Source organism: Chelonia mydas, chromosome 4 (genome assembly GCF_015237465.2).
Source record: "Chelonia mydas isolate rCheMyd1 chromosome 4, rCheMyd1.pri.v2, whole genome shotgun sequence".
NCBI lineage: Eukaryota > Metazoa > Chordata > Testudines > Cheloniidae > Chelonia > Chelonia mydas.
In genome coordinates, this window is record NC_057852.1 from 38,891,431 (window position 1) to 39,035,609 (window position 144,179).

General features: G+C 39.7%; 2 long non-coding RNA genes across 3 annotated transcripts; one reads left to right on the plus strand and one right to left on the minus strand.

Moving 5' to 3' along the window:
- Positions 1-48,253: 48,253 nt before the first annotated feature.
- On the plus strand, positions 48,254-120,105 carry LOC122465589. 2 transcript variants are annotated; one of them, XR_006290532.1, is made up of 4 exons: positions 48,254-48,351; positions 70,015-70,120; positions 70,462-70,538; positions 118,512-120,105. It is a non-coding gene; the product is annotated as an uncharacterized LOC122465589 (long non-coding RNA). The 2 variants fall into 2 exon arrangements; XR_006290533.1 differs by lacking the exon at positions 48,254-48,351 and adding an exon at positions 50,393-50,458.
- Positions 85,088-100,805, minus strand: LOC122465590. The gene is made up of 3 exons (XR_006290534.1): positions 100,708-100,805; positions 88,777-88,845; positions 85,088-85,383 (listed from the first exon to the last, which is right to left on the minus strand). It is a non-coding gene; the product is annotated as an uncharacterized LOC122465590 (long non-coding RNA).
- Positions 120,106-144,179: the final 24,074 nt, after the last annotated feature.

The following is a 144,179-nucleotide window of genomic DNA, read 5'->3' on the forward strand; positions in this document are numbered from 1 at the left end:
AGATTGGGGTACAGGTAAGGAGTGAGGGCTCTGGCTGAAGGTGCGGGTTCTGGGGATGAGGGGTTGGAGATGCAGGAGGGTGCTCTGGGCTGGGACTCAGGGCTTCGGAGGGTGGGAGGGGGATCAGGGCTGGGACAATGGGTTGGGCCATGGGAGGGGGTCTGGGGTGCAGGCTCCAGGCGGCACTTACCTTAAGCAGCTCCCAGAAACAGCAGCATGTCCCCCCTCCGGCTCCTACACGGAGGTGCGGCCAGGTGGCCCTGTGCACTGCCCTGTCTGCAGGCGCCGTCCCACAGCTCCCATTGGCTGCAGTTCTTGGCCAATGGGAGCTGTGGGGGCAGTGCTTAGGCAGTGTGCAGAGCCCCCAGCTGCCCCTACACGTAGGAGCCAGAGCGGGGACATGCCATTGCTTCTGGGAGCCGCGCGGAGTGGGGCAAGCCCCTGACCCCGCTTCCTGGCTGGAGCTCGAGCCCCAGATTAAAATGTCTGGCAGGCCGGATGCGGCCCCCAGTCCATAGTTTGTCCACCCCTGCACTACAGTAATACTACTAGTGGTTGTTTTTTAACAAATTTTATTTTAAGTAATGCAAACTTTGTGTGTAGAAAAGGCCTAATCAATATTTTAGGTCTCTGGACACCTAGAGCAGAATAAATGAAGGAAATTATTCAAGAGATTATTGAAAAAGGATTAGTGGTAAAATTAAGCAGAACTATGTGCTTCAGTACCTGCTTGATTACTTTTCACTCTGAGCTGTCTGTCTGACCAAGATAACCAAATTTGTGCAGTATGCTTCTTAACAATTGCATATAGGTAAATTATTTTCCTATCAACACTAATGAAGCACCCAGGAGAGTGATGTACCTGTTAGAATAATCTTCATGGACATCAGAAATTAAATAAGGACAGCTCATTAGTTTGACAGAAAAAGCAACCACTCTGTACATGAATTTTCTTTTATGCTTTTGGAATTCTTCATAAAGATATCCAGTTCAACACAGTTAATTAAATTGCATTCCCTTATTCTATCAAATACTGTTAAGTAGTATGTATATAAACAGATTACATTAATCATCTTAGTCTTGTAGGATACCATTCTAAGCAAAACCTTTTAAACTGGAAACAAATGAAAGCTTGGAGCAGGTTCTGTACAATTTTGAATCCATCTGGGCATAAAAGATTAAAGTTTTTCTTTTTAAAAACAAAACAAAAACCTGCTACTTCAATTTATTGACAAGGGTTTAAATGGTTTAAATCAGTGAGCAAAACTGACCAAAAATTGTTTCCACATGAAGGCTGTTGTGACTTGTGTTAAGTAGATGGCCTCAGTCCAGTTCCTACTCTACATAGATTCATATCACAGATGTCACTAAAACTAGCATTTATTATTTACCTTGTTGGTATTTACCTTGTTGGTAAAGCAAGCAAAAAGTCCACAGATTGACTGGGTATATAATTATCTTTTCATCTCTATACATAGTCCATCAAAATCAGTGGTGAGGTACTTTGGTGGCTGAGCTATACTGTGGAGAGAGGACTTCAGTTTCTATCTGTTAATTTTTGGACACATCTGAAAAGCACTGATGTAAATTTTTAAAATTATTTTTCTTTTACAAAAGTCCCATGGGAGCAGTGTAAATACAGCTCCAAATGAGTTTCTTTATTTTATCACCAAAACTAATTTTTGTGCTGTTTTGGAAGGTAAATCCCTGGCTGTAGGACTCCTCCATTTCTGAGTTCAGACAGCATGCCAAAGAAAGGTACAGTGCATTGAAGTAATCATTCAAAGGTTGTTAGCATTTTCAGTTGTTCCCACACTACTGGCTTGGACACCAGACTGAGAAACCTTGTTTGCTGTATTTAAATCCTGGATCTAATGCATAAAAGGCTACACAGAGTACAAGAGTCACTTAGAGCTATTGATTAAAAAAAAATCCCTTTAACAGCAGGATGCAGAAAGTGGAGATTAGAGTCTCTGATCAGGAAAATACATCTTCAGGGCAGAAGGTCATGACTACTCCCAAGATTGAGGATAACAAGCAGTTATAGCACAAAGTCAATAGCCTTAATAAAGTCAGTGTCATAAACACTAGTTTTCTCTTGTTGTTAGCATTTTGGTGGCTAGTGGACCTAGCAGGAACAACAGAGCTTCCAGTTACCTATCAATCCTGTCTTGTGAAGGATTGAAGAATCAGGGTTAATATGACATCTAATTCTGCCTAAATGAATGTTCAGTGCACTAAGGCCAAGGAGAAATATTGATTGTGCGGGGGTTGGTAGAAATCCTTACTATGTACAGACTTTTAAGAAGAGAGAATTTTGTGCATGGCCAATGATCCCCATGCATATAGGCCTGAGAATAAATCTACATCTTTTATATCCAGTCACATTATAAACTGAATGCCAAAACTAGAAATATAGTTTTTAAGATTACAGTGAGATGTAGTGGTTGTATTTAAAGTAAACTGTGGTTCAGGTACCACTAAGATTCTGCAGGATCCTTCTTGATGGTGGTTGGATAGCCGGACTGCTATCTGACCCCCTTGTTTCAGCTCCAGTAAGGCCACTTGTGAAAGGAAGAAGGAGCAGCCAGAGGTTACTGATTTTTATAAAGGAGCCATTTCCTCCCCTCTCTCCCACAAACCCAAGAGCCCTCACTCCAAGGACTTGGCTAACTGGATAAAGATTATGGCACCCACCCACCCACCACCACCACCATGTACCAGAGGGAAAGGATACAGGTGTTGTCCACTGTCTACACATAGGTACTTCAAGTGAGCAGAAAGGGAGAAGAAAACCAGGGTTCTAAGGGACATCAAGACTTGTCAAGAGATGGACTGGGTTTGGGTGGGGAGGCAAGACCAGCAACTGGTGCAAAGCAGCTGGCAGCCCATAGGAGGCTGTGGAGGGAACATAAAGACAGAGAAGTTGAGTGAAAAGGCATGAGGGTAGGAGGAAGATATGTAGAGCTTGTGGAAGGCAAGAACCATTGAGCCAAAGGAAGAAGCAGATAGGATCATGGGTTCTGCAGTGGACTAAGGATAAGAGTAAGAAGAAACTAGGTCCTCGGTGAAAAAAGGAATAGGCAGGAGGGAATCAGGAAAGTTAAAGGAAAAAAATTTGCACATGGGAATTAAAGTCATGGTGGTGGGCAGGAGAGGGGGCTGAAATCAATTTCTCTGAGGGGGGGAAAGGCAATGGATAAAGGGAGAATGAAATTTTATTGTGTGTGCAGGGAAAATAGATTGTGTGATATCTGGATATTTCTTATGCTGTCTCTTTCAGGCTACTAGAATCAATTTATGAAAAATATCTCTACGGTGTGAGCTGCTGCTATTAGAAGTTATTTGGTAGTTTTTCTACTTTTAGAAGACTACTAAAATTAATGATGCTATTGAGTGTTTTTGTCTTTTCTTCCACTGCAAAGATTTCTTCCTAAACACTAGTGGCTTCTGAACATAGCCTCATTATTTTCATTGTCTTACTTTGTCTCTATGATGTTTGTTTCCTCTTTCATCAGTTTATCCATCTGTGTCATCCTTTAAGTTGGCAGTGGTTTTAATATGTATTAAGCGTGTATTATTAAGCAAGTACAAAGTGATTGCTTTAACTACTTTAAAATTTTGTTTAGATTGCAAAAGTCAAGCAATGAAAGTTAGGAAACACCATACTTAAGCTTGTCTTTCCAACTTTAATTCAGCCCCCTTGTACATGTGCTTTAGTCTTTTTAAAATTACATGATAAAATATTATTTTCCACAGGACCCTTGTGCACATCCCTCATTAGTGGATGTGGATGATGCTCAGGGAATAAACTAGAGCTATAAGGCTGTATTCACAAGGGTATTTTGATGAGGAGATGTGGTAGACTCGGGGATGGGGTAGAGTACAGGGAATTGGCAGCAAAGGAAAAGTGATTCAGGATCAGGTATGTCTGCTATGTCTGTAAAATGCTTCAGTGGAGTACCAGTGTGGGATATATGTGGAGTGCTAATGAAATCTCAAAGGGTTTTGCCATGCTGTACAAAACAAGTGTGCTTCCGCAATTTTCACCAGCTTTTAGCTCTGACTGATCAATACAGATTCATGTGGAATCAGCAAAAGTTATCTCTCTGGTCCCAAAACTATCCTCTAGCCAAATTTTAAAAGCCTGATGACAACAATGGAGGTATTAGGAGTCTTTTAAAAAAGTCTCAATCTTTTATAACAAAGTGTTGAGCTATCTAGATAGATTTCCTTGATTTGGCAGTTTTGTCTTTGACAATGAAACATGGAGACCAATCTTTGCTGACTCCTCCTCCATATGCTGGAGTGTCACATGAAACCTGCCAGGGCTCTGTACTAAAAGAACAACATCATCAGCATAGTCAAGGTCTGTGAGTGAGAGATGACCGATCTCAATGCCTACAGACCTGGCAGAATGCTGCATTATGAAATCCATTGCCCGACAAGAGTTCAGAGGCCAAAACACAACCCTGCCTAACACCAGATACTGATTTAAAAGCCACTGACATCTTTTTCCCCAAATGAACTGGGGCAATGATTCCTTTAGGCAGCTCTCTAATCAAGTCCAGCAGAGTGGTAGGGACACCTATGCCCTTTAAGCCTTCCATAACACGACACGGTCTACTGAATCAAATGCAGCCTTAAGATCAACATATGCAACATGCAGGGACTTTCTGAATTCATGATGTATCTCCGACAACAAGTGAAATCTAGGACCTGGTCAACCTGCATCTCCAATCTCTTTGAACAACAAAACCGACAAATCAGTTTCCAGATTTTGCTATCTGGATTCTATACTTACCAGCTCCTCCAATTCTCACACGGAGGTTCTCCATCAGATTGGCATCACAGCATCTGCCATGGGCTGTTTATAACTGATATGGAATCAACATCATCTTGGTATGACAACCAAATTCAGGATTTATTCGAGCTGTATTCTTCCCGTAGTGTTATACCGGTGCAAAACATGAACACTACACCGCTCAGACTAGACAAAGCTGGGGGCTTTCCACAAAGAATGTTAACTTCGTATATTAGGCATAAAGTGGAATGTCTTCATCTGTAACGCAGATGTTTATGGTTGCTCGCATCTACGGACTACTGGGGCCATTGTCCGCAGGCGGTGCCTTATGCTTTTTGGACATGTCGCAAGGATTCCAGCGAATGTCATTCTCCAGGTGGCTTGTAACATCTGGGATAAAATTCCATCAACTGAGGGGTGGAGGCATCCCAGAGGCAGATCCCCTATTACATGGGTTCATCAAGTCTGTTCAAATGTTGGACTCTTAGGCCATCAAGCCTTTGTGGTTGTGCAGGAATGGACCAAATGGAGAACGATCGCTATGGCTGACTGTCTGGCTAAGCATTGAAAAAGAGAAGAATCTAGACAGAGGGCTGCTGCACCCCTATATATTTCTATAATAGTCTTTCAAAGGAAAAGGACCTATGAAATATTATAGCTCACACAACTATCTGCCCAGCCTACAGCAACATTTAAAAATGCTTGAATTTATCTTTGACTCAGAGAATAATATGGAAAACATTAACATTGTTATATTTACCAACTTTGTTAGTCATCTGCATCCAGTTTTCATCCTCTCCACTCTAAACTGAGCTGGTCAAGAGAAAAGTGGCAAAATGGTTAACAGAATGTCACTATTTACATGGGAAAGGTTGTAAAAAAAATTGCTACTAGTAAGCCTGAAAAAAGAAGAGTTGAAAGGATTTATTATTTAAGTGCCATCAAAGAATTTATAGTCTATTTCAGACTTGATTGCAATATTTAAAATGATGAGAAGCAACATGAAAATTGACAAACCACTTTTTCTTTCTTTTGAACCCTGACCAATTCAAGAAAAAGGAAATATTTAGAACCAGTAAAAATAATTACGCCTCTTACAAAGAATTGAGTGGCACATTTTCTGAGCAACGTTGTTCACTATAATAATATAAGCTCTTTGGGTTGGGATTATATTCATTATCTGTCCAGTGATTGGAAAGTTGGGCTCTAATCTTGATTAGGGCTTCTCTGCAGCATGGTAGTACAAATAATGCTTATCTACCTTTTTACTTTTTGGTGAAATTCAAGGTGTTACAGTATTATTACGCTAGTAAAAATCAGACCCATAATCCTCCATCAGTGGTAGCAATGGTGGATGCTCTAGTGTAGCAGAGCTCAGACTATTTACCACCATGTCTTTTAACCCTATGGCATCTAGTAATAAATTCTCAAATTTCAAAATGTCACCATCAAGGGCAGAATGGAAACAGATGACCACTGTAAAGTTCTTCAACCAGTTAATAGCTAAATGGAAATAATTCCAGTAAAATTAATTCAAAATAATCTCACGTACAAATTTGTAGCAGTATCAAGTTTCCTCCCAATAATTCAGTATGAGACATAGTATCTCAGCCAGACTTCACATTTACGAGGTGTCTGCTCCTAGAAACTTATCAGGCATGTCCTTATGTGACACACACTGTAATTAGTGCTAGACACTGAAATTTGGTGGGCTCTGAAAGTTATCGGCATTCATTCTTCTAAATAATGTGAACATATACTATTTTTACATGGAAGCTGTTAAATCATTTTTATGTGGCGGAACCAGGTGTTCGTACTAATGCATTCACCTTATTTCCTGCCATTATTATGCCAGAGCATGAAGGATCAAGATGGGTACAGCCTGTGCTGATATTTCATAAAATTGGAAACAAACAAGAAAAACTACAAGTGAAACAGATGGACTTCCATCTGAGTAAATGGATGAAAATAATCAAATAAGAAAATGAAAATTGATTCAAAAGTTATTCCTTAGCCATCCCATGGCAGAGAAATTATGTTACATCCTTCCTGTACAACTGTAGGTGCAGAGTACAGAAATTAGTCTCTGCCATTTGCTTCCGTCTGCTCTATCATGTTAAGATCGATGGTTCTGCCTTATCTGCTAAGTGTTCTTCTTTAAGTTCCTCTGGGGTGCCCTCATTTCCTCACACCCAGTTGGTTTCCACTTGACAGCTTCATGTGGAGATTGCTGTCATCCAGAGTACTTGCCCCAATATATCCAGTGCTTCCTTCTGATTCCAGTGGAAACAAGCAACTGGTTGGTGATTTCTCAAATCTCTTTGTTGATAACAGAATGTTTCCAACCAATGCCCAAAGTCTTTCATAGGCACTTATTTTAGAAGGCATCTAGTTTTCTGTCCAACATTTTGGTAGCTTCTCTGTTCTTGCAGCCGAATGTTAGCACTGATATTACATTTGAACTGAAAATTCTGTGTTCCCCCCCCCCTGATTTCTGTGCATTATTACACTTCAGTAAATTTTGTGGATGCCTTTCCTATTCTTTATGTCACTTCCTTCTTGAGATCTCCATTGGCCAATATGGTGCTGCCCAGGTAGATAAACTGTTCTTCTTTCTTGACATTTTTTCTTTTAATGTGATGTTACTGCTTGACATCTGGGTTTCTGGGATGCTCATTTTAGGATAACTAACTTTGAGCCCTGCTTGAGTTGTTGTTTTTGCCAGGTTGTCTGTCTTTGTAACTTTTCAGGGCTGTCACTCAGTAGCACAATATCATCAGCAAAGTCCAGGTCTTCTAGGCATTTCCCATCTACACAGGCTATTCTAGTGTGTATCTTGCTAATACACTTCCTTAATATTCAATCTATGGCAATGCCAAACAGTAGCAGAGAGAAAATGCAACCCTGTTTCAGGCCAGTATCAATGGTGAATGACTCTGTCTGGTTGTTCACCCTTACAGAGCACCTCACATCTCTGTACATGGTCTGGATGATTTTGACAACTTTATCTGGGATTCCAAAGGACTGAAGAATATTCCACAGTGTCTGTCTGTCTGCAGACTGTCAATTGCCTTTTGAAAATCAATTAAATTGGTTAGGGGAGCTTGCCATGCCATACATTCCTCAAAATCTGGTGCTGAGGTAGGACTAGATCTGTTGAGGACTACTTTGAAATGCTCTGCCCATCTATTTTTCTGTTCTACATCAATTGTAAGCATTTTCCATCTTTGCTTTTTATTAGCCCACTTCCTATTTTGAAATGATCTCACAGGGATTTAGTCACTTGATAAATGGATCTGTGGTTTCCTGTCATAGAAGCAGCTTCACCTGCTAGGTCTTCAGCATATCTCTGTTTATCTTTCCTTGCATTGCTTTTCACTGCTTTGTCTGCTTTTTTATACTCCTTTTTCTTTTTCAAATATTTTGTTGGCTTATTCAATTCTTGCTCTATTGATATCCAACTTGTGGGTGCTGCAGCTTGAATCACATTGTCTCTGAGCTCTGCTCTTTTCTTTTCTTTTTTTTTAAATTCGGTCTGGCAATGTCTCAAACCTTTCTTTGCCTCTGGCAATGTCTCAAATCTATTTCATAGTTCAGGTTGAAATTTCTCACCATACTCTTTCATTTTCAGTTTTATACTGTGGACTTTTTTTACCACTTTCTGTTTAAAGTTGATCTTTCTCAAATATAATACCAGTTTAGCAGTGCAAAGACTGTGGTTGCTGCTGCTATTTGCTACTTGCTATGCGCTTGTGTTTTGGACAGGTGACCTGAATCACAAGCTAAGCTAGATGTGGTTGATCTGGTTTTTCATTTTGTCATTTGGCGAATTTCATGTTTCTCTGTGTAAGTCTCTGTAACAAAACAAGGTGCTTACAAGAATTAGGTCAGACACCAAGCACAATTCCATGAATCTTTGACCATTTTTGTTGGTGATCTACAGCCCGTGCTTCCCCATTGCTCTTTCCATTCCTTGGTTGTTGCATCCTATTTTAGCATTAAAGTCACCTAGCACCCAGAGTAAGTCATGTTTTGGTATTCACTCACACTTGGAGGCAATTATAGAACCTGTCTTTGTTGCTATGCTCATCTGTGAGAGCAGAGCACTGGGACTGTCTGTCTTTCTTAGGAATCTGGTTTGGGATCTTGTGTATATGATGTGTTTGTTGATAGGTTCCCAGTTGAAGAGTGTTTTTTTCCACAGAATCTGTCATGAGTGCTACTCCCTCTGAGTGGTTGTTATCACTACTACCGAAATAAATGAAATATTTTTTTCTCCTGCTTGAAGAGCTTCTTACCCGTACCTGTCCATCTGCTCTTACTAATGTCCAGAATTTCGAGTCTATGATCTGTGAGATTTTTGATGTTTTAAACATTGTTTTCATGTTACAGTAACCAACTTTAAAGTGTTTTTGGTTGTTGTTTTTTGCTGCCATCATCAAACTTCATGCAGCATGAGTGTTCTCTGCTAGCTCTGGCTAGATTTTTCACAAAGTGAAAGTAAGTTTGCAGTGAAGAAAAGCAGGGTAAGGCTGGCTCCCAAAGTCAAGGATTGGAGTGACCTAGCAGATCACTGGTCCAGAATGGAAGTGAAGAAGTGTCTAAATGCTTTCTTGGATTGGGGCCTTTTTCTTTATTTAAAAGCTACCTTTTTTTCTGGGGGTAGGAGGTGAAGGATCACATTTAAAAACTGAACAAAGAAACCATCCAGCATTGTCTGAACCCCACTCAGTGATCTCTGTTCTCTTGCATCCTTCCCCAGCCTAGCTGTGCCTGTGAAAATCACTCCTGATGAAAAGCAGAAAAGCAAAAAGTGAAGCAGAACTTTACTATTAGCAAGATATATGATGATGTTGCAAAATTAGTGGAACTGCTGGCCTCGCCTGACATAATCATCTCAAAATCTGTCATTTGTATTATCTGAGCATCAAGCTCTCTATGTAACTGTCATAAAAATAAAGGGAAGGGTAACCACCTTTCTGTATACAGTGCTATAAAATCCCTCCTGGCCAGAGGCAAACCCCTTTCATCTGTTAAGGGTTAAAAAGCTAAGATAACCTCACTGGCACCTGACCAAAATGACCAATACGGAGACAAGATACTTTCAAAGCTGGAGCAGGAGGGAACAAAGGGTCTGTCTGTCTGTGTGATGCTTTTGCCAGGAACAGATCAGGAATGCAGACTCAGAACTACTGTAAAGTTAGTAAGTAATCTAGCGAGAAATGCATTTGATTTCTTTTGTTTAACGGCTGGTAAAATACACTGTGCTGAATGAGATGTATATTCCTGTTTTGGGTCTTTTTGTAATTAAAGTTTTGCCTAAAGGGATTTCTCTGTGTTTTAATCTGATTACCCTGTAAGGTATTTACCATCCTGATTTTACAGAGGTGATTCTTTTACCTTTTCTTTAATTAAAATTCTTCTTTTAAGAACCTGATTTTTTTTTCATTGTTCTTAAGATCCAAGGGTTTGGGTCTGTGTTCACCTGTACAGATTGGTTAGGATTCTTATCAAGCCTTCCCCAGGAAAGGGGGTGTAGGGCTTGGGGGGATATTTTGGGGGGGAAACGTCTCCAAGTGGGCTCTTTCCCTGTTCTTTGTTTAACACGCTTGGTGGTGGCAGCATAGGGTTCAAGGACAAGGCAAAGTTTGTACCTTGGGGAAGTTTTTAACCTAAGCTGGTAAGAAAAAGCTTAGGGGGTCTTTCATGCAGGTCCCTACATCTGTACCCTAGAGTTCAGAGCGGAGAAGGAACCTTGACAGTAACCCACTTATACATTAACCTTTATACTGCTGGAATTATATACATACAGTAAATGCTTATGCCTCCTGAATATTTTTACATAACTAATGCCTGATTGCATAAAAGCTGCACAGTTTCTCATTGCTTAAGTTATTGTGCTATATTATAGCATAATAAAGGTCTAGTCATCACCTCTGTAATCACATGCGTGTTTTCTGAGAAAGATGTTGCAACAATAGCAAAAGCCAAATGCAAATTACAGGAAGAATTCATAAATGTATCATTTACAATACAGTGTGACGGTAGCAATATTTATATTCTTTGAGTATTTTTACAAAATTTGCCAAGATGGTTACACAGGTAAGGGAAACTGAGAAGAATAGTCACACTTTCCTCAGTTTTCACAAATTACTTCATTGCTACTTGCAAAAATGTCTCTTTTCAGCAGCAAGTTGTTTTAAATGCTGTAGGCCACATTCCAAGGTACCCTGCACTAGGTGTTCTGGCCTAAATGTAAGGTGTGTCTACATTGCAGCTAGGAACAAGCCTCCCAGCCTGGGTAGATATACTCACACTAGCAGGGTTCAAGCTAGTATACTAAAACAAATCAGTGTGATGTTATGGTTTGGGTTGGGTCTTGAGTTCTGACCCCTAGACACGAGAGCCTGAGCCTGAGCTCTAGTCCAGCTGCAGCAGCTACATAGCTATTTTTACCATGCTAGCACGAGTTCCTGGGCTTGGAGGCTGGCTCCTAGCTACAGTGTAGACAAACTCTTAATGACAAAGTGGTGGTAGTCAAGCAGTGGACTTATGTGTGACAAAGGAAGAGTTACAGATGTATTATTACGCTGGGATTTTTTGTTCCAGGTATGCAAGGAGATAATGTTTCACTTTAGTCATATATCCATGCAGGGTGATCCCCACCCCATGCCCAGAACTTCCAAATGCTCCACCACAACAGGTCATGTTTCTGGGAAGTAGTTGTGAGAAACCACCAAGGTATCTCTGTGATGCTCCATGCCTCGGGGGAACACCGTACATGTCCATCCTTATAATATGATTCTGTGGTATCCAATTCAAAGGTTGTCATGTCGGGTTTCTTGGGAAGGCTCGTGATGCACCAAGCATTTGTTGTCATACTAATGTTATAGGTTGTAATTTCATGTATATAGTTATGAGGCTGAACATGTGTCCTTGAGGCTTAAAGCAAACCCAGGCAAAAACTCTCTGGAAGCAGAGGGCCAGTTCACACCTCATCAGGGCATGTATGGGACAAACCCAGCCCAGCCTCACAGGAACAAAGGACACTGGCCTAGGCAACAACAAAGAATCTGTTGGACTCCCAAGTGAGTCACCCCCCCCCTTCCGTTGGTCAGTTTGGGACTGCGATGAGGTAATGCTCACCTGATTTTGAAGGGGGGGGGGGGGCACAAAGCCAAGGGGGAAGAAAGGACATGATAAAAGGGAGAGAAGTCTGCCATGCTCTTCTTCTCTCTTCCACCTACATCTACAGACACCACCTCCACCAAGCGACTGAAGCACTGATCAGAGGGAAGAGCCTGGCTGAAGGGCAACCAGCCAGTCTGTGGTGAGAAGCATCTAAGTTTGTAAGGGCATTGAAAGTGTTAAGATCAGCTTAGAATGTGTTTCACATTTATTTCATTTGATTAAATCTGACTTGTTATGCTTTGACTTATAATCACTTAAAATCTATCTTTATGGTTAATAAATCTGTTTGTTTATTCTACCTGAAGTAGTGCATTTGGTTTGAAGTGTGTCAGAGACTCTCCTTGGAATAACAAGTCTGGTACATATCAATTTCTTTGTCAAATTGGCAAACTCATATAAGCTTGCAGCGTCCAGCGGGCATAACTGGACACTGCAAGACAGAGGTTCCTAGGGTTGTGTCTGGGACCAGAGATATTGGCTAGTGTCATTCGGTTGCACAATCCAAGGAGCAGCTTACATGCCAGAGGCTGTGCGTGAACAGCCCAGGAGTGGGGGTTCTCACAGCAGAGCAGGGTAAGGCTGGCTCCCAGAGTCAAGGATTGGAGTCACCTAGCAGATCACCAGTCTGGATAACACCAGAGGGGAACGTCACAACCTCACGGTGCATGGGGGCCATACCTACAGCTAGGGGACAGGCAGACATTGTAACCTTGTCCCTGCCCATCCCCAGCTACAGGCACCTATGGCTGAAGATTCTGGCAGAGTCTTCCACCTCCCTTTTTATACAGAGGTTTTCACCAGTGTCTTACCAGTGTCTCACCTATATATTTATATAAGGCCTGAATCCAAATCCACTGAAGTCAGTAGAAGGATGCCCACTCATTTCAATGAGCTTTGGATAATGGCCATGGTAAATGTTATAAGAAGAGTACTCTGTGTTTATATATCAATTGCCATCTGTAGGTCTCAAAACACTTTACAAAGATAGATAGATGGGGAAAGTGAGGTATATATTTTGACTTGTTCAAAGTCTTGTTCAGTTGGTTGCAGAGCCAGGAATAGAATTCAGATCTCTGTCCTGTGCCCCAGTAACAAATTGCCATATTCTTCACTTCACAGAAGGCTGAATTTGGTCCACTTCATTTAACAAGTGATCTCTCTCTCTCTCTCTCTCTATTTATATATAGGTTTAGTAGCACCTCAAAATTCTCAGCTGCTTCACTGAGAGTTACTCAGATTTTACTGACAGGTTTCAGAGTAGCAGCTGTGTTAGTCTGTATTCGCAAAAAGAAAAGAAGTACTTGTGGCACCTTAGAGACTAACAAATGCATCCGATGAAGTGAGCTGTAGCTCACGAAAGCTTATGCTCAAATAAATTTGTTAGTCTCCAAGGTGCCACAAGTACTCCTTTTCTTTTTTCAGATTTTACTGTAGCTTTTTAAATGAAGTCAATGAGCTTTTGGGTGCTAGCATTTTTTAAATTCATATTACTTTATGAATCTAAAAGTGGACTTAGATGCCTAAACATAGGCTCCTATTTTTAAACATCTTAATTCCCAGTAAGGAGAAATGAGCCAACTTGAATATGGAGAGAGCATCAGAGTTCAGAATTAATTTAAGTTTTAATAATTCTTTTAAAAGCCAAGTTCCTAAACACAGTGTTAATTGGGCCTCTCCCCTTTGGATAGGTGTAAATAGTTCCTTTTCCACCCACTTGCCACTTATTCAATGAATTTAATTATCACCTAGCCAGAAGGCAGGGACACTATTACACCTAGCCAGAGGGAAGCAGACTGGAAAGCAGCTCAGTTTAATGAGCTGGAACAGAAGTAGGTCAATGAAAAATATATGTATAATTTACTAGAGTGCCTACCCCATAAATATATGTGATTAGCAGACTAAAGGTGACATTGATTGTTGTAGCCTAAAATATCAAAACCTATTTAGTCTGGTTGTTCTTTATTTTCTCCTCCTTTGCAGTTTGGATTGTGGCATTACCGGGTTTAAATCTTATTTTTTGATAGCGCTAGTTGGTTTAATTTTTTTTGTTCCATTACTCATTTTGCCATGATGACTTTTTTCTGCAGGAAAGCACAACACATATTTGGTGTCTGATTTTCAGTGAGTTCAGTCTTCTGTCCTGGTGGCTTCACCACATTTGTTTTTTCTCTTGTAAAAACATGTTGTGGGGTAATCTATTAACTTTGGGGGTGGGGGTTCAGCCTTTGCGAACCGCTCATTTTGCCTTCTTGCCCTGTTCAGTACCTCTGCATTTTATCCTGAATATGTTATCTCATAGTCCAGTGCTGGGGGTGAAGTTTTTGTTCCTTGTCTCTCACTCCTTTTCCAGATGCTTCAATAGTGCTTGACCATGTTCCACAGCTTGAATCTAAGGCTATGTCTGCACTACAGATCTTACAGCACCACAGCTACATCACTGCAGCTGTAAGGTTTCCCAGGTAGCCACTCTATGCCAACGGGAGAGAGCTCTCCCGTCGGCATAATTAAACCACCCCCAACAAGTGGCGATAGCTAACACCATGGTGAAAACATACCCTCTTCAGCCATATGCCTGAAGAGAAGGTCTGAGCTGATAAGCTCAAAAATAATGCAGCGAAAGAGTAGTACAATTGAAGTACTTATTGCCATTAGTGAGAGTGGCAAAATCCTATAGCACTGGTAACATGAAATAGCTGACCAACAAAAGTGCTATTGTAGACACCGGTGGGGAAGACTCCCTGATTGGTTTTAGAATGAGGTAATTGTTTCCTTGTTGTATGGGGATTGTAATTCAAATGCTGTCCAATATGCATAGCTCATGGCAACAGAACAGATCCATCTATAAATAGACCATAGTTTTCTGAGTACGTCTTCACTAAAGAGTTAGAGCTCTGGTGACTGGCATCCACATCTGAGCTAGGCTATCACAGCAAATCACCTGTGTGTGTTGCAGGAAGCATATCCAATAGTTCTGTGGGCAGAAGTAAACTGAGTTGCCCTGATTCTTTCCAGGGCAGATGCAGGAGAACTTGTGTTTCCTTTTATGGGAAACATGGGAGGAGTTGTGGGAAGTCACTGGAATACTGTTGTCATTTGAGTTATTTAGTCTGCATCCTTGCTGCGAAGTGGGTGGATTACCAGCTCAAAGTGAAACCCGGACTATAACCCACCCCTACCAGCCATGCCAGCCAGCCTGAACTGAAAGCACCACTTCATTTGGGTGAGAGATTTTTGTGTATGGATGAGGGGTGGAAGAGTTAAGAGGCAACACCCGAGTAAGAGCCCAGGCTAACCCTCTGGTGAAGACAAACCATCTTCAACCACATGTTTGCAGAGATGATGTAAACTGATAAGCTCAAAAATAATGCAGCGAAAGAGTAGTACAATTGTAGTACTTATTGACACTAATGAGAGTGGCAAAGTCCTATAGCATTGGTAAAATGAAATAGAACTGTAATATATAGACTGCACTACTAAAGCATCTGATTAAGATATTGCTCATGTACTTGGAAAACTGCGCTAAAAAGAGACATCAAGATCAATTTAGTAACTTTTACAACACTTACAAATGCTGTCTGTCTGTTGGACTCCTGCCTTCTACCTCAAGAGCTGTCAGTCTGAAAGGTATCTTATGTTCTTGCAGTGTGGGAGGTCTAGGTTGGATTTTAGGAAACACTATTTCACTAGGAGGGTGGTGAAGCACTGGAATGGGGTACCTAGGTAGGTGGCAGAATCTCCATCCTTAGAGATTTTTAAGGCCCAGCTTGACAAAGCCCTGGCTGGGATGATTGAGTTGGGGTTGGTCCTGCTTTGAGCAGGGGATTGGACTAGATGGCTTCCTGAGGTATCTTCCAACCCTAATATTCTATGATTCTTCTATACAAATTTCTTTAAGAACTTCTGGGAAGATTAAATTCTCAGTGATTTATTATTTCTGTTACAGCAGTGACTCGGACATCTAGCACTGTTCTAAGCATGGCACAAAGAAGACACTCCCTGCCCCTGGCATTTTACAGTCTGCTGTTTCTTAATGTCTAAACTTGCAACTAGCTGTTGACTCTGGTCTTTAGGGGAATTCTCACCCATTTTGGTGAAGACTGAAAGTTCAATTGTTCTACTAGAAACTGCATTAGAAGCATTATTCTTCCATCTCTCAGGTATGTCTATTCTGTGGAGGAGTTAATAAAAAATCCACCCTTGTTCAAAGATGCAACTGATACTTCTGTAGCATTCTTTAGCTGCTGTTATATTGTTTTTTGCTCTCTCTTAATATAAATGGAAGAAAAATGGAGGGAGGTCATACTCATACGCTGTCACTCCTGTAAACAAACCGATTACTGTTTTCTGGTATATATGATTCTAGTTATGTGTGTTCACATCTTGTGCTAATGACAAATCTGCCAAGAAACCTCATAGTAGGAGAAGATATGGTATGAGCATAGGACTGGCAACCAGGAATTCCTTTGCAATATGCATTTTGGACATCTTGAGAGGTCATGTCTCAGACAGTAGCAATTATTTCTGCCATTTTGTCTCCTCCAGGAACTGTAAAATCTACATTTTTCAATGGTTGTCTTTGTTTACAATTTCAGCTTTCTTGGGCCTCTTTGAAATACACATTGTATTGGACTACTAAACTACAGAGTGACAAGCTCCAAGAGCAAGAGAAAACAGAACAGTCAGGCTTGCAGATAGCTGATTCCCCCCATCAAGACAACAAAACTCTAATGGTGCAGTCTTACTGAAAATGACATTCCACATTTCATAGCCATATGTGTAAAGATGGAACCTACTTGTATTGAACTTAAAAATACTCCTGCAGTTAATCATACTCTATCTCCCCATCTGTCACGTCCTAACTCCCTACCCTCTGACCTGTACGGCCCCCACTGAGCAGTGACCTTGTGGAGGAGTTTCTGTGGGCTTCCAGAAAAGGAAGCTCATGCTGTGGAAGCACCACTCCTTACGCCTTTCCATGTTTTCAAGAGTCCTTGCTCTTTCTTTCACTCTTATTATTTAAATAATCTCAGACTCGGTTTTCTCCATCTGAAAAATGACTATAGGCCCTTCACAACAGGTGTTCTGAAGATTAATTAGTTAATATTTGCAAAAGGTTCTGAAGGTGGAACTCCTAAATATTATTTCATTATGCATTCTGCCTTATCACTTTCTGTTTTACCAAGGGCTTTGTTAGCCAAGTTTCTTTTGGACACCATCCTTTAAATAGGGCTCAAGGTTCCTTTGCACAAACAGAAGTCATGTGAGATTTTATAGTGGATCTCCCACATCTTCTGGGTTTGATGATTATGGAGCTCAACCTGGTAATGTAAAGTTTTGTAACCTCTGGGCCCAATCCTGTGAAGTGCCTCCTGCTTGGTTCAGAATGCCCATTTCCATTAAGGCTGATCTGATCTGATCTCAAAAGTCAGAGGGAATATATAGAGGCCTAAATACATAGTTTATAGATATACAAGCTACAGAAATAAATGGTGTTAGAATGGTAAACAAGATCAAAATTGGGCCCAATGGAAGTCAAAGACACTTGTAACCTTGAAGAGATAGGGCAAACTGTATCTGATAATATCTCCCATGTATACCAAGTTTGGTGTGCCTTCCAGTGATATTGCATTTTACAAATGTACTTTCTTAGAAACAAATCTTTCTGATTTCTTTCTAGCTAGTTCCACTTCCTTTTATGGCTTTATCTGTCTCCTTTATATCTCAGTTGTCACAATTGGCTAAAGCCCTTCTCATGACTAGCATTATCAATGAATGTTTTCCTTTTGGACTCATTGGTGCCTTCCTTGCTTACACGATAAAGGAGTTTGTTTCAACCTATTTTTGAAAAATAATGTATACCACCTCACATACTGAATCTAATGCTGGCAGCTAACACTGAGTTTGAAAAAATGAATTTAGCTTGCTCCTGGGTGCTAATGTTCTTTACACCAGTCTGTATTCTTGGCAATAACATTAAAAAATCATCTTCACTCTGTGCAGTGGACTTAACCAGGTTAGACTGGCCAATGGGATGTGAATGAAAGTGCTATTCAACATTCGTTTTTCAAAATCCTAAATCCTCAGGTGCAAAATGATAGTAATCCCTTCCTTGGAAATAATGCATTAATTGCTCATTTTTCAGTGCATTGAGTAGATTATTGTAGTTGTCTGACTGCAATTATAAAATCCTTAAGTTCTACTCTTGCATATCATTTGCTTAGAAATGACATTTGTATAATTGTTTAATAACATTCTTAAAATATACATATATTCCAGACCAAGTCAGATTCCTCTGTTCCTATGCAATGTTACGGAAACTAGGATTACAAACTCGTACATTGGTCTGTTCCAGTGTGACGGTTTTTGTTAAGTCTTATTCCCATCACACTCTCTTCGCTAAGCTTCTTAATTCCCCAAAATTTGCTTTCTTGAAATCTAATACCTTTATATTGCAGAATTATATTGATTCATTCCCTATGGTATTGAATTAAAGTAGTTAATGGTTGCTGGTCCCAAGATTTCATATTATCCTCAAGTTATCAATAAATTATTCCCAACTGCTAAAAAGAGTAATTTATCTTCTGGATTCTTCAATTGTTTTTTTTTAAAAAAATCAGTTACCCTTTATATAAACTAAGAGCCTCACTTGAATGATAGTGGTTTATCTGAACTCGAATAGCTTTTTCTAATAACTAGAGCTAGTGCAAGAGAGAGAACACAAAGGAAACTAACTGAACAAAAAACAAATCTGAACCTTTAATTGTACTAGTGGAAGAGGAAGAGAGAAGATAGTAGATTTCATGTTACCCAGTAGCTTTCTGAGCAAAGACATCTATAGGTGTTATATCCTATTGTTTTAAGCATCTGAAAGGTTGGTACAGGAGTGTTTCATTCTCAATCTCTTTCTAATCCTGTTGATATGTAGTAGTTATCTATTATAGGTTCTCCTTTGTTTGGCTGTAAAACAGTAACAGGGCAGAGTATGATTCATAAAGCTAACACTCCACCTGTTCAGCATCACTCTCCAACTTGTCTACGTTATGAAAATTGTTCCCATTTATTCCAGTTTTTTTTAAATGGAACCTGACCAGTTTTTAGTTATGCCCAATAGAAATATAGTGTAATCTCAATCATCGCATGACATTTCTTGATTGTTCTTACTGATGAATATATTTCTACTTTTTTTTTTCATCTTATTGGAAGACTGATAAGGGAAGGGTTAGCTTTCACCTCTTGCCTGCTTTAATTTAAAGCACTCTAAAAAGCCCTGTTAGTCTTAAACCAATGTGGTTGATACTGCTATCATTACCAAATAGGTAACTGTTCAGGTTGCATATCATCTCAAAAGTATGTTCTTTGAAACCCTGATTTGCATCACACTAGTTCAATGATTATTTGTCTCTAGTGTCAAGTCCTCTTCTCTCATGCTTGCTTGGCACAAGAAGGATCATAGAGAAAACTGTGTGCATTGGCATTACTTTAATCGCCTATTAGGCCCGGGAGGTCATGCCTTAATCTGCAGATCCTTCCTCATCCAAAATAAATGATTTACTTACCAGTACAGCATGCAATCCATATGCCAAGCTCATAAGAACATAAGAATGGCCATATTGGATCAGACCAATGGTCCATCTAGCTCTGTATCCTGTCTTCCACCAGAGGCCAGAGCCAGATGCTTCAGAAGAAATGAACAGACCAGAGCAACTTATCAAGTGATCCATTCCCTATGGTCCAGTCACACCTTCTGGCAGGCAGAACATGGGGTTGTATCCCTGACCATCTTGGCTAATAGCCATTGATGAAGCTAAATGATTAATATTATGTTTTGTGGTTTCAGAGAGACAAGGTGGGTGAGGTAATATATTTTATTGGACCAACTTCTGTTGGTGAGAGAAACAAGCTATCAAGCCACACAGAGCTCTTCTTCTGACCTGGGAAAGGATCTCCTAGCATCACAACACACTTAGTGAAATTGATGGCTTGGGATTTGTCATTTCCATTCTGACACATCTGAATAGGTCCTAACTCATGTAGTTTGTATGTAAAATGCCTATTTAGCAATGAGTACTGGGAGTCAAGGCATAATTTGCATCAACCACACAGGGAGGGGCCTACAGGAAAAATGTATCTCTGTATGTTTAATTGTGTGATTATACCATACATCCCATTGTGTCAATGTAGTTAAAATTCTGCTGGACTTTGTGGCTCTATACATGGCTGTATCCCCTGTGTTTAGAGTTCACTTAAGTAGGAAAGAGTCTGTGGGGTTTCATCTCATGTCTCAATTACTGCAACATCCTTTTCTTTAGCCTTAACAAATGCAAACTACTCAGTCTCTTCTTCATTCAGAATACTAGTTCAAATGAATCATTCTGCTAACCCAAAAATTTGACCATCATCCCCTCTGCATCTCTCCATTGGCTCCTTCTTCTTAGTGCATTGCACATAAGTTACTTGCCTTTACTTCACTTCAAGGTCCTTCATGGCCTATCCCTTCCCTAACTGTTATCTCTCACTCAGTATTGAAAAAAGAATGACGAGTACTTGTGGCACCTTAGAGACTAACACATTTATTTGGACATAAGATTTCGTGGGCTAAAACCCACTTCATCAGATGCATGCAGTGGAAAATACAGTAGGTAGGTAGATAGATAGATAGATAGATACACAGAGAACATGGAAAAAATGGGGGTTGCCATACCAACTCTAATGAGACTCATCAATTAAGGTGGGCTATTATCAGCAAGAGAAATAAAAACTTTTGTAGTGATAATCAGGATGGCCCATTTCAAACAGTTGTCAAGAAGATGTGAGTAACAGTAGGGGAAAAATTAGCATGGGGAAATAGTTTTTAGTTTAGGTAATGACCCATCCACTCCCAGTCTTTATTCAAGCCTAATTTAATGGTGTCCAGTTTGCAAATTAATTCCAGTTCTGTAGTTTCTTGTTGGAGTCTGTTTTTGAAGTTTTTTTGTTGAAGAATTGTGACTTTTAGGTCTGTAATTGAGAGTCCAGGGAGGTTGAAGTATTCTCTGACTGTTTTTTGAATGTTATAATTCTTGATGTCTGATTTGTGTCCATTTATTCTTTTGTGTAGAGACTGTCCAGTTTGGCCAATGTACATGACAGAGGGGCATTGCTGGCACATGATGGCATATATCACATTGGTAGATGTGCAGGTGAACGAGCCCCTGATGGTGTGGCTGATGTGATTAGGTCCTATGATGGTACTCCTCGTTCTTTTTGCTGATACAGACTAACATGACTACCACTCTGAAACCTGTCAGTATTGAAAGGTTGACATCTGCTTCTGATAGTCCCATGGTGCCAGCCTGCTTTGCCCACTTGTTATATTTTCATACAAGCACCTTCATGCTTTCTCCCATGCTGCCCTTCACACTTGGGAGCAGCTCCCTGTAAACCTCTGCAAAGCCACTTCCTTGTTCTCCTTCAAATACCTTCTTAAAAGGTTGTTGTAATGTGTACAAAAAAAACAAAATGTATTTTGTTGTAATGTTTACAAAAAAACCCCTTGAATACAGTTAGGCAGCTGGAATGCTGTAGTCAGGCTAACCAATACTGCTTGTCTCTCTGTCTAGTAATCTGTTCTCTATTGTCTTATACTTGGATTGCAAACTTCTGGGGCAGTGATGGTCTTCTTGTTCAGTTTGTACAGCACCTAACACAATGGGGATCCTGGTTTATGATTAGGGCTCCTATGTACTACAGTAATACAATAGCAATGATGAAAAATAGTTAATGTCAAGTTAATGCAAAATTTTCACATTGACTAGGTGTTGGATCAGGAAGAGATGATGCCAATCCTAACTACTAGGAATCTGGGCAAATACTCATCCAAACAATTGAAAGACATTCCCAGATATGGGAACATTTTATCCATCTTCTGTCCACTCTTACAAGAGTGGCTGAGAGTAGAGCAGTTAACAAGCAGGTATCTCAGTTCATTTAAATGTAGTAAAGAATATATAAAGAATGAAGATTCTTACTAGAAGTTTGCTTCTTAGCCATACCGTGTATTTATTTCAATCTAGTGGAGTTTGTAAAAATGCTGTCCCAATAATGATTTACGAGGGCAGTGAATGATTAAGGATATTGTTCCTATTTCAGTTTAGAGCGTCTATCACAAAGCCCCCAAATTTATGGGAGTCAGTAAGTTGCAACAATGTTCTTAATCCTTTAAAATCTTTTTATAGCAGCTAATTGTCCTGTGATGCATATGAAAATATGAGGTCATAGCATTAGAATTCAGCCTGCTTTTTCACAAATCCTTTTAGGATTTATTAGTTAGTAACCTAATTATGCCTTACTTTAATGCATTGGAGTAGTAGTGCCAATTAGTGTGAGATTTTTTGACAGATATCTTGTGATTGCCATAACTAGGATTTCTGTTTCAAAATTCCATGCTGTGATATTTATCTTACTGTGTATTCTGTGAAAAACAGAGCCAAAGACAAGCTGTTGATTTGGTTCAATCCTCCAGATATAATACCAGGCACAAACCATTGTGAATTTTCACATTCTTCATCATCTCCTCAACCAAAAAATCCCCCATGGACACATGTTTTAAAATGCTGATTCTTTAAAGGGGAGGGATTTAAACACTTCAGAGAACAAAAAGGCTACAATTGGCTATACTGATAGTAGCCTTTCAATATAATTCTGGCTAAGCTTCCCCAAGCCTAGAATAGAGAAAGGAGGGTAGTTTCCCTCTGCTTTTATCAGAGGAGCGGGACCTGCCTCCCACAGCTCCTCTTTTTAACAGCTGCTCAGCAACTTTGAATTGTTGGGCTGCTGTCAAGCCCCTCATCTCTCTGATATCACTAACTCAACACTTGTCTTGCTCATCGGCTCTTGAGGGGCAGGCCATTCTGAGGTCACTCATTTGAAAGCATGAACGTGTAGGATTCTTATCAACATTCAAGCTTCCATGAGGATCATTTGTTCAGCACTTCTAATTGGCTAGCTTGATGTCAAGGCAGAGGTCTCCCTGAGATTACTGACTCAGGGCTTGTCTACACTTGTCTACTGCTTAAGTCGATGTAACTTACATCGCTCAGGGGTGTGAAAAAAAATCACTCCCCTGAGCGACGTAAGTTACATTGACTTTTAAATGGTTTCTACACCACACTCTGTTGGCGGGAGAGCACTCTCCCGTCAACATAGCACGTCTTCACTAGATGCCAGTGGCACCAATATAGCACGGTAGTGAAGACAAGTCGTGAGTCTTTCTAGTCTGCCTAGCTGCTGTCAAGTCAAAAAGAGATTGTTCAGAGTATTCGGGTGCCTATAGGTGCATAATGGGATTTTCAAAAGCACCAGGTGCCTAGCTGCCAATGGGAGTTTGGCACTTCTGAATATCTCACTAGGTGCTTGTTTTACCTTTGAGTGTCTAAATACCTTTTTTAAAAATTGGCCCTCAGTGACTTTCCCATGGTCACATAGAGAGTCTGTGCCTTACACACAAGCCAGTTCTTCCACTCTATCGCATGGTTGCTATGCCCATTGATCATAAGACAATTTCCAAACATGAGAGAGCAAAATTTTTCTCATTGTCATGGGTATATGCTCACTGTAGTTCTGTCCTAAGGTTTCAGTGGGTTCACCTGTACTTTTGTATTCTTCCTGACTTAGCAATGAATGTGCCCCTATTCTCTTCTCTTGTACATTAGTTGTTTGTTTCAAAGACTAATAAATGTCCTTCAGAGCTATATATAATTTGCTACTTTGGGGGTTAAACTTATTCTGATCAAACTCAGTTGAAAAAGTTAATTATCATATCTCTATGCATAAACATCTCAAACATCTCAAAAGTTGCTTATAATGTTACAGTATTAGTTTAATACTGTAGCTATCTTGTATTTATTGTAACTAAATTTGTTGTAATATCTGAAACTCCACATTTGATAAAGTGATGCAGTACAAGGTTATTAAGTTTCATTTAGACTCTATTTCTTGATTCCACCCCATTTTGTTTGAATTTAGAAAGTGTCCAAATGTCCAATTCTTTTTTTAAAAAGGGGCCATAAAAGAAATGAATGATCTTAATTCAAGCAAATTTTATTGCCCACCTCCCAAAAAAATAAGCATTAAAATCATTATGTGTGAGACAATTCTAAGAAAATAATATCAGTTGACAGAAAATACCTTCTCAATGAAAATTTAAGACTGAGATAAGTTTTTCTAGTGCTTCTCAGGTGGAGGGGTAGTCAAGTACTCTGAAAGATAGATACCTCCTATTTTGAAAACCTCAAGACTGGTTGCAAATTCTAATTCACATAAATTTAAGTTTTATATTGCTTCACCTTTTTGTAAAGTATATACAACATGTAACTAAAGCTGAGATGACATTTTTGGTTGCTAATGCATCTTGTAAAACCCAGAGCTGTGCAGAAAGAAATTAAGTAAACAGTCAATCCAGACATATAGCAAAGTGATGGGAAATGTTCTTGCTGCTAATTTACACATGCAAATTAGATCTTGTATCAATAAATCAATACAGCATAATGAATTCCTTGGGTAGAATTCAAATATGGCCAAACACAAATGAAGTTTGTTTGGAAGAAAATAGTCCACACCAAGCTTTCCATGAGAGTTTCAAATGATGACCCGATGCATGGTGTATTCATTAAGTGATGATGCATTGTCACCACAATTCCCTATGCAATATATTAAATGATTTCTTTTTAGATATACCTAAATATTTTCAGACACTGATTCAAGCATGCAGTATCCCAGTGATCATTTTAGGACTATCTAAAGGTCCTTCATACTTCTTGTTCCCTCCAGCCATTTTTTTCTCCTTGTTACTTTCTGATCTTGGAGATCACCTTAGTTTTCCCACAACATAACCAGCTCAGTCACCATTAATGTAATTCCCTATCTCCAAACCTCTGTACATTGATAACCCATTTCATCATTTTACCTCTCCTTTCTTTCTTTCAATGCTTGTGTACCGTTGACTTGCTAGAGGGGTTATTGAGCTGTCATTCATAGTTCATCACTGTTTCAGCTTTAAGGGGACAGACTTAAGCAGAATATATACCTCCACTAGTTCCATTCCATTCAGAAATGGTTTGAACTTAAACAAAATCTGAATGCACTGGAAGTTTGTGCTCTTTATTCACAAATAAACAATCCCAATTCCTTTTGTTCGTTGCCCAGGCTCATAGCATTGCTATGTAGTCAATTTTAATAATATCTTCTTTTTCATGTCCTTTGGTTCCTTGATTAATTTTGTTCTCAACATCTTGGTTCCGTGCTAAATGGAATGCTCATATTTCTGCTTTTGTTGTTAGTTAAATGCCAGCCTGTCCCATGAGATGTCAATTCCCCTTCTACTGAGATGAAGGTCATCCAAAATATATAGGCCCCTCTCCTCAAAGAAGGTGAACCAATGTTCCACAAAACTAAAACCCTATACTCCAATTACCTAGCCAGCAATTCACTTCAAGAATCTTCTGCCTTCTGTCTTCCTTCATTCATGGGACAGAAAAGATCTCTGAGAAGATTGACTGGGCATTCTTCTTCTTCAGTACACTTCCAAGTTCCCTGAAGTCCTCTTATCAGTGTGAGAGCCCATGATACAATGTAATTAGTGCTGATATGAACCATTACCTTTGATCCTTGCCAATTGACTTCAGAAGTCTATCCAATCTTAGTGTGACATCTCATGCCTTGATTCTGGGAAGACACTACACTGTCATGTTGTCTGCTTGTCCACTGCAGAATGTCTTTTCAATTCTTCTGAGTATTGAATCCTCAACAAGGATCATCTGCCTTCCTTGGACTGCTGGAGAACTCTTTGTGGGCAAACTTGCTTTTCCTACAGGTGTAGCCAAGCTGCCATCCACAGGTGTGTCCCATATATCTCTCCATTCCCTTGGATCAGCTGGATCTTGAGAGGTATCTTAAACAGTTTCCATGTTGTGAGGATCTGATATTGATTAACGACTTCTAGCTATGTGCAATTCCTCTGAGACCTCACCTGTCTGGTTGCCACAGTCTGCCCATCCTCCTCTGTCTCCAGGCATGAAAAATGTTGATGTGATCTCTTGTTTCCCTGGAATCTGGGGGCAATGTTACCCCAGAATATGATCAAGCTAATTGCAACCATATTGTACACATTCAGCCACCATGAATTAATAAAATGGAACACCATCTAGGTAAGGGTTAGTTTGAATAAGTAGGGCCTCTGGAGGCAAGGTCAAATGCTAGCTGCAGGCTTGCAGTTTCTGTTAATCTGAATGGGAGGAGGGGAGAAAAGAGTCAACAAATTGAGACTGAAAGAAAATAAATGAATGGAGACCTTGAGTTTGGGCACCTTTGATATAGAAGGTTGTTGACTGAGATTGTTAGGAGTCAGAGTAACAGCCGTGTTAGTCTGTATTCGCAAAAAGAAAAGGAGTACTTGTGGCACCTTAGAGACTAACCAATTTATTTGAGCATGAGCTTTTGCGAGCTACTGGAAGTGAGCTGTAGCTCATGAAAGCTCATGCTCAAATAAATTGGTTAGTCTCTAAGGTGCCACAAGTACTCCTTTTTATTGTTAGGAGTGTTTTGTTGATAAGTAGTTTATTGATGTTAGGAGAAGTATGTGTTTTGTAAAAGTTAGTTATAAAAAGACTAGATAATAGAATATACTTTGGAGCGATTCTCTGAAGCTATCCTAAGTGTCTTTTTCCTGACAGTATTCCCCGGTGGGGAAACGACCGCCCATTGCTGATGTGCTGCTAATTACTCAATACCATCTCAGATTCTAGGCAATTCTTTGGGATGTTCTAAACCTATTGCTTATGTCTGTGCATGCTCAAATCTAATAAAATATAGTTTTAGATAAGAGCACACTTACTTGTATCAATTTTTCATCAGCTGGAAGCACTGTGTTCCGATTGATTTATTCCTGACACTGCCTGGAGTGAAACATTTCAGTTACCGCTGCTTTGGGTTCTGAAAACCCTGGGTAACACTGGTGGTTATGAACTGCCAGGCATCCTCTCTGACTCCTTGGTGACTAGCTCCTTTTTTCCTTGAATTGTTTTTCCTTGTACTCATGTTTCCCAAACTCAAATGTCTAAGAACTCCTTAGCTTCTCTGATTCTCAGTCGCATTTCTACTTGCCCATCCAATCCAAGAATCTTTTCTTCCAGCAAAGCCACCAACTTTATGCATAGGAAGTCCCTTCTGGCTACACACGGGAAAGAAAACATGAAGAAAAGGATTACTTAAAAGAAAATTGAATACTTAAGAATCAATGTCTTAATAGAAAAGCAAAAGATGTAATACTAGATGACAGACCACCAAATCACACTAGGAACAGGATGAACAGCTCTTTAGGCATCTATCTGTAATGTGTAGGGGAAAATATCTGCATATTCACACTGAACTTCAATTTGAGTGACATATGCTGGAGGTCTCATGCGGCCAGTACTAAAACATCCTGGGACATTTACACATGATGATTTCCTAACTCAAAAAAAGTATATCATCCAACATGGGTGGGGGGTGGGGTTTCTATGTTAGACCTAATCTTGACATTAAAAGAGGATCACAGAGCTAAAAAATAATGGTAGCTGTCATAAAAATAAAGGGAAGGGTAACCATCTTTCTGTATACAGTGCTATAAAATCCCTCCTGGCCAGAGGCAAACCCCTTTCATCTGTAAAGGGTTAAAAAGCTAAGATAACCTCGCTGGCACCTGACCAAAATGACCAATATGGAGACAAGATACTTTCAAAGCTGGAGTGGGAGGGAACAAAGGGTTTGTCTGTCTGTGTGATGCTTTTGCCAGGAACAGATCAGGAATGCAGACTCAGAACTTCTGTAAAGTTAGTAAGTAATCTGGTGAGAAATGCATTTGATTTCTTTTGTTTAATGGCTGGTAAAATACACTGTGCTGAATGGGATGTATATTCCTGTTTTGGGTCTTTTTGTAATTTAAGGTTTTGCCTAGAGGGATTCTCTATGTTTTTAATCTGATTACCCTGTAAGGTATTTACCATCCTGATTTTACAGAGGTGATTCTTTAACCTTTTCTTTAATTAAAATTCTTCTTTTAAGAACCTGATTGCTTTTTCATTGTTCTTAAGATCCAAGGGTTTGGGTCTGTGTTCACCTGTACAAATTGGTTAGGATTCTTATCAAGCCTTCCCCAGGAAAGGGGGTGTACGAATTGGGGAGATATTTTGGGGGAAGATATCTCCAAGTGGGCTCTTTCCTTGTTCTTTGTTTAACACGCTTGGTGGTGGCAGCATAGGGTTCAAGGACAAGGCAAAGTTTGTACCTTGGGGAAGTTTTTAACCTAAGCTGGTAAGAAAAAGCTTAGGGGGTCTTTCATGCAGGTCCCCACATCCGTACCCTAGAGTTCAGAGTGGGGAAGGAACCCTGACAGTAGCTTACATACAGGTGATCATTAATTGATCACATTTATAATGTTCAAACAGAATTAAGTCCAAGCCAGTTTTATATATATATATATATATATATATATATATATATATATATATATATATATATATATACACACACTTGTGCTTTAATAGCACCAATTTCACAAAGCTGAAAACAATTACAAGCTAAATGAGCTATAAGGAAGAATTTAATCAGAAAAATGGAAATAATAATTGGGACTTGTTTAAGAACACTTTACTAAATGCTCAAAAAGTCACAATCCCACAATCGAGGAAGAAGGCTGTATTAGTGAATAAACCAAGCTGGTTTAGAGGGGAAGTGAAGGTAACTATAAAAGATATATGCATGTTGACACAGAAGAAAGGGGATGTTCATAGTAATGAATATAAATCAGAAGCTAGGACTTATAGAAAAGTGATAAGGGATGCAAAGGGACACGAGGAAAAAATCTATGGCCAGCAGATTTAAGGACAATAAGGAGTTTTTAAAGTTTATTAGGAACAAAAAGAGTCCTCTGAAAAAGATTTGGGGGTTGTGGTGGATAATCAGCTGTATGTTAGCTCCCAGTATGATGCTGTGGCCAAAAGACCTAATGTAATCCTGGGATGCATAAATGGGAATCTCAGATAGGAGCAGAAGGTTATTTAACCTCTGTATTTGGCACTTGTGCAACCATTGCTGGAATATTGTGTCCAGTTCTACTGTCCATAAAACAAGAAAGATATTAATAAACTGGCGAGAGTTCAGAGAAGAGCCATAAGAATGATTAAAGGATTAGAAAAGCTGCCTTATAGTGTTAGCTTAATCTATTTAATTTAACAAAGAGAAGGTTAAGGGGTAATTTGATCACAGCCTATAAATACCTACACAGAGAACATATATTTGAAAATGGGCTCTCTTCAATCTAGCAGAGAAAGGTATAACACAATCCAATGGCTGGAAGTTGAAGTTAGATGAATTCAGACTGGACATAAGGGGCACATTTTTAACAGTGAGAGTAAGTGACCATTGGGACAATTTATCAAGAGTTGTGGTGGATTCTTCATCACTGACAATTTTTAAATCAAGATGGGGTGTTTTTCTTAAAGATGCATTTTAGGAATTATTTCACTGAAGTTCTATGGCCTGTTTTACAAGAGGTCAGAGTAGATGATCACAATGGTCACTTCTGGTTTTGGAATCTACCAATCTAGGTTTAATTTATAATCGCAAAATATGTTGTGACAAAGTTTCTCCTCTATCTTGGTGGGTCTTGCACTTATTGGCGGGTTTTGCATGCCTTGGAGCTTCACGGCAGCCCTCAGTTTGGCCGTTTTTGTGAACCCACAGTCCAGGTCAACTCCTCCTGTGTCTGACCAGGAGTTGGGAGGTTTGGGGGGAACCCAGGCCCACTCTCTACTCCGGATTCCAGCCCAGGGCCCTGTGGAATGCAACTGTCTAGAGTGCCTCCTGGAACAGCTGTGCGATACTACAACTCCCTGGGCTACTTCCCCATGACCTTCTTTATCATCACCATAGGACCTTCCTCCTGGTGTCTGATAATGCTTGTACTCCACAGTCCTCCAACAGTCTGCGTTCTCACTCTCAGCTCCTAGCGCCTCTTGCTCCCAGCTCCTTACACGCGCACCACAAACTGAAGTGAGCTCCTTTTTAAACCCAGGTCCCCTGATTAGCCTACCTTAATTGATACTAGCAGCTTCTTGATTAGAACACCTGGAGCCAATCAGCCTCTCTGTCTTAATTGTCTCCAGAAGGTTCCTGATTGTTCTGGAACCTTCCCCGTTACCTTACCTAGGGAAAAGGGACCTACTTAACCTGGAGCTAATATATCTGCCTTCTATTACTCTCCTGTAGCCATCTGGCCTGACCCTGTCACAATGTATAACAGAAGATGTGATTGTCCCATCTAATGCATGGCTCATAACTTCAACTTTTTTTGTAAGATATATCCAACCTTCTCATAATAAGACCAAGTAACAAAAATATATAATATATTTAATCATTAGCATTCACATGTCTCAGGTTGGGCACTCAAAAATTGCCACCCAACATCACTTCTGAAAATTTATTCCATGTAAAAGAAGTGTATGAACATCTGCATCAGCTGCACCTTATCTTCTCATACATCTATGATTTACCTCAAAAATGTATAGGTATTATTTCTCTTTGATTTCTTGCCTGCTTTCTCATAATCGCCCCTTACACATTTGTATTTTTTTACCTGCTTCTTCTGAGGCCACTAGCTGCTACTGATATTATCTTTGCATTATGCATAATTGAAATATTTCATATCTGAGATGATTGCAATGGTTACAGTATATTGTGTGCTGATTGTCTAGGAGTCATACCGTAAATAAGTTTTTTCCATTTAACATTTAGGTAAACGTTGTCTCTTCCTTATATGGAACCTCCAGTCTTACTGAAACCACACCTAGCATATTCATCACATTGTAATTTTTTGTGGATTTGACAGGATAATATTTTCAAGTTTATACTTTCCTTTTGGGGTAAATTTCCCTCCACCTCCCCCTTTCTCCGGTATCTTTTTTTTAAAAAAAACTCCAAAAGTGATAATTGGTCCCACTCTCTACCTATACAGTAGGAGACAAATTCAGACATGAGACCACAGATTTAAGGTGAGCTTTGAGTTCTAGCATGTGTGACAGACTAAAAGAGGTGTGTAATTGCATGGGAGTTGTGATGAGCATTATCTACATAGAATGTTGAATGCCAAGTGTCACTTATTTAGCTGTTTTGCATTTGTGTATCTCTTATGTGTTTAACTGTAGACCTCTGGTATAACTCCAAGCATGTAGCCTTCAATGGATGGATAAATTTGCAATGCATAACCCTCTCTCTGTAATTGATTAGACTATCCATGAAATTTTGAGGATCTTAGAAAATAGGTGATTTACTCTGTTTCAAAGTATGTATTTAATCAAGAAAAAAGCTCAAATGGTGTTGTATTCAGCATCACCATAGGTAGCAATATTAGTTTTTCATTTTGTGCTGTACATCAGTATTCTGTATTCTAAAATATTAAATAATCACTTACCTTGAATCCACCTTCACAACTGTTAAACAGTGCTAACTTCATCAGCTTCATAGAAAAATTGATTTTACCGGATGCTATTCATTCAGGTTTTTTAATTACTCATAAAGATATCATTTTTTCAGAGGCTGAGTTATGAGGAAAGATTAACAAGACTTGGCCATATAGATTTTAAAAAAAAATACAAAGGAAAGATCACGATGATATATATAAAATCCTGAAGAAAACTTAACCAGGGTTAGCAACTGTCCTAGTGAAAAATATAGGGATTGTATTATGTAATCTGAGTTCAAATACATGTATCCACTTTATTGTTGTTTGATGATCAGTTTAGTCAAGGACAACAGTCACATTGTTTTATTGCATATAGCTGCTCAGGCTCAACGATCCTAAATCAAGCTAAACAGAAAGGCATAAAAGGGAAAAAAATAAAATTACAAGTAGTATAATAAAAACATTGTAAGGAGAGTTGGATGGGCCTGAAGAAAAGCTCCAGATTTGAACAAGACCAACCTTTGGGAAAATTCAGTTCTGAATCAGGATCCAAATCTTGTAGCCTGGAGTTTACAACTCTCCTGTGAAGAATTCTAGGGAGAATCCCCAGAATTCTCCCTCGGAAACTCCCAGGCGATCAGTCCAAAGTCACAATTAAGGAGCTGCTTCCTCTACCTAACACACAATTCTGACGTCTGCCCCTCTTTTTTTTAGTGATAGTCAAGGGAGGACAGCTTTCCTATTAAGACATTTTAAAAATCATGACTCAGAGAAGCAGCAATATGCTGGCTATTTGTAGTTGGAAGACCAGCCTGACAAAACAGAAGACAGAAGCAAATGAGCCCAAACCAGAACACAGGATCTAAATCATCTCCAATTCTGGGGATATTTGGACCCTGATCTCAATTTGTGGCTTGGGTTTTTCCCTGTTGGACTTTCCAGATAATCCTTTTGAAAGTTGAGACAATGTATGGATGTTATGATGGGCAAGTTATACTTTGATATTTAAATATCTGTTTTATGAAATTCAGGAATAAAAGCAGTCTTAAAAGGAACAAATCAATGCCTGTCTGATTTTTTTAATTAGTTAATCTCTCGGGTGACTAAGTCATCAGACAGTAGGGTTAAGGCAGTGACAACTCTGAAGTAAAATTAGGCTGAATTTATTTACTCTGAAAGTTTTTGTAAAAAGCAAACTTCCAAAGACAGCAGTAACTCAGGTAATTTGAAATCTGTCATTCTGTGTACACTGCTGTACTTAAGAACCGGACAAACTTAGTACAGTTGGATCTTGTTCGGAACTTGTTCATGCTGGTGTAAATCAGGAGTAACTGCATTATAATTATTGGAATTACTCCAGTGTAAAACTTTTATTAGAGGCAAATGTGACCCTTAGAGTCTAGAGTATGAGACACATGCTGATTTATATCTTACTGCTATGATTGTACATGCATCTTTGGTCCAGGCAGTTCTCTGTTGTCCTGTAAAGTGTTGTGTGTTCCTTAAAAATATGAGGACTCAGTACTGGTTTTTCCTTAATAATAAATGTAATATTGAATTCCTATACTGTATACCTACATGCAATAGCACATCGCTTTATATCTGGCACAAAATTCCTGCTGCATAAATTTGCTCGAATTATAACCTCTTTGCTGCTGAGTGTAGCTCTGCTGGAAGCAATTTTGTGTGAGCTGATCTCATTTTTCCACTCTACACTTAACCAGAGGAGTGGAGGTTCAAATAATAGTGGCCAGATATTGGAATGAGGCCATTTGTAGCACTGTAGGAAACCAGCCTAGGAGCACTCTGGTAAGGTGGTGCTCCTAGTATTTTTGATTAATGGAGTAGAAGACATGCATAGAACTACAGTATATTTAATTAAGAGTAGGAGGGGCACTGGGGAAAAGAGAGAAGGGGTGTGGGGGGAAAGCAGGGAGATACTGGGAGACAGACCCTCAACAGGTGTAAATTGTAATTGCTCGGTAGATTTCAACTGAGCTATATTTTACAACAGCTGAGGCACTGCCCCCTACAGTCTAGAGGAGCCTATTTGTAAGGGGAGCAGGTATAAAAAGTAGGGCTGTCAATCGATTAAAAAATTAATTGTGATTAATCGCACTGTTAAATAATAATAGAATACCCTTTATTTAAATATTTGTGGATGTTTTCTACATTTTTTCAAATATATTGATTTCAATTAAACACAGAATACAAAGTGTACAGTGCTCACTTTATATTTATTTTTATTACAAATATTTGCACCGTAAAAAACAAAAGAAATAGTATTTTTCAATTCACCTCATACAAGTACTGTAGTGCCATCTCTTTATCATGAAAGTTGAATTTACAAATGTAAAATTATGTATAAAAAATAACTGCATTAAAAAATAAAACAATGAAAACTTTAGCGCCTACAAGTCCACCCACTCCTACTTCAGCCAAGCGCTCAGACAAACAAGTTTGGTTAAAATTTGCAGGAGATAAAACTGCCTGCTTCTTGTTTACAATGTCACCTGAAAGTGAGAACAGGCATTCACATGGCACTGTTGTAGCCAGCGTTGCAAGATATTTACATGCCAGATGCACTAAAGATGAGTATGTCCCTTCATGCTTCAACCATCATTCCAGAGGACATGTGTCCATGCTGATGATGGGTTCTGCTCGATAACGACCCAAAGCAGAGTGGACCGACACATGTTCATTTTCATCATCTGAGTCAGATGCCCCCAGCAGAAGGTTGATTTTCTTTTTTGGTGGTTTGAGTTCTGTAGTTTCCGCATCTGAGTGTTGCTCTTTTAAGACTTCTGAAAGCATGCGCCATGCCTCATCCCTCTCAGATTTTGGATGGCACTTCTGATTCTTAAACCTTGGGCCCAGTGCTGCAGCTATTTTTAGAAATCTCACATTGATAGCTTCTTTACGTTTTGTCAAATCTGCAGTGAAAGTGTTCTTAAAACAAACATGTGCTGGTTCATCATCTGAGACTGCTATAACATGAGATAACATGGCAGAATGCGGGTAAAACAGAACAGGAGACATACAATTCTCCCCCAAGGAGTTCAGTCACAAATTAAATTAATACACTATTTTTTTTAACGAGCATCATCGCACGCAAGCATGTCCTCTGGAATGGTGGCCAAAGCATGAAAGGGCATGTGAATGTTTAGCATATCTGGCATGTAAATACCTTGCAACGCCAGCTACAAAAGTGCCATGCAAATGCCTGGTCTCGCTTTCAGGTGACGTAAATAAGAAGCAAGCAGCAGTATCCCGTAAATGTAAATAAACTTGTTTGTCTTAGCGGTTGGCTGAACAAGAAGTAGGACTGAGTAGACTTGTAGGCTCTAAAATTTTATGTTGTTTTGTTTTTGAGTGCAGGTATGTAACAAAAAAAATCTACATTTGTAAGTTACACTTTCATGATGAAGAGATTGCACTATAGTACTTGTATGAGGAGAATTGAAAAATACTATTTCTTAAGTTTATCATTTTTGCAGTGCAAATATTTGTTATAAAAATAATATAAAGTGAGCACTGTACACTTTGTATTCTGTGTTGTAATAGTAATCAATATATTTGAAAATGTAGAAAAACAGCCAAAATATTTAATAAATTTCAGTTGGTATTCTATTGTTTAACAGTGTGATTAATCTCAATAAATTTTTTTAGTTAATCGTGTGATCAATTGACAGCCCTAATAAAAAGACCTCATTCTGGAACATAAGGGAAGGAGATGCAGGACAGTATCTTTGTGCATAGAAGAGACATAGCATGTAGTTTTAAGGTTGTTGTGTGAACTTCAATCATTTAAAATGCTGAATTTATTTTAAATCCCTAGATTAACATTGCATTAACATAGAATTGGGCGGGGGCGGGGTTGCATAGATTAGATCTGCACTGGGTGAGTTAGACATAGATTGTGCTCAGGTATCTGATAACTTTTGTGTGCATTCTTGTCAGCTCACTTTCCTGCTTAATGGTAAAAACTTTACATTATTAAATGTCCAGGTTTACTGAATAAGTTATTTTGCACCTTCATGTATGTTTCCAGATAGTAGCCTGTCTGTGATTGCCCTCTGCTGTGTTGTTAAAGTATTATTTTTAACACAAAGGGACAGTTCTTGGAGTGCAGCTAAATTTCACAGAGTACAGAAAAGGAGTATGCATGAGAAGGGTGCTAGAAGCTAATCCTTCCCCTCTGATCCTGTGGCTGTTTTGTTGTTCAGAGCCAGCCCCCATGCACCATGTTACAGCAGCCCGAGGATGGCTCTAATTTACTCTTAGCTGCCACCAGGGACCAAAAATAAAGCCAAATATCAGCATAGTGTAGGACCTTTTCCTTCTATGCTAACAGTGGGAGTGAGTGGCATAAGCACCCCTATCTGTGCTCCACACTACCTTTACCCTAGGATGATTCTCCCTAGGCTGGTTGAGCCAAATCAAGCTGCCAATGTAAAGCAGTTTTACAGCACAGGAAAATATAATCTGTGTACTGTCATTTGCTATTATGCTGAGAATTCCATAGCCTATTTGAATTACTATAGTGTGGTGATAATAGAAGTAAGTGCTTTTATAATATCAAGGCATTAAAACCACAGAAATTGATTCAACTTTTAAATTCCCTATTAAAAATATAGACCAAGTGTATGAGGGCTAATATGCCTTTATTCCCGGATTCAAGTCATTAAGGTAGCCTTGCTTTATAGACAGATGTATGAGGAAAACTAATAAAATAATTGTAGAACACTCTAAAATATTTCTGAGCTTTTTCCCCCTGTAAAATAAGTGGCATGAACAAACACTTGCATGTGTGGTTTCAGAGTAGTAGCCATGTTAGTCTGTATCCGCAAAAAGAACAGGAGTACTACTGGCACCTTAGAGACTAACAAATTTATTAGAGCATAAGCTTTCATGGGCTACAGCCCACTTCATTGGATGCATAGAATGGAACATATAGTAAGAAGATAATCTTATGCTCTAATAAATTTGTTAGTCTCTAACTGCCACAAGGACTCCTGTTCTTTTTGCATGTGTGGTGGGGCTTAAAGGTTCACTTCCTCAGAGTGGCACATTACTTGAGAGTGATGAGTGTCCGAAGCAAGTCCCGGGAAAACCTTTTATCTATTTAGTTTGTCCTTCCCATATGGAAAAGCCCTATAGAATTTAATAGGAAATATCTTTTTGTATAGGTTTTTGTGATCAGTCAAATAGGATTTAATAGCTGTTTCAACCTGGGGGTCATGAACAGGTGTCAGGGATTCATGATTACTCTGCCTTCCTGTGCTGCTAAATGAGTGCGGTGTTGTGGCTAAATCCCAGTTTAATGAGGTGGGGGCTCTGGAGCAAAGGAGGAGGCCCTAAGTTTGAAAATGTTTGAGTAAAAGAGCATTATATCCCAGCAGCAAAATTCTGTAGAATCGTCTAAAACCTGTGGAAGGATCTCATTATTAAATGTTGTAGTGGTTTTTAGAGTAGTTTCTGCAGAACCTTACTACATTTCTGTAGAACCCTATAGATTTTGTCTTCATTAAATTCTATAGGACTTTTATTCAGAACATTGTAGGTGTTAGTTTTTTGGGAGGTTTTTAAGCATTGAATCTAGTTCATGTATCTTTCCCCTCTACAGCCAGTCCCCAAAGCAGATTAGGATGTGGAAGGTACAAAGATGGCTAAAAGCTGCCTTTTACCCTCCCCACTGCCCATAATACAACCAAACCTCAGCATCCACAATGTTTAGCCAAATTTGGGCAGACTTTTTTTGGTTTGGAGAGCTGACAGGATGTTTCCTGAGACAGGTTTTTCTTATGAGACTTCCCGTTCCAGGTGGTTCAAAAATATCACAAAAATTCCCTGCTCTGTGAAATTCTGTTACTTTCACTTCAAATTGCAGCCAAAAACAAGAAGTGCAAAGACTTGTGAAAAGGAAATAAAAGGTTATCTAAACTTTTCCAGGCCTCAAGAAGTGTTCAGTCAGGTTTGATTTTTTTGAGTGAAGATCCATGTTGATTCTTATTTTGTATGCTCTGACTGACCCATCCGTAATCTTGATATGCCTAACACTGAACAGCACCTTTTCTTTTGTTATATCCTATCAGCATCTCATCACATTCATCAAAGGAATAGCGGCAGATATATTTTTGTTATACAGGTGCAATATAAAGTGGTGACATATTTTGCTGATAACCATACACTTTTCTATCTATATAATTTACTGGACACTGGAAAACTTTCCTTTATCTAGCTATATAAGTTCCTTCTTTACATTCTTTTGTGTTGCCAACTGTCATGATTTCATTATGAGTCTTGCGATATTGGCTATTTTCCTCATAGCCCCAGCTGTTGGAATCAAGATGTTGCTTGAGAATCTTAGCTTTCACTTAATTTTTTTTAAACTTGTGATAGAGGAGGAAAGCTTGAAACCTGAGTGCATCCTAAAGATTCAGGAACCAGAAGCCAAGTAAAAAGCCCTACATTTAAAAACAACAACAACAACAAAAAAGAAACATGATTTTTGGTGGGACAGTGGTCTGGATCAGGTTTTATTAACCAAAACCTTTAGATTGATAATACTGAGTCTTCCAGCCCAAACCCCAGCTTCTCTGAAGAATAAATGGGTATTTGCTCAGTTTCAAGACATAGGGCCAAATCCCCATAGCCTTAAACAGTGAGGTAAGGGTGTGGACTTAAAGAGCATGAAAAGAAATTGTTTTCATAGACTCATAGGCTTTAAGGTCAGAAGGGACCATCATGATCATCTAGTCTGACCACCTGCACATTGCAGGCCACAGAGCCTCACCCACCCACTCCTGTACTAGACCCTTAATATCTGGCTGAGTTACTAACATCCTCAAATCATGGTTTAAAGATTTTAAGTCCCAGACACTCCACCATTTACACTAGTTTAAACCAGCAAGTGACCAGTGCCCCACGCAGCAGAGGAAGATGAACCCACCCACCCCAGCCCAGGGTCTCGGCCAATCTGACCTGGGGAAATTCTTTTCCAACCCCAAGTACCAGTTTCAGAGAGTTACTGCTGCTTTGATAGCCCTTGGGTACAATGGATATTTTGGCTACATCATTCTTTAGTTCTCTAAAGCAGCAGAGCAAATACTACTACTCCACTACTTAGTCTGTGCACTGGGCAGATCTTTCATTGTAGATAGCGATGACAACAGTCATTCCAAAAAGTCTGTTTAAAAAATTGAAACAAAAATATATTAGTTAGTACTCAGAGGTCAAGGTTGTACATATAATCTTGACTCTGCCCCCCCGGCATGTGTGTGTTTGGATAGAGTTTTTAATTGAATTATTACATTCTGCTCGGCAAAGTATACAATATTATAGAGCCCTAGTTCCACAGTTAAGGTTCCAGACTTTTGCTTCTATGAGTTTATAATGCAGTATTTACTACTACATTAGATACGCATGTGTAGTGTCTTTTGATACCATATACTATTCTGGTTGTGCAATTCCATACTTTAAAGGGTTCTTCATATATATCTTTTCTTTGTGTAGAAAATTCTGTGTGTTAAAACTGAACCATGTGGAAGTGAGCAGGAGGAAACCTATATAAATTAAAGGAGGAAAATAGTTTGATAAATTTGGGCTAATTTTGATATCCTAAGAAGTGGTTCACAAGCCTGTATCAATGCAAATAAAGTTCCATTAGAATTTGAATCAATAACTGTTATGTTACCCTCATCTGAGAGATCTGAGCAACAATACTCAAGTCTTGCTGTGACAGAAATAGAGGAAAGATAACCTAAGGTTACTTGGCTTTGCCTTGTGCCTTATAACATATGGAGAGATATTTAATTGTATTTCCATTCTTTGTGCTATGCAATTATTTAAGCGTATACTGGTTACCATGCACTGTTTTTTTTTTAAGTGCTGCTTTTGCGCACATGTACAGTCCCTTAGTGTTTCTCCATGATTTACTAGCGGATAACTTCACTCAGGTTTCTGTGCCAGCCACCTGGGATTCTCTAAACAGTAACTGAAAATAACTGAAGCTTGAGAAAGTTTACTGAGGACACTTGCCTATGAGTTTTCTTAATTGCTATTCACTTTACTGTGTGGCGCTTGAGGGGAGACAAGCACATGATCAGCCTATTGATTCCACTCATTTTCTATGATTTTTTTTAAGCGTTCAGTTTAACCCTTTCCCTTTCATTAAAACATTTCCAATTCACATTTAAACTGGTGCTGTTTTTGTAGTATGCAGTATACTAACTTTGTCTCTGTGAGTGCGACTAATGTACCAGTTTTAATGCTCATCAGTAACAGAAATCTACTTATCCGTTATAGGTCAAACCCTGCATGCGGCTTAGCTGGCTCAAGGTGCAGGTGGTTACAGCCCATATTCTTCAGGAGGTTGCAGTTAAATTAGAGTGGTGATTTAATTTCATGTTCTCAATCAGAAGTACCATATTACCATATGAAACACTATTCATTTTGCATATTAGAGGGAAGTTGTTCAATCCACCCCACGACCCTTCCCTCATGCACAACTCCCAACTGTAGTTGGTCCTTCTGCAGCATTTGTGAAATTTTGAGTGATCTAAGCTGAGCATAAATTGGCTGGGGCGTGATCTTCATAGGTAAAATCAACAGGCGAGGAATGTGCCCAATTTGGCCGGAGGCGGGCGGGGAGCAGGAGAGGAAGAGATGAGAAGGTTGGGGTAGTACTAAAGAGGAGAAGGGAGAGGGACAACTTACAGTGGCATCTCCTTCTAGCGGCACCCTCAGGATGAGGTGGGGGAGATGACTAGGTAGGAAAGAGAAGAAATACCTCAGTTCCTTCCCTATGAAGGATGAGATAAAAATGAAAATGGCTTAATATCATCCTAGCACTAAGGGTAAATATGTAGCCACTGAGTTAATAGTGAGCAAAACATGAAGACTGAATTAAAATGCAACTGATCTAGTGCCCAAGTCTATTTTAATTGAACTGAAAGGCAGTTTTCTCTTTGGCTTCACTCAGGATCAAGCTCATAAGCTCTTCACATATTACTTTCAGATTTGTTGTTTTTGTTAATGGTAATAATTCTGTGTATGCAAATGAAACTTACTAAGAATTGCAAATAAAAAATACTCCAATATTTATTATAAAAGCTACAGGGAAAACAACCAGGAGATAATATCTGAGGAATGAAGGTTACAGTTTTAGTAATCATGAATAGAATTTTAACTCAAGGGATTTCAATAGTGAGGAACGTTTTTCTTTTTTGTTAGGCTTCCCAAACATTGGTTGGTTCAATAACTACACAATTTTACTAGTATTAAAATTAGGAGGTTCCCCTATGGTTCACTTTATTCAATAGAAACATATTGAGAAATATATGAACATTAAATTGGTGAGCTATACAGTTCAAGCAAAAGGTTTTCATACATCAACTACGAACAATATATACATGAAAAAAGTAATGCAAATCAGACTTAATACACTGTTTTACTTCTTCAGTACAAATGGAATAATAGGAATATTTATACTTTATAAATTTCTCTATAAATAGCATACCTATTACAATTGTTTTCATCTTGTCTTAGAGTACCTAGCTTTAGTCAAAACCATTCAAAGATAAAATTCCAGTATTTCTTATTTTCATGGCAATTCCAAAGATTATCCATTAAGTAACAGCAGTGCTCTTTCCCCCTCCTTTGCTGGAATTACCCCTATGACTGCAATTTAGCATGTACATGTTTTGCATTAGAATTTTATCCTCTCTCTTTCACATCTCTTACCAGAAGGTTGAACTCGGTTGTGCTCTCTAATTTTGGTTTACTCAGCTTTTCAAGGCTTTACTCTCATATGAGTTCCATTCCTGTAAAGGATTCACTCAGTGCGGCAATAATATTAAAACCTCTCTCTCTCTCTCTCTCTCTCCTGCTCCTGCCTTTGTATTCGTTTTTTTTTTTCCTCACTGAAACCATTAAATAGCTTATGGTTGGAAGGATCCCAGATAATGCATAAACTCTCCTTGTACATCTCAGACTATCCTACTTATGCAAAAATTATGATTGTTGCAGGTGTAACTTCCAGCTGAAGAAATTAGGAAAAGGGAAACATACATTGGTGTTCTGCTACTGGTGCTGACCATGTAGAAAATTCTGAGATTACCCACAATCTCCATTGAATCTCCAAATGTATTGACCTGAGCTGTACCAGCCAGGAAAATAATAGTCACCCTGAGGGAAGAATAGCATTGGATTAACAGCTAGATAAAGACAAAAGAAAATGCCAAGATTAGTCATTTTATTTCTGGCTATAAAATATAACAATGGGGGGGGGTGTTTAAAACAACACATAAGTTATTTATCTTCACTCAACCCACAGTAAAATACACAGGCCAAAAATACAAGTCCTAGAATACATGGTTTGTCCTTGAAAATTCCTGCAGAGAGGTATAGATAATTTGCTTGTTAACATCAAATAGGAACATCTTGGAGTCTGCTTACTCACAGCATCAGACATCATGACATTGACCTTTTTTTAAATATAAAATATAACAGTTTCTCACACACACACACAAACTGGGATACCGATCCTGCCCCCGAACCTCATTTGCTAAATCCTATATCCACTGTTGCTTGTGCTTAGGACAAGAAAGTGAAAAATGAATTCAAAGAGGCTGCAAAAGAAGTAGATGTGGAAATACAACTTCTAATGGGATGGGGAGAGAGGGGATACACGAATCTTAAAAAAATAACTATGTTAAGAGGACACTGAAGCCTAATTAAGCATGCAAAAGTCAGGAGATGCCAAATACAAGGCTGCGCTCACAAATTCAAGGCTGTACAGGCAACTCTGCCTCTTTGGGTATGTGTTGTGATACAGGCTTTAGTTATGCAGTAAAATATTTTGTCTGAAACCTTAAATATACATGCTCAGGTTGCTAGCAAGTTATTTCTATGCAAGAGGGGAATAAAACGAAAGGATTAGTTGTGCTTGGGTTTACAATGGGTTCTTTTCTGTGCATTGTGATATGGTAGTTCCCTCACCACTGATCCGTATCATGAGCTGTACAAAATACGTAATCATACTAAAATTAAGAATATGTTTTGAAATATTGTATTTTATATTTTAAATGCATTTCCCTAGTATGAACTAGTGAATGTTTGCTTTATTGACTCTTTCACTATTTAGCTATAATAAAAAGCTATTGACACTTTTAGCTACAATAAAAAGAAAAATTGAAACGCTGACATACCTAGTCAAAACTTCACCTTTCTGCGACTTCATTCACTTACTCAACTGCCTTCTTTTCTGTTCTTGTTTCTGTGACTTCCTACACTTTGGTTTTGCTCTGCTGTTTGTGCTGCTATAACAATCTAAAACTCTCTTCTTCCAATCTACTCCCCCTTTAAAAATTGCCTTCAAACCTGTTGCGTAGTATTGGCCTGTATTGACATGACCTTGTGACTGCTGGTCCCACAAAATTGAGTTGTATAAGTTATATAGGCCACAGAGTTAAGGAACTAGTGGAGGTAATATATAGAAAGTGTTTAGCATGTGGTGGATATGTAATTAAAGTACCAATACATTAAAATATTTTTCATGTAGCAAGGATTAATATTAATTTGTCCTATTTTTGTGACCCTTATCTCCACAGTATTTAAGCACCTCAAAACTTTAATGAATTTACACTCTCAACACCTATAGGGGTAGGAAAGAGACAATATGCCCATTTTGCAGATTAGGAAATGAGGCACACAAACTAAATGATTTAACCCAAGCTCAGGGGATTATGTGGCATGGCTGGGAAGTGAACCCAGGGCTCTGTGTCCCAATCCAATGCCTTAAGCACATGGCCTTCCTTTCTACACCATGGAACTTTGAAAATATGAGATTTCCTTTGTGTTTACCACATGCATATGTTAGTCCCAATGATCTAATTATTCCCTAGTCTATCACCCAGTTAAGTATAGTTCCAGTTTCAGTTGCAACATGTACTGCTTGAGAGCCTTCCCCCAATACAGCCTACTTTTCAGTCAGAGGCATCCCTTATGCTATTGAACTACTCTAAAATGAAGCACCAATCAGAATTAGCTGACACACAATATAACTCATGAATGTTTCTTTCAGTGATATCCATCAACATGATGCCACCCACTGATTTGAACGAATGCTATAAATTAGACTAAGTTGCAGAATCTCCCAGCTGGGCACCAGAATCCCAGTGCAGGCGAAGTCAATGTTGACAAGTTCACCTACATAGGCTGCATCCAGAGTTCAAACTGTCACAGCAAACAAGGTGTTCTTCAACAAACAGGTCTTGCTGCCTCCTGCATGAAATCCATGTCTTGCTAATGGATGCAGAAAAGTCTTTGAGTTGAGGCAAAGTTCAGGATCTGTCAAACCTGTGTATTGGCTGTATGGCTTTACATGTCAGAAACCTGGACCATCTTACAGGCAGAAGTGGAGAGCTAGAGGCATTCCATATGCACTATCCATGCCAATGCTGAGTATACAGTGGTTTGATTTTGGGCAAAATGTCATAATCTAGCAGAGAACTGACCTTCCTTCAGTCAATCGTATACAAAAGTGGCATTGTACGTCACCAGGGTGGACAAAAACACCCCAGCATACCATGCTCTCAAAGTCTCCTTTGACACACCCTGACCCTACCTGGCATTGCCTATAGGGCCCTCCAGGAGATTTGTGGATTCGCAGGAGTGAACTGGATCTGGGAACTTCACTGCATGACGCCTGGTGCAACACCATCAACTGTGGTTACTTTGACTGCTGCAACAGTCCTTAATAGACTAGGCATGGATGATGATAATGATATAGATTAGATAAATTCCATATTTAACCTTCTGTACTTTCCCTATCTGTGACAGAACCTGAGGTTCAGATTTTCTTTGATCCAATAATATAGATTGCTACTTAGCGTAAAGGTCTACTCCATCTCTAATTAACATAGTTGTAGCTAAATTGATATTGATTGTTAGTGACTGATGCTAACTAATACTGACCTTCATACTTAAATGAATTTACAGTAGATGTATATGTAAAGGTAAGCATTTTCAAACTTCATCTCTAAGAAGCTGTGAAAAGAGTAAGGAAGAACAGATGTTATTGTAGTGATCCCCTTAAGAATCATTGACAAAATTATTTCTTAAGTTCTCTTCTGCTTTTGGATATGTAATTTGTATTTTGACAATATTGGTGTTATGCCCAGACATACATATTTACCTACAGATTTAACAAGTTCTTTCTTGTAGCAATTTTTATTCTTTCTCGTGGCTGTTAAAACTCATAACAGAAAAAAAGGCAGCTGTAACAAAGCCAAATTGTATTTATGACCTAAGAAGATGACAATATAACTTCCTGGCAGGTAGCATTTATAACGTATGCTGACAAATAAATCTTTGTTTATGACTGGGATGGCCAAACAACCCAAAATGTTTGTTAATAAAGGGTTTTATAATTGTGTGAAACAAAAATCCCTTATAACATTCTGAAAGCTGAATTTAACTGGATGATGCTTTATTATTTTGTAATAGATGGTACCGTTGGCATGAATAAGATTTATTATGTTAGTCAAATGAAAGTGCATGGAATGAATACAGAAGTGTAACTGTCAGTACCTGCACAACAAACCTAATTAAATGGTGTCTCATTGAAGATGATTTAAATGAAAAGATAATGAAGCAAATCACATGAAATGTGTTTGACAGAATTTTTTCTGAAAGAATAGGAAAGGTCATTATAATTAGAGAAGTAGTCTTCTATGTTAAACTATTTTTAAACTAATTTATAACCCTGAGTTTAAACAAAAGAGTAAAAACAAAATGAAATGGAACATCATCTTAAATGTATTTTTGTTTGCTGGGCCCAGAAAAGGAAATCTTAGAGACACTTTATCTATAGATGGGATTGAACCTTACATCAAATCTGAATCTTCCCTGAATGCTGAACAATTGCAAGTTCAAATCTAAAATTCACCACTCACACCTCTCTATTGGATTGAAGTTAGCCAAGACCCCCAGATTTTAGAAATATTTTCATATGGATCTGATTCTGGTTGTGAACTTCATGACTAGGGACCTTATCTAATTTTAATAAATGTTCCATCCATGTAACACATGCTGTGAAGTCAATGAGACTTTAACTCACAGTTTCATATTTGCACACTGATGGAAAATCTACCTCCCATACAGGTGAACAAAGGGGTTAACAGGAGTCTGAGTGCTCAGTTAGCCCACCTTGCTGCACCTAGAGGGTGCGTCAACCTTGATTTGTTGTTAGGCCCAGCTGGGGGAGCTTGGTTGTCTTCATGAAAGAAGTGGAAGCTGCAAGGTGGATACAGAAACCCAGGAGAGAGGGAGTTCCTGCTCTCTGGAAAAGTAGATGGATGAAGGTCACAGGGAAGGAATTAATCCCTGTGTTGGGCCCTGGAAAGGGGGTAAGGCACAGAGAGGAAGTTCTGAAGGGTCAGCATCCCAGAAGAGAAAGAAGGAAGTGGGAGAACCTAAGGGAGAAACCAGAGGCCTGGAAACCAGAGGAGAGACTGTGTTAAGCACAGGCTGCAGGGAATCAGCATAAGGGACTCAGATGGAAATGGCCTGGGGAAACAGCAGTACATTAGAAGAAACAGGCCTACCTACTTAATACAGGGTCCCAGGGCCAGAACCCAGTGTAGAAGGTGGGCCTGGGTTCCGCAACCAGACCCAAGGAAGATGTGTGCAAATCCAGTGTAAGGACTGCTGAAGTTGGAGCCTTAAGGCCGGGCTGAAGAATAGACAAGAGGTTGTTGTGATGTTTTTTGGACTTTAGTTGTACTTTTTGTTACTCCAGAAGAGGTGGAGATTAATCATGATCTGGCCAGAGGGCTAAGTTGAGAGAAGAAGCAGACCTCAACAGGCCTGGAGCAATGGTCACAAGGTCTATTACAGAGGACATAGCCTGCTATGCCACACCCTGCCAGAAGGGGGTATTCCAGTGGTGAGCCTGCTATGCCACACCCTGCCAGAAGGGGGTATTCCAGTGGTGAGTCTACCCTTCTATATGCATGTACAAACATTTTATCCACCAGTTTCCATGTGGTCTGGTTCACCTGCACATCTACCAATGTGATATATGCCATCATGTGCCAGCAATGCCCCTCTGCCATGTACATTGGCCAAACTGGACAGTCTCTATGTAAAAGAATCAGTGGACACAAATCAGACGTCAAGAATTATAACATTCAAAAACCAGTCGGAGAACACTTCAGTCTCTTTGGTCACTCAGTTACATACCTAAAAGTGGCAATTCTTCAACAAAAAAACTTCAAAAACAGACTCCAACGAGAGACTGCTGAATTGAAATTAATTTGCAAACTGGATACAATTAACTTAGGCTTGAATAAAGACTGGGAGAGGATGGATCATTAGACAAAGTAAAACTGTTCCCCTCTCCCCCCACTGTTCCTCAGACGTTCTTGTCAACTGCTGGAAATGCTTGTCAACTGCTGGAAATATCACTACAAAAGGTTCCCCCCCTCACCCCCACTCTCCTGCTGATAATAGCTCATCTTACCTGATCACTCTCGTTACAGTGTGTACGGTAACACCCATTGTTTCATGTTCTCTGTGTATATAAATCTCCCCACTGTATTTTCCACTGAATGCATCCGATGAAGTGAGCTGTAGCTCACGAAAGCTTATGCTCAAATAAATTCATTAGTCTCTAAGGTGCCACAAGTCCTCCTTTTCTTTTTGTGGATACAGACTAACACGGCTGCTACTCTGAAACCTGTCAGAGACTGAGTTGAGGCTTTGAGTCAAACTTAGTTCTCTGGTTTGTTCTTGGGGCAGCACAATTTAACTGAGATCCACTGCAAAGTGCCAAGATTGGCCACTTACCAACCCTCTCCCATATGCTCTCCTGTATTCTTCCAGAGTTCCAGACAGGGCCATTGCTTCTCCCTAATTCTTAAAAGATGTAGCCTCCTCCTGTCCTATCATAACATAGTCTAGAAATAGTTAATCGGCTGGTCGTTAATGTTTAAGGACAGAAGGGCTCATTATGATCATATGGCTAGCAGCTCTGTGACTGAGGCGGTGCCTATAACATTAGATAGTCTTTACACTGATAGCCTCTGGAACTCCTGAGCAATTATTCTATGAGATTCACACATTTTGTGTAGGAAACGCCTGTGGGTAACATTTCTACCCATGAAAAAGTATTCTGGGATGCTATTTGCCTGATTTCATGTCTGGTGTTACCTTTATATCTCCCAACCCTTCTCTTTCCCTTCATGGTGCATTTTTAACCGAACTGCGGTCAACTCTACTGTAGATTAAAAAATCAAAAGTAATTTGGACCAGTATATAGAAGAGAGAACTGGCATTGTGAGACAGCTGTCAATACTTCATTCACAGTAGTAAGAAGTGAAAATCTGTTGTGAAATCAAAGGTCATTAAGAACAAAATGCAGGATTGGAAACAGTTTCCAAGCAGAAAAAGTCTTCTGTTTTTCATTTCTCACCATGTTGTTTGCTCAGTAAAAGATGCATTTGGCAAAGAAGTGACTCTCAACAGGATATGTAGTGCAGGTGCTTAATTGCCTAGGACAATCACTTGTCTGTGAAATAAGGCACTTAATGGTACTGTAGCTTCAGCTGGTTTCTCCAAATGGCAATAAGAATTACCATTAGGCCCAAAGGTAGCTAAAATGCTTTTAGTTTTTGCAGGAAGCATAAAATGGTTTTCTGATTAATATTGCATAATTGAAGGTTACTACATAAATGTTCCATTATGCTGTGGGAGCAGAAAAGATTAACTGCCAATTATCTATTGGTTGGTATGTTTAAACTCTAAATGGTAGAGATGGGCTTGAGCTGCAAAATACGGATCAGGGTCCAGAAGCTACCCTTTACCTCTCCACTTCCAGGTTCGTTTGTTTTTTTTAATTATTCCAGGTGCTGGTTCAGTCCTTTATTGAAATAGACCATACTTGTATCATTTAGATTGATTTCCATTTCCAGATTTCAGAACCCCCTACAACACCACCACACTTCAAGGGTGTTTGCTTCGGGTTTTCTGTAGACTACTTTGAATGCTGCAATAAGGGCAATTTAGTGTATTGCTATTTTTCAAGTGCCTTGTACTGGGTTTGTATAGTTATGCATCACTACTAAAGTACAGAGCAGGAGTAGTGGGATGATGTGAATGCAAAATCTCCTTTTTAGAGCATTTAAAAAGAGCTAATTAGTTACCATTCAGTTATATCATGAATGTTAGTAATTACTACAGTTAAGGTGTCTTTATACCTTCTATTCTCACTCCTGCTCATCATTTGCTGCAACATTCATCTTTAGGCTGACATGTACTGTCCTTAAGCTCTCCCTCTCACTTGAAGTTAGTTCTGATCTGAAATCAGGCCTAGAGTATCTGTGTCAGCTGCGGAGAAGCAATCTACAATTTGATTTGCCGAAGGCAGAGACCTTGAAGCTAATTCATTTTTCAAGTAAGGGTTCAGTTCTATGGCCCTGATCCTCAGCTGGTGTAAAGCTATAGATAGATATGAAAAATAAGTTATGTAGGTCTAATTTCTTATTAGAATGTTTAATTGGAGCTAATCTGTCAAAGAGTTAAATTTGCTGTCACAATTACTAAAGTTTAGGTTAACAATAAAGCTAAAGTTTTTGATGTTTGCCCAGAATAAACTGAAAACAGGAAAAACTACACTCTAAATGTCTCTAGATTTAACTTTTGTTCATCATGTAGTTATGTGCATGAATATTTATCCAGTGATTAGTCAATCCATGGAGATTATAAAACATGAATACTTCCTAGTTGAGCTCTAATTTGACTACTTTATATCTTTTCAGCCAATTTGATAATCATAAACAATAAAGCAAAGAGAGCTTCTTTGCTGGTAGAGCATTTGAATAATTCTATCTGTCTAAGGGCCTGGGTACCAAGGTGAGACAATTTTTCATCTAATCTATTTGAAAAAATAAACAAATTAAACATGGGCATTTTGAAGCACAAAAGCAAAGTGCACATTTGCTCTTGTGCCACTCCTCTTAAAGCTGGCATCATATGCAATACAAATGCTTCAGACACCAGACTAGGAGCATAGGTTTAAATAATAACTCGAAGGAAGAGTGCCATCTGCTGAACAACCTAACACCACTTCTTAAAGCACCTAGTTTCTTTCCTTTGTGATCTCTCATCCAAAGGCTGACAAAGCCTAACTGCTTACATTGTAAGAACTGATGAGATGAAAGTACAAGGTGGTTGCACTTGGTTGCAAGAAAGTAGGTAGCTGAGAGTCTGAAGAAAAATCTGCCTAATAAAGCAAAAATTACATGTTTCTTCTTAATATTTTGGCACATTCTCTCTCTTCTGCCCCCCACCTCCTTTAAAGTTCTTTCTGTTTGAAAAGGATTCTTTATTTTATGTATGTAAGCAGAGTCAGGATGAGCTCCACCCTGACATCTGGTGGTAAGGTGTGGCAAGTTGTGGAAAAGAACTTCAGGGGCTGATCTCATTTGCATAGGCACACACACCCCACCTAGAATGAGACCATAGCTGCCCAAATGGTCACTTTGGCTGCTGTGGGATCCCCAGTGTCTCTGTTATTGGGGCAGGAAGAATAAATTGTTATTACCCTGATTATGGGAATCAAGGACAATGGAACTGTAGCTGGCCTTTTGTTATGATGGAGGGACTCACCATCAACTAAGTAGCACTCGCTAGGCAAGGGACATGGGTTCCAAAACTCTGTGAATTGAGAGGGGCTGGGGGACAGGTTGTCATAAATATAAAGGGAAGGGTAAACCCCTTTAAAATCCCTCCTGGCCAGAGGAAAAATCCTCTCACCTGTAAAGGGTTAGAAGCTAAAGGTAACCTCGCTGGCACCTGACCAAAATGACCAATGAGGAGACAAGATACTTTCAAAAGCTGGGAGGAGGGAGAGAAACAAAGGGTCTGTGGCTGTCTCTATGCTGCTTTTGCCGGGATAGACCAGGAATGGAGTCTTAGAATTTTTAGTAAGTAATCTAGCTCAGTATGTGTTAGATTATGATTCTTTAAATGGCTGAGAAAAGAATTGTGCTGAATAGAATGACGATTTCTGTCTGTGTGTCTTTTTTGTAACTTAAGGTTTTGCCTAGAGGGATTCTCTATGTTTTGAATCTAATTACCCTGTAAGGTATCTACTATCCTGATTTTACAGAGGTGATTCCTTTCCTTCTATTTACTTCTATTTCTATTAAATGTCTTCTTGTAAGAAAACTGAATGCTTTTTCATTGTTCTCAGATCCAAGGGTTTGGGTCTGTGGTCACCTATGCAAATTGGTGAGGATTTTTACCAAACCTTTCCCAGGAAGTGGGGTGCAAGGGTTGGGAGGATTTTGGGGGGAAAGACGTGTCCAAACTACGTTTCCCAGTAAACCCAGTTAGAGTTTGGTGGTGGCAGTGGATATTCCAAGGACAAAGGATAAAATTAATTTGTACCTTGGGGAAGTTTTAACCTAAGCTGGTAAAAGTAAGCTTAGGAGGTTTTCATGAAGGTCCCCACATCTGTACCCTAGAGTTCAGAGTGGGGGAGGAACCTTGACACAGGTATTAATACTTGGTGGCATGGGCCCCTTGGTGAGGGCCTTACATGCTAATTGCACTTCCTCCTCTCTCCACTGTGGAATATCAGAGCTAACTTTGATTCCATTAGGAGTCTAGTTACAGGCTGCTGAGCTGAATTTACTTTGGGCTAATGGTGCACTAGCACTGAGGCTCCCCAACTACAAGCTGAAATCACAAAAGAGCTAAACTTACTAAGAGCTGAAATCACTGAGTGTTTGTTAAGTAGTCGGGGAGCCTGAAGATATATGGTGGAGCAGTTTGCTGGACGGTGAGCAGAGCAGCTGTGGAGCAGAGCAGTTTGCGGGATGGCTGGTGGAGCAGAGCAGTTCGTTTGGATGCTTAGAGCAGCCCATGGGGCAGCTGGCAGAGTGGAGCCCCATGGAGAGGTGGGGCCATCAGCTTTGGACCACGTAAGGTGCCCCTTAACCCCCCCCCCCCAACTCTACCCAGGTTGGGAGGTAAAACTCTGCAGATAAACTTTTGAACTCTGGGGCTGCCCTGACCAGGGACAGAGACTTTTGGGTTGTTGGACTTTTGGGACTTCGGGTGATTTTTGGGTTGCTGGACTCAAGAACTAAAGGGAAAGAACATGCCCCAATTTGCTTGTGGTGGGTTTTTTGCTCATGGGTTGTGTTATGAATCCTGTTGGTGGTGTTTCCCCCAACATAATGCCACATTGTTTCTCTCTGTTATTAAAAGGCTTTTTGTTATGCTCAGACTATGTGCTTGCGAGAGGGGAAGTATTGCCTCTTGGAGGCGCCCAGCGGGGGTGGTATATATTTGTCCCAGGTCACTGGGTGGGGGCTCGAGCTGGTTTTGCATTGTGTGATTGGAATGGAACCTCTAGATACTGAACTCGGCCCTTGTTGCTGCCAACTCTGACAGGCAGAAGGGTTACACGTAGAAGAAAAGATGGGAAACACAGATAAAGTACTCATGCATTCTGAGAGTACAGCAGGTAAAGATAACAATGCATCCAGGTGTAGTAACCACTTAAACTGTGAAGAGACCATATTTCATATTCCAGAGTTGAGTGATTAAATACTTAAAACATGATGGATCTATTTTTTTTTTTCAGTCTCTCCTGCTGTCATCTTTTCTTCTCTCTATGACTCAGTTATGCTGCCCAGGAAGACTTTTTGTGTTGATGGTTTAGAGGGAAAGTATGTACTCTGTCCTTGTCTCTTGGCTCCAACATTAATGCTGCACTGTCAACACATTGCCAGAATGGTCCAGCTAGTGCAGCAGCAATTGAAATCTGCCATCTGGGTATTTTTCCATGTCTTCTGAAGACAACTGATGTGACCTACTACACTGAGAAAAAAGCTGTTACCACCATAGTTATAATTCCCAACACACATAGTAGAGCTGCAGTTACAACCACAGACTCACAAAAACAGCAATCTCTTCCCACCAAGACAATTAGTGTATCCTCTAGCCATAACACTTATAAAAGGGAGGTTGGTTTGTTTTGTGTCTTCCATAGCAATGCCTTTCGCTTCTTGTTTACTATATGAATGAATAAATTTGGTTTTTAAGGGAAGATATGCAGATTTTTGTCCACTTCTATAAATGTACAACTTAGTTAATGACTGACTTAGCTAATGTTGAGACTCATTGTGCTAATAGTCATTGTAATTAATCTATCCAGTAGTAGAATTATTGCCTCACCATAAGTTAACTTTACTGAGAGGGCAGTAAATTAATTGTGTGTGAGGCATTTCACTTTTCCTGTAAATGAGATGCTGTTCACACACTTTGTACACATATGCTGACATGACTTAGAATAGAAAAGGGCAACATGAAAAAGGTGGTTGCTTAATAAGGACTCAACTATTCACATCCATTAGCAAATTAAAGACTACATGAATGGTCTCCTAACTTCTACCCTGCTTCCCCGCACTTTTCTATATTAGTCATGTCTTTTATGTGTTATATTGAAACTTGACACTCAATTCTTTGTAAACAACTAATAAGTTATGGTGAATTGATGTCAAAGATGAATCATTGGCTATCTGCTTAGATAGTAAAGATGACTCATTTGCTTCTCACCATGAATTGGACTTCTGTTTGAGTTGCAGCTCTTTTTAGAAATTAACTGCAGTACATAGTCTGCCATTATTAATAGCCTATCGATCCAGCTCTCACTGTTAATAATTAAAGGCATTAGTTATATTTAATAGTTATCTGATTGTTCACTGACACTTCCAAAAACAAAAAAACCTTTGGAACTTTATTGGACATCAAAGCTATTATTTATTTAGGTTGCATATTTTTATATCCCTTGATACAAAAGATGAGGGAAAATATCTCTCCTGTTCATTGAGGTAGACTGGTCAACTGCCTTCCATAAATCAAAACTGTTGTTCCCTAAGTCCTGTCCCCAAAAGGATTTTAAAAAATAACAAAAACCCTAACAAGGCGGCCCCTTAACACAAGCATGGTAATACACACAAAACACTGAAGAGATATTACTCCAAGAGAGTGTGTCACCAGTCTAGTTTGGGTGTAATGAAATAAGTGGCAGGCATTGACCAGTCACGACTGAGATGCATTTAAAATATGTATAGTATAAAAGTGACAATTCTCTTTTAATAAAAAGAAACATTCTTTGTGTGAATTTGCCAGTATGGGTGTTTTTCATTGTCACAATTAGCAGAAACAAACGGGAGATCAATTTTTGATCTGAATGTCACTGGTGCAAAGAGGTGGGTTGTCCATTTTCCCTACTAGAGATAATTATATTCAGCTGAAAATATATTTAGGTTTCCTTTACATACATATAAGCCCACATGTGTTTGCTGTTTTGACCAACAAATTTCCATTACCTACTGTAGCATTGTACAATAATGACCCAAAATACTATGGGTGAAATTCTGGCCGCACTGAAGTCAATGGCAAAAAAATTCTTTGACTTCAATACAGCCAAAATCCCACCGTATGGCTCAAATCCTGTACCTTACCGCAAGGAAATCTCTATGGAAGTCAATAGGAGTTTTGAAAATTTCCTACCTCTTTGCTCCTAAAAACAGAAAGCAGAATGATTGTAATTTTATCTGTCCTCCTATCCAAGTAAAATAAACAACCAAATATTGACAGAGTAATAGAACTATGAGCAACAAGCAATATGAGCTTTATATATAGTCTAAACAATGGCCCATTGAAGTCAATGGAAAGCCTCCCATTGACTTTATGGATGTGATCCAATACCCACTAAAGAACAGATTTGCCAAACTTTATTACTTTGATAGAAATATACAGTTAGTAGAGGAAAGGAAAGTTGCATATAAAATATTTAAAGTTTAATGTATACCATTTGGCAATAGTTCTCTCAATTATTTTAAATAGGAATGGAAATCAACATAAAGGTAGGTATTCTCTAAACTTTCAGTGGTACAGAGCAGTGTTTCTCAGTGGCCAGCCCTTGAGATCTCCCTGACACAGTTTAGGAAGGCAGCAAGCCAGTCCCTGATATCAAAAAAAGTTGAGAAACACTGGTATAGAGCACCCACCGTTCTCATTACTTCAGTGGGAGCTGCAGTTGCTTGTATCTCCGAAAATATGGCCATAAATTATTTTGGTATGCAGGAGGGGTATCTGTGGGCTAAGTAACCAGATTAAGTATAATTACATTACATACTATGTGTTTTTGCTAGTAGAACCCTTACCGTATCTGGCACTCATACTGCAGAAATCCTTAACACAGGGATCCATAACACAATCAAGGTATGTCTACCAGCAAAAAAAAAAAAAAAGACTCTCAGCTGTGAGTATCAAAGCCTGGGTGGGTCAGTTGACTTAGTCAGCACTACAGGGCTAAAAATTACAGTGTAGATGTTTGGGCTCACACTGAAACCTGGGTTCTGAGACCCACCCTGCTCACCATGTTTCAGAACCTAGCTAAAACCTGAGCCCGGATGTCTATGCTGCTATTTTTAGCCCTGTAACGCGAGTCCAGATGAGTGGACCCAGTCACTGAGACTCACTGCTGTGGATCTTTTTCTGATAGGTAGACATATCCTGAATCTCCCGTCTTAAAGCCTTAGAAAATGGTGGAGAAAATATGCTCTTACTTTTCCCGGTGTATTAACCACTTAAGACATGCATTGGTTAATGTACCAATTTCAAACACTTTTAGGCATAATTCTGTATTCCTTGCATGCACAGTACTCCCATTGGCTCCTATAACTACAGTAGGACTACTCACGTGGTACACTTAAGCACAGGAAAAGTATTTTGGTATCCTTCAGGATAAAAGGCACTATATAAATGTAAGGTATTGTTTTATATGGGGGTGAGGGAGGAGGAAAGAGCTACAAATTTAACAGTAAAGGGTGGAAAAATTTAATCAATCAAAAGGAAGCTCTTCCTTACACAGCACCTACTCAAATTTAAGGATTAATTGCCTCAGAAGTACTATAGCTGAATTATAAAAAAAACCTAGTTAACTTTATGGCCATTAATAATGTTAGCTATTCAAGATAAGACCAAAAGTATAAAATGAATGGTCTCATTCTGTAGATTGTAAAATGATAGAACCTAAGTGTTAGGAAAGAATTATTCCCTCAGCTACTGTATTGTGAAATCCTGCTACATTCATTATGAGTGTCAGTTTTCTTGTTGCTGTTGTTGTTTTTTTAATCTTCCCTTGAATCAGCAGATAATGGTATTGCTGTGTATATTAGTGGTCTCTGTGGGATTACAAGGCATCTTAACAATCTAACTTAAAAAATATGGAATGTCAGAAACAATATTGTCTTTCACTTTCAAAAAAAAAGTTTTATTTTTTACTTGCAAGTTGTGTTTTGAGACTCTAGTTCAGTTCCAAATTAAGCATGGAATGCCATATAGAACAAAAAGTTATTGGACTATTTAGACAAAATGTCTGATCCAGCATAGCAACTGTAATATTTTTATGGGCCAAATTCTGCTGTCCTTATTCAGGCAAAACTTCAAAAGAGAACATAAAGAAATAAAGTTTAGAGAGAACTTTACAAAAAGCCTTCTTCATCATTTTATCATGTTCTTTCCTTTCCCTGTTTGTGGCAGCATGTGCCAGGACACAGACTGCCTGTTGTAAACACACCTTTCAGAAAACCATGTGCCATTTATTATAATAAAAAAAAAATCTGTATATTAGTAGGGTATAAATACTTCATTGTGAAATATATTCTAAATATAGCAAATATTGCAGTATGATTCTTGGTGTTCAGGTATTAAGGTGCTAAAGAAAACATTAATATAACTGTTTAGTTTCCAAAGTATTGTTCAGCAGAGAGATCTCAGAGTTTGTTGTGGTTGGGGATAGAGAAGCACCTGAGGAGTGACGATAATGTCTTGACTTGAGTTTGGAATCTCCAAATGAACATCGTCTTTGTCTGTTAATTCTTGGTGCTTATCCAAACAGATTGTCATAAGGTTTACTAACACTAAATGTTAACCTTGTGACACTGATTTTGGAGAAAATTGGAAAGCAAGGGAGAAAGAGCGTACAGTTCTTGTCTTGAATGGTAGGCTTTTATGTTGTAAGTGCTTTTATTTTGCTTTTATTTTGAGAATACTCATTTTTTAGCCTATGTAATTTCCCAAGGAGCATTCCACAGTCATTTTTGTTTTTATTAGATCTTCTTGGCTGGCGCTGGATCAAATATTTCCTAGATCTGTTGTGCTTTTATGTTTACATGCTGCCCCAGCTATCCCTTCCCTTACACCCACACCCAAATACACTTAACTTTTCTAGTCACTTTAAATTCTCCTGAAAAAGATGCTTAAGTGAGGAGTTCAATATGCTTGAGGATTCAAACCTTTACTTTTTCACGGAAGAACCCCTAGAAAGCTTAATCTGAAAATGAGGTACAGTGCTGCTTTCGCTCTTCTCTCCAGCCTGGTTAGGGCTCTCCTTGTTGCTCTCTGAGGTTCTGACCCAAAACTCATTGAAATAAAAGCAAAGATTTTCAGTGACTTCAATGGGACTTGGATCAGGCCCTAAGTGCTTAGTTACTACAATATATAATACTTACCACAAACTCTTCAACAGCATTACTGACAGTCCCATCCTTTTTCCTGCTGTACATTCTCCCCTCACCTACCTTGATTTTTCTCCATGGACACCCCTCAGGAAAGGCAAGCCCTCCTCTCCAGCTGACCAGATGACTAGTTGTTACACATCACTTAGAGCACTAACCCTCCCACCCCCAATGGAACCAGAATATTGGGAGGGAGAGAAGGAAGGAGAACAAGGTAGGCCAATAGTATGCCTACCATATCATACAGCCAGGTTTCAGTGATGCCAGCCAAAGCAGGGTTTCAGGCTAAAAGGACCATTATTGATGAAAAGTGACTTGACTACTGATATTGTGTTGAACTTGTATACCGTCTTTCACCTAAGGATCTCAATGTACTTTACAAACATTACCTTTTTAAGTGTCACAACATGTTTATAAATTAGATAATTAATAATTCCCATTTTACAGAAAGGTTGTGACTTATCCAAGCAAGCTGGTACACAGCGTGTCAGTGGCAGAGCCAGGTCTCTTGGGTCTGGCATGTGTTCTAAACACTGGACCACACCATATTGTTTGAGTTTAGTGAATAAGAAATTACTTATGTAGGGATGCTCACACAACATCTTCTGCTGCATTATTCTATATAGCATTCTGCTGCATAGATTATAAAGTCGGAACGGATTACTGTGACATACTATATAACACATGCCATAGGACTTCCCTGAATTAATTCCTGTTTGAATGAGAGCATATCTTTTAGAAAAACATCCAATCTTGATTTTAAAATTTCCTGTGATGGCAAATCTACCACAACTCTTGGTGGTCAAGAGACCACCCTGGCTTAACCAGGAGATCTTCAATGATCTAAAACTCAAAAAAGAGTCCTACAAAAAGTGGAAACTCTGTCCAATTAAAAAGGATGAATATAAACAAATAACACAAGTATGTAGAGACAAAATTAGAAAGGCGAAGGCACAAAACGAGATCAAACTAGCTAGGAACAACAAGTAAACATTCTACAAATACATTAAAAACAAGAGGAAGACCAAGGACAGAGTAGGCCCATTACTCAATGAGGGGGGAAAGACAATAAGAGAAAATGTGGAAATGGCAGAGGTGCTTAATGACTTCTTTTTTTCAGTTTTCACCAAGAAGATTGGTGGCGATTAGACGTCTAATATAGTGAATGCCAGTGAAAATGAGGTAGGATCAGAGCCTAAAATAGGGAAAAAACAAGTAAAAAATTACTTAGACAATTAAGATATCTTCAAATCATCAGGGCCTGATGAAATGCATCCTAGAATACTCAAGGACTGAGGAGATATCTGAGCCATTAGCAACTATCTTTGAAAAGTCATGGAAGACGGGAAAATGCAAATATAGTGCCCATCTATAAAAAGGGAAATAAGAACAACCTGGGGAATTATAGACCAGGCAGCTTAACTTCTGTACCCAGAAAGATAATGGAGCTAATAATTAAGAAATCGATTCTCAAGAGATAATGAGGTGATAAGTAACAGCATGGATTTGTCAAGAACAAATTGTGTAAAAGCAACCTGATAGCTTTCTTTGACAGGGTAACAAGCCTTGTGGATGGGGGGAAGCAGTAGATATGGTATATCTTAACTTTAGTAAGGCTTTTGATACTGTCTCACATGACCTTCTCATAAACAAACTAGGGAAATGCAACCTAGATGGAGCTACTATAAGGTAAGTGCATAACTGGTTGGAAAATCATTCCTACAGATTAGTTATCATTGATTCACAGTCATGCTGGAAGGGCATAACGAGTGGGATCCCACAGGGATCAATTCTTGGTCCGGTTCTGTTCAATATCTTCATCAATGATTTAGATAATGGCATAGACAGTACACTTATAAAGTTTGCGGATGATACCGGGCTGGGAGGGGTTGCAAGTGCTTTGGAGGATAGGATTATAATTCAAAATGATCTGGACAAACTGGAGAAATGGTCTGAAGTAAATAGGATGAAAATCAATAAGGACAAATGCAAAGTACTCCACTTTAGGAAGGAACAATCAGTTATATACCTACAAAATGGGAAATGACTGCCTAGGAAGAAGTACTGCAGAAAGGGATCTGGGGGTCATAGTGGATCACAAGCTAAATTTGAGTCAACTGTGTAACACTGTTACAAAAAAAGCAAACATCATTCTGGGATGTATTAGCAGGAGTGTTGTAAGCAAGACATGAGAAGTAATTCTTCTGCTCTCCTCCGGGCTGATTAGGCCTCAGCTGGAGTATTGTGTCCAGTTCTGGGCAGCACATTTCAGGAAAGATGTGGACAAATTGGAGAAAGTCCAGAGAAGAGCAACAAAAATGATTAAAGGTCTAGAAAACATGACCTATGAGGGAAGACTGAAAAACTTGGGTTTGTTTAGTCTGAAAAAGAGAACACTGAGAGGGGACATGATAACCATTTTCAAGTACATAAAAGGTTGTTACAAGGAAGAGGGAGAAGAATTGTTCTTCTTAACCTCTGAGGATAGGACAAGAAGCAATGGGCTTAAACTGCAACCAGGGAGGTTTCAGTTGTACATTAGGAAAAACTTCCTAGCTATCAGAGTGGTGAAGCACTGGAATAAATTGCCTAGGGAGGTTGTGGAATTTCCATCACTGGGGATGTTTAAGAACAGGTTGGAGAAACACCTGTCAGGGATGGTCTAGATCAGTAGTTCTCAAAATAGGGCTGCCACTTGTTCAGGGAAAGCCCCTGGCGGGCCGGGCCGGTTTGTTTACCTGCCCCATCTGCAGGTTCGGCTGATCGCAGCTCCCACTGACCACGGTTCGCCGCTCCAGGCCAATGGGGGCTGCAGGAAGGGCGGCCAGCACGTCCCTCGGCCCGCACCACTTCCCGCAGCCCCCCATTGGCCTGGAGCAGTGAACCACGGCCAGTGGGAGCTGCAATCGGCCAAACCTGCGGATGCAGCAGGTAAACAAACAGGCCCGGCCCACCAGGGGCTTTCCTTGAACAAGCGATAGCCCTAGTTTGAGAACAACTGGTCTAGATAATACTTAGTCCTGCCTTGAGGGAGGGGACTGGACTAGCTGACCTCTCAGGGTCCCTTCCAGTTCTGATTCTATGATAAATTGCTCCAATGGTTAATTACCTCATTGTTTAAATACAAAGTTCTGATGCACAACCTGTTTGTTCTGGTCTCTTTTGTTACACTGAGATAAAGATTTACCAATGTGGCTACCAGCTGCGCTGAAGTATATTTGTAAACATACTGTGCACAACAGACCACTTCCTGTAATGAGCAAAATATTTGGCTTGAAGAATAGTGTGGAAAAAATTGTTACTCATGCAGAGAAAGCAAGCTGCATATTGTGTAAGCAAAGAGAGATAGAGATTACTGAGGTTCAAGTCCCTTTTCTAGGAGATTTGTAGGCAACTTTGGCAGACAGAGCATAAAAGCTTGCATTCAAGCTCTCTCAAACAAGGTAATGTAAATGTGGATTGTTTGCGGATACTGTGGGGAAATGGCCTTTGTTAGAGCTACAGTATTCCCGTGTTTACTCTCTGATGTCTCCGTGCATACATTACTGACATTTGTGACAGGCTAGCATTTGTTAAAATGGGAAATGTGAATCTTAATGCTTCTCTTCCATATTTACACAATTAATGATCAAATAGCATGACTTGGAGGACAGTTTAACAATCCACTTTGTCATACAATCATTAATTTGAAAGCATTTTTGTTTTTAAGCTAAACTGACATGTCATTTTTCTCAAAAGAGCTGATGGTCATGAAAGGAGGGCAGCTTTACCTTAATCAGGTCCAAAATCTGGATATTATTTTGTGATGTGTGAAGTTTGCTTAGTTGTGTGTTGTGACTGACTTAAGTGAGGCCTTCCCAAACTTCACTTTGATAGTAGGCTTGGCATCTGTCTTTGTTTTAGTTAACAGTCATACATTTGAATTCATTGTCCTTCATCCCACAACCCCTGAGCAATACTAACACAGCAGAGGTTGTCTCACTGTGCACGTAGTAAAAAGCTTGGGGTGGCAGAGGGAACATTTTGTAGTGGAGATGAGAAGGGATTTAAGATTAGCAGTTGATGCATTCTCCTTTCCTGATTTCCCACCCCCACCCCACACTCCAAGAGTCAGAAAAAATGACCATTGCAAGCTGTTTACAACACATTTGAGATTTCTGGAGAGTTTTAACCTAGTGCACAGTATTTGTGCTACTTATTTGTTAGGCACACAAGTTGTCTGCCTGGCAATCTTTATTTTCTCATTTCTCAGAGATGTGGGGCTTTGGCTAAACAGAAATATGAATAGTGGTTTTCATAATTTCTGCAATATTGCAGACAGAATGATTGCAGACAGACTTTGTGTGTGCTGAAGACTAAGCTTTACTGGTGACATGCTGAGCTTCCACAAAGAACTACATCACAATTAGCAATAAGTATTTCTCTAAAATCTTTAAAACTTTATTAAAAAGAGCTTGTAAAACTACCTGTCATATACCATCTGGTGACTCCCAATGACACAGGGTCCCTTCCATTAAGCATGTTGCTCACTTTCAATAATACTTAATGAATTTGTTGTATAAAACAGCCTCTTTTTCTTTTTAATTAAGTAAGCTATCTAGTTTCTTTATATCATGCTATCACTCTGGTCTCAGGGTGTCTTACTATTATTGTGTAAATACCCCAGCCAATCTATATTTGACAAAGGACTACAATAGTGATTATTTTGAACTAGGTACACATACTGTTGTGTGGATAGTGATTTGAGACATCTGCGTAAGAAGAGTGGCCTCATTTAAAATGTTTTGTACTCTCCTGAAAGTTTCTCTTGGTTTTATGGATATTTCCTATACAATCATAATGGTGAACTGTTTTTAAAAAAGCCTCCCAGTTGCCAGTTTAAGGTAGGACTAATAAATCTAAGGAGCCACACCAACAGCACACTTGCTGAATCCAGATTTTGTATGTCTTGCGTTTACTTTGGATATTATCCCTGAAGGAAATAACTCCAGCATGTATTTTGGAGTAAATGTCTGTGCACTGATGCTAGCGAATAAGGAATAGAGTTTGAAGGGAATATCATCAGGCATTTTTGATCTCTAAAATAATCCTCTTTTCTGCTTCAGTGTGTTGGTATATAATGAATTCAGTAAGCTAAATGCTGGGGTGCATCACTAATCATCAATATAGTATTTACTATGTTCTAAACGCTGTAAACTTCTAAGCACTACATTCAAAAAGTCCAACATATTTCAATTTTGGCAGAAGCTTTTTGGAAGGTGTGGGAGGGAGAGGGAGACATAACAAGAGCTAAATCAGTTTGTGAGGGTTTTTTGTCTCATGAAGAAAGAATCAAGCTGACTTTCATGATTTTGAAGCAATGTGCACTTTTTGTAATAAATGTCAAAGAAAATTTGTGGTTCACCGTAATTTATGCAAGATCACATCAAAGCTTTTATTGAAGCAACATAATAAGGAATGATATTAGTCACACTGATTGTGCCAACTGACATCAAGAATAATTATGGACAGTGAATCAAATGTTTAGGGGAAATTATTATAGGAATTGATGCACACTCTAAAAACTACTTCATTAAATTGGTACTGTTACTTTATCCCACAATCTCAGTGCTTTGGTGAGATTTAAGCAGTGGGGGAGGGAAAGACTGAGTTTCTTCCACTTAAATGCCTAGACAGTATTCAAGGTGATTCTTAACCCTCCGAAAACAAGCTTTAATAATGCTAGCTTTTCTTCTGAGCAGTTGTGACCTATAAGACCAATTAAGCAATGCATTTTCCTTGTGGATACTTGGAAGTGTAAAACCAGATAAGACTTGAATTCACAAGTTCCAAAACCAGATATTCCTGGATTAAAAGGACTGTGCCTGAGGAAAGAGTAATACAAAATGCAGCATAGACCTATCTAGAGGAAACAATTATTTCTTCCAGCTCTGCTGAAACCAAAATACTTTTGGATAAATTTAGCAGAAAATATAACGAATCTTGAAAGCAAAATGTGCACATTTTTATGTGAGATGTGGTGTTTGTTCATAAAGCTGCCTGTGATAGGGGGAAAAATTTGAAATCAATGTATGTATGTTTTCTTAATCTAATTACTATGAACTTTAATCTAATTAGGTATCTTCCTCCCCACCTGAACAGGAAAATGTTCAGAAATGTCTGAGTTGTGTGAACCCTAGTATATTATCAACAAACCCATCACTCATTGAGGTTTATTCTGAAGGAATGATACACAGTGGTATTGAATTTATAAGTGACCAATCTCTTCTTTGGGATTGTATTTTGTATATAATCATGTGGTCATCATATAAAATACAATCCCACTCTTCAAAAAACAATTTTGCAATGTTCTCAGTGATTCCAAACATCCAAAGCTTGATGAACTTAAACCTTTGGAGTGGGAGTGCTGATGGGGATGCCCAGGGACTCTTAGCATATGCTTTTTGTAAAGAGAATTACCTTGGGCTTTTCTCAGAATTCATATTAATGAACAAAGTTATTTTATTCTTTATTCTTTAACATGTATATCCTCCAACGTGGACATCTAGTGGATTTGCTGTATTTTTCTATAATAAGACTTAACAATATAGTGGACATGTGAAGAACAGGCTAGGATAGGCAGGTATGACGGAGCCTTGTTCATGTCCTTAGCAATTTCTGATGGTGGAAGGAAGGACTGAGATTCCAATTATATAGTAACTTACCTATTTGCACTTTGAAATGAGACCAATAACTTTTTTTTTCCCTTCCATATATGCATGTGACCCTCAGATAACAATTAGATTTTTTTGTATACAAACTCTAAACAGAGATGCATAGACTGGGCCATAGTCTCATTTGCACGAAAGGTCCTGTATACAGTTCCGGTGCAGAAAGGGGGCCTTTAATTATATTTACAATCACTTTAATGCCCTTTTACACTTCCCAAACCAGCTTACTATGGTTCAAGTTGTGGGAGAAGCTTTCAAAAGTTCTTGTAAGATTAAAGATGGAGAGAAGATTTCATAGAATCATAGGACTGAAAGGGACTTTGAGAGGTCTTCTAATCTAGTCCCTTGCACTCAAGGCAGGACTACATATTAACTAGACCATCCCTGACAACCTGCTCTTAAAAATCTCCAATGACAGAGATTCCACAACCTCCCTAGGCAATTTAATCCAGTACATAACCATACTGACAGGAAGTTTTTCCTAATGTCCTACCTAAACTGCCTTGCTGCAATTTAAGCCCATTGCTTCTTATCCTATCCTATAGGTCCTATACTGTGGCTTTTGATTTTAATTTAAAAATAATTGGCTTCAGTTTCTGTGAATGTTCTAGTGAATAGTTTTACTGGAGGGAGTTTTCATAGAAACAGCAAATATTAAGCAAATATTGGAGAATATTCACAGTGAACTTGAAAGTCATAGTGCTTGTTTGCACTGGAGAACCCCATACCAAGGAGTTCTCATGCAGTCAGGGAGTAGACATATACCATGTAATCTACCAAATACGTCCAGTCAAAATATTAGTGTGAAAGTATTTATGGAAATACAGACCTTTATTAAAAACTTGTAAAATTTTGTATCTCAAATGGATTTCATCTTGACGGCCTTAAAATATTGTTTTCTTTATCAAGATGAAGTTTCTGGAAGATAAGTTGTTTGTCTTATAGCCCAGTTCCAAAATAGAAGAATTACTGCAAATTGTCTTTTTTTTTTTTTTTTTTTTTTTTTTTTTTTGCAAGAAGAATAATGCCATGAGTCATAAATTCCTATTCATTTTTAATGTTGCAGATGGATTAATGTTGCATAACTGATTATGGAAAAAGAACCCTAGCAATTAGCTAATTTCATATTTTTGAATTGAACTTTCTGTAAAGTGGTGACAAAATGTCATCTCAAGACTCTTTCACCTAGATCAGACCATGCTAGCTTCTGCAAAAGTGGTCTCACGTGTCCAGAATTTTGATACTTTGGGGGAGTCACAGACTTAATCTCTGAGGTATACAAAACTTTTCCAGATTAAGACTAACTCAGAATGACCTAATTTAAACCTGATTGGACCAGGTTGCATGGTTCTAAGGTAGGCATCATATTTGATTTGTTCCAAGCCCTTGAAGGAAGACTCCACAAGTCAGAGTAAGTGACATTTGCAAGCTATAAGAATCTAGGGTAAGGGTAAGAGGTCTAGCCTTTTGAGTCAACAACCCACAAAAGGGAAGAATAACTATTTTTATCTCATGTTTATATAGGGTGGGTGTCATAAATATAAAGGGAAGGGTAACCACCTTTAAATCCCTCCTGGCCAGAAGCAAAACCCTTTCACCTGTAAAGGGTTAAGAAGCTAGGATAACCTCGCTGGCACCTGACCAAAATGACCAATGAGGAGACAAGATACTTTCAAAGCTGGGGGAGGGGGGACGACAAAGGGTCTGTCTGTGTGATGCTTTTGCCAGGAACAGATCAGGAATGCAGACTCAGAACTCCTGTAAAAAGTTCGTAAGTAATCTAGCTAGAAATGCGTTAGATTTCCTTTTGTTTAATGGCTGGTAAAATAGGCTGTGCTGAATGGAATGTATATTCCTGTTTTTGTGTCTTTTTGTAACTTAAGGTTTTGCCTAGAGGGATTCTCTATGTTTTGAATCTGATTACCTAACTGTAAGGTATTTACCATCCTGATTTTACAGAGGTGATTCTTTTACCTTTTCTTTAATTAAAATTCTTCTTTGAAGAACCTGATTGCTTTTTCATTGTTCTTAAGATCCAAGGGTTTGGGTCTGTGTTCACCTGTACAAATTGGTGAGGATTTTTATCAAGCCTTCCCCAGGAAAGGGGGTGTAGGGCTTGGGAGGATATTTTGGGGGGAAGACATCTCCAAGTGAGCTCTTTCCCTGTTCTTTGTTTAACATGCTTGGTGGTGGCCGCATAGGGTTCAAGGAAAAGGCACAGTTTGTACCTTGGGGAAGTTTTAACCTAAACTGGTAAGAATAAGCTTAGGGGGTCTTTCATGCAGGTCCCCACATCTGTACCCTAGAGTTCAGCGTGGGGAAGGAACCTTGACAGTGGGTGATCTCCCAGTCTATTTATCTTTTTTTTTTATCATGTGCAAGTGAGAGTCTAGCTGTGTGCCAATTTGTGTGTGTGTGTAAGCATTTCCATAAAGACCAGGTGAGTAAGGGGCCTGACGGAAAAGTTCCCCAGGTAACCAGCCCTAAATATTTTTTCCTAAAATTACGCAGAGTGTGATAAGTGTTCTGTGTTTAAAAGACTTGAGGTTGTCACCTGTAACTTCTGGTAAATAAGAGTTGTCAGACTACTTTTTATCAAGAGAGTTCTGCAAAAGTCTGAACGATAATTGCTATGGACTGGGGGGAGGAGGGGAAGAAGTGGGAAGGGATGGAGGATGAAGAAGAAAGAGTTACCCACCACATAAGAATGGAAATCTAGGGTTCTGAGGTTGTGGTTTAGACACTTAAAAGATTTAACCGTTCAAAATATAGATTTGATTAACTGGGAGAAATATTTAGTTGGGATTTATGGCAAATGGACAATCACTTCACTTCCTTAAAATCCTCTTTTTAGAATTTTTGAAGATTGGCTATTTTTAGTATATTTAACTCTAATCCAATATTGAGAGTACTTTGTTGATTTGATAGCTGTATTGGTTTACCTGAGGTTAAATATTTTTAATAGCAGCTTAGCTTTGGTGATATGTTGTCTTGATTTTATTGTTAAGTAGTTTTAATCAAATTTTATAAAAAGACAGTAATACTTCTTAAAATAGCAATGTGGCTTGCAAGCCAGTCCACCTAAAGCCTGATGAGCTCCTCCTAACTAGTCTTTGGTTCTCACATTAACCACTACAGAATTGTTCATGTGACCAATACAGACACCAAATTAGAATTAGACACCAAAACTATTCCATGGAAATCTTCTTAAAAAGAACAAATTAAAGACTCATAAAATGATCATAGACCAATCATGAGCTGAATTTATTTGTTTGGCTTGGTGAAACAGAGAAAAAGAATATGTATCAGATGTACAATAATGGAGGACTGAAGAAGATTCCCTCTTATCACATACTAAGGAAATACTGCACTCTGTGAAGCGCACAGAGGGTTTAGGACAGACAAACTAACTTTGGTAAGAGAGAACCTGAATCTAAGCCAAAGCCTGAAATTCAAACTGAACTTTGAGGTATCCATGTGAAGTTCATGAAGGTGTGATAATTTGTTTTTCTTAAAATGTCTGAGACTTTCACCAGCTATGATGGTACTTGGTGTTTTGGACAAAATACGAGGAGAGGGAAACCATTGTATTTCTCAAAATAGGAAGGATGATGGAGCACTCAGGCTTAGACTGCTGTACAAATTCTCTATGAAGTTATGAAGGCATAGCTATGCTGACTAGAAGGGCGGGGAGAGAAATCATTCCCCCAGCCAATATAACTATGCCGGCAACATCCCCAGCATGGATGCAGCTATGCTGACAGAAGAATGCTTCCATCAGTTTAGAAAATGTTGCTTAGGGAGGTGGTTTAGCTGTGCTGACAGAAAGAGTTAGGGGGCTTTACTGGCATAGGTATTCTACTAAAGGTTCTGTAGCGTAGACAAGCCCTTATTTCAGTTTTCTACTGCATTTGTTCTACAGCCTTGCCTTTCTTGGAAAGAGACGGGAAGTGGTTCTCTAGGTGATGCAGACATCAGCATGGAATCACATTTAATTGCCACAAGGATGTTTAAGCAGTGTAAGATAATTGGGGATATTTAAAGGCTTTTCTGTAACTTTTCAGGTTTTTCATATTTTAAATATTTTAAATGCTGAAGTACTTACAGCAGCATACCTATTGGCAAGGTTTTGCATACTAGAAACATTCCATCCTAATTATCTTCTGGATGAAAAATTTTAACTCTTCTGAAAGTTAAAAGGGAAGTGATGAGAACATTAAGGTGCTTGTTAAGCCTGAAGAGGAAGGGAAAACAAAAAACAGTGGCAGCACTATAAGGAGAACTCAAGGATGCTATTGAGCTGCCAGTCTGACTTACCACCTGAGATACTTTCTATTGCACTCACATTATAAAACATGAATGGTTTGGGGGTAATGTGAAATGTTGGGTTGAAGGAATCTTGACACAGATCAAGAGAACAAGAAAACATTTAAGAATCTAGTAAAAGAAATGAACTTTGTGTTTACAAGCAAATAAAAATTGAGCTTTTTCCTAACTCTCGTGCTGGAGTGAAACTATATGTGCAACTGTTTGGACTATCTTCACTATCTTAGCTGGGTTTATCCTTCCAACATTTGTTTTTTCCGCACTGTTTTTGCAACTTAGGAAACAGGACCTGACCTGTCAGTCATGAGAAACTAGCTTTGTTCTGCTCACTAAGATAAGAAGCTGTAAAAATATTAATATTTAGAGTAAGAGTTCCAGAAATAATTTTTCAACTGTTTTACAAACATTATCGGTTTTGTTACTGCATTTCAGATGTGGCTGGCAGAAGTTCTATCCTCAACCTAGCAGACATGTTGCATTGTGTATTCTAGTCTATTTTGAAAACAATAGGCAGTGCATCCTCTCCTTCCTTGTCTAATTAGAGGAATCCCTAATACATTCTGTGAGTACTGCAGTGTCTGACCAAGTTCACTTGCAGTTGTTGATCATCCATCCTTCATTTGGTAGTACATTCGATCATCTTTCCATCATGTGAATTGTGACCTAGTGTAATAGCATGGGATACTGCCTAGTGTCTTCAGTTTTATAGTCCTAGTTCTTTTTCCTCCACTGAACTGTAATGCTACTGACAACATTTCCTTAATTGCTCAGTGTGTGTGTGTGTGTGTGTGTGTGTAAAATAAAAGTCAGCATTGGCACAGTTATACACAGTTCAAAATAAAAACATGCCCTGCTATGCTTCCTTTCCAAAACTCACATTGAAATAAATGGGAATCTTGAAGAAAATCAATGGCAAGCTATAGCTCTGAAGTGTGTAGTGCAGATCAACCAGGAACTGTGTATAGTACTAATCTGAGTAATCTTCCCATGCCAATTAAAGCTCACTCTTCCCTGCTATTAGCCAGTGAGAATTAAACAGCACTTCTATATCATTAGAATTGTCACGGGGCCAAACACTGGTCTCACTTTACCCATTATAGTCATTTATAATAAATCACTCTGTTTTTGTATATTTCTGGTATTTTTTCATGTGAATTTTAAAGAATAACTATAACGGAACTGTTGTAGTGGAATATGACATAAGAAACAGCTCTATGTAATTGTTGTAAAGGAGAGGCTTGAGCCTTCTGAGACTCCACAGGTAGTTATTGTGGTGGTAGCGGTCATCAGTGCTCTGTGGGTCTGATTTTCTGCCCACTGTCTTCAGTATTGCAAGGTCTGGGCATGAAAGGACATTGCAAAAGAAAAGATTGGAACCATTTCAGCACTTTTTCCATTAACCCCCTAATCCATTAACTTTTCTAAAATGGGACAGTATGTAACCATGGTCTGTGATGTTCTATACTTCCGTCAGATCCAGAAGCATATGTGGATGTCCTTCTTCATGTATGGACAAGAGAAGTTCATACATCAATGCCACTTTCACTGTTTCTGTTCCATTAACTGGCTGAAACCAGAATGGAGATGTTCAGAATATTCATGGTGAATAAGTGTATTCGGAGATGGTCTTTCACCAAGCTAGTTTCTTTCCCTCTTTAAGAACAATGGGGAAAAGAGAATTAACCAATTGGTGAAAGGTAGCTTGTGAGGTCTGTTGGGTCAAGAAATAGTTTCTTGAAAATTGGTCAGACTGTTATGTGCTGTTGCATACTTAAGGGTGAAGGGTAAGTTTCCTTGGTCAAAGATGAAGCTGACCATCAGTCAGCAGGCATATGTTTCACTAGCCATAAAGAGTATGAATCTGAATCATGGATGGTGATTTGGATTTCTTTGTTTCTCAAGATTCTTGCTATGTGAAAGGGTTTTGTTCAGTGAAGAGGCGTTGTAATACTCATCCATGCTGCATACTGGCAAAGACATCACAGATGTGGGTGATTTTCTCCAGGAAGTAAGTTGATAGTTTCCTTACTTTGAGAAGACCTGAGTCTGGGGTAGTGTGGAGGCAGCTGTACAGTTTGATTTAAATGATTGTCATTCAAGAGAAAAAGCATCTCTTGACCTCTACCACAGTTGAGGTGAAGGGTTGTTGGGAAAGCTTGTGTTGGAGTTCATATGCCCCGACCACATTTTCTTTCAGTGTCGTTCAAGTCTCCTTCACCTGGTGCAGACGAGAGGACCATTAAACCTGTGGGTAAGGGGAGGGACGGATACACTTAAGTGCCAATATGCTGTTTTAGTGTTGCATCATCTCTTCACTTGCTTATGTTTTTTCATCGCATGTGCCCTGAGGATAAAACCCTTGTGGTAGAGCTTTCTTCCTGCTTTGAGTACCAGAGTGAGGATCTGATTGTTTCCCAAGTTCAAAAGTAAGTACCAAAGTTTACTGTTTCATTTTTAATGTGTGAGCGTGTAAGATTCAAGTATTTTCAAATACCAGATAGAAGACCATTGTTGAGCCTCACCATTTTCTAGATTCACTTACAGCAGGGAAATGTTTTATTTTTAAACATGAATATATTTCACATGACTTTTTATAAGTGGCAGAGAAAAAAATAAAATGAGAGAAACATGGAAATTGCCAAACAGGATCAGATCGTGGTCTGCCTAGTCCAGTATACTATGTCCAACAATGGCCAGCACCAGATGCTTTTAAAGGAAGCCTATGATGTTGGCCTAGAGGGAAGTCTCTTCTTGATTCCAGAAACATGAGATTTTATATCCCTTTTAAAACTTTTTGAGTAGCTGTTATAGAACTCTGGATATTCTTTTCATCCATATAAAAGTCCAGTCCCTCTTTGAATCTTTCTGATTTCTTGGGAGAGGTGCACTGGGTAATCCAAAACTAAAAGCTCAAGGTGGTTAAGAGCTATGACAAGCATTAGAGTGCCATAAAAATGGCTGTGAGAGTTAGAGGCCATTGAATGCTCTGATATTTTTTCCAATGTATCACAATTACAAGAACATCTGTTCTGAGTAATGTTGTGCTGATCCACTGTGAAAGTTGAGTTTTCAGTGGTTCTTGATGTTTCTCATTTCTCCCTCATGGAGGGGTGATGGAATGGCTGGAACTTGGGCTATGCTGTAAAGCACAGACAGACAACTATTTTCAAGACTTTGGAAAATGCTTTTTTTTAAAAGCTGCCTGGAGTTAGGCACATCCGTGTGACTTCAAATATCAGTGTGAATTTCTCTGCAGCTCTGTATTTCTATATCACCAATTGAAAAGGTGGCAAATGTGTGTTACAGTTGTTAACAAAACAATTGTGAAGGAGCAAGCAGACTGAATTCATTGTAAAGGAAGGGAGACATACTGAAAAATACAAAAGGGAATAGGGTTCAAGAACAATTCTAACTCTGATCATCTCTCATTGTTCGGCCAACAGCACCGCCAGCAAATCACAGGTGTGTAGTACAAGCCTGATTAACCCAAGTCTATTTTAACTGAAGCTTGGTTACTTTCTCCAAGATTGCACTGTACAAATGTTGAGCTCTATTTCTCTGCGTGTGGAGGTCAATGAAGAGCAAGGAGGCCAGTCACCTTCAAAGGTTGAGCTCAGGATTACTGAAGTCTGGAGCACTGTGAAGAGTGTGCCATCTGGCTTGGCAGACTGGTTGGCTATAAAGATGCCACACTCCAATTAACATATGAAGAATTGAAAATGTTGGTGTAAAGGGATTTGATGATGGTTCATTGCCCATCATAAATCCATCCTCCATTTATGCTGGTGCACCTGTTACATATTAGAGAATTATTTTTTAAAAACAGCTTCAGAAATATGGAAGCAGGGGAAGGTCTGTGCTAAAGCTTTGTTAAACTGAGGTTTTGCAGTGATTGTGAAATATTTTGTTAGTTTATAACACACACAGGTTTTCCCTCTAATTCAAGAGCTGAGTTGAAGGTTCAGACAAACTCAATGTTACAGCTCATTCAGGTGAAACTATCAAATTTGACCCAATTTTGTGTTGAAACTTTGGAAGCTGAATGTCATTATTTTAATTCAAAATCATAAATCAGGCCCAGTTTTCTCCAACTTGAAGATGCCGGCATGCTTCACAGTAGTAACGTACATACTATACATACAACCACACCAATGCAGTTGTAAGATCAGAACCGAAAGGTACTAATAGGCACAGTCCAATAAATACAAGTAGCAGCCAGTGAGGTGAATGTTAATACAGTTAGAGTTTGACATTCTCTGCAAAGCAAGGGATCTTGGTGACCAGAGAGGGATTACACACATGCTTGAAGTTAAACATGATGTCTTTAAGTGCTTTACAGAATCAGGACCAGAATGCTCAGTACTGTGTCACGCAGACTCCCTTTTTCTAATATCCAAACACCACTCCACTGGTCCATTAGCCATAAGAATGGCAACACTGGGTCAGACCAGCGGTCCATCTAGCCCAGTACTCTGTTTTCCAACAGTGGTTGGTGCCAGATGCTTCAGAGCGAGTGAACAGAACAAGGCAATTTTTAGTGTGATCCATCCCTGGTCGTCTAGTCCCAGCTTCTGGCAGTCAGAAGTTTAAGGGACACTCAGAGCATGCTGTTGCATCCCTGACCAACTTGGCTAATAGCCATTGATGAACTTGTCCTCCATTAACTTTTCTTATTCTTTTTTCAACCCAGTTATACTTTTGGCCTTTACAGCATCCCCTGGCAATGAGTTCCACAGTCATCGTGCAAAGAAATACTTCCTTATGTTTGTTTAAAACCTGATGTCTATTAATTTTCATTGGGTGATCCAGATCATTTATGAATATGTTGAACATCACTGGTCCCAGATCCTTGAGGATCCTGCTGTTTACCTCTCCCCACTATGAAAACTGACCATTTATTCCTACCCTTTGCTTCCTATCTTTTAACCAGTTACTGATCCATGAGAGTGTCTTCCCTCTAATCCTGTGAGTGCTTGGTTTAGCGAGGGGCTTTGTCAAAGGCTTTCTGAAAGTCCAGGTACACTATATCCACTGGATCACCCTACTCCACGTTTGTTGATCCCCTCAGAAAATTCTAATTGATGAGTCATGATTTCCCTTTACAAAAGCTGTGTTGACTCTTCCCCAACAAATCATAACCATCTATGCATCTGATAGTTCTTTACTATAGTTAGACTTATCAGCCTGTAATTGCCAGGATCACCTCTGGAGCCTTTTTACATGATGTTACATTAGCTACCCTCCAGTCATCTGGTACAGAGGCTTATTTAAGCAATAGGTTACATTCCACAGTTAGTAGTTCTGCAATTTCATATTTGAGTTTCTTCAGAAACACCATCTAGTCCTGATGACTTATTACTGTTTAATTCATCAATTTGTTCCAAAACCTCCTGTACTGACACTTGTCTGAAACAGTTGCTCGGATTTCTCACCTAAAGATAATGAATGGTTCAGTTGTGGGAATCTCCCTCTCATGCTTTGCAGTAACGACCAATGCAAAGAATTCATTTAGCTTCTCCACAATGGCCTTGTCTTCCTTGAGTGTTCTTTTAGCACCTCCATTATCCAATGGCCCCATAGATTTTTTTTGGGAGGCTTCCTGCTCCTGATCTTTTAAAAAAAAAAAAAAAAAAAAAAAAAAATTGCAGTTAGTTTTTGGCTTTTGCTAATTGCTCTTCAGATTCTTTTTTGGCCTGCCTAATTATACTTTACACTTTAGCCAGAGTATGTTCCTTTCTGTTAGTCTATGCCTAAAAGACCTTTAAACAGAAAAATGAAAAAGGAGCATGAAAAAGATGGTGAGGTTTGCTAGCCAAATTTAAGGTGTATAGCATGCTGCAGAAGACAGATATTCCGTGAATAGTTTTAGAAGCCTCTGTCTTTAGTAATTCTAGTCAGAATCCATAATATGACCTAATTTGCTAGTATAACCTGAAAAATCTAGTCACTTATTTTCATGACCTACTGTTTGTTTTACTTTAAATTGATGCCAAACACCCTAAAATGATTAATACTAATTTTCTTTGATTCATTTGGGGACAAATTGTTAAATCACAGAGACTATTAGCACATGCTAAAGTTGTGAATGTTTTGTCTTTATTTCCAATATTAACAATTTTTCTCTAAATTGCATGTTATAACACTGCCACAGCAAATACATATGTCGCAACTGGAAATAAGGCACAATATATGTATCTTTTTTTTAAAAAAGATGAGAAGTCTAAACCAATATGAAGCATAAATTTCAGGTCAGGAATATTACAGCATCAGCTTCACCCCTTTAAACCTCCTGATTTGTTCTAATACTTTGCTGAGCTATATAACTTAAAGCATGAATTAGCCAAAGTGTTAATTTAAATATCTTTCAGTGATGTCTCGCCCATGGAGGGACTGCTATCTCAGTTGGAGAGCACTGTATTTTACTATAGGGGGCTGAGTCTTGTATGCCAGATTGGGTCTCAGAATATTCAGATTCCATTAGAAATAGATGTGAGTAAATAATGGATTTTTCGGCTCACTGGCAATTCCAAAAAAAAAATGGGGCGGGGGGGGGGGAGAGTGTAGTCTGGGGTCCAAGCAAAACCTGGTGGGGTGTTTTTTTTGGGGGTGGGAAGTGAAGTTTGGCAAGTAAAAAGAGTCAGATTTTTTTTGAGTTAAAAAAACATTTACTCTAGTTTAAACCAGCAACTGACCCATGCTCCATGCTGCAGAGGAACGTGAAACCTCTGCAAGGTCTCTGCCAATCTGACCTGGGAAAAATTATTTCCTTACACAAAATACGGTGATCACTTAGACCCCGAGTATGTCAGCAAGACCCACCAACCAGACAACTGGGAAAGAATTTTCTGTAGTAACTCAGAGCCCTCCCCATCTAGTGCCCCATCTCCTGCTGTTGGGGATATTCTCTAATAGCAGGTGCAGATTGCCTACAATGGTATGTAGCCATCTCATCATACCATCCCCTCCATAAACTTATCATTTTCAGACTTTAAACAAATTAGGTTTTTTGCCCCCACTGCTCCCGTTGAAAGGGAGTTCCAGAACTTCACTCCTCTGATGGTCAGCAATCTTCATCTAATTTCAAGCATAAATTACTGGTGGCCAGTTTTATATCCATTTGTTCTTGTGTCAACACTGGCGGTTAATTTAAATAACTCCTCTCCCTCCCTCTGGTGTATTTATAGAGAGCAATCATATCTCCCCTCAGCCTTCGTTTTGTTAGGCTAAACAAGGCAAGATCTTTGAGTCTCCTCTCGTAAGATAGGTTTTCCATTCCTCTGATCACCCTAAGCCCTTCTCTGCACCTGTTCCAGTTTGAATTAATCTTTCTTAAACATGGAGACCAGAATTGGACACAGTATTCCAAATGTGTTCTCACAAGTGTCTTGTATAATGGCAATAGCACTTCCCTCTCTTTACTGGAAATATTTTGCCTTATGCATCGCAAGATTGCATTCCTTTTTAATGGCTGCATGACAGTGGCAGCTCATTGTAGTCCTGTGATTAACCCATACACCCAGTTCTTTCTCCTCCTCTATCACTTCAACTGATATGTCCCAAGCTTATAGCAAAAATTCTTATTGTTAGTCCCTAAGTGCATGACTTTGCACTATTAAATTTCATCCTATTTCTATTACTCAAATTTTCAAGGTCCTCCAAATCCTCTTCTATGACATTCCATTCCTCCTCCATATTGGCAATACCTCCCAACTTTTTGTCAAATTTTATTGGCACATTCCCACTTTTTGTGCCAAGGTCCCCTACTAACCCCCTCCAGCCTGACAGTTCACTTTTCAGTATGTCCCATTGTAGATCCACTCTTCAATCCTCCTATTAATCCTCATAGTCTCCAATTTAATAATTTCCCATGTGGAACCATCCCAAATATCTTATTGAGATCCACATAGATTAGATCTTCTGCATTTCCTTTTTCCATAAAAAACAAAGAAAGAGATCAGGTTAGTCTGGAACAATCTACTTTTTGTAAAATCATGTATTTTATCCCAGTTATATACAACAAGTAATTGGAGAGAACAGAACTTTGTTCTCCTGACTAACAGCTGTCTGCTTTAACTTCTAGACATCGCTCTGCTTCTTTTATAAAATGATAAACGTGGCACAAAAGAGTAAAGTGAATGGTGTTTTTACTTCATTCAATTTAACAATATTTCTGGGATCACGTTTTCTGACACTGAATTTGAATTGGAGTGAAATGTTGTTTGTTAATAAGTGAATTCATTTATTTTAGTGTGGCTAGTATACTTGGTATATGTATCAGAGAGGCAGTTTTAAATTCTGGACTGTTAAAGTTCATAACCACCTTCCCCAAGGGGGAAAAAAAAGAGAGAGAGAGAGAGAAAATAGTTGTTTGTTAAAAACGGTAGCAAAGACTAATGTACCACTGTGTCAGGAAAAAACTGCCAGGGGTCTTGTTAAGAGAATGATCTTTCTGAAAAGAATTTAAATGATAGTATTGGATCCTGGGAAAAAACTTTTATTTGTCCTGTTGTACATTGAGGGAAATCTAAGGGATCCTTTTTTTAAAAAAAATGAAAAAGGACCCAGGTTACAGACTTAAATTCTAAATCTAAAAATCCTCATGATGAAATTTCATCTTAGTAACAACAAAGGTTCTAGGGGCTGGTAACTTTGCCTTAACATCTCTTTATCTTCCTGTGTTGGACTGTTTCTGAGGTGGGTATTGCAAATGTAAATCAGATCACTAGAATTAAACTATGCTTGCATTGAAGCATACTTCATTAAAGAAAAAGACCATATGATAAGTGAACTGCAGTACTTCATCCACATTTTCAAATGGATAAGAAATATCTTACTTGAGAGCAGGTACTGTGTCAACATGCAAACAGTATTTAATCTGAGGCAAAAAAATGTTGATGAGAAATCTCATACATTACCTAAAGGGGAATCTTCTCAGAATAGCATTCAGCCACAGGAAAGAGACACCTACATTTGTGTTCCATATTCTTATCTTCATATAAAAGAAATATAAGCAGTGCTTCATATTATGAAAACCAGATCAGTGAATAAGATGATCAGAAGCTAAATCAACAATAATTGCCTGACATAAAGACACGAAACACACTTTTAGAACAAAACAGATCATATGTATAATACAGATTTATAACTAGTTATATCTAGTTTTGAGAATAATACTTAAGGGTGAGGATAGATACCCCAGTTAGAATGAAGTGATTTAAAAGAAATCAGGGAACCTAGATAACTTTTATCTTTACTTAGAGTGTACTTCCCATGAAGAAAGGCTTCGTACATTAGTAGAGGGTCTGTGTAGACACTGTAGTTTCAGTAAGCTACAAGAATATTTACACAGTTAATGGAAAGAGTTCCACTGATTTTTAGTGGGAGCTGAATCAGGGCCAAATTGAGACCATATTTTTATTCTTTTTCTTAATATAAAATACATTATTGTGGCTAAAGATGTATAGTTGGTCTTTGCATAAGTTTTAGATTTTTTTTCCATACACAATTACACTCTGTTACTGTAAAATAGAGGTACTTATAAGGGTAAACTTTATCAAAAGGATATTAATTATTTATTTATTTAATATTTATTTATTATTTTAGAATTATTTTAATTCTAACCTGTGTATAGTACAATAAGATCTTCTTTGCGCATCCTGGTAGAAAAGAAAGATGCCAGTTAAACAATATATAAAATGACCGTGCTCGTTGTTCTGGGAGGAAAAAAAATGATTACAAGTATTGTACAAAAATTTGGTGAGGCAGCTTTGAAATTTTTAGTAGAAACAAGAGAGCAATGAAGATGGCTAAACTGAGCAAAATATTGCATTGAAACTTTATGCCAGGAAACAATCATTCATACTTATAAATTATTGCGAAATGGTTTGTCGACAACACTACACCATTTGCCATTTTAAAGTACTAGCTGTGCAACCTATCAATTTTTGTAGAGTAATTGGAACAAACTGTAGTGAGTCTGTTCTCTGGTAATCATCCCAGTCAAGAAGGTATCAATTTAACTGGGTGCTGACTGAGCCACTGCTATTCTGTTAGCAAAGCAAGAACTAAACATACAGCAGCCAGTACAATGGTGTCCAATTCTGATTCGGTCCTCTAGTGTAGTACAAATTATAAGAGGGTATCTATACAGTTGACTCTTGAAATAATTCAAAATGGTATAATTTAAAAAAAAATTTCTATAGAACATTAACGTTCCCTTTGTTTTTATTTGCAATGTCCATGTATCTCATGTTTTCAGGTTAGGGGTATTTCTGGAGGCATTAGTTGCAGCTCCATAGTTAATTTTGAGTTGAGTTTTGAAGTTAATGGATTTTGTTTTTTATGTATGAAAAATAGTGTGTATCCTCCCCAAAATTTCTGTACTTACTCTCTGAGTATAGAATTGATTTACTGAGAATTTACAAGTAATTAATAAATTAACTGGTTAAGGAGTTAAAATTACTTTTAAAATGGATTCTTTAAGAAAGTTGGCACCTGGTATCAGTTTTGTGTATGGGGGGGGGTGTTTGGGAGGTTTTTTGCCCTTAGTGATCTTAATCATGGAATAATTCAAGATTTTTCAAACTTCCCATGCAATTAAAAGTTACTGAAATCTTGTGCATAGGCTGGAACTCAAAAATTGTGGGTGGGGGGAGGGAGGAGGAGGAAATAGCAATTAATGGTCCTTTTTCCCTATTATTCTTTATAACAAACGTTCTCCTTCACTAGAAGCTGAATAATAATGTTCTATTATCGAGAATTCTACAAAGAACATTTGAGAAAACTATGGGGAAAAATATCAAATATACCTTTAAAAATCAGTTCAATCTAATCTGTGACCATCAAGCAGTAAAATGCCTTGATCATAATCCATATGGCCCTACAGTGCAATGTTTGGGTGCCCAACCAGTGCATTTCCATGCCTTAACATATTTTGATTTATTTTATGTTTTAACCTGGATTTATAATGCTTGGTTTGGGGGATAATTACAGCATCTCTGCAGTGTCTTTTACCTTAACTTTGTCTTAACATAGATTACATCTGGTAATGTATATTATGACAAGGGAGCTTTTCTTGCAAGGATAACACAATTGAGTGCAAATAGCCCATTTCTCTTGAGGTAATGTCATTTACTCTACATTTCATTCCTCCAAACCATTAACCTGGTGTGATGGCTTACCTCCATCAAAAGAACTCCTTATTTTGGTATCTCTAGTGAAGGTTAATGATGTTTTGGGTTTTGCATCAGTAAACAGGCAGTTGCTTAGAGTTGTACATCACTAAACACCCGTCCTCAGGAAAAAAATCAGGACTAAACAAAAAACATGCAAAACAGGTCATTCAGGCTAAAGTATTACACACTCTTTATTATTGGGAAGTTGGCAATATTAATAACCAGTTGCTGCAGGTAGATTTAAGTAAACTCTATTTCTACCAATGCCTTTTGTATGATGATTCTTACATTCTATTTACTGATAATAAATAATGGCCAGTAATGTTATCCTCTGCTACCTTCTGTCAGAATGAGGGTACCTTTTATGTGCACAAGAAAAGGGGGGAAAGAAGTTGGTGAGAAGACTATACTATACACAGTGAAAAATAATTGCACTGTGCCTTTTACCTGGAAAATGGGTGCTGAGCATCCTGCTGTATGTCATAACTTATTTACATTTGAGAGAGCCTTCTCAAGTAGGAGTCAAGGTCTGAAGCGGAACAGAAGGAAGGCAGTCCATTCTTTAGTTTTCCTTGCTGGCCAAGCCTGGGGTAAATTACATATCAAAGGACTATAATCACAGCTCTGTGTCGGTCAAATCTCATAATTGCCACATTACTTGCTGTATCTGTTGCTGCTGTAATAGCAATCTACAGAGGTCCTGGAGACCCCTAAGCATAGCTGGATCACAAGAAGAGGACATATCTTCCCCCATGCTCTACGAATGCCACAAGCTGTGATGGCAGTTCTCTATCACTACTCCAGAATTCATAACTGTGGCAGAAAGAAATAATAGTGCCATGTGGATGATAGATAAGAGGTTAGTGACCTCGTTTTCCAAGCCCAGGTCAACTCACCCTAATGTATTTTAATCTGCTGCTATGCTTAGTTGTCTCCACAAGGATATATTTCAAATAAATGTTAATACATGTAATTGTTTACAGACTACTCAACTTTTGTCTGCTGAAGGGAAAGATTTTTTTTTTAAAAGCATTAGCAACTGGGAAATATATTCCCAGTAGCAGAGGCTACTCAAGACAGTCTCCTGCTCTAGCTAAAACCTTGGGGTGCTGCCCATCTCCTACCCCCTTAGACGTTTGCTGCAGGATCCCTGCACCACCCCTGTTGCTGCCATTACCCATCCTTGAACCTCATCCACCTGGGTCAGAAGCTGACTGAGTAGATCCCAGCTTGGAGCCACAAAAGCCACTCCAGTCCAGGTGACAGACTCCATAGGATGGGAACACTCCAAAACCTGGGCACTGGCAGGGACACAGTCCATCTCATAGGGCCCTAGTTAATGGGCAGGGCAGACCCCCTTGCCTCACACAAAGCAAGCCAAGCCACTGATCCTTTTCCGCCCCCCCTTCACAATGGGTGGTGAGCTCCTTCCCATTGAACAGTCTCGAGGTCTCTGTACCTCAGCCCTCCTCCTGACAGGGCCCCCACACTCTGCATCCCAGCCTGCACTCCCTATCTGGCCCTCTGCACCACTGCCCTATCCCACCTCACAACCTCCACACATTTCCAGATGAGCTCTTCAGTGTTGGGCTCATAGTCCATATGGTGGCAGTGCCTCCAGAGCCCAGACACGGAGGATTTGAAAAGCGGGCAGGGGCTTCATAGGCAGCAGGGCCCAGGGGGCCTAGGCATGGAATAGAAGTTCACTGCAATTTTAGCCAAAGCCCCAGCCCACGTAGGTGCCACCAGGAGCAGTCCTGAGCCATAGCAGCTATCTTAGCCATGGCAGGAAGCAGCTGGGGAGGGACGGGGAGTGCTTCCCCAATTGGGGTCTGCTTTCTGCTTCTTGGAGCCCCCAGGAAGACCCACCAACATCTTCTGCCACACTCAGAAATCTGATGCCTAGGCAGCTGCCTAGTCCCCTTGTAGGTATAGTGCCTCTGTCCAGCTGTATTGATTTAACCTGAAAACAAGGAACCACGTTTCCCTTAAGCAAGCAAAATTTTAAACAATCCAAGATGTGTACAGTTGTTATTTTATACTATTCTTTGATGGCGATGTTTCAGTGGTGGGTGAAATGTTCACTGTATATACCTTCATATCTTTCACAGGTATAAAATATATTTAAAAATAAATATTTCTAAAACATTTTTTGAGATCTTTGAATGAAAGGTGTTAGAAATCCTAAGTCACACTGATGTCTGGAAACCCATTGTACCTTATCCACTGCATCTTTACTTAGTCCGTGAATAGCCATGTGGAACAAAGGTATTTCATTGTGAATATATCTCTTGAAAAGATGTTCAGTTCAAATAAATTCTTCTATCAGTTACTGTAGTACAGGGCTTTCTCCAGAGGTAAAATCATTTTCAACTTCTTTTCCACAATCTGTAGGAGTTTGAACATCCAACTAGCACATTGCAATATTATCTTCTGGCTCTAACAATTTGACTTTACTTCTATCCCAGGGGTTTCATTTTCACCTCCATCCCATTTCATAAAATGACCAGCAATTCAGCAGTCAATGCTGACATTTATAGTATCATCCTTGGTTTTTAGAATCAACACCGTTCCAACATTTTCAAACTGAATACCTTTTGAAGAGTTCATTCCAGGAAAAAATTCTTTAGTTCACCTTTTTGTCCCAAGTTGGGATGAAACCTAATGTTGAAATATTGGAATTTCCTACAGAACAGCAATTCTGAATTACACTCAACTCTAGGTTTCTGTTGTTGTTTCAGGCTGCCTTCAGATTCAAGAAGCTGTGCTGCACTGGTTACACTCAGTTCACGTTTAGAAGATTATCATCAAGTATGAGGGTTAGGCATTTAGGATGAGATTTTCCAATAATTTTGCTTTCATTGACATCCACAAGAATTTTACCAACAGAAACAGTGTTATGCCAAAAGCGTACAACCCACTATTTTTTCTTTTTAAGATGAAAAGTTAGACTTTGTGAAATTTGCATATGGCGCATTAATACACTGACTGGGTAGATGTTTGACCCCTCTGCCTGTGCCCTACCTTTGTCAGCTCAAGAAGGAAAATGCACAGCAAAGTTCCTTTTTTGGCCAAGACCATCCAAATTTTTACTAATCCTTTATTGGCAGGGGATGGAAAAAGGTAACCTAATAGATCTTTTCCCGCTATGTATTTTCTTAAATTTGTGTTATGATACAGGATCTCACACATGGTATGTTAGTCTCAGTAGGGGGCAAACTGCACAGTAGTGTAATTCCATCTGTGAGGAGCCTGCCCTCTGAGACAGTAATGTCTTCTGCACCAAGTAGGAACCCTAAAACATCTATACAAACCAAGCACCTGCTTTACCTTGATAGCTAAATTGGGAATGAGCTATAATATATAATGTAGTTGTGTTAGTGCTTCCTATTATTTACCAACAGTTCGTACAATTATTTCCTCCTATAAGTGAAGGGAGTAAGCATGTGTATCAGATACCTCTGCGATTTCCTATTGCCAAATGCTGTTCTTTTTGATGATGGTCACTATATTAGAACAATATGTCCTTTACACCTGGTCTCACACCAGCTGACTGAGTGTGCCAGAGTAGGATAAAGGAAAGCATAAGTTTCCTGAGCATCTGTGGCTGCCAAAGGAATATGTGATATGCCTTGCTTGATAAACTGGGCTCATTCAGATAAAGGGTGTTTCAATACAGCCAAAGGCAATGTCACAGGCACAAAGAATGCAGGCCATATTTACAGAATGGGGGACGGATCCTGGAAAGCAGTGGATTTATGGAAAATAGATCCTGTCAAACTAACTTGATATATTTTTGATGAGATTACAAGTTTGGTTGATAATGATAATAGTGTTGATGTAATAGACTTAGACTTCTGTAAGGCATTTGAATTGACCCTGCACAACATTTCAATTAAAAAACTAAATGATACTAAACTAACATGGCACAAAGTAAATGGGTGGAAAATTGGCTAAATGGTGGGTCTCATCTGTCTTGGATGGCTTAGACCAGTGATGGTCTTGCCCACCACTGGTTTAGACACAAATCCTGTATCTTGGCAAGGGGTTAGAGAAGATGACTCTTGCGGTTCCTTCTAACCCTATTGTTCAACATGTAACTGTAAACGGGGAAACATCATTGAGTGGGTGTGTTTGTAATGGGGTCCCAGAAGGAGCTGGTTCTTGGCTCTACTATTTAACATTTTGATAAATGACATGGAAGAAAACAAAATTATCACACACAAAGTTTCATAAAGATTGGGAGAGTGATAAATTAATGAAGAGGACAGGTCACTGATACAGAGTGTTCTGGATCGCTTGGTAAGCCGGGCCCAAGCAAACGATATGTATTTTAATTTGACCAAGTGTACATGTATACATCCAGGAGCAAAGAATGCAAGCCACACTTACAGGAAGGGGGACTCTGTCATTGATTCTGAAAAAGACTTGGGGACCATGATGGATAATTAGCTGAATGTGAGCTCCCAGTGTGAAGCTGTGACCAAAAGAGCAAGTGTGATCCTTGGAGATATGATCAGGGTATCATTGAGTAAGAATAGAAGTGTTATATTAGCTCTCTGTTTGGCATTGTGTGACTGCTACTGCAGTACTGTGTTCAGTTCTGCCATCCTGAACTCATGAAGGATGCTGATAAAAGAGAGGGTTTAGAGAAGAGCCATAAGAATTATTAAAAAATTAGAAAACATGCCTTATAGTGATAGACTTAAGGTGCTCGTTCAATTTAGTTTAACAAAGAGAAGGTTAAAGGGTGACTGGATCACAATTAGAGAAAAGTATAACAAGATTCAATGGCTGAAAGCTGAAGTTAGACAAAATCAGACTGCAAATAGAGCATACTTTTTAACAATGAGGGTAATTAACCATTGAAACAACTTACTATGGGTTGTGGTGGATTCTCCATCACTGGCAACTTTTAAAGCAGGATTGGATTCTTTCCTAAAATATATGCTCCAGTTCAGAGGAATTAATTCAGGGAAGGCTTATGGCCTGTGTAATACAGGAGGTCAGACTAGATGATGTACTTTCAAGTACATAAAAGGTTGCTCCAAGGAGGAGGGAGAGAAATTATTCTTCTTCATCACTGAGGATAACACAAGAAGCAATGGGCTTCAATTGCAGCAAGGGAGGTTAAGGTTGGACATTAGGAAAAACTTCCTAACTGTCAGGATGGTTAAGTACTAGAACAAATTGCCTAGGGAGGCTGTGGAATCTCCATCATTGGAGATTTTAAAGAGCAGGTTAGACAAAGACCTGTCAGGGATGGTCTAAATAATACTTAGTCCTGCAATGAGTGCAGGGGATTGGACTATATGACCTCGCAAGGTCCCTTCCAGGCCTATGATTCAATGATCACAGTAGTCCCTTTTGACTTTAAAAATCTATGAATTCTGTGATGCGTTCACAAGAGCAGGAGCACACCTGATGTAGATCAACTTGTCAAGTAATGTACAGAATTAGATTGACCAAATGTGTTACAATCTAAAGGAAGCAGAGCCTGCAAGTGTCAAACAGCGGTATCAGAGACTTAATAGGTGGTTACAGAAAACCTGTGTGTTTCTGTTTATGAAAACACAGCTGCATATTTATCGTATTTAGTGAAATGAATAATTAGCAGCTCTCTGGGAAAAAAGAAAATGTTGCTCATTAGTTTAAATCTTTTTAATAGTTCAAATTGTAAGGTTTTGGCATTTCTTTACAGTTTTATGATATCAATGGTGTCTAAGTTATCAGTTTTCCAGTGATTAAATAACTATGGGTGTTTGTCCATGGCTTTGTCCATAAATATCTAATTACTCACATGTCAGAACTTCTATTTTTTCTACAAATTGCTTTTACAGGTTATAGATCTTGGCTGGCTTTTAATATCAAAAATCTAGTGTAGACTAACAGTCTGTTTAGTACTACAGATAATCTGTAAAAGGAATAACCATTTAGCGCCTTCTCTTGCACCCATTGAGGTTGGTGGTAGATGTCATACGGGATTCCATAATAATTTATTGCTTATGAGGATTTCACTGTCTCTTCTTGCCTCCATTTCACTGAGATGTGGCTTTTTATTCTCCATAGGTGGCTCATCTGTTAAATACCAGCAAAGCTAAAATATCAAATATGAGAGTTTGTTTTAGTACCGTAAGGTTTTAGGGGCAAGATTTGAATTTAAATTTAGGAGTTAGGTTCCTAAATACCTTTTAAAAATCTGGTTATATTGATTTCTGGCATTTTAACAAAAGCAAAGGAGGAAAAGATTCACAAAATGCCAGAGAAGAAGGATGACCACAAGTGGTTAGGATACTGTCCTGGGACGTTGGAGACATCAGATCAGTTTCCCCTTCTTCTTGATGTATGTGGAGAAGACATTTAAACTTGGATCTCCCATATTGCAGGAGAATGCTCCAGTCAGTGGGCTATGGGATATTCTGGTGTGAGTCTTTCTCAATCTCTCCTGTTGAAGCTGTTGCACTTTGTATTAATAATTAGTCACTGGTGCAGGGACTTGAACTTGGGTTTCTCCATCCTAGGTGAATACCCTAACAACCAGTCTATAGACACATTCTCTCTTCCCCGCCCCACCTGGTGACTATTGATTATCATTGTGAGTGACTATGAATTGCCACTCCGATATCCCAGGAGAGTGTCCTAACCCCTCCCCACTCCGCATGCAGACACGCATATATGTACACAGGAATTTTGTAACTCTAGTCCTCCTTTGCTTTTGTTAAAATGCCTGAAATGAAAATGAAAAAACTCAACTCAGGTCAAAAAAAAAATTTCATTTTGACCCAACTTGTAACTTGTTTGATTCTCCAAAAAGTTTGGAAAAAATTTTGATTGGACCCAAAACAAAACCTTTTTCAGTTTTTCAGAATTCATTATTTACTCAGCTCTACTTATTACACACGGATTCTGGCTGCCTAGACACTTTATTTTAGAGCCAGCTTCTGCCACCTTTGTGTCCACTGTGCAGTGCCTTATGTCCCACTAATTGTAGTAGGACTGCTTGTAGAAAAAGTCACTACTCTACATAACAGAGAGGGCAGAATCTGGACCTTTGTTTGCTTCTAGCTATGAGACCGGTATAGGTATCTGTAGCAGGAGAAGCTGTAAAATGTTCGTGCTTTTAGCAGCGTGGCCTGGGAGTTTAATGGATTATATCTTCTCAGTTTATCCAATTATAAGAGTACAATAATGATATCCATAAATTTCTCTTCACACAACAAATCTAACAGCTCAAGAGGAAAAAAGCTACTCAAGGACTTGAGCAGAAAAGTTTTACAGCAGTAATAGAGCCTTGTTATTTCCCACATTGATCTCCAATTTCTGCCTGTCTGGAAGCTCACATTATTTGGGTGGGGGAGGGGAGAGCTGATGAAACTGCCAACAAGATAGAGAAGCAAGGTGCTCTATTCTTTCTGTGCCATAATGAAGACATATGTAGCTCCATGTGAATTAAGATGATACAGGGACAGAAAATAATAAACTGCAGAGTAATAGAAACTCCCCCATCATCTGGAAAGTGTGAGGTCATACTGTGGATCACAACTAATTTGTGGGCTTATAATAGGTATAGTATGCTTAACATTTTGGAGCTTGTTGTATTGCCTATTTGGATTAAATTAAATACATACATCATTCTAACAAAGCTCTCCCAGCAGATTGTGAACTTTGGAAATGGGAAAAAGGAATTAATAGCAATGTATTTTATATTTGTGTTCCTCTGCTTGGTGGTTCAATTATTTTCCCATAGAGAATTTATGGTTTCTGTCCAACAGATATTGGTCAGCTTTTTAGTAGATGTTGCTGTGGGGGTGGGATGACCTTCAACTACAATCATTATTATTTATCTCATTGTCTAAGTGACAGACCTACTAACCCATTCCAAAACAACAGAAAGGGACAGAGAAGCAGGCAGGGATGCTGGAACAGTTTTTATAGCGGGGGTGCTGCTCATGGAAACAATGTATTTGGTGTTGGTTATTACTACTTCAAGCCTGGGGGTGCGTCAGCACCTCCAACACTCCTAGTTCCAGCACCACTGGAAGCAGGACAGAATTTAATTGCAACATCTAAATCTATGATCAACAGCTGATTTCAAATGAAAGTAGATAATAGTGCTATAGTAATATCTCTGATTATGGGAAGGAAACTGCTTAAATATTTACTGAGCATGTGTAGTGTTCGAGAAAGAGACCTTGAAACTGAAGGAAACTTCATTGTGCAACAAGTGTTCCCAAAGCAAGTTTCCAAATTTAGATAGAATTTTTGGTGAGCATCTTCTGGCTTTCCAGTACTGGTTCAGCACCACAGAGGGATCCAGTAGGCTTAGAAAAGGGTTTTTTCGTAACTCACTTTAAAATTATACTTACTTAAAATGTATCAGATGGAACTCTTGGGCCACTACATTTTAGAAGAAAAGAAGAAGCCACATAAATAAGAGTACACTCTGGGCTGCTCCGTCTTCTATTCCCAACACTCACTATGTAAAAATAGCCCTTTTTTCACAGTTGCAGATAGATGACTTTTGCTATGCACAGGGGTGAAAGTAATTTAGAGCACTTACCGGTACGCTGGAGTCCTGAGCGGGGGGCGTGACCCTAACGAGAAGAGGTGTGACCCTAACCGGAAGAGGCAGGGCCTTAAATCCCCAGGCCCTTTAAATCTTGATTTAAAGGGCCAGGGCTCCAGCTGCAGTAGTGGCGGCTGGGAGCCTGGGGCCCTTTAAATCACCTCCAAGCTACCAGCTGCAGAGGCGGCTGGGAACCCCAGGGCTTGGGGGTGATTTAAAGGGCCCAGAGCTCCAGCTGCTGCTACCACAGCAGAGCCCCAGGCCCTTTAAATCACTGAGGAACCCTGGGGTCTCCCAGCTGCCACGCTACCCCGGGGCTCTGGCAGAGCTTTAAAGGGCCTGGGGCTCTACTGTGGTAGCGGCTGCCGGAGCCCCGAGCCCTTTAAATCCCCGCCTGAGCCCTGCTGCCTGAACCCTGAGGTAGCAACGGCTGGGCTCTGTCGGGGATTTAAAGGGCCCTGGGGCTCCAACCCGTTAAATCCGCTATCCCAGGGCTTCGGCAGCAGGGCTTCAGTGGGGATTTAAAGGCCCAGGGCCCTTTAAATCCCTGCCAGAGACCCACTGCCGCTCCCCAGGGTTCAGGCAGCAGGGCTCAGGCGGGGATTTAAAGGGCTCTGGTGTGTACCGGCTTACTTTCACCTCTGGCTATGCAGGTCAATTTATTGAGAGTTTTTGTTTCAGACACCTATACAAGCTATACCATGTGATATGTAATATTTAGTTAGGCAGTGACTCACTGAGACTTTAACATTTCATTTAAATAAGCATTGTTATAGGCCAGCAAAACGTCTATCAATGTTCCATAAACACGGTACAATAACAATGCAAGAGCATATTTCTGCCAAGCCAAACCCACATAAAGCAGAGATGTTGCCAAAGCAAGTACACTAATGAACTAATGATTATAATTCAGCTTTTAAATACCTCAGATTACAGTGTTTAGAGGTTCATGTAGAGAATTTCAAGTTGTGGGTTGGAAGGCCCATCATGAGGCTGTAGATAAATTTAAAAGAAACTGAAACCTTATTCCCTAAAATTAATACAAATGTCCAGAATTATTTAAAAATAACAGTGTATAGGCATTAATAGGCAGTCTCAAACGTTAGCAAGAAACAATTCAAATATGCTAGAAGGAGGCAGTTTTCAGTATTCTGTACTGAGCCAGAATAAGTAGATTAAGGTTTTTCCTCAAGTGCCATTAAACCCTTGTCACCCAATTTCTAAAGGTTAACAAACACTGGAGGGGCACTTTGCCAATTCCTCCCTAAGCTCATTGCCCACAATTTTTTTCATTAAAGGCATTGCAAATAAGGGTATTTTTCTATCCTTAAAAGTCATTATCATAACTTGATGTGATCCAAATGAAATATGTCTGGAAGGAGTACTGTTTGATGAGCTAATCCAAATGTTCTCCACATAGAGCGAGGGCAGGGGGAAGTTTGTGTTTCTTAAACAGAAACAAACACATTTATAAATTATGAATCATGTTTAAATTTAGTGATCAAACTATTTGCCAAGTCCCAGGGTAAAGGTCTTGTTAATGAGGCATTGTTGATATTTACCCTGATATAGGACATTTCTGTAGGGTAAGCAGCTGCATGTTAATTTTTAATAAGCCCTTATAGCCAGAGATATCAAAGCCCTTTCCAAAATAAATTAAGCCTCACAAACCATGGGAGATGGGTACCCAAGTAGTGGTATGTGTATTTTGCTCTAGGACGTGCAGTTTGTTGGTAGCATAGTTTACTTGGGAGAAGACTTAAGAGACAAATTCAGACCTGGTAACATTAAGTGCAAGTCCATTAAAGTCAATGAAACTGTTTCCCCTTACACCAGGTTTGGAACTAATACCCTGAAATAACCATTAAGAGATTAGACCAACTTCTACTTAGTCACACCAGTGTTAAACCAAAGCAACTGCCAAGTCTAAGAGTTACCCCACATTTGCAGTGGTGCAAATGAGAGAGGACTATAGCTCAGAAGGTTTGTGTGACTGAATGCCGGGTGAGTCCATTTACATGCTGAGGGAATAAAAGCATAGAGCCGTAACAAGAAAAGGAACCAACAGGAGAATATAAGAGAAGGTGTCCACCCTCCTAGTCATAGTCTCTTGCAGTTGGCTGACTTTAGGCTACAACCCTGTCCTTCTCTCCGTTACCATGTGTGTTACACAGATTTACACAGTTGCTACCATATAACTTGTACCTCCATTTACATCCTTTGTGAATTTAACATACTGCTTTTTTCAAGTTGCATCTGGTAGAAGCTCCATTTGGCAGAACCTCTGATTAGCAGAGGAATGTGCCCAAAAAGTGACACATTCTAGACTCTCTCTCTTAAAACAAACACACACGTCTTTACTTAGTTTTTTTCTAATATTTGGTAATTGTGACATTTTCTGTTGCCTAGCTTTTTTACATAACCAAAACATGCATGAGAAAATGGAACCGTAACCTAAAATCAAAAATAAAATTTCAAAGCATGGCAACAAAATCCTGTCATGTGAGGTCTTTAAGCCACCTTTCTGCCCTGTGGTCGTGGGGTTGACAGGTACAAAATGGCCCATGATGTAACTTAGCGCAGATTAATTTCTGCTGGCTGCAGCATTCCTATAGAGAGCACCCTAGTGGCCAAAGATCATTTGGAATATCATGCACTCTGGCCGAAAGTTGGGATTTCTGTTTTGCAGGACATTTCAATATTTGAAATTTGGACTCCAGTTCAGACCAAAACCAATTTTTTCAGTTTCTCATGAACCAGAAATTTTGAAATAATTTGAACACTGACACATGGGGCTTATGGTACAAAATATGGTCCCTGAGAGGAGCAGCTGGTGAGTGAAATTGCCATGATCTTGTCATCTATGTAGCAGTGGTGAAACTAGAAAGAAACATGTCAATTTCAATCATCTACAGCTGTGCCATGCAGAGAGCCCCAGGGTTTTGAGACTCCTAGGCCACCTGGCTTCAAGGGCTGCTCTCACCCAGCTCTAATCCTCAGTGTAGGTGCATTTGACAATCCAAACCTTAGGTGCTTAAATAATGGACTAACTTCAGGGCTCCTATTTTTAAAAATCTTTTATTTTTGAATCCTTATTTAGGGAGCTAAACATGTGACCTCATTTTCAAAAATCCTGAGCCTTATCAGTCAGTTTCCTCTTCTACACACACTCCTATTTAAAACAGTAGTAGCCTGCAAATTTGTCATGTACACATCCGTTCACTTCGTAAGATAAATATCCCTTCATGAAACATTTCTTTTCCTAACAGAGTACTTAGTTTTCAAAATGCTTAATTCTGTCAATCACCTGGACAGGTGTTTGAGAGCCAATAGTAGTTAGGTTTACTTGCAAACAGTTTGCACAACTAATCAATAAAAGTGGGCCTGACTGTGATCCAAATTAAAGACTGCTTTCACACCAGTGTAACTCAGGGCTTGGCTACACTTGCAAGTTAGAGTGCATTAAAGCAGCCCTGACTGACAAGCCGCACTGACAAGGCACGTAGAGCGCTCCAGGTACTCCACCTCTGCGAGAAGATTAACGCTTGTTACGCCTTGGCTGAAACACCCAGGCCTCAGTGTGAACGAGGTGTTGCGTTACTGTGTTCTGATCAGCCTCCAGAAACGTCCCATAATCCCCTTAAGTCAAGTGGCCACTCTTCTCATTGTCATGAACTCACTGTAGGAATGCAGACATGCCCTTTGAAAGCTCCGTTTCTGACAGCCGGCATGCTTATCTGCTCCAAGACAAAGCAACCATTACTGTGGAATGCTGAGAGAGAGAGGGATGAAGAGCGGTCTGCTGCTGTCTGAACTTACAAGACAGCATGCTGACATGCTCTCAGCCCCCCAAAAACCCACTTTCTCCCACCCACATACACACAACACACTCCCTGTCACACCCCACCCACCCCCGCATTTGAAAAGCATGTTGCAGCCACTTGCATGCTGGGATAGCTACCACAATGCACTGCTCTCTGTGGCCATTGCAAGAGCTGCTAATGTGGCCATGCCAGTGCACTTGTAGCTGTCAGTGTGGACAGACTGTAGCGCTGTCCCTACTGTGCTCTACGAAGGCTGGTTTAATTCAAAGCGCTCTACATCTGCCAGTGTAGCCATGCCCTTAGAGTTGGAACATTCCCAAGATATCTATCAGATGTATTCTTTCAGGCCTGGTCCCAGAACATTTGTTGTGCCAGCCCACCCTCTATCAGCAAGCAGAAAAAGTGTCTATATTTGATTTGTCCTTTTTTCCCCCTCATTTGTTTGTAATTCTCTCTGTTTCTGCCACTGGTCTGTGTGAAGGTCAGAAAGGGGAAGTTTACCTTCAGTGTCCATTGCACATCCACACAGATGAAATACTAAAGACACATCTTTAGAAACTCCTATGGCTAATTAGAGAAAAGATTAGGAGGATTCAGTAGCATGCATCGAATGATGCATGGTGAACAGGCAGGTGTCTTTTGCTGGAGCAGGGCAGTGTGCATTCTGAATGTAAATAACTAGGGTTTTAAAATAAGTAAATGTTAACCACACTTGTCTGGGATGCCAGGATTACTAAGGGCAGTGCTGTAGAAATATTTCAATTATTAGATATGCCAAACTATTTCCTCTTATTGTATTTTAAATCCTGTCTTTGTATGGGTATGTGTTTCAAATATGACCCATGTTCAGCATCGCCGCATTGTTCACCTACTCTTTCAACATCAGGAAAAAAATCAATTTTCACAGTCTTGCTCCCTTATGTAAGTGCAGGGCTAAGTAATGTGATGTCATCCGAGGACAGAGTTTGGAGATTAGCGTGAAGAACTGTTCCAAAATTATTTCATGTTTTTAGGGCATCTGCATGGTAGTGCCATAGTCAGGATCAGAGACCCACTGTTCTAGGCACTGCACAAACACATAAGAATTCAGTGCCAGCCCTTAAGAAAGAACTGTTCATGAAATGAGAAGACTAACCCCTCCTCAGCTTCGTAAAGCAAAGAGTGAGTTCAGATGAAAAAAATCTGAATCTTTGCCTGTATCACATTTGGGGGTGCAATCCAGACTAGTGAGGAGTTGTTACCACCTGCCCTGCAAACTTGGGTGCCTCACAATGCTTTGCTGCTGCAGATCCCACCTGGGCTACTCACAAACAGCCTGCCCCCATGCAGGTTGCATGCTGAGCATCTGTTTACTACTTGCAGGGTGACCCGAACACACTTCCAGTCCCAAATTTTCCAAAAATATGTGCTCTGCGCTGTCCTGCCTTCATGGATAGGTCAGATATTAGGGTTCCATTGCTCCTGTAAAAGGTCAGTATACAAAAGTTTGCAATTTTAAACTGAATTGTTTGGTAATTCCAGTTGAACACAGCACTGGATTAGTTTTGATTGAAGAATAAAATAAGTTTATTTAACCTCAAAGAGATTTTAAGTGTGTACAAGGCATTAGAATCAGAAATGGTTACAAGATAAATAAAGATAAAATGCTTTCTAGTGCTAAAACTTAATAAACTAGACTTGGTTCAAGGTAAAATTCTTACCAGATGTTCCCAGAACATAGCTGACCAAATTCTCAAGTCAGGATCTGCCTTTAAAGTCCAACAGTGGTGGTTTTGCCCCTCACTTTTATAGTCTGCCTTTGAAGTGGCAAAACAAGTTGCCATTGAGTCTGGGAGTAAAGGTGGCCCCATGCTCTTTCTTCTCCCCTGTGTATACTGAAATGCATACACGATATTCCTTGTCTCCCTCTTGCTGTCGCAATGACCTTGTTTACTATTTATAAACAAACTGAGATACACACACAGTCCTTTGTTTAAGATTAACTTGCTTAACCAGTCCTGTCTAATTGGAGCTACGTGGTTTTGAACATGTGCTATCAACATCATACAAGGGGAATTCATAACTTCACAGATAACGTTGCTACATATATTTCACCATTATATTATTGAGCAGCAAGTAATTAGTTTCCAAATGATACCTCCAAGTATATTTTTGTAAAAAGGTTATTACAATAGTGTGTAGGGTGTGAATATGGGGCGTATTTGGTCACAGCATGGTTCAGATTGTCCTCTTGTTTACTAAATTTAGGTCATTCAGTCAGAAAACAGAAATAATACCATAAGAGGGCCGCTGATCTTATTGTTCAGGCACTGGATTGGCACTCAGCAGATCTAGGTTTCATTGCAGGCTATGTCACCGCCTTCCTGTATAACCTTGACAAGTCACTGAACTTTCTCAGCCTCAGTTTCCCAATTGTAAAATGGAGGTGGTATGGGAATAAATCCACTTGTTTGTGATGTGCTCAGACACTATGCAAATGGGAGTGGAGCCTATAAATACCTAAATAGATGGGACTTAGGGAACTGAACAGCTCCCAGTGTGAATACTGAACAGTGGAAGGAATAGTTACAGTAAATGGTTCATTCATGTGCAATCCATGGGCATTTTTTCTATGAGATATTTGTAAGAAGAATTTAGAACACTAAACACATTACTAAAAAATCATATCCATCTTGCAAAGAGGAAAGGGGGCTACTTAACAAACACAAAACAGCTTATTGTAAATAGTTAACCCAGCCTAAAGAAAAAGAAGTACCCATGCAGTAGATAGATCTCAATCATCCAGCTTCTGGCAACTGACATAGAAAATGTGTTCTGAGTTCAGCTCAAGTTGTCAATTCTGGGTGAAGTGGTGTTAGATCCTCTCTACAGCAATATAACAACCAGAAGGGATGACAACTATTGCCACATAAGTGACTCACATTGATTAATGGCCTCTGTAGAAAGAAATGTGAGACGGGTGTCTTAGGGACATTAAAGTCATTCTTCTTGTCAGAAGTAAATGCTGCATGATCTTCTACGCCCTTCCCAATGTTTTGCTGACTTTTGTTCTTCTACATCAAATCAGTTGTCTTGTTTCACCACTGCATACATGGTAAAAATATACAAAGAACTGAGAACAGAAAATAAAAACTGTAAGTATAAATCAGATTTTTATACTTTTTAAAGGTTGCCAAATGAAGGCGGGGTGGGAATACCATGATGAGCGTCCAGTTCAGACAGTGAGAAGGCTCTTTTTACATGAATTACCTTTGGCCTTCTCCAGCATTCATATATAGCACTCTGTTCACATAACACAACTAGTTGATACATTTTTCAAAATGGATTTGTTTGATAGCTATGGCTTGTGAACTCTCTTGTCTGGCAGTTGCTACAGTTAATAAGGTGGGGAAAATATTTTTTCCTATACCAGGTACAAATTACTTCTTATTTTATCATACTAGTATAATTATTACTAATTATTTACTTGGTGCATTAAAAATATTTTGTAATAGTATCCTCTACATTCAGGACAATGAAAATAACCACATAACGTTCCAGTTCTGTGCATTTTTCACAGTTCTTGGTGCACTAAATTAGCACTTTCAGGTAAAGGAACGCAGGGGCGAGGAGATGATGTTTTATTATCCCAGACTACAGAGCACATGAAAGCCCATTCCAATAGATGGCTCATAAGCAATAACAACTAGATAACCAAATTGTGAATAGCCCAGCTGCCATAGCAAAGCATGAAGGAAGGGAGTCTTTAGTCAATAAGTACATGTTTAATTTAGATACTCTATATCATCCCAGCTAAAGTTTGTGCTCAATGGAATGCTAATCTGACTGTGCATTTAATAGTTCTGGGATCATACAGATTATAGAACTGTTAGGTTGTATTAAAGGACTAGTTTTAAGGTCAATGACACCTAGTTTAAAGTGCAGTTCTGCTCTGAAAAGAGACTGTTAAAATGAACTTCATATAGTACAAATCTGTTGCTTTTTTCTATTCATTTGGCTAGATCTGCTTATGAAAAAATATTTTTTATTACTGCTCTTCACTCCTGTTGGTACTGCTGAGCCAATACAGAGTGTAAGCAGCATTCTGTTTGGAATTCAATAAACAATCCAGTTCAATCAGCTACACTGCTGAAAGCAGTGCATTTGCACAACTGACACTGAAGTCCATGAACATTTGAAATCAATGAAGTTGCAAAGGTGGATCAGAGGGCCCAGTTTGGTCTGAAGAGCCTTCATTACTAGTGACGATGTGCTTGAAGGATAGAACTCAGCTTGGCTTTCTGATAACAGGTTGAGTTTACAGAGCTGGCATTTAGGAAGTACTTGTAACCTGAGTATATCTGATATGATAATTGTTGAGATTGCCACTTTTAGAGTCACTTTTCAGAGTAAAAATGTACTTTAAGGTCCAAAATTTGTACTCTATAAATTGATAAAAGCTAAACTCTTCAAAAAGCAGTGGATAATGAAGCACCAGCTCTTATGGAGGTTCTGCACCGAGGCATTAGAGACCCATAATATATGGACCGGATAAAGAAATTTTTTCCCCCAATTGTGGGGATGCTATCTTGCTGATTGATGGTGTATTCCATCATGGACAGAGATTTAAAATATCACTTGATAACTGATTTATTTAAAAATTAACTCAAACAGTTTTTGAAAATTGTTTCAATGATTTAATAAATTGATGGACAGTACTATGTAATTGGTAAATAACAGTATAGGCAGGAGAAAAAGAGAAGTTCATAAAAGACTGGGAAGGGGGATTCAATTTTTTTTTTTTTTTTTATCCCTGACCATCAGAATATCCAAGCCTGTGTTAAATTTCTGCATGCATTTTCAGGCCCCAGTAAGCACACTGAGGGCAAGTTTTTGCTGATCAAACATACAGAGCACAAAAGCTGATATTCAGTACATTATGAAGGAAAGTGTCATCATAGAGCCAATCAGAATATTCACTGCTTCAAGTTTAGTGCATGAATGCTGAGAAACCAGTAGTTTCTTTCAGCTGTCCATCCATCTGAAACCACCCATGTAAGGAACAAATTGACAAGTCAGGACATGCTGCTCAGCTGGTGTGAATTAGCCTAACTCTATTGACTGAGAATCCGGCCGGCTTTGTCAACAATTTCTATTTATCTAACAGATGAATATATCTTCCATATACCAAAGAGTATGTCCTTTGTGGTATATACCAACATGTATATCCTCGATTATTGTAAAAGCCCTCCTGAGTCATATGCAGTGTTGTTGAATGATAGTGAATACTGTTCACATACCTAATTTTGACCAGGACTGGGTCATTAAAAATTTTCCATTGAAACTGTATTTCCAGTTTTGGCTTTTGACTAATCTAATTTTTTCACAAGGTTCTGCTTTCCATGCAGAATTTCAGTTCTTATCAAAATAGAAAAGTGGGGGAAAAAATCAGCCCCAAACCAAAATGTTTTGATTCAGATATGCTGTTGTGTTACCTCATGGAAGTTGTAGTTCAGATGCCTTATGAGCCAACCACCCTAGCTGTACTTTGTCTCCCATGACGCACGCCACCATTGGACTCCAGTGATGCACCACCTCTTCTCACCACAAGGAGAGACAAGGGTGCAGCATGAGAAATATAGTCCAATTCCCACAAGGCTCTGCATGAGCATTTCAGAATCAAAGTATTTTGGGTTATGAAAATTTATTTTTTTGTTATTGCCAAAAAGTTGATTTTTTTTCCCCAGGGAAAATCTTGACAAAAGCATTTTTGGAAAAACTTTTTCCTGGGGGAAAAATATATTTTTCCACCCAGTTTGACAGATAATGTTAACTCAATAAATGTTTCCTTTTTCTTAATTGGAGTATTTGTTTTTCTCATGGTATGCACAATTATCAACTGTTGTTACTGCAACTTGCAAGATGCTACCAGTGTGAAATATATTAGAATTCTACATATGTTGAGAATGACATTTTCCATACTTCCTCTTTACTAGACAGCTGATTAAATAATAAAGTGATTTGTCAGTATGCTTTGCAAATAAAAATAGCAAGTGCATGCCAATGTTATTCATGAAGTTATGTTACTCATTGTTCGTGTGTATTTGGATGACCATGGGTTATTAAGACAGTCACAAACCCCAAACATTTCACAAATTCTAGGATGAATGCTTATTTATCTGAAAATTTGTGCCAGAAATGCATGGGTTTTTTTGCTATTATTCACTATTTTAAAAATGCAATCATCTAATGGGAACAGAAATATTAGGTGTTGCAGGTGACCAATCATATCAGACGAACAACAAATAACATGTAAATAGTTCACACCCAACACTTATATCTTATAAGCAAATACCTAATATAGTCATAGCAATCAGGAACTATTAATGAAAAAATTCACAAACAAAAAGGGTATATATTTGTTGGATAGTTTATTCACAATGAATTATTTAATCATCTCTATTATTTGGTGCAGTAAATTTATTTTATGGAACTCAATATTATTTGGATTACTTTCTTTGATTCAGGTTCTAAAGAATGGGTGGATGGAGAGACAATATAAAATTAGAAGAAACAGAATACAGCTTTCCTTCTTATTGAAAATGATGGAGTTGTTAAAATTAGACGTTTGGTGGATTCTACTTTAGAAGAGTTAGTTGAGAAGTCATTTAATAGAGTGAGAATGTGTGTGTTGTTCTCAGGATTATAATGCATTTTAGAGAAAGCAAAAAGGCACAGCACTTTGCCATAACAGCGCTACATTGTCACATATCAATAGCGAAGAATCCTATAAAGATTCACTTTCTTCTAGCACTGGAAAAAATAGTATGTGATCATGTAGGAAGACGGGATCATGTGATTATGCACAGGCAGTCAAATTAAGATTGCACAGGCCATCTCTATTCTGACATTACGTAACATTTGAGTGCTTGACTTTGCAACCTTAATGTTTTTTTAAAGTAGTTTTTGTATGTAACTTCTTGGCTTTTTAAAAAAGAAAACTGAAAAAAAAAAAAACCCACCAACCCTCCAAATTCTATTATCTGGCATCATATTGTCACTCATATGGGTCATCAGAACTCTTTCGCCATTTCTCAGGCTTCTAATACTAATCCAGTGTTCTTGCACAGCAAGTGCTACCTTCATCCCTACAGTTCACCCCCAGTCCCAGCCTCCTTGCCTAGCCATTCCCAGTTCTTCCCCAGCTCCTTGTCTCCTGCCTCTTTGCCAATCCAGTCCTAATTCCCCCTTCTCTTAGCTCCTCATAAATCTGCCTTCTCCATTCCTCTAGACCCCAGTTGTCCCACTGGCTTTCAGGCCTATCTCCCTCCTTAATGTTCCCCAGCATTTTGTTTTAGTCTCTTGGTCTAGCAAGTCCCAGTTTTCCCTGTGTACCCTGGGTCCTCTTCTGATCTCCTTTTCCCCTTCACTTCCTGCCTCACTAGTTCTCAGTCCCAGTCTCCTTGTCCAGACAGTCCTATTCTCACCCCTGCTCTTTGTTTTATCTTTATCTCCCTCCTACCTCCATCTATTGGCTCCCAGCCATCCCAGTCTCCATCCCTGGATGCCAGTCCCAGTTTCCCTCTCCCCCGCAGGCTTCTCCTCAGAGCGTACTGCCCATACCCCCACCCCACGGGTCTGACTCTTTTCTCCTATGCATTTAAATCAAGCAGCCTTCTCTACAACTGCCTGGGCCCAGCAGATAGTTCACTCCAAGCACAGAAGATAGTGTTCCTGCTCTCAATTCAAGTGCCCAGATTCAGACCTAGCACAACCCAGAGAAACAATGGCAGGGAATTTCCTGGTCTTGAGTATGCCCTTTGTGGACAAAGTCTTTAGGGAATTTAGCTCTTAAAGCCTGTCTCCACTGAGCATGTGCAAACTAAATTTTTTCCAAAGCTTATAACTTGGTCAAATTTGGCTGGATTTGCATGTGGATGGCAAAAGTCACATGCTTGATACAAAGGTCAACCTCTGCCAATTTTTAATTGGGGGTATTAAAGCTGTTCAAAGAAAAGGGCACCAGAATAAAACATGGAAAAATCAACTGTTTTGCTCCCAGCCTCAATCCTGGAAACAGCCAAACCATTTTAGAGGAAAATTTCCCCCAAAAAGTCAGCCTGAAGGAGACACTAGCATGTGACAATGGTTCATGTTTGACAAAGTTATAAGCAACTGCAAACAGGGTCTTAAAATGGGAAGTGTTAGGTAACCTTAATTAAGGCAGTGCTACCAGATTATATACACATAATAAATGAATGTATCAATGTGTATGTGTTTTGATAACATCTGATACTTATGTAAATTATTTATATACATATCATAAATGTGTATGAGAATCTGTCCTGGTAGAGACAACGTAGATGAGATCCTAACTGTCAGAATAAGGTTCAGGAGTGGCTACCTTGCTAGCCATGCTAACTAGAGGCAAGAGATTAGAAGTAATGAGGGGAAAGTGAAGGAGAGGACATGGAATAACAGATGAGTCTGGCTGCTAAATTGACTCTAGGCACAGAAATAAGCAGAGTAGAAATACTGCAAGACCAGCTAGTGCAGCTTAGCCTTAAAATAATCAGAATAATGATGAAGATGATACCCCCAAAGGAAGTATCAGGAAAGAATAAATAAGAATTATTACACTTTGAATATTTCAATGGATGTATTTAATTATTTTAAAAGAAATTTGTTCTAGCTAAAATCCCATAATCAAATCTGAGCTGCCCTAAAATAGAAACCTCCAAAGAGATTGTAAATGTTGCCTAAACGCTACAAAATTGAGCCATTTTTGTGGTTCCTAATATTGTGTGTAAAAATAGTTAAACAGCATATCTGCTGCATAAATGCAGACAAAACTATCAAAAAGGCAGCAGCCTGAAAATATGAGTGGCCATTACAAATGATAATCTAGCATATCAGTACTACTGTCATGTAAACTGATATGCTACCAACAGCATGTAAGTTATTTATTTGAAATAGTAAACTGCTATTGATGTGGGAGCATGTTTCTCAGTTCCACCATTTAGTATATCTAAATGGAAGGAATAGTGCTTACCTGTAGCAGAGAGAGAGATTCCCTTTGCCCCAGTGTTGATATTATTAGGAATAAATGTATTCTCGGCAAATGCAATTTCACCAACTTGGCTTTTGTCAATTAGTTTTTGACAAATGGCTTTTGTGTCTGAATTTCTGCAAGCTGTAGCAAAATAAAACTGCCGGGACAGGTGTCAAAAATCTCAGCCATCTGCTGTGCTAATAACCATGAGGCTGTGAGTACCATGATGGAGATAACAGGCATCAGGAATAGGGTCATTATCTCAGTGTTGTTCTATACCTTGATGAGCTTCTTGCTCCAATTAGATACTCATGTGGGGGATGCTGAGTGCCAAGGTACTTCAAACCAGGTGAGCATTTTGTCTTTGGCAATCATGAGGCCAACTTGAGGTGCATCTGCAGTCATTTATTAAAAAGTAGCACTGTGGGTTTTTATTCTAGTTAAACCGTAATTCTGATTCTGCCTTTTCAGAATTATTCAATTATAATTAGGATTCCAACACATCTATTTTTGAAATATCAGGCCACCAGACTCCTTGTTGTTTTTGAAATAGAATGTGTTTTTTTTATATTGGAAATGGGGAATAATTTGATTTGCATGCCAACCTAGCAAAAATAACCATTTTGTAATGCTTATATCTCATTTATTGTTTTTTTTAAATGCTGGTGCAGTGTATGTGGTTCTCACTGATGTAGGATGTGCAGGTGTACACATGTCTCATAACTTTGGGTATTCTGTGGTCAGGCGCAAGTGAGCAGAGTGTGGACTTGATCTTTGAAGTACTGAGCACCTTCAATTCCTTCATTGTTCCGTTGAGGGCACTCAGCATCTTGCAGGAGGCACTATGGGCCAGCTTTTCAAATGTATCTAGGTGCTTAATGATACAGATAGGTGTCTAGTGGGGTTTTCTAAAGTGCTTAGGTGCCTAACTCCAATTGAAATTAATGAGATTTAGGCATCTGGGGCTTTTTAATATCCCACTGGGAAACTATCTGCACTTTATGGTGCATAAGTACATTTGAAAGTCTGGCCCTTAATGCATCACAGAATAACTTCAGGCAGTTAGGGATCCCTTAGCTCTGCTCTTCTACATTTTCCAATCTTGGGGATTTTTTTTTTTTTTTTTTTTTTTTTTTTTAGGTGAAACCTGCACTTTAAATTTTCTCAATTTCAAACATTTTTAAAAGCTACTCTACTATATGCAAGTTGTACCCTCACCTCTTCATTCCCCACAAATCATTGATGTTTGTTCACAACTTTAACCCCAGCTTCATTTCCTATTTTGCATAGCAATGTGATTTTAAGCTGAGCATCGATCTGTCAAACTTGACCTATTGATTGACGGAATAAACAGTGAGGGCCAGATGATGATTCTGTTATCCATGCTGCTCGTTATCTCATTCAATGCTTACTTTGTGATTTCAAATGGACTGCTCACAGAGTAAGATGCTGCTCAGTGTAAGGAAGGTGGCAGAATCCGGCCCTATGTCACCAGTGGCACCAGACACACGTTGTCTTGAAGTACTGAGCTTATAATTATAATAGAAAAGAGACAGGACATGGTGACAGGTAGGCACTAAGTTGTAGCTGTGACCGTGGATGACTAACTGCATATCGGTAACAGAAGACTATATACATAATATGGGATATGTTCTTAATAAATACAAACGGAGGTATTCCACAGTTAAAATCCAGTCACTGGGAGATGCATGTATTCAGCAGTTACAGAATCCTTGCTACTGCTTTTTTTAAAAAAAAAAAATCAATCTGTTAGCTTCTTGATTATTTTTAAATTTAAACATTTCAAAATTTGGGTCAAATTTATCCCTGGAATAACTCGAATGCAGTCCAACAAGTAAAGTGAACATTTTGGGCCTCCATCCTGCAATGAGTTGCACATGGGTCTGTCCATACAGAGCTTGTGCAGGGTCAGGACCATACCCTGTTACACTTGAGAACTTGCTCCCTCAGTAAGCGGAGGGAGCAATAATAAATATTAATTTATTATTAATATGTCTGGCTGTTACAGTACACACTTTTTGATGCAGAAATATGCTTTTCTCCTTTCATATTGTATACAGGTGGCATTATGAGACAGTGTGGGGATTTTTTTTCCGTTGCTACACTTTTATTTCCAGGGTACTTTCTCCATTGTGAAATTTCCCAGGACAAAATCACTCCATATCTCTCTCTCTCCCAAACAACTTTTTATTTTGTTGCTTTAGTGTAGCTAGAAGGATTAAAAGCTGTAAACTTTATTATATATTATAATATATTTATATATTCTGGCAGGGCAGAAAAGGTGAGGGAGTTGCACTGTATGTAAGGGAGCAGTATGACTGCTCAGAGCTCAAGTATGAAACTGCAGAAAAACCTGAGTGTCTCTGGATTAAGTTTAGAAGTGCGAGAAACAAGGGAGTCTGTTATAGACCACCGGACCAGGGGGAATGAGGTGGACGAGGCTTTCTTCCAGCAACTCACAGAAGTTACTAGATCGCAGGCCCTGGTTCTCATGGGAGACTTCAATCACCCTGATATCTGCTGGGAGAGCAATACAGCGGTGCACAGACAATCCAGGAAGTTTTTGGAAACTGTAGGAGACAATTTCCTGGTGCAAGTGCTGGAGGAACCAACTAGGGGTAAAGCTCTTCTTGACCTGCTGCTCACAAACCGGGAAGAATTAGTAGGGGAAGCTAAAGTGGATGGGAACCTGGGAGGCAGTGACCATGAGATGGTCAAATTCAGGATCCTGACACAGGGAAGAAAGGAGAGAAGCAGAATACAGACCCTGGACTTCAGAAAAGCAGACTTTGACTCCCTCAGGGAACTGATGGGCAGGATCCCCTGTGAATAACATGAGGGGGAAAGGAGTCCAGGAGAGCTGGCTGTATTTTAAAGAATCCTTATTGAGTTTGTAGGAACAAACCATCCTGATGTGTAGAAAGAATAGTAAATATGGCAGGCAACCAGCTTGGCTTAACAGTGAAATCCTTGTTGATCTTAAAAACAAAAAAGAAGCTCACAAGAAGTGGAAGATTGGACAAATGACCAGGGAAGAGTATAAAAATATTGCTCGGGCTTGCAGGAGTGAAATCAGGAAGGCCAAATCACACTTGGAGTTGCAGCTAGCAAGAGATGTTAAGAGCAACAAGAAGGGTTTCTTCAGGTATGTTAGCAACAAGAAGAAAGTCAAGGAAAGTGCGGGCCCCTTATTGAATGAGGGAGGCAACCTAGTGACAGAGGATGTGGAAAAAGCTAATGTACTCAATGCTTTTTTTGCCTCTGTCTTCACGAACAAGGTCAGCTCCCAGACTACTGCACTGGGCAGCACAGCATGGGGAGGAGGTGGCCAGCCCTCTGTGGAGAAAGAAGTGGTTTGGGACTATTTAGAAAATCTGGACGAGCACAAGTCCATGGGGCCGGATGCACTGCATCCGAGAGTGCTAAAGGAGTTGGCGGATGTGATTGCAGAGCCATTGGCCATTATCTTTGAAAACTCATGGTGATCCGGGGAAGTCCCGGACAACTGGAAAAAGGCTAATGTAGTGCCCATCTTTAAAAAAGGGAAGAAGGAGGATCCGGGGAACTACAGGCCAGTCAGCCTCACTTCAGTCCCTGGAAAAATCATGGAGCAGGTCCTCAAAGAATCAATCCTGAAGCACTTAGAGGAGAGGAAAGTGATCAGGAACAGTCAGCATGGATTCACCAAGGGCAAGTCATGCCTGACTAATCTAATTGCCTTCTATGATGAGATAACTGGTTCTGTGGATGAGGGGAAAGCGGTGGACGTGTTGTTCCTCGACTTTAGCAAAGCTTTTGATATGGTCTCCCACAGTATTCTTGCCAGTAAATTAAAGTAGTATGGGCTGGATGAATGGACTATACGGTGGATAGAAAGCTGGCTAGATCATCGGACTCAAGGGGTAGTGATCAATGGCTCCATGTCTAGTTGGCAGCCGGCATCAAGTGGAGTGCCCCAAGGGTCGGTCCTGGGGCTGGTTTTGTTCAATATCTTCATTAATGATCTGGAGGATGGTGTGGATTGCACCCTCAGCAAGTTTGCAGATGACACTAAACTGGGAGGAGAGGTAGATACGCTGGAGGGTAAGGATAGGATACAGAGGGCCCTAGACAAATTAGAAGATTGGGCCATCCTAAGTGCAGGACTTTTGGAAGAATCCCATGCACTGCTACAGACTAGGAACCGAATGACTCAGCAGCAGTTCGGCAGAAAAGGACCGAGGGGTTACAGTGGACGAGAAGCTGGATATGAGTCAACAGCGTGCCCTTGTTGCCAAGAAGGCCAATGGCATTTTGGGATGTATATGTAGGGGCATTGCCAGCAGAGCGAGGGACGTGATCATTCCCCTCTATTCGACATTGGTGAGGCCTCATCTGGAGTACTGTGTCCAGTTTTGGGCCCCACACTACAAGAAAGATGTGGAAAAACTGGAAAGAGTACAGCGGAGGGCAACAAAAATGATTAGGGGACTGGAACACATGACTTATGAGGAGAGGCTGAGGGAACTGGGATTGTTTAGTCTGCGGAAGAGAAGAATGAGGGGGGATTTGATAGCTGCTTTCAATTACCTGAAAGGTAGATCCAAAGAGGATGGATCTAGACTATTCTCAGTGATGGCAGATGACAGAACGAGGAGTAATGGTCTCAAGTTGCAGTGGGGGAGGTTTAGCTTGGATATTAGGAAAAACTTTTTCACTAGGAGGGTGGTGAAACACTGGAATGCGTTACCTAGGGAGGTGGCGGAATCTCCTTCCTTAGATATTTTTAAGGTCAGGCTTGACAAAGCCCTGGCTGGGATGATTTAGTGGGGGATTGGTCCTGCTTTGAGTAGGGGGTTGGACTAGATGACCTCCTGAGGTCCCTTCCAACCCTGATAGTCTATGATTCTAGGATATTATTATTACTATTATTGAAGGAAAGCCACTAAATGTACAGAGGTACATGCCAATTGTTTCAGTCTTTAACTGCAACAACTACACTCTAAACAATGAAAGTTATACATCATTTTATCTGTATACTCACTTTATACAGAATAGTATCTCTACAAAGCAGAGGCTACCAGCCATGCCATATTATAACAAGTTATATCTGGATAGTTGAAATTGTTTTGTGACATAGACTACTGTGCCTGGGGGGAATGAACTGAAATGGCAAACTTATCTATTAGGTTATCACGATAGTTCACTCTCACACAGGTAAACAGTAAATATTTTCTACATATCAATAGCATCTAGGTTTTTAAATAATATTCATGTTCTCACCGGACAATTATTAGCTTTTAATTTGAAATGGCCCCTTAAGTAAATCTTATGTTTCGGTTGGAGGGGGAGGACTTGGATAAAAATATTAAGTTTGTCATTCACGAAACCTCTAAAGCAACATCTCACAGATGGTGGAAGTGTGTTTAAGAGCCCTTCAGTAAGTATAATTTCTCAAGGTCATATAGTTCCCAAATGCTGAACAACTTGTCATTTGCCAGGCATCTTATGTTGTTATTAATAGTATTAAATGCATAAATTTATGTTATTAACAAATAGATCCTGATCCTGCTTTCCTTGCACACCGAAATCTTTCAAATGAGAGTTTTGAATGCCCAAGTAATGAAGATCAGGGCCATACTGTACAGAAATTTTGGCCAGAAATACTGTAGTATGTGTGTGTATCTATCTATATAAAACAATGTCACTAGCACTGGTTGGAGTTGTCATGGGGGAATCTGGGCCTGGTGTCTAAGATTTACAAAGCTCTTAATCCTTTACAGAGCAGCTACATCATTCATATTGATTGTGTCCTATTGGATATGAAGGAAGCCAGAAATTATTTTTTGTTTCACTTAGCCATTGTATTATACCACTATTCTGCCTGTAATGCTTTTTTTCCTCTTAAGGGATATAATTGGATGAGCAGGGAAGGGATAATATAAAAGGAACTTTATTTAGTACAATATTGTGTATTTACTAAAATCCTAACGACACTGAATGCATTTATAATGAAGCCATAAGCATAAAAGAATCTTGGAACTAGCTTTAAGCCTGGATAAAGTTCTGTTGTTCAGAGCATTAGTGTTTTTAAAAAGAATGACACCAAAAGCTTATGACAAAAGCAGGGTACAATGATTGCCCATTTTCAAAAGGAAATCTAAGCAGAAAATGATTCAAATGCAAGCTGGCATGGTTGCTGTGCACAGTTATCATGGCCAAAATGCATAACACATCTACCATCTTACCATCCCACTATGAAGGTGAAAACAAAGGCACGTGTTCAGCCAGTACGTGGAGGAGTCATGTGAAACGTATCAAACCCATATAAGGGCATTGGGATAGTGATATGTGTTCAAAGCAGATGGACAGATAGCCCTAAAGAGGTAACCAAAGCACCAGTGTGTGTTTTAAGCAAAAACAAAACATCTAGGTGCTTTTCTGCCTCTATGGAAATACAAAGGAAGACGATGGTCATAGGAGTCAACTTGTGGAACTCCTTGCCTGAGGAGGTTGTGAAGGCTAGGACCATAACAGGGTTTAAAGGAGAACTAGATAAATTCATGGAGGTTAAGTCCATTAATGACTATTAGCCAGGATGGGTAAGGAATGGTGCCCCAACCTCTGTTTGTCAGAGGGTAGAGATGGATGGCAGGAGAGAGATCACTAGATCATTACCTGTTAGGTTCACTCCCTCTGGGACACCTGGCATTGGCCACTGTCAGTAGACAGGATACTGGTCTGGATGGACCTTTGGTCTGACCCAGTATGGCCATTCTTATGAGTTAGTAAAGCTGAAAGGAATGGGAATGGAGGAGCATGTTGTCAATCACTTGGAAGATAAAATGACCACACTTAGCAATTTTTACCCAAAATGTATACAAATGAGAGAGCCAACAGCAAGTTCCCCAAGCAGCATGCCCAGCTATATACAAGAAAGAAGCCAGTGGGAACAAATATGCCAAAGGTGCATCAACACTGCTACATCTTAAAGTATAATTGAGACCTTAGGCATGGATACTGCATTTGTTATCTGTAAGTAGCAAATCTACAAGAGGTAGTGAGTTGGATATTAGGTAAGCACACAGGAATAAGGAAGCTGAAATTCTTACACCAGCTGTTTGAGACATTGCAACACATATTGACTTAAAGCAGCCCATTGTTCAGTGCATGTCATATGTCCTCCTCTGTGCCTCAGCCATCAAGTGTGCAAGTCTGTTACAGCTCCAAACTGCAGGATTTAGTCCTGTAGGAGCTAACATTCTTTAGGTCTAGAATTGCCTGAGCCACAACCAAGACGGTGAGTGTCATGTTAGCACAGAGGAACACACTGAGTGTTCTATGTGTGTGTTCATCTTCTAAAGTTAAAGCCTTGTACTCACTGCTTTTGGATTGTTGATTTTTTTTCTCCTACACAAGCAACTTTTTGGGAGATAGCAAAGTTTTGGGAGCAATTGCAAGTATACTGCTTTTTGGGTGTACATCACAAATTTTGGTCTGTCACTAGTATTGAGTGCGGTTTTCTCAGCTTCTTTTTCACTTTAAAGCAAAAGACTATATTTGTTCACTTTGCTTTAAGTGTTGGAGTTAAAGAATCTCAGTATTTCATGGATAGTTAAAACTTGGCATTTTTCGTTCTGGTGTTCATTGTTTTCAGTTTAAGACTGTAACGTGGCCCCTAGTTTCTTGCTCTGGGTTTTCACAAGCTCATGCATGGAATTAAAATCCAATTCAATGCATCCTGCACTCCAGTCTGCTAGCAGAAAATTTAAAGGGATATGATCCATTTTTATAAACCACAGTTTGTACATTCTTTTAAGGACATATTCCAGACCTTACATTGAATCCTAGTCCTGTGCTCCAACCATACATGTCCTGCCTGCCCTACAGTTTCTCTGACACATGCTGTAAAGAGAGGAGTGGGCAATAACCAAAGCTATAATGCAGGGTGGCCAACCTGTGGTTGTGGAGCCACATGTGGCTCTTCAGAAGTTAATATGTGGCTCCTTGCATAGGCACCGACTCCGGGGCTGGAGCTTCAGGCACCAACTTTGCTGGGGGGTGCTCACTGCTCAACCCCTGGCTCTGCCCCCTCTGCACCCATTCCCCTGAGCCTTCTGTGCCCTTGCTGCTCCCCCTCCGAGCCTCCTGCACGCCACAAAACAGTTGATCGGGAGGTGTGGGGAGGCGCTGATTGGTGGGGCTGCCAGTGAGCGGGAGGTACTGGGAGAAGGGGGGAGCTGATGGCGGCGTGCAGGGGCTGCTGATGTATCACTGTGGCTCTTTGGCAATGTACGTTGGTAAATTCTGGCTCCTTCTCAGGCTGGCCACCCCTGCTGTAACGGAAGCCATCAGGGACACGTTTATAGACCTACAGGCTAAATTGTTTCAGCTTATGACAAATAATAAGATCACGGAATATAACTATTATGCAGAGTTTTATGATTTTTGAATGGAGTGCTACTGAACTTGTTATTTCTGCCTGATTATGACATTAGAAAGACAAGATGGGTGCAGTAATATCTTTTACTGGACCAACTTCTGTAGGTAAAAGAGACAGGCTTTTCAGCCTCACAGAGCTCTTTTTCCAGTCAACAGGATTCAAGATGTCACAATGAATGGGTTAAGTTGCTCTAGTTTTAGCTGCAGTATCTGCCTCTGCCAGCTTTTAAGAGGAGTGTTCACATTACCGGAATTAAAGTTATGCTTAGTCTCTTTGGCTCTACTTTCCCCCTATTATTTTATTCCTTTTATTAAAAAGGCAACTGTTGAAAATTAAAAAGTCACACCATATTTAAACTAACTTTTAGAATGGCTGGCCAGATCTCTCTCAAATGGTGCCATGATTTAATTCATGCCATTTCTGTCCAAAAAATAAATAAATAAATAAATTAGTTTTTACATATAATTAACCCCTAGAATTTGGTGGTTGAAAGAAAACCTTTTCAAATCATTAGCCATAAATAAAAATGAATATAAAGACTGATGAGGTACCTCTGAACTTATTATCGGCTATAGTCATAGTCCAGATGGCAGAGCTGATGTTTAAGAAGGGCTACACAGCGTGATACTGTTGCTTTGAGGTTGGAGACAGAGTTTCTGAATTCTATTTCCTGCTCTGACTCTGACCTGCTCTTTGACCTTGAGCAGGTTACTAGTTGCCTCTTTTTACTAATCTTTAAAATGGATGTAATAATATCTGCAGTTTTCACAGCATGTGAAGGTAGAAGGAGGTATGGGATGGGGAGGGGTTTCCTAATGCATATGCACAAAGGGCCAAATTCAGGTGGCACAAGCAACTTTAATTCTGGCATTTTCCAACTTTTGAGTGCTTGACCTTGTAACCTTAATAACATTCTTTCAATGTAGTTTTTAGGCTACAATGTGCAAATTCCAGTAAATGAACAAATACTCATTGAAAAAAATTCAAGATGTTCTAGGAAACTCTGCAAATGTTGTCCCTCTGTATTTCCTCCTCACTGCTTCTTCGTGTAAAATGAGTTTACTCTCTGTCAGAGCGTCATAAGCTTCAGTCACCAAATCTTGGGATAGCACTCCCTTGGCTTCCCCTCTTGCATGGCAGCGCTGTATTTTCAGGAGCTGTGCTGCCAACTGGTCTCCACCAGCATCTTCATTCAAACGCTTCTTTAGGGGATTTCACTGTGTCCAGGGAAGTTACTAATGGTTCAACACTAGTAACTTGTGGCAGATTTCCAGTTGGAAATCCACTCAGTCCCCAGGGGACCAGGTTAATATAGCAGTTAGCCAGCTCCTGCTAGGTCTTTCTTACCCAAGATGTGAAGGCCCTTCATTAAAGAGAGAAATCCAAAAAGTGTCTGGGCATGCATATACTACAGCCACTCTTCTCCTTCTGCTTCCCTACAGGAAGATCACATTTGCTACACTACACCATGTGGCAAAGGAGGTTTACTGGTCTTAAGCCACATGTAAAGAGGCAGTCATGCACTAGTGTACCAGAATAGACAAACAATATGTGAAATAAAGACAGAAATAGAATAGATTTCACAGTATCTGGTTCTGATGCATCTTTTCACACAATAATAATGGCCATATAGTTAAGAGACCTTGTCCCCTTATCCCCACCATTAACAATGGACATGAGAGAAGGTTAACTCTGTTTCCTCACCTCCATCCAAAGGAGCACAGACCCCAGGAAAGAAATAGTGAGGGAAGAGGAGAGCTGAGTATAGGGAGATGGAATAATCCTCTGGGAGAGAGGAAGGTAAGGGGACTCAACCCCTTGGCAAGTGGTTCCAAAGGTTGTGGTAACTTATCGTTACTTGGAGTCTTTCAGTTGAGATTAGATGTCTTCTGAGTTAATGGGCTCTTGTCCACTTACATTGTAGGGAAGAAAAATGCCCTCCACTGTAAGAGTTATTGGCCGAAAGATTTGGGCACATGTTATGCAGCAGAATCTGGTAGACAGTCATAGTGATCCCTTCCGGTCATAAAAGGGATGGGCCAAATCTGTTGGTGTAAATCAGCATAGCTCTACTTTATTTTGCTTTATGCCATCTGATGATCTGTCCCAGTTAATCTGTGAGCCAAAGTTTCAGGACTGTAAGGGTATATCTGCCATTTGAGTTGAGGGTGTTATTCGCAGCTTCAGGAGACATGCACGCTAGCTCTGATTGAGGTACTGTGCTAAAAATAGCGTAGCCACACTAGAACAAGCAGTGGGAGGGGTAACCACCCCGAGTATGTACCCATCCAAGACCCTACACCTCATGATGATGCAGGTACACTCTATTTTAGTGCACTAGTTTGATCAGAGCTAGTTCAGGTATGTCTCCTCGGTGTAGGAATCATAGCTCTAGCTCAAAGTGTAGACATACCCCAGGACTGTGATTGGAAAGTTTCAGTTTATTTTTTGAAATCAGTTAATGTATTATTTGTATGCATTTTTAATACAGCTAAACGTACATCTAGGAACAAAGACTTAGAGGATGGGGGATTCTGTTCAGTGACTCTGACAGACTTGGGGTCATGGTGGATAATGAGTTGAACATGGACTTGAACATGAGCTCCCAAGGAGATGCTGTGACCAAAAGAGCTAACAAAATCCTTTGATGCATAAAGAGAAGAATCTCAAGTAGAAAGGGAAAGGTTATTGTATCTGTATTTGGCATGATACAATTACTGCTGGAATCCTATGCCCAGTTCGGGTGTCAACAATTCAACAAAGATGTTGATAAATTGAAAAAGGAAAAGCCACAGGAATGATTAAAGGATTAGAAAACATGCTTTATAGTGATAGATTGAGTTCTTTAACTCTATTTATCTTAACAAAGAGAAGGTTAAGGTATGATGTGGTCAGTCTATAAGTATCTATGTAGGAAACAAATATTTGAAAATGGGCTCTTCAGTCTACCAGAGAAATGGGCATAGATTTTTAACAGTGAGAGTAATTAACCATTTCAACAATTTACCGAGAGTCATGGTAGATTCTCCATCACTGTCAATTTTAAAATCAGTATTAGACGTTTTTCTAAAAGATCTTCTTTAGGAATTATTTTGGCCTTTGAACCTATGAATCTATACATAGAAACCTATCTTGAACTTCTGAATGTTAGTGCTCACCATCCTAAAACAACTGGTTATTTTAGCTTTGAGTCCTTGTGTACCAAACGCTGTGGGCAAAATAAATAAATAACCTTTTATACACAGCTCAATAAACACAAACATTACAAACCCTCTTTTCTGACTTAGTCTTATTTCAACTGTTGCTTAAAATGTCCCGAGAATTTTACAAAAAATTATTTCAACCAGCTCTGATCATAGGACACATTAAACAAGTTGGAGAAATATAACATGAGCAACAAAATGTCCTCACTATCTAAAGTTTGGTGGACATGCCATATTCAATTTTATTATTCAAATCTGGATAAATTTTAACAGGATTTGAATAAAATGGACACTGCATTTCAGATTTTCACTATGAAGAATCTCTTAATGGTAGTGAGTGTGAAAAAGAAATCTAGGTGATGGTTTGTAATTATAAACTTTCAGCTCTTGATATCTAGAAATTTGTAAGTCGGATATCTTAAAATTAGATTACTTGCATTATAAATGTTTTTTTGGTGCCTCTAGCAAGGAATTGTCCTAATAATTGGAAGGAGTTTTGAGGGCATTAAATAAAATGATCATTAATTAATTGTTGAAAGATAGTCCATTCCTAGACCAAGAAACACTTTTTCAGATTTGTCTCTCCTGTTTAAAAAAAGATTGAGGACACTGTACTAGCTGAAGACAAAAGGAACTCTAATGCAAAATTCTTCTCTAGCCTTTCATCATTTTCCCTTTGAAAGGCAAGCAGCTAGCCTTCGTTTTCCCCAGATTTCAGATGCATTATTATGAAAGCAATCAGCATATTATGTAACATGCAGAGAAATATATCTGCAAGAATGACAAATCGATACTGGGCGACACATTACTGTGAGACTGAACAATTAAAAAATCTGAGTATCTTCTGTTCTAGAGAGAACTGGAAAAAAATGGCAAATGGAAATTTTCACATTTAATGTTTGTAGCAGGGGAAGGAGTGGCAGCAATAAAATAATAGTCTATTAATCAGTATCTGCAAAGCCAAAGATTAAGTCATGGCCCAGGAGCATAGCTAAATCATTATGGGATAGGTTTATGCTGAAGCATGTTTCTTTCCACACAGATTTCAGAGTATTGTATTGGAAAATGCCTCAGACCTGAATACATAACAGCAACACAAGAGCTATACATTCAATAGATACAAGAATGCTCAAACATCTAGACCCCCCCCAAAAAAAGAGACCTAACACAACGATAACCATTTGATTTCATTCTGGAGATTGATGCCCATTTTGTGCTATAGATTTTTAAACAGGATTCCAGATTTTGTGATACATAATTTCAGTAGGAAATTGTGCTTGAAAATGATGGCCTGAAATGGTCCTTTAGTTATTAATCTTTCCTCCTTCAGCAACTTATAGCAGTTGATTGAAAATCTTCTTGTGTTCAGCAATCTAAGCAGCATAGGGGATGTGCTAAACCACTGAACGACATTTTTGAATGCAGCTCCTTTCTTCTGCTTCCCTCTCCACAGTGAGAGCGTACCTTTACCAGAGGGTCATTCTTCATGAGGAGCTGATCCAGCTCTAATTATCTTAAGAAAAACAACACTGGGGAAAAAAAAAGATTAAACTAACTCCTGCTACAACTGCTTTAGTCAAAATTAAGAATTGGCAGGCAGGATAATGCTGAAAGGAACCAGTCAGCACCCAAAACCTAAACCAATTTTTTTCTGAGTCTTGGAAAAGCCCATTAATTTCCTCTTTTCATTTTTTTTTTGGCGGGGGGGGGGGGGGGGGGGGGGGGGGGGGGGGGGAGGGGGGAAGAGTGTCTCTGCACTTCCCAGTGGACCAGGACTGAAAGAAGGAAGGAAGGAATTGTTATAGGTAAGCTGTGTGTTGTGGTAAGCTTACTGGACTGCCTGGACTTGACCTTTCCTGAGATTTTCAGTGTTGCCCATCTTTATGTGAAACTTGTAGAAGTTTCTTCTACAGAAAAGAGGTTTAGACATATTTTGGACAGATGATTCAAAGCAAGCTGACTCTCTGACTTTGTTAAAGTTCACCCATTATGGTGAAAAGGAAGAACTGACTCTTTAGGTGCATCCAACGGTGAATAACTATTCCACTTATTGAAGGTCACTGAGGAATACACACACCATTAGGTAAAGCTGTAAGTATTACATGGAGGTTACTCTCCCACAATAAATACACAGAAGCAGGCCAAGGGAGACAAACTCCACAAGGTCCTCTTGCAAAGTGCCCTCCAGATTCTTGAATGGGGAGGGGGGGGAGGGATTTAACCTGCCCCATTCCCCATGGGAGAAGCTGGAGTTTCTCTCCAGATACCATGGATCTACAAGATCAACACAGATCCTGAAGATCCATTGGAAGCATAGGGTCATCTTCATGAAGACACTCTCCAATTGTTGGTCTCCCAAGGTGACAAGAAAAGTATGAATTCCTTGATATTTGAGGTACTTTGTTACTATGGTGACAAATGTATAAGAACTTGGATAAAAAGTTTTCCTCCACATTCAGGGGGAAAGAGCCTGTTCATTAGACTTTCAAAAACATAGTTAGGGCCCAAGCCTTGAAGTTACTTAATGCTTCTGAAAGGTGGTGAATGCCCTCAACTCCCCAGAGTCATTGTGAGTTCAGAGCCCTCCGCACCACTTCAAACAATCAGCACTTTACAGGATAATGCTCTTGGGGGGAAAAGTAACTGTTCCAATCCCAGTAGAATATTTATAGAACAATACTTTGACAAGGAACTCTATTTCAATCTGTGCTGTAATGTTTCAAAGACTGAATGTGATGTCAAAGCATGATAGGGTTTATCAGACGTTCCCACACTTCTGAGTACTTTGAGGTATAGTGGCAATGGAATGAAAGATTATGCTTGGAACAAAATGGAAGAAAACAGTAATGGAACTTTGACTGTCTCTCCTCCTCCCTCCCCCACATTTAACCTTGTTTTGTGAATCATAAAACCATGTCTGTGAATACTGAAACTTTAGTTTACATTTGACATAACAAAAAAATCTCGGGGCTCAGGCTGCCACTTAGTTCACTACTTCATAACCAAATCTGAATCATGCATGCCACTATAATTGCAGAATTTATTGCTGGATAATAAACAAACATTACTTCTACAACAACATTAAGAAAAAATGCAATGAGATGAACCTAATTTGAGACAAACCTATAATGGGGTAAGGAATGAGCAGCTCAGCAGGAAGCAGCTCATCTTATTGAATACCTAATCATTTGTATGTGAGGAAGTAGCAATGTACTGCTATCTTGAGAGATTTATTGATTAATATTGTTTAATGCTGTGAAGATACCATTGAATAAGTTAGACTACACATGTGATCTATAATATTTGTATAGAATACCTTTTTATCAACATTTACAAATTTGGAAGAGCTGAACAATACATTCTACAATGGGATAAGTAACGCACACAAAAAAGGCAATAGTTTTAATCAAGCATTTTGTGCCAAGAACATGCGTTTCATTTTCAGTGTTGTAACAATAATGGGAGCTTTCAGTGATAGCTAATTGATGTTCAAACCTGTAAAAAATCTCTTAGTTCTCACCTACAATATAAAAGATCTTTACGGACAAACCTCTCTTTGAAAAATAGGCCCATGGTTTTCAGTAAATTGTAACAAATCCATGACATTTAAGGACTTCATTGTTATCATTAGGATACATGGTGTGGCGGATAGGATTCATACCCTCTTTCTCTAAAAGCAAAAGGGCTTTTTATTGTCTTCTCACTGAGTAGTAAATATCCCAGTTAGCGGTCAAAAATATAGGGCCTAGGACACAGAAGTGAATTTTTCTGATGCTCTCCAATAGAGGGCACTGGCACTCAAGAGGAGTATTGCCTGTCATAATGCAATGACTTGAGGTAGCTGGGAACTTCCTTGCAAAAAGAGGAAACCTCTGAATTCCTGGGAAACCTGTGACTCTTTGTATGTATTATGTATGGATGGTGCCATAGTGGCTATCGTTAATAAAAGACCTGGTATATCACTCAGATCATGCCCTCCAAAGTCAAAATAATTGCCTTGTGTACATTTACTAGAGAGTTTTTTCTCCTGTGTAATTTTAAATATCCGCGACAAATGAGGCTTCTGTAACTGGCCTTAGGAAACTATTCTTCAGCCTAATATTTCTCAGTTACTCTGCCTATAACTCCCCTTTGCTAATACTACCCCTTTGTTTTTAGCCCTTTAAAATTGCTAAGTATGTCCCCTTCTTCCTTCGTGTAGTTGTAGATTGTTACCATACTCCCCTCCCATTTCCCTAGCTGTCACGTAACCAAAGCAAATCTGTATTTCTCTTTCATCATTTCATTCCTCCCCGTATTCTGATCTTTTATCATTTCTACCATTTGTTAGGGGGCTACTTCCCTGGTCCTTCTCGCATGAACAGAGAGCAACAATACCCTAAGTCCAAAGGTGCAAACAATTCAATGTTTATTGGGGTGAACTTCCAGCAAGCATGATTCCAGTTTCCTTCCTTAGTGGACAGAGATTATACAGACAAACAATAGGGAAATGGGAACTACAGTGATAGAACAACAAAGAAATGAGGATTTCACATCCCAGCTATTGATAAGTGAGTTCTTGCCAGACAGGATGCTATCAAACTAAGTTTCCTTTTACATCTTCTAGGCACTTCCCTTTCTCTGGAGGCGATAGGAATACAATCCTGTCCTGATAAGGTGCTATTGGGCTGTTAGGTATTATGTCAATGTGACTAGTTCGGAATGTGAGGATGTGACCATTCGCTTCCCAGCTTATGGCTGCCTCTGCTGCTTAGCCAAAGGCCTTAGCCTAAGAACAGCACCTCAGACCGTCACAGTAAGAGAAGGACCTTACACCGGCAGACAATGATTTTGATTCTTTCTTTTATACCTCTAACTAGCCAAGTGATAAGAATACACCTAAATTCTTAGAGTATAGGCCTTTACAGACAGGCCTGAATATCTATATCCTAACACCGTTCTTCTCTGAACTACCTCCAGCTTGTTATTGTCTTTGTGGTAATAAGGTATCCAGAAATAAATGCTATATTCCAGGTAAATTCATGGAGGATAGGTCCATCATGAATCCTATTAGCCAGGATGGTGTCCCTAGACTCAGTTTGCCAGAAACTGGGAATGGGCAACGGGATGCATCACTTGATGATCTGTTCTGTTCATTCCCTCTGGGGCATCTGGCATTGGCCACTGTCAGAAGACAGCATACTAGGCTAGGTGGACCTTTGGTCTGACCCAGTATGTCCGTTCTTATGTACTATACCAGATCCATATGGAGAAGGACTATTACTTTCCTTCTTTGTGATGTGATATTCCTTTACAGTTAGCCTAAATAGCAAATATGATCAATTCTGACTGCCATATATTGTAAATTTGTGCTACTCATGTAACTTCTAAGTCTCTTGGCATTATTGTTTTTCAATAATTATTGCTTCCATTGACTGTCTCTGTTTTGGATATATTTTTTCTCAACTGCATTATTTTGTATTTTACAAAATTAATCTATTTTATTTGCTTCCTGTATTTCTATCTCCCTCCATACAAATTCTTTCCTGACTGATGTTTCCAACTCCTCTGAATTAATTATCTGCAGATTACATTAGCATGCTGCTTATTAATGATATAGAAGAGAGAGTAAAGATATTAAATGGGACTAGAACTAAGATAAGTCCTCTGATGTCCTCCTGTCACCTTCCCCAGCTCCAACATTTCTATTTGGATCTTATCCTTTGATTAGAGTTTTCTGCTTGTTGCCACTCCATTTTACAGGGTTCATAGCCAAGCTCCCTTTTAATCAATTTTGAAAGTGAGACTTTAATGAGATAAACTCCAATTATTTCATATCTACATTGTTTTGGATCATTTTGTAGAATATGCTATGGGTGAATTTAACCTTCAGTTGTTCTCCCTCTACTATATACCTACCTAAAACACTATAACATGACTCATTAGGGCCTGATCCAAAGCACATCAAATTTGATGGGCACCTTTCCATTGACTTACATTTCAGATCAGGTTGTTGGTAAACTACCTTCTCTTTTAGACCTGACTGATATTCCCACTTCATAGTGTGTCAAATGGGACTGGTTTAAAAAAAAAATTTCATCTTGCATATGCACCAATTAACTGTAATCACTGGGTTTTTTTTATTGCCATTGTTAATTTCTTTTGTTTCAATTTCCCAGGAAAAGAAATACTCTGAGAAGACAATAAAAAGCCTACTTGGGAAACTGAAAGAATGGAGCCCCTGCTTTTAATGGATTAGACTAGACCAGACTTATCTTTCATTCCCTCCCCTGATCCCAAGCAAGGTACAGTGGCAGGAGCTGCCAGAGAATTGAGAACAGGAGAGACCATGAGGATGTACCTGTCATTGACTCCAGAGATCCCAGAGGAGTATCTCTTGCTGTTGGAACTGATGGAATCAGTATGATATTTTTTTTGTCATATCTGCTGCTGTTATTACTTGGAGAAGAGAGTGAATGATGGGAAAATCCAATGCATAGGCCTGATCCAAAGTCTGTTGTAGTCACTGGAAAAGCTCCTACTGAGTCCAGTGGGCTTTGGATTAGGAACAAGGTGCATCACAAGTGCAATCTGACACATGGAAGTCCAAGAATTCACAAGGTTTGGAGTGGAAGAAAGTAGATCTGAACTTACACACACACACACACACACACACCCTATCCTGCTCCAGAAGTCAATGAGAGTTGTCACTTATGTACACTTAATCCACAGCCGATTAGACATCCTCAGTGGGAAAAGGCTGTAGGGGAGTTCTTATTACAGTAGCCAGGGTGAGGTCTCCTCTGGTTTTAGCAGAGATGTAGCAGCTGTGCTCTTTCTTCCTTTAACCCTGGGTTCCCTGAATGGGAGATACCAAAAATATCCTGTCTGTAGTCAAGAAAGACATTTTTGCAAACAGAACTTGGAGGTGTAAGATAGATCGGTGAGAAGAAACTGGGATAAGAAGGATGGAGTGTAGCGTGGGGAGAGGGCAAGGACTGAAAGAAGTGAGAGCACATGTAGAGAAGACGATCAGATAAGTCTAGAATCCCTAATAGTCTGAAAATACCGGCTCTGCATTAGATTCCATACTATAGGGTATTTGCACTTTACACCCATCCATCCATCCGCTCTTTAAATCTGATGTGTCCATATAATATGCTACATATCTATATTTTCTCTCTCCAGAACTAAGTTAGTTAACTGAAAACAAGGTTTATGTAAATACCATGAATATATGAGGAGAGTTCTCCTTAAAGAGCTATTTGAGTTGGTATTGATATTAACAAGTTACACATGCATACAGTTATCTGCTTTCATATCTTAATGTTTTCCTTTTCCCACAATGCTTGTTGCTGTGGCCTTTGTTCTATTAAATACCTGACTAAGGTGATCATTGCTCCATATCACGTTTCAGAATATAATCATATGAAACGTCCAGCAAATTGATTAGCAACTAATAAAGAATGTTTCCAGTAATTACTGTCACAACACTTAAAATGCATTATCTGATGTTTATTCTGTGTGCTAACAAATGTGAATCATTTATGCAAATTCAAGTAGTCTTGAAATTCAGTTCTGATTTGTACCCTGCAAGCATTTGGACAAACTTATGCAATGATTTGCTGCTCAGCAACCATTTAGTCTTGGCATTTTAAGTTAGGTTAAGTCAAGTAACAATTAAACTATTTTTCAAACTATTGACATGTGAAACGTAGCGCTATCCAACTTTCCCAAGTCTGCAAAGTTTGGTTTGAAATCTCACGGAAACAGGCTTTCTTGTATGATTTTATTACTTTCAGTCATGGTCTCTGCTGGAAATGGGACGTGAAAACAATAATGGGCCAGATCTTCAGCTGATGTAATGGAGCTATGCCAATTTGATTTCAATGGAGCTGTGCCAGTTTAAACCAGGTGTGGATCTAATTTAAATATATGTGGCTCTAGAAAGGAGCAAAGCCTCTAGGTGGTGGTGGTATGTTTGTTCAAAACTGGTTCATTAGTCTGAAATTACTGTATTGTCATGGTCCAGTCTGTACATTCAATAGGTAATTAACACCCTATCCATTAATAATTTCTACAGTATCTCAACTACACTTCATTAAGTCATCAAACAAAGACACTGATGAATCCAAAATGGTCCTGATTACCCCTATGTAGAGGGGCAGTTGCCCCACTCCTGTGAAAGGCTAGGCTGATTGGGAAAGCAGCCACAGCTAGGGCCACACCCCAATCAGGCCATAGCTGGCCCTGTAAAAGGGCTGTGAGCCAGGAGCTGAGGCAGTCTGTCTCTACTTCTGGAGAGAGAAGGACCTGGCTGCCTGGGAGGAAAGGGTACCTGAGGTGGAGTAGTTCCAGGGAAAGGCAAAAGGAGCTGGGGAGCTTCAGCCTAGTAACTCCCCAGGCTGCAGGCCTTGTGCAAGGCTTACAGAGGTATTGGGGCTGCAGAGGTGTAACCTGGGGTTAGGTAGAGGCGGCTGGTCCAATCCCCTTGCCCGTGATGAGTGGTTTACAGACTGCAGTCTGCCCCAGTGAGTGGGGGCTAAATGATGACTGGCAGTAGCTACTGAGGCAAGGTGTGGTTTAGAGGGTTGGGGTTTCCCCTGGGAGGGGAGACCCAGACTGGGGGTTACTGCTGGGGGCAGAACCCCAAGGTAAACGGCTCCAGGGTCCAGGAGGGACACGGGGCCAGCGGCAGGTGAGCCACTAGCCAGTTGAGGGTACTCTGGGCTGGAATAGAGCTAATTCCCAGGATCACCAGCGGGAGGTGCTGTGCCAGTGGGTCGTCACTTCACTACACCTTAATATTGCTTTCTATAATCTTATGTTTTTTAAACTGTTTTTCTCACCCACTGTTTGTACACCTTAAATACAAATATTCACAATTACTTTCCCTTCCATTGATGCTGTTAGAAAGATGGCATAAAATGAAGCCCAGTGTATTTGATCAATGTGTAATGTTTTCCATATTTTTTTTCTTCACTGAAACTTTTCCAAGTTGTCAAAACAGGCTACTAGTATTAACGTAGTAAAATCAAATTTAAGTTCATGCAGACAGCTCATCATATGAAGACATTCACATGCAAAGCACAACATCTTTGAGTAACTTAGTAAAATGGAGAAGTCAATATCAGAAATTTTAGAAAAAGAATCACATCAAGTGGAATTTTAACCCAATTGAGACTGATTTAAAAATCACTTATTTCAAAGAGAATTTTTTGAAGGCAGAGTCTTTTTTGGTTGTGCAAAATGCTCAGCATGATTTTTTTAATCTTGTTCTTAATACAAGATGTGGAACAGACTCTGCATTGCCAAAATTTCATCAGTTATCTTGGGCTTTCATTAGATCATACAATTCTTAATATTTTTTCCTTCCTCCTTTGCAATTGCTTTAGTATCTGTAGGCTTTAATAAACATGCTAATACAGTGTAAATAATGTAAGTGCCTGTCTGTAGCTTATCTAGGACAAGGTTAGGACTAGGCTGTTTTGTTCTGCATACTTAAAGCAGTACATCTACAATATGGGGAAGTTTTATATTATTTTCTAGTTATAGTTGGTATAACAAAGTTAGGCACAGTCTGTCAGTATAAATCCATTGAAATCAGTGGAGTTAGACCACTGTAAAACTGTTATATAGTAGTGAATCCGGATCAGTATTACTCGTACATCTGATCAAATACCAGAAAAAAAATTGTCAAATTATTGGATGGATTTTGCTGTTATCTGGCATATAAATGATCCGGCAATTGGTATTTGACCAAAGTAAAAATATAACCAACCACGCGGTAAAAAGAAAGGGAGTACTTGTGGCACCTTAGAGACTAACAAATTTATTTGAGCATAAGCTTCCGTGAAGTGAGCAGTAGCTCACAAAAGCTTATGCTCAAATAAATTTGTTAGTCTAAGGTGCCACAAGTACTCCCTTTCTTTTTGCGAATACAGGAAACACGGCTGCTACTCTGAAACCAACTACTTGGTGACTTCACATTTTTTTAAAATAAAGTTTATATTTTCAGTAATTGTTCTATAGGGATACTGTATTACCTAGTACACTTAACAGTACATATAAAAGATCATACTGGGAATACCACTTTAAAATTGTATTATGATGGAAAAATCTAAAACATGAAGAAAAGTCTGTGTGAAGAAAGATGATAAAGATGAGGGAAAGAGTGATGCTAAAGACAAAGCTAACTAAGATTATAGTTGATACTGGTGATCCAGCACTGAGCATGTTGACCACTTCCCTTCATACATCCATTTGATATTAGTAAGAGGTTGTGGTCCTATGGCAAAGTGGCTCTTGGTTTAGGGCCTTCAGGAGGTGCGGGTTGGAGGGCAAGGGTGGCTTTATGACGCCTTGTGTACACTCTAGTTCTGGGGCAATTCATGATCTGCTTTGGCATTCAGTACAATTTAGAGCAGCTCCAAGCATTATAACCCATTGTGCCTCCAGACCAAAGTAGTTTCAACAGGGATAGGATCTGGTCCACTCTCTTCTGGCTCTGAGCTTTCATTGCAAAGGAAGTTCTAGCCCCTACAAATCTGAATGAACTGCATCTTCAGTTTAGTTAACATATAATAGAGGTTTTTGACTAGTAGGGTTTTCTGAGGGATGGGCTGAGTCGCAATCATTTTGACACTTGCTTAACTTCATTCTATTTAATACTATAGAAGAGGAACACTTAAAACAGAAAAAGTATTGAAATAAGAGTAGTTGTACCCCATTCCTTTACTCTTTGAATTGGCAGTAACCTCCTAATGGGAGTGAATTGCTTTCAAGTGATTGTCCTGCTGATCCAGGACTGGAAATGACAGATCCTGGAAAAACCCAGTATTCAGCCATTCTTGGCTAGAGACATGGTTGCCTGAAATAGGACCCATATATGGTGTCTGGGGCCTGATATTACTTCCACTGATTTCACAATAAAATCCTCATTTTCTGCTAATAAAGAGTCTGCTACAATTTATGCACCCCTTTCAAGGAGTACTCTTGGTACTAAAATCTAATTCTAGGTTGAGATTTAACATACAGCATGTAATCCCTTATGTTACAATGTTAGTTTTCTAAGTAGTAAATCTAATAGCCAATGGAAACTGGCTTTTTTAAATCTCACCCATTGCTTGTGGTTCTACAATGACAAATACAAACTTGTATGTCATTTTTAAAAAAATTAATTTCTTTGTTTATGGAAAGAATTTCTAGAAAATACCTTTTTGCCACATGGTTGCATTTTTAAAATAGTTTTTAGGGGGGAAATTTTTAACACTTATTATTGGCCTAATTCTGGTTGTATTGAATTAAACAGTAAAATTTCCTTTCTTAGCACTGAAAAAATTGCTACTTTTTAATTTTAGTTTTCTGCCAACTCAGATTGAAGTAAAAACTGAAGGAACAATTCACCCTTTTTAAAATTGAGTAATGACTGTAATATGTATAAAGGCAAAATCCTGCAGTCCTTATTTAAGGCCTGTTACAGGGTTCACTCACACCTGGGGGCACTTCCTTCTGGCCACTATGGGGATTAGCTCCTTCCAGATCCAAGGCCCCACTTCTGCTGCTTGCTACATGCCCTGCTGTTGCTGTCTCTCCCAATCTCTGTGACTCTGGGTGGACCCTCTTCATGACTTGGTCACTATACATGTTTCCCCCTTCTGATGTATCGGTCTTACCTTCTGGCTCTCCCTCATGGCTTGTCAGCCTCACAACTCCCTCATCACAGAGAGTAATTGCAGCCTACTTCCCTCCATCCTTGTCGTCCTCTTCAAACTTCCTGTCTTTATAAACCCTTTCTGTTTACATACAGGTGAGCTTCCCCTAATCAGGACTTTCCTCTCAACTCTATTTGTCCCAGCTTTTAGTGTAGGAGATTAATTGGCTCATCTGTTCCCTTCAGTGCAAGTGTGGGGTGAACACTCCATCACAAGGCCCAACAAGGTCAGCATTTGCATGACTGGGCTTTTACAGTGTGGTTTGGGGGTTTTTTTGTTTTGTTTTTTCAATTCGACTCAAGATAGGCTTAACTCTGCTCCCACTGTGAGTTTAACTGTTGAGTTCATGGGGAGCAGAGGAATTCCAGTGCTGAGTAGAGCTGGTTGAAAATTCTCTGATAGAACAGTTTTTCTCTGGAAAATGCTGGATCAATGAAATTGAAAAGGTAGGTTTTTTTTGTTTTTGCAGAAAGTATCAATTTGTCAATTTTTTCAGGGAATTATTTGAACAGTTAAAATTAATGTCAAAATGTTTTATTGTTGAATGTCATTTTAACTTGTATGGTACTCTATTATATCTTAGAATAGAACCTAGAATGAAAGACAAAATATTTTGACCTTATTGAAATGAAACTTTCCATCAAAATTAAAGTTTTTCTCTTGGAAAAGGATATTTTAAAAAGGGCATTTTCCAATGGAAAACTGCTGAGCAGCTCTTGCTAAGGGATTGATTATGCCTTAAGCCCAGCCCCAAGCCCTAAAATGCAGTGTCGCTCAGAGAAAGACCTCTAAGTCACAATTTTTCCTCCATTTCCTCCTTGCTCCAGGTAGACAATCTACTGCTGGTTTGTATCAGTAGCAAATTATACTACTACCCACACGAGCTCAGAAGTGCTTGCTAGTAAGCAGAAGGTTGACAAAGGCTCCACCTATCTCCTCATCTTTCCTCTCCACTCCCTGTCCACTTGCCTTGGATGGAAGTAAACAGACATGCTGTGCCCTCTTATTTCTTTTCATCCAGACCCAAGGTGTGGGTAACCCAAGCAGGATTGTAAATGAGGCTCTTGCTCCCTTTTTCTTCCTCCTGTGGGTGTATAGTCTTCTATTTGGGCACAGATTCTTAGGTTATGGCATGGTGCATGGGAGAAGACTTTTTGTACAATAAATATATAACCTTACAAGACAATGTGTGTAGGAGAAAATTAATCTGGGCAAAGCAGAGCAGGGGAGTATGTATGAATAAAATATAGTAAAGAACATCAACTGGGTAATGGTACTTCTCAACAAATAGACCCTTCTTATGGATAAAAAGCTCAGAATGGTTAAGTCCTGAGGAAATTAATTCCCAAATGGCTGTACAATCCCTAAAGGTCTGGATCAATGCTCTTTTGTCACTAATTGTATTGACAGCTGGCAGTTCCAACCTTCTGGCAATTTATCTTCCCACACCATATTTTTCAAGAGGTACCTTGTGGTATTGACCTTACACCAGTGGGGAAGTGATTGGATAATAAAATCCCTAGGGTTTCTGATAGATCGGTGTTTTTGTAGAGAGCTTTCACTGACAGGCCACAAGGTGCACCACTATGTGAAATGTTTTAAATAGAATCAAAATGCTTGATAAATTAAAGGGGCAAGTGGTGGCTTATGCACAAAATTCTTCTTCATACCCAGATGGTAATGGCTGTGTTTATTTGTGGTACATAAAAAGGTAAAACAGTTAAAATATTAAAGTTTTTATGTAGAGAATACTATTCTGAGGAAGAGAACTTCTGTTTGTTTTTTGAGACAGTCTTGAAGAGTCTTCCAGGATTTCCATAACATTTCCCCTCTTTAAGGCTTATGTGTTGTGCTAAAAACTCACTCTGTAGTTATGTCTACGCTATAAAGTTTTGTCAGCAAAAGTTATGTTGCTTTAATTAAAGTGCTTTAATTAAAAATCGCTGTTGCATGTCCACGCTAGCTTCTTGTGTTGGCAGAGCACATCCACACTAGCAGCTTTTGTATCGACACAGAGAGCAGTCCACTGTGGTAACTACCCCGCTATGCAGCTGGCCACACGGTGCTTTGGGAAGGGTTTGCAATGCCTCATGAGCCAGGTACAGCGTTGCATGATGCAGGTTTCTCAATCGCATTGCTCCAGGGGCATCCTACTAGATTGTCAGCCACTTTTCCACTGAAGTGTATGGGAGGGAGGGAGAGGAGAGTGGAGTCTGGAGTGGGGCAAACAGCAGGCTGACTGACCTATCCTGACTCAGGGGATCCCCCACAGCCCCTGGCTGTGCTTGGCGCAGCGCACTCTGCCTGCCTGTCTTTGGTTCTGTGATTCACTCCAAATTCTCCCACAACCTCCTCCGCTGCCTGGAGCGGCATCCTGAGCAGCAATGTGAGCTCCCTGTGCTGAGGAATGTCAAAACAGCACAGCAGTGTGCCTGCCGCTGTGTTCCTAGTGCAGGGTAGAACAGAAGCATTCCAGTGATTTGCTCTTTGTTCCCCAAAGGGAGCAGCAGGCTCAGCTGTCAGTTACTTCCTGGAGCTCTGAAAGGGAAGGGGTGCATGCCTGCAGGGCAGCAGAGATCAAACCAGTGAGCAGAGCAGTCACAGCAGGCATTGTGGGATACTGGCAGAAGCCAGTTCTGTTGACAGACAAACAGCACAGTCTACACTGACGCTTTGTCACTTTAACTTTGCAGCAAAAAGGCTTTTTGCCTCTCGTTGAAGTGGTTTTATTTTGTTGGCAAAACAGCAGAGTTTTGCTGCCAAAAGTAGCTTTGTAGTGTGTGTACCTCCCCTGTTTTGTTGGCAAAAGGCAGCCATTTCAGACAAAACTTTGTAGTGTAGACCAGGCCTGAGCTGGGATTTAACATACACCCAAGGGAATCCATCCACAAGTATAATATGTATGCACAAGAAGAGTAGAAGACTTGAGTTGAGAAAATTTTTCAAAAAATTTCCAAATCAGTAGATTCATCAAAAAATATCCTTTCCTACAAGTAGTTTTAGTTTTGATGAGCTGGCCTTTTTGCAATGAAAGAAGGTTTGGAAAATTCCCATCTAGCTCTAGTCCTGAGCATCTGCAGCTCCTGTTGTACTCCGCTCACGTTGTGGGTGCTCGGCACTTTTGAGGATCAAAAAAGAGAGAGATTTCAAGGTGGGCACCCAAAACTAGGGGGGCATTTTTGAAACTGTAGGCTTAAGCAACTTGCCTCTTGTCACACAGTGAGTCAATGGCAGAATCAAGGATCGCTCAGAGTGAACACTTGCCTCCCAGCTTTTCTTGCTCAGAAGCAAATGGGATTAATCCCTCTTCAACACTTACGTGCTGCACAGAACACTCTAGTTACTGAGGCCAACTCTCTTCCGTCCCTCCCAAAAGGGTACTTGTCAGGGCTCTGTGCATGTCTGCCCAGATACTTCTATACTGATGATTAGTGGGTTTACGCAATTCAATCAGGGAATATTTTAAATGCCACTACAGCATAATGTATTTAGAAGTCGAAGTAATTTTCTGACCAGTTAAATTAGGTTTTTTCTCTTTCTAGTGTCATGAACAGCACCCACATCTGCCTACTTCTTTCTAAAATAATGAATAGCCTATTTATAGGATCTTAACGTGAATTACAGTACCTGTGGGGAAGCTTAATAAAATGCATTTTATGTGACTGTATGTCCAATCGGTACACAAACACATACATAATAGCTACAACTTAGAGAATTCTAGTGAAGTACAAAAAATTTGAGATATTGTAGTATTTGGCCTACTAAGCTGCTTTGACCTCTTTCATGCTCTGTTGATTAAATATCTTAGCTTGTCCTGTGTTTTCCTTCTTTGAATTCTATCTCAATTACAAATCTCTGATACCAGAATTACACTGTTGCAGAAAAGTTATGTGGGAGTCTCAAGGCTGCACACTGGCCCTTAAATTTTTTCATATATATTTTTGAAGTAAATGTACTCATGAAAAATATTGGATTGACAACACTGGACAATAAAGCAGGGCTTTGGAGCGGAACCCAAAGCTGGAGTACGGAGCAGCTCTGGAGCAGTGGAGCTGCAGGTTTTTGCCTGGAGCTGAAGCGGAGCCAGAGCACAGCTCCAAAGCCCTGCAATAAAGTCCTCTCATATATAAACAGAGCAGACTGAGAGGATAAAGACCTCAGGAAGAGGATGTTTGGTTTTTTTATGAAGATGGAACAAGTTTTGAGGGGATAAGATTTTTATGTGTAATCCTTCTGCCAGGCCGAGTTGATAGCAGCAAGGGCCAGGTTCAGTACATAGGGGTTCCCTCTCGACAACACAATGCAAAACCGGCTCGAGCCCCCACCCGGTGATCTGGGAAAATCTTACACACACCCCTGGGTGCCTCAAAGAGGCAATACTTCCCCTCTCGCAAGCACAGAGTCTCAGTGTAGCAGAAAACCTTTAACAACATGAGGTAAACGACAACAGCATTAAACTGGGAAAACACCACAACTAGGGTTCATAAACCAAACCAGGAGCAAAGACCCACCCCAGCAAATTGGGGCATGTCCTTTCCCTTTCGGTGATTTTGGGTTGCTGGACTCAAGAACCAAAAGTCTCTGTCCCTGGTCAGTGCCGCCCCAGAGTTCAAAAGTTTATCTGCAGAGTCTTACCTCCCAGCCTGGGTGAAAATGAGGGTGTTAAAGGGCACCTTATGCGGTCCAAGGCCGACTACTGCACCTCTCTGTGGAATTCTGCTGCAGCCTTCACCACGAGCCGCTCCAGCCATCCCGCAAACTGCTCCGCTCCACCAACAGTCCTGTGAGCCGCTCCAGCCGTCCCGCAAACTGCTCCGCTCCGCCCGCCACTCTGCTCCGCCAGCTGTCCCACAAACTGCTCTGCTAGCCACTCTGCTCTGCCAGTCGCTCAGCAATATAGCTTCAGGCCCCCCCACTACTTAATACAGCACTCAGCAATTTTAGCTCTGAGTAATTTTAGCTCTTTAGTGAGTTCAGCTTGTAGTGGGGGAGCCTCAGTGCTGGTGCACCATTGGCCCAACGTGAATTCAGCTCAGCAGCCTGTAACTAGACTCCTAGTGGAATTAAAATTAGCTCTGATATTCCACAGTGGAGAGAGGAGACAATGCAATTGGTGTTTCAGGCCCTCCAAAGGGCCCTACGCCAGCAGGTACAAATGCCTGTCTCCAGCTTTTCTCAATTCACTGGGTTTTGGAACCCTTGTCTAGCAAGTGCTGCTTAGTTGATGGCGAGTCCCTCCGTCATAAAACAGTTCCACTGTCTTTGATTCACATAATCAGGGTGTCAAGGTTCCTTCCCCACTCTGAACTCTAGGGTACAGATGTGGGGACCTGCATGAAAAACCCCCCAAGCTTATTTTTTACCAGCTTAGGTTAAAACTTCCCCAAGGTACAAACTATTTTACCTTTTGTCCCTGGACTTTATTGCTGCCACCACCAAGCATCTAACAAATATAATAGGGAAAGAGCCCGCTTGGAAACGTCTTTCCCCCCAAGCCCTACACCCCCTTTCCTGGGGAAGGCTTGATAAAAATCCTCACCAATTTGAATAGGTGAACACAGACCCAAACCCTTGGATCTTAAGAACAATGAAAAAGCAATCAGGTTCTTAGAAGAATTTTAATTGAAGAAAAAGTAAAAGAATCACCTCTGTATAATCAGGATGGTAAATACCTTACAGGGTAATCAGATTCAAAACATAGAGAATCCCTCTAGGCAAAACCATAAGTTACAAAAAGACACAAAAACAGGAATATACATTCCATTCATCACAACTCATTTTATCAGCCATTTAAACAAAATAGAATCTAACTCATATCTAACTAGATTGCTCACTGATTTTTTTACAGGAGTTCTGACCTGCGTTCCTGCTCTGGTCCCGGCAAAAGCAACACAGACAGAGAGAACCCTTTGTTTCCCCCCCTGCCCCTCTCCAGCTTTGAAAGTATCTTGTCTCCTCATTGGTCATTTTGGTCAGGTGCCAGCGAGGTTATCTTTAGCTTCTTAACCCTTTATAGGTGAAAGGGTTTTTCCTCTGGCCAGAAGGGCTTTAAAGGTGGTTAGCCTTTCCTTTATATTATGACACAGGGTAACAAAACTTTATTCTTCCTGCCCCAATAACAGAGAAACTGGAGATCCCACAGCAGTCAAAGTGACCATTTGGGCTGCTGTCGGCTCATGCTAGGCGGGGTGGCTGTGCCTATGCAAACAAGATCAGCCCCTGAAGTTCTTTTCCACAACTTGCCACAATTCGTCACCAGATGTCAGGGTAAAGCTCATCCCGACTCTGCTTACATCTGTAAGTGTTCTATAACTGGATTTTTACAAGTATTCACAGCCCAATTATTTCCTTGGGACCCTCCCATCCTATGTCCTTTGCTTCATGAAGCCCACACATCTGCTTTTTAGTACATGTTGTGTACTCATTAAGGCATGCAGAATGATGTGTTCCTGACCTTGTACTCCAGGCTGAGACTTTGGGTAAAATTTGACTTAATACAATTAGAAAAAAAAAATCCTGAAATATCGTTCTGTTGCTTCCATCTGTAGTTATAAACAACTGTCCCAGTGGAATGTTTTTTGGAATCCATTACTCACCCTTTATTCTGAAAAGGATCTATTCAACCCTGCTGTCATGCTGTTTGAAATATGGTCAAGTGTCTGTAATGTCATTCTTCCATGTGTGCAGTTTTAAAATAAAAATATTTTGGAATTTAGTACATGTACTGTACTTAGACTTCCCCTGTGCTACCTACTTGTAGGAGAATCAGATGTTGAGAGGAGTCCCTTACAATTGCAGAGCCATTCTTGCACAATTCTCTCTCTCTGGCAGAAAAGGTGGTTCTGAACTTCCACTTCACTTCAGCAACACCCTTCCCCTGGCAGTGACTACCTAGGATAAGAGGATCGAGTGAGAGATTCTACAAGACTTGGGGCTTCCAGATGGTCACCTTTTATCCTGAGTTAGGTCCTTCCAATTTGAGAATATAGTAGTTCACTGAGATAGGGATCCTATCCCTTCAGCCATATTACCTCTACACGTGTTTTTTTTTTTCTGACTTGCATTCCCCTATCAGCTGCTCTTTTAGAGATGTTTGTGCACACATCCTTTCCCCTCATTTCAAAATAGCTCTCAGATACCAGTGTGTAGTAACTGTCTGCAAATATTGACCTTTTCATGACAACAACTAGTTAAAGGCAAATGTTTGTATCTGGTTTATCCAAAACTCCTCCTTTTTATAAAAAGTAGACCCTAATATGCCCTCTTGTACAAATCAATGCAGCAATACTCATTCATGCGTTTGTATTCTGCATATTTCATTGGTACAATATTTATTAACCTCTGCCTCCTGAAAATGATCGGCATCCACTTAAAGAATCTAAAATGAATTAACTGAACTCCCAAGTATAACTAAAATATGAGATCATATCACTCTTGTGCTATTCAATTTATATTAAGTCCCAGTTCAATAATGCATTGGGCTAAATTCATCCCTTATTTAAGTCTATTGAATGTGGGCCATAGATTTTAAAATGTTTGAGCTTTACAAAGCTCTATCTGGTGTCTCACCACCTCCTTCATTAAACTTGCATGTCCCCTAAACCCTTTCCAGGTCTCTCAGATCCACTCACTCTCAGTTGCTCTCTGCTCCAAAGTTCAGCCTTTAGTTCTATCAGTAACTATGCTACTTTATTCAGAACTCTCTCCCTTTTTAATGTAGTAGAGCTCCATGTCTAAATGTTTTTGAAAATTCATTATCCCTTTCACTGCTGAACTCCACCTCAGTTTGCCCAGCAGCATTTGGCGGGGTTCTCTGAAGTATTGGCTTTACTTTGGAACTTGAACATTTCATTGAGAAATACACTTGAGCAGCCCTTGGGCTGCATTATAGCCCATGTTCCTATGTTAACCTTTTTAGTATTGCCTAGGAATAAAAACCACATGCAACATTTGCATTTAACTTCAAACCCACTCATAAGTATCCTAATTTGGGGGTTTGAATCATTGCCTAAATATTGATAGAGGATTTTTGCCTAGCTACAAAATTCTCAATCCACTGCACAGATTTAGAGATGGAGCTATCTATTTGTAGGGGTCAGGAAGTGGGAGTCCTCAGGGACCATGAAGAATCCTGGGGCTTGTCTGGGAGAAGAGTCCATTGCGGCTGAAAAGGGATGCATGGGTGGAAGGAAAAGGGGATTCCCCCAGGAACTGCATTTGCCTCTAAGCCCTGTTCATAAAACTTATCACAAACTGACACGTGCAGGATTTGCACCGCTCTAGTTAAGAACAGAGTCTTTCTTTGAAATTCTTCTTCCTGCTGAGCTCATGGCTAATCCCTAGTGTATGTGGCACCTTGGTGTGGTGCCTAAGAAGACTATGAATGAGATTGTATTATAAAGGATTGTTTTTTTTAAGACATTGGCTGTTGCGATGATTCAAGAAAAGGGAGCATTAAATAAAAAAAGGGCAGGAGTGGGAAATAAAAGAAGAGACATCAGATAGCAGGTTATGAACAGTAGCTAATCCAGCCATCAAGTGCAGACTGCAGTTCACTGCAAGTTTTAGCATATACTGGGTCATGGTGCTCATTTGTACAATACAGCATATGCATGCAAATGTGCATTTAGATAGCTATAGGTACCAATTAAATAACTATGAATACTATAGAGATATAGAGTCCTTAGCAATAACTGCTTTTCTGAATGTTCTTGAATTTGATAGTCTGTACCCACTGAACACAATTTCAGAAGGAATTACTGCTTTATCACAACAACCTGTTTTCCTAAGTAATCGCATTAGACTTTTCAGATAAAGCAGCTTTAATCTCCTTTACTCAAACATGAGGCATGACGTATACTCTGCCTGAGCATCAGAAGGAAACTAGATTACAAACAGGCAAGCCACACCGGGTACACCTACACTGTCCCTGGGAGTCTGCTTCCCGGCTGGGGTAGACAAACTTGTGCTAGTTCAGTTCAAGTTAGCACACTAAAAATAGCAGTGTGGGTGTTGCACCATGGACAGTGGCTCAAGCTAACTGCCGGAAACAAAGGCGACCCAACTGCCTGGTCCAAGCTTGCCTGGCTAGGCTAAGCCTCCACCTGTACTGCAACATCCATACTGCTATTTTAGCACATTAGCTTGTGCACGGCTAGCATGAGTCTACCGACCTAGCTTCAGCGTAGAAATATCCACAAAGATATTTACTTTGGAAGAGATCTTAGGGTTGACTTGGTTTTAGTATGTTGTTTTTGTCGTTTAGATTTTGGTTCTATATGATGAATTTAAGGGATAGCTGGGAAAAGTGAGAGACTCAGGAACTCTGTCTTGAATGAGACTAAGGGAGACAGATGCCATATAATGGGTGGCCAGGCTTTCTGACCCTCCAAGCCACATATGACAATCTTCAGATGTTCAGGAGCCAGAGGCGATGCATGTGGAGTCATGTCTGCCCCTGTCTCCCTCCCACCCTGGATTTTTGCCAGGGTTTGCTAGCCCCACTCAGTCACATGGGTGCAGCCAGGTCTCCTCCCTGTATGGCAACTGCTGGAGCCAGCAAGCTGGGGACTGCAGCCATGGGGAGAGGCAGCAGCTAAGAGCTGGGAGCTGCAGGGAGAGCCACTGCTTTTCCTGTTGCCTCTCCCTGTGGAGCTAACACCTGGGAGCTGCAGGGAGGGGCCGCTGAACATAAGAGGGAGGGTGCACCTGTGGGGACATGACTCAAGCTGTTGCAGAGGGGGAGGCCTAACCTTTAAATTGTCCCCCCCCCCCCCCACTCTCAGCAGGCAGCAGTCGTCTCTGGCAGAAGCCCCTAACCCTACCAACCCGCCACAGGACAGAAGCCCCAAGCTGCCCGCCCCCTGGCCCCAGTTTGGTAGGCGGAGAATGGGGGGGAGGGGGTTGAAGGGTCTCCACGAGCCGCACTTTAACTGTAAAAGAGCTGCATGTGGCTCATGAGCTGTGGTTTGGCCACCCTTGCCATATAAATTTCAGCTGAGATATACCCTACAGCTGTGTGAATAGCTGATTTTTTTTAAACAAATTATTTAATTTTATTGCAGTTAGCTGGCAGTTCTAAAAACTTGGGAGGGAAATAGCTGTTCAGGTGAAACCAAAACTGAATTTGTTTGACCTGACACAAACATTTCATTTAGTGTATATTTACTAAAAGGAAATGAGAGGCTAGATTCAGAAAACTACCTGAATAGGAGGAGGTGCTGGTCATCCCCTCCTGTTGAACCAGATCCAGGTTTAAATTCTTCCTCTCGAGCGGTGACTGAAAGCCAGGTTTCCCTTGACTTAGATGAATGACCTACCCACCAGATTATAGGGTGTTCTGGGTTGGGTCACTCTCAGTTTCTCCTGTTGAAGCTGTTCCACTTTATACAAAGTATTTGAGTAGTTATTGGGCCAGCAAAAGAGAGTGACTCTATAGCCCAGTGGTTAGGGCGCTTACCTGAGAAGGCAGAGATCTGGGTTCAAATTCATGCTCCAAAATGAGGAGTTGAACCCAGATCTTCCATGTCCTAGGTGAGTGCCCTAACCACTGGGCTCTATTGGATATAAGTGTGGGGGGCACCACAACCTCCTCTAATTTTGCAAATGGTGCCTAAATCCCCTTGTGAATCTAGCCCAAAAAATAAAAATGCTTCATTTAGATAATGTCGATTTTATTTGTTTTCACATATCTGAACTTTTTTCTTTTTCATTTTGTCCAAAATTGATGTGAATTCATGACCTTTTTCAGTCAACCAGTATCTGCATTTTTCAGAGGGGAAAAAAATTTCTTCTGAATAGTTGTGGCCCTTCATTATCCACAGCAGAGCAAAATAATATTTTTGAAAACAAGAGCACTGAGTTCAGTTTGCTGTGATTGCTTGGCTCAGATAATGTCACATATATTTCAATAACTTCCAGGTATTTTCTGAAAATGATAGCAAGTCCCAAAAGTTTCCTGAATTTAAGTCTGAATTAGTATTGTTTTGAAAAAATGTATGAAAGTTTGTTCGTTATTCTGACCAATCACATCGCACGAACAACAAATATGCAACATCAGCAATTCCCCAAACCATCCTCTCCTCTACCTCCTTAAAAAAAAAAAAGAAAAGAAAAAAAAACCCAATGGGTTAAAAATTATTCATCATAATAATTCACAGGACATCTTAGGCATAATTAATTCATTCACATGTATCCAGTTTTTTCTTTCACAACTTTAATTGGTGAAAAAAGTGGCTAAGGGTGAGATTTTCAAAATCATCCTAAGCAAGCTAACTTCTTAACTCCCAATGTCAAAGTCAATGGAAGTTACGCAGCTTATTCCCTTAGGCACTTCTGAAAATTTTGCCCAGTATTTGTAATGTATAGTTCAATCAGCTCCTATTCTATAGGATTTAAATCCTGTCTTTCTAGGTGTCTTTTAGTGGTACCTGAATAAATTCACAGAACCTGAGTTCATCTCCCTGATGTTCAGATGTATCTGGATTTGCCTAAGAATGCTCGGCAATTTAGCCCATCTTTGATTAGTTTATAATTGGATTTGTTTTTAATATTATAATTTTTAAAACATCAGTTTTAGCTATTTCCAATTCTCATTTTTCTTTTTTCTTTTTTTACTGCTGAAGGCTGAAGAACTACCAGTGATGAAAACTGAAGGGGCATTAAATTCAAGTAATATCTTTGCAAGTATCATCTGATTTTAACAGTCTGGCAAAACCAGATTAACCTAGTCTATGAACTAGACTTCTCATGAAAAGGGCTGCTTTTTGAGTTCAATCCCTTAAGGGTGATTATCATTTTATGAGATTTTATTAATATGCTGAGTGACACAAGCAGAATAGCAATATTAGGCCCAGAAGCCATCTGCGGGACAGTGATGCATATATTATTTTAACATGTGAGGTAACATTTAGCTATTTCAAAGGATCCATTGAAAAAATACCTTGGGTCATTCAAGCGTTTGTTATTTTCACACAATAATATATATTCACTTATTGTCATATGTAAAGATTATCACTTCACTGGTAGTTAAAAAACCACAGTAGTTGATTGTTGTTCTTGTGTAATTAATGAAATACAAAGTAAAATGATGGCAAACACCAGATTTTATTTGGATGGTCCAACCCTGTATTTTGTGGGCAATTGCCAATGGTTTCACTTGCCTATTCATTTATCACTTGTGTGTGTGGTTTGCTTGATGAAAATCTCAGCTTTACCACAGGTAATAACTGGAGAGGGGTTTGGAAGTATTGTGGGCCATTATACCTCTTATTTTTTAATCTGGAACCTGCATGAAAACACTAATTTCACATTGTGTGCATGTATTACTTGCTGTCCATGAACACCTCACAGTTACTGAATGAGAAGCAGTGAGCCTGATTTTGAACTGAGCCTCACATCAATCTCTCTTTTGGGGCATTGCAATTTCTGCATTCAAATAAACACAGGCACAACTGATGTTTCTTAGGCACCCCAACTACATAATTGTGTCTTCATCTGAGGAACTTGTATGTATGGGGAGGGATTTACAAAAGTACTTAGCATTGGCCTAACTCTGTCCACACTGAAGTCACTACGAGTTTTGTCATCAGTGGAAGCCGAGTTTGGCCAATGCTGAACAACTCTACGAAAACCAACGGACATAACTGCTTTTGTTAGGTATGCTTCAGTTTCACTTTCTGACGTGCCGACTTTGCCCTGATTGGGACCATATAAGAAAAGTTAGATATGACAATCATTGTATTCAGTGAATATATCCTTTTAAGGATTCTGCTCCTGTGACCGAGGGAAAGAATTATTATCATCATTTTACAGATAGCCTGTGGCACAGCCAGGCACAGAACTTAGATGTCATGAACCATAGTCCACTGCCTTACCCACAAGATCATCCTTCTTTATCTTCCTGACTGCTATTTGTTGGTTCCTATAATGCTGCTGGAATTATGTGATGGATAGATGATGATTTCCTTTTGAAAACTAGTTTCCCAACAGTTCTTGGTATTTTATTGAAAACTGTATAATACTGGTGGACATGATCATGCTGTTCGGGTAGGGGTATGGAGCCTTGCTCAGTAATAGGGCTCTGAGGTGCACAGAAATATCAACTGCAGTCAGTAGAGCTGAGACCAGAACTCATGGTCTTTTTTGCTCTCAGCTCAGTGCACTTCTCTAAAAGCTACAGGGTATTTACACATGGGCAGTGCCTCTCTACCTCTCTTTCTTTCCGTTTACAAAACATTGCCTAACTATCTGGGGCAGACAAACCAGTTCAGCTCCAATATAACAAATTTATTTGAGCATCAGCTTTCGTGAGCTACAGCTCACTTCATCGGATACATGCAGTGGAAAATACAGTGGGGAGATTTTATATACACAGAGAACATGAAACAATGGGTATTACCATACACACTGTAACGAGAGTGATCAGGTAAGGTGAGCTATTACCAGCAGGAAAGAAAAAAAACTTTTTGTAGTGATAATTAAGGTGGGCCATTTCCAACAGTTGACAAGAACGTGTGAGGAACAGCAGGGGGGGCGGGAATAAACATGGGGAAATAGTTTTACTTTGTGTAATGACAAATCCACTCCCAGTCTTTATTCAAGCCTAATGTAATGGTGTCCAGTTTGCAAATTAATTCCAATTCAGCAGTCTCTCGTTGGAGTCTGTTTTTGAAGGATTTTTTTGTTAAAGAATTGCAACTTTTAGGTCTGTAATTGAGTGACCAAAGAGATTGAAGTGTTCTCCGACTGGTTTTTGAATGTTATAATTCCTGACGTCTGATTTGTGTCCATTGATTCTTTTACGTAGAGACTGTCCAGTTTGGCCAATGTACATGGCAGAGGGGCATTGCTGGCACATGATGGCATATATCACATTGGTAGATGTGCAGGTGAACGAGCCTCTGATAGTTGGCTGATGTGATTAGGCCCTATGATGGTGTCCCCTGAATAGATATGTGGACACAGTTGGCAACAGGCTTTGTTGCAAGGATAGGTTCCTGGGTTAGTGGGTTTTTTTGTGTGGTGTGTGGCTGCTGGTGAATATTTGCTTCAGGTTGGGGGGCTGTCTGTAAGCAAGGACTGGCCTGTCTCCCAAGATCTGTGAGAGTGATGGGTCGTCCTTCAGGATAGGCTGTAGATCCTTGATGATGCGCTGGAGAGGTTTTAGTTGGGGGCTGAAGGTGACGGCTAGTGGCGTTCTGTTATTTTCTTTGTTGGGCCTGTCCTGTAGTAGGTAACTTCTGGGTACTCTTCTGGCTCTGTCAACACCCATCGTTTCATGTTCTCTGTGTATATAAAATCTCCCCACTGTATTTTCCACTGCATGCATCTGGTGAAGTGAGCTGTAGCTCACGAAAGCTTATGCTCAAATAGATTTGTTAGTATCTAAGGTGCCACAAGTCCTCCTTTTCTTTTTTGCAGATACAGACTAACACGGCTGCTATTCTTTAACTCTTTGGTACCCTGTACTTCTACCTATGCACTATCTCTATTCATCAATTTTCATCTGGACCACTGAAAGTAAGTTCCTATTTTCTGCATATTTTTTCTCCAACTCTCATAAGAGCACTTTTTAGCATCTCTTTGGAAAGACTGACCTCTGGGTGCGGGAGGGGTTGTTTTATTTTCTTTTTTTTTTTTAAGAATGTGTCTTTCTCTCCTTTACCATCTTAGCCACATGTCTTCTTTTATGAAGAGACTGAACAAACATGAAATTCTTATTTTATAATGTGAACTACCATGAAACTGCCTTTTAGATCAGAATAAAATGTATCCTAATATTTACATGAGAATAAAATTCACCCTAACTTTTACATTCTGAAATTTTGGGCGAAAAAGCCAGTATTCAAAGAGTACTTCTCTTTGGTCCCAGTTATGAAGCACAACCTTACTGTAGGGATAGTTCTGTGTACAAATACAAAGTATTCTTGTCCATCTTCAGTGTAGTCCATGAAGATCTTTTAAATTAGTGATAACATTTTTACATTTTCATTCACAACAGATGACCTGAGTGCTCTTCATCCATCCCTCAGCTCTTAGTTTGAATAATTCCCCTGAAAACTAGTTAATATTCTGTTCCAACAATCTGGTTCTGCTATGGTTAAGGTGGAACTTACCCTTTTGTATATAATCTGCCTTCCCCAAAAGTTTCCCCAGTGCCTAGAAACTGAAAGGTATGATTTTTAAAAGTGCTTAACATTGGCCTAACTTGCTTTCATTGAAATCAGTGGGTGAACTCCAGAGAGATCACAAACAGGAGTCAGTGTGTCCAGACCATCCTGTTTCTCATATTGCTAAATGTGGCAAGGTCCCTGCTTAGATTCTAACTAGGTGGGAGTCAGATTCTGTGGGTGGGGAGGACACCTATAGGAAAGAGGATGTGATACAAAAAAGATTGAAAACACCAATCTATTGGTATTCATCTTAATCTAATATTTTTTCACGCACTCCCAACCATGTAGAATTAAAAAAAATCTTACCAGTTGATAGTTATGTCTTATCAGTGTTGTTGATGTAGATTGCTGGAGATCTTTGAAGTTTGATGTTAATAATGAAGATCTGGCATCACTGTTAATTACTTTTGTCTTAATCTCTATTATCTGAGTTGCATAATAATTAAGATTAATAAGGGGAACTGAAGATTTTCATTACAATAAAATTAAAATGTAAGAAATTCCCCTAAGATAATTTTGCACGTGAAATATGACCAACTGGCTGATGTTTGTCAAAGAAAGGAATTAGATTTTCTGCAGTCAATGAAGGAAACTCGAGTAAAGATATAAAATGGGCCATTTGAACTTTTCATCTGTAATGCTGTCCTCCGCTTATCTGATCCTGATTTTAACCTAGGTGAATCCTTTCCAAATCTTATAGATATAACTAAAGACTATTTAACATAGTCCAAACATATTACTTTGGGGCTTATCTGTGAGCAAGGTAAAACGTGTTAGGTAATGAAGTGAAAGTGGTACTGCTTAATCCTTAAGAATAATTTAATAGTGGCAGCCAGAGAGAAATCCTCAACTGGACTCTTCTACCTATGCAAAGTGAGTCACAGAATCATAGAATATCAGGGTTGGAAGGGACTTCAGGAGGTCATCTAGTCCAACCCCTGCTCAAAGCAGGACCAATCCCCCACTAAATCATCCCAGCCAGGGCTTTGTCAAGCCTGACCTTAAAAACCTCTAAGGAAGGAGATTCCACCATCTCCTTAGGTAACGCATTCCAGTGTTTCACCACCCTCCTAGTGAAAAAGTTTTTCCTAATATCCAACCTAAACCTCCCCCACGGCAACTTGAGACCATTACTCCTCGTTCTTTCATCTACTACCACTAAGAACAGTCTAGATCCATCCTCTTTGGAACCCCCTTTCAGGTAGCTGAAAGCAGCTATCAAATCCCCCCTCATTCTTCTCTTCCACAGACTAAACAATCCCAGTTCCCTCAGCCTTTCCTTATAAGTCGTGTTCCAGTCCCCTAATCATTTTTGTTGCCCTCCGCTGGACGTTTCCCAATTTTTCCACATCCTTCTTATAGTGTGGGGCCCAAAACTGGACACAGTACTGCAGATGAGGCCTCACCAATGTCGAATAGAGGGGAATGATCACGTCCCTCGATCTGCTGGCAATGCCCCTACTTATACAGCCCAAAATGCCATTGGCCTTCTTGGCAACAAGGGCACACTGTTGACTCAGATCCAGCTGCTCGTCCACTGTAAACCCTAGGTCCTTTTCTGCAGAACTGCTGCCTAGCCATTCGGTCCCTAGTCTGTAGCGGTGCATGGGATTCTTCCGTCCTAAGTGCAGGACTCTGCACTTGTCCTTGTTGAACCTCATCAGGTTTCTTTTGGCCCAATCCTCTAATTTGTCAAGGGCCCTCTGTATCCTATCCCTACCCTCCAGCGTATCTACCTCTCCTCCCGGTTTAGTGTCATCTGCAAACTTTCTGAGGGTGCAATCCACACCATCCTTCAGATCATTAATGAAGATATTAAACAAAACCAGCCCCAGGACCGACCCTTGGGGCACTCCACTTGATACCGGCTGCCAACGAGACATGGAGCTATTGATCACTACCCTTTGAGCCCGATGATCTATCCAGCTTTCTATCCACCTTATAGTCCATTCATCCAGCCCATACTTCTTTAACTTACTGGCAAGAATACTGTGGGAGACCGTGTCAAAAGCTTTGCTAAAGTCAAGGAACAACACATCCACTTGATGCTTTCCCCTCATCCACAGAGCCAGTTATCTCGTCATAGAAGGCAATTAGATTAGTCAGGCATGACTTGCCCTTGGTGAATCCATGCTGACTGTTCCTGATCACTTTCCTCTCCTCTAAATGCTTCAGAATTGATTCCTTGAGGACCTGCTCCATGATCTTTCCAGGGACTGAGGTGAGGCTGACTGGCCTGGAGTTTCCAGGATCCTCCTTCTTCCCTTTTTTAAAGATGGGCACTACATTAGCCTCTTTCCAGTCATCCGGGACCTTCCCCAATCGCCATGAGTTTTCAAAGATAATGGCCAATGGCTCTGCGATCACATCCGCCAATTTCTTTAGCACTCTCAGATGCAGCGCATCCTGCCCCATGGACTTGTGCTCGTCCAGATTTTCTAAATAGTCCCAAACCACTTCTTTCTCCACAGAGGGCTGGTCACCTCCTCCCCATGCTGTGCTGCCCAGTGCAGCAGTCTGGGAGCTGACCTTGAGTCCTAGTTAAGAACATAAGAACGGCCATATTGGGTCAGACCAACGGAAAAACTAGACCAATATCCAGTCTCTGAGAGTGCCCAGTACCTGGCGCTTCAGAGAGAATGAACAGAAGACGGCAATTTGAAGTGATCCATCCCCTGTCGTCCACTCCCAGCTTGGAGGTTTAGGGATATCAGGAGCATAGGTTTGAATCCCTGACCTTCTTAGTTAATAACCACTGATGGACCCATCCTCCATGAACTTATCTATTTCTTTTTTTAGCCTTCACAAGATCTCATAGCAATGAGTTTCCCCAGGTTGACAGTGTTCTATGAAGAAATACTTCCTTATGTTTGTTTTAAACGTGCTGCCTATTAATTTCATTGGGTGACCCCTGGCTCTTGTGTTATGTAAAGAGGTAAATAATACTTCCCTATTAACTTTCTTTAAAACTATTCATGATTTTAGTGACTTCTATTATATCCCCCCTTTCTCGTCTCTTTTTTTCCTAAACTGAACAGTCCCAGTCTTTTTAATCTTCCCTCCTATGGCAGCTGTTCTGTATGTCTAGTCATTTGTTGCCCTTTTCTGCATCTTTTTTCCAATTCTAATGGTTTTTGTTTGTTTGTTGTTTTTTTTTAAGATGAGGCAAGCAGTATTCAAAGTGTGAATATCATGGATGTATATAGTGGCATTCTTATATTTCCTGTTTTATTATCTATCTATCCCTTTCCTAATGGTTCCTAACATTCTATTAGCTTTTCTGACTGCTGCCGCACATTAAGCCGATGTTTTCAGAGAACTAACCACAATGACTCTAAGATCTCCTTCTCCAGCTAATTTACACCACAGCATTTTGTGTGTAGTACTGGGATTATTTTTTCTAATATGCATTACATGGCAGTTATCAATGTTGAATTTCATCTGCCATTTTGTTGCCCAGTCACCAGTTCTGAGAGATCACTTTATAAGTCTTTGCAGCTGCTTTGGATGTAAGTCTGCTTTGGATGTATCCTGAGTAATTTTGTATGGTCTGCAAATGTCACCTCTCTGTTCAGTCCCTTTCAAGACCACTTATGAATATGTTGGACAGCACAGGTTCCAGTACTTCTCTCCATTCTGAAAACTGACCATTTATTCCTACCCTTTGTTTCCAATCTTTTAACCTGTCACTGATCCATGGGAGGACCTTCCCTATTACCCAATGACTGCTTATTTTGCTTGAAAGCCTTTAGTGAGGGACATTGTCAAAGGCTTTCTGAAAATCCAAGTACTCTTTATCAACTGGATCACCCTTGTCCACATGCCTGTTGACTCCCTTAAAGAATTATAATGGATTGGTGAGGCATGATTTCTCTTTATAAAAGCTATGGTGACTCTTCCTCAATATATTATGTTCACCTGTGTGTCTGATCATTCTGTTTTGTTCTTTGCTATAGTTGCATTAGCAACCCTCCTGTCATCTGGTTACAGAGGCTGATTTTAAGTGATAGGTTATATACCACCGTTAGTAGTTCTGCAATTTCATATTTGAGTTCCTTCAGAACTCTTGGGTGAATACCATCTGGTCCTGGTGACTTATTACTGTACTGTTTAATTTATCAGTTTGTTCCAAAACCACCTCCTACTGACACCTCAGTCTGGTACAGTTGATCAGATTTGTCACCTAAAAAGAATGGCTCAGGTATGGGGACCTCCCCTATATCCTCAGGAGTGAAGACTGATGCAAAAATTCATTTAGTTTCTCTACAATGGCCTTGTCTTCCTTGAATACTCCTTTACCACCTTGATCATCCCATGGCCCGACTGACCATTTGGCAGGCTTCCTGCTTGTGATGTACTTAAAAGTCCAATTACTCGCCTGCAAGGAATTTCTATTGAGAGTCTTAGCTGTGAGCTCTTAAAACTTAGAGGGCTACATGCGAGCTTAGAGGGTCTAAGGAGGAAGCTATCAGAGACCCTGGTGGAAGTATCTAAGACGGAATGTCAGCCAGTGGACAAACTGCAGTCAGGGAAATAGATGTAACTCTCTGTCGGGTGGCCAGTGCAGCCTGAAAAAGTGACTGAGGGTGTCAGGAAAGGGGTATGGCCACTGTAGCTGAAGAGGAATGCATTAATTTAGCACATCCTCTCATCAGCTTTCTTTGGTGCCTGGCAGGACATCTGTGAATCTCTGATTGTAATCTCTAGATTGTCTTGCCCCCTTGTAGGTGAGTGCTGGGAGGTGCTATCTTCAGGTAATCAGGCCTATTGGCTGAAAACAACCCTGACATCTCTAGGTACGAAGAGACTACTCGGTGCATAAATGTAAATCTGTCAAGTCACAAGAACAAAGAGAATATTGTTCACAATTATTCTATTAATTTGTCAAGCCGTGGTTCAGCTGATACATACATACATACATTTATTTGTGCCTTTAACAGGCACAACAAGGAGGACTCCA